Raw genomic sequence first — 144179 nt, forward strand, 5'->3', positions numbered from 1 at the left:
TCTCACTGTGGATTTCTTTCAGTTACCTGTTGTACTATACTGTAGCAGTTCTTTCTGTGTATGGTACAAGTTTCATTGTGCTATGTTACTTGCCAGTGACAAATGGTGCCAAATTTACTTTCATCTTTAATTTTTGCGCAAGGGTACATCAAGAAAAGCAACGGACTATTAAAATGGATGAAATGAAATGATCGTATGGCATTGTTGGCTGGGAGGTCCTCTTCGAGTTCGGCCGCCAAGTGCGAGTCTTGTTTCAGTCGGCGCCACATTGGGCGACTTGCGGCCGATGATGAGGACGAAATGATGATGACGACACAACACCCAGTCCCCGAGCGGAGAAAATCTCCAACCCGGTCGGGAATCGAACCCGGGCCTAGTGTATGAGAGACAAGCACTGTGACGGTACGTCACATAAATATTGGCATTTTTAGCGGTTGTAAATCGTAGTTTACGTATTTTATGAATATAATTAGTGTAAAAGATATAGTTAATGTTCTTGAAACAACTGATATGCAGCGATAGCATCTTTATTTAACGTCTATGAAAATAAAAAAAGATCGAAATAGACGCGATTGTACGGCCGAGGAGGAAGGACGTATTTTGTGGAACACATACTGTTTTGTTTCGCTATACGGAAGGCAGCCATTGAGCGGCTACATATATTTTATGTAAGTTATTCGTATTTCTGCTTAAATAAACTTGTTATTATTATTACGAAATGAATTTCTTTGTAATAGTTGTCACCTCAAATGCTCGCCGAGGCTAATTATTTTTAATAAGCATTTTTCAGTAAATTGCGCTGCGAGAAGCTCATCTTACGATGCAGCCTCTGGTCAGCCATTACGCGCCAAAGTATTAATTTATTTTCCAGTCTTTAACAGTAACTGTAAATGCGAGAGATTTCGTTATAAGAACCTTTTTAAATTGCAACAGACAATTAACCTACGTTAAAGTTCATGTTTTTAAACTATACAGATTCCATGAGTTCAGTAAGTTTTATCTTGGGCGCTCCACGGCAACAATCGAAATTCTCTCAAGCCTTGCTTTGCAATCAATAAATAGACATTAACAAAATTACATTCAATTCAGTCATCACGTTCCAAATCTTAAGTTGGTACATGAATAACTGAGGCCCTTCAAGAACCCGTTTCATATTTACTTATGCACGTAAGTAAAAGCGATAAGAATAGACAATATCCCTGAGAGAAAGAATCTTGCTGATAAAATAAAAATAAAAATATATAAAATATATATGTAGTGATTTCTTTTATATACGACGTAACGTGTGACACAAGACGTCACAGCACGTTACCGCCCAGCTAAGCAGGCGGACAATCAAATGGATAAAACCAGTAGATGAAATGTAGAAATGAATTTAAATTCATTATGAATATTCGAACGGTAGAGGTTAAGACTTTATAATATTTATTGATAAAGTTGGTTTACTCTTTTGACATATCTTTTTTTTAACACAGTATTTCCATCTTGATGAATTTGAAGAGAACACCCGCTACAGGTCACACGTAGCGGCTCATCAGACTGACAACTTTGTTGTACACCAGGTCCCTGGCGTGGATGGCCCACATGAAGTCGAGGTGGTTAAACGTATCCTGTGTAACGAGGAAGCGGCCGATGCAGTTTGGCAGCTGCTTGTACAGTCTGTCGACGTCCTGGAACAGAGGTAATGGGATTTCAGCAAGCGCGTAAAACCATGATACTGAAATGAGCGTCATAGCCTCCAGTTTTGGTCTGCTCTCAGGTTATCAGCTTCTTCTGTTGTGCATAATATATTTAAGAGTACTTTCTGTTTTGTTATAAATCAGAGGAATAAATAATGGTAATGTGATACTACTATGTTCATGTATTTATCTATTAGGTTCTATATGGCCATTACATTTGGTCATAGAACGGATCAGATCGCTGATTAGAAAATTTGTATAAGAAAGATTAACAACAAACGAAAAGGGGGTTGGGTTGTTGGGGGGAGGAGAACAGACAGCGAGGTCATCGGTCTCATTGGATTAGGGAAGGACGGGGAAGGAAGTCGGCCATGCCTCTCAAAAGAACTATCCCGGCATTTGCCTGGAGCGGTTTAGGGAAATAACGGAAAACCTAACTCAGGATGGCCGGACGCGGGATTGAACCGTCGTCCTCCCGAATGCGAGTACAGTGTGCTAGCCACTGCGCCACCTCGCTCGGTAATAACAAACCAAAACATTGTGATGGTGTAAAAGAATAAATAACACATTACTGAAAAAAATTCTGCATCTATAGCTACACTCTGTGAAACACTGTGAAGTGTTTTTGAAAGATATAGCCGCCATTTTACTGTACAGCTGGTTTTATTCCACAATCTAGATTTCGGTCTTAAGCCATTATGAATTGTTACAGGTATTAAAAATCATTAAACTTGAGCAGAGCACAAGTCATCGTCACAACATGTACCTTCGGTTATATAAATGAATTTTGTCAAAAGTAAATGTCCACTGTGAAGTGCATGGCAGAGGGTATGTCCCACTGTAACAGTTATTAGGGTTTCTTCCTTCCCATTCACGTATGAAGCACGGGAAAAATGATTCTTAAAATGCCTCTGTGCGTACTATAATTAAACTTATCTTGTCCTCACGATCCCTACTGGAGCGATATGCATAGGGTTGCAGTATATTTCTGGAGTCAGCAATTAAAGCCTCTCCTTGAAGCTTTGTTAGTAGACTTTCTCGAGACAGTTTCCGCCTATCTTGAAGACTCTGCCAGTTCTGTTCTTTCAGCATCTCAGTGCCACTCTCCCGCGGGCCAAACAAACCTGTGGCTATTCGTGCAGCCCTCATTGTATACGTACAACATTCTCTGCTAGGCCTGTTTGGTATGGGTCCCAAACTCTTAAGCAGCATTATAGGATGGGTTGCACAAGTAATTTTTAAGCAATCTCGTTTGTAGACTGATTGCATTTCCCCAATATTCTACCAATAAACAGAAGTCACCTACCTGCTTTACTGACGACAGAGCCTATGTGATCGTTCCACTTCATGTCCCTACCAAGCGTTACACCTTAATACTTGTGAGAGATGGCCGATTTCAACTGTGACTCACAAATATTATTAGGATGGTGCGTAAGTTCGTAGTGTTTTTGTTTTGCATGTTGGTATTTCGGTTTCTGTGGGTTCATTTATCGATTGACGTTTTTTATTTGTAATTCACTATTGCTGTTTGAGTTAACATTACGTCATTAGGGATATGATGGAGCTCGTTTAAACGCATTAATCCACAATAATAGTGTCAGTGTGCTCGAGAACTGGCAAATGTGATGAACTGTGATCATTCCCAGTTCGTTTGACGTTTGAGTGCAATGGAGAAGATTCAGAAATCGAGTGTATGGGTACCACATACTCCACGCCAAAATCACAAAAATAAAAGACTGAAAATTGCCATAATGAACGGTAAACCATTTTATTCGACAATGATTTCGGAGTTTTCACCAAATACAGACATAATCTCATTACTTACGAGTGCTGTATTTTGACAAACCACTAAGAAGCAATCATGTTCCATTCTCATCTTCTTTCAGCCTGAATTTGAGCTGAGAAAGTGATCAGGAATGGCCGAAAGCGAATTTTTCGGGAGAGCGCGATTATTACCTACAGGATTTTGAAATAAAGGGAGCTCTGTTCGACAGAGAATCTAAAAAAATTTTGGCTGGGGAAAATGCAAAGGATCTTGAATCATTCTACCTTACACTTTCCCAAATTTCCTCATTTAGGTAGACATCTGTCACTTCTTGCAATGTAAAAAGATCATTTCCCGCATTAAAGAATCTTCCGGCAGGCCAATGCAAGAGCCTGAATGAGGAGAACTTGGATTATTATTTATTTATGCTGTGGCTTTTAGTGCCGGGAGTCTCTGAAAATATGTTCAGCTCGCCTTCGATGTAGCTTTCTTCATTTAAGCAGAGGTGCTGCACCTTTAAGGGAACTGGGTCAGTCACGGAAAAAAGGAATTCGGAAGGAACTGGCTGTGGCCTAGGGTAAGGGACCGACCTCGGCATTTGCCTAACTGAAATGGAAAAACCACACAAATCCGTTTTCATGGTTGCTGGCGGATGGTTTCAAACCATCTCGATTCCCTAATCCATGGACTCCTAGCTCAACGGCTCAACGTGCAGGGCTACCCCGCTCAGTAAAGATTCTGGGAAAACTGGTTGTTGTACATTATTTTAAAATAAGATTAAATGCATCGTAACAAAAGACTGAATTCTGACACTGCATGTTTTTCCATTAATTGTGAATGTTTAGTCATTTGATAGTAAATGAATACAGGCATATTTAAAGTTGAATTGAGCAGTTATTATAGTATTACAAGAGCGTAAATACATTTTCGACATGGAGGGGGGAATTCAGGGGGCAGCTGATCCGAACACATTCAAACAACGCGCTGAAAAAACCTTTTAGAAAGGAACGAACTGTAGAATGTGATGTCATCACATACCCCTTCCGCTCTTCACAAACCTCTCGCCATCTTTCCGTATCAGAAATAGTTTTCGTAACTGAATACCGCATAGGTCACCAGATTGGCGATATTTTGCCATTTGAGCGACTAATGATAGAATATTCAGCAACTTTTTAAGGAAATACAGTTATTAACGTTTGGGCGATAGTTTTGTTGTTCAACGCGATTTTTGAGCTTTGCAGGCAAGTCCAAGTTTATTTTTCTGCTCTGATACGTCCTTGAACGACCTCACCTTAATGAACATAGAACGTGATTTGCTTAGGGTCATTGATGTGACTAGTGTTATCTATAAATCTACCCAAATTAAATCGAGAAAAGTAATTTCGGAATGTGCTGTTTAATTTTATATCCTAAAGTTCGAGGCCTTAAGCAAACTAAGGGTTTCTTATTAGCAATCTGGCACTGCTACTCGTGGTTTCAATAAGATGACGCTGCCGCGCAAACAGGTAACAACATAATGAGTCTTCTCGAAGGGTTTTCGGAGAAAGTGTCATCTCAAAAAAAAACTATGGTCCCTTCGTCTACCGGACCTTATTCCACCAGACGTTTTTATCTGAGGAGCAGCAAACGCACTCTTTGTGAACTGAAAACTGAAATAACTGCGTACATGAGATACAAATCGTACTCAGATCTGCAGAAAGTGTTTTCCAATAAAATTAAGTGTGTTCCGATTTCCATAGCCGACCGTGGACGTTTCAACTGCACAGCAACGTTCCTGACACCTTGTATAAGTACAATAATTATCTTATTATAAATCGACTCCAGATTCCTCTGAAGTAAATTTCCTTCTCAGTGACTGTAAAAGTTGAGAAGATGTTTAATATGAACATTAGTGTCGATCAGAATTTATATCTGTGATTCTAAATACACTGATAAATTACAGAAGAAGTGACTAATAATGTGTTTTTTACTTTGTTGAACAACATGAATTTCCAATTTACTGTTTGTTACTTTTGAATGCATTATGGGAACAGCAGTGATCAATGTCTAATAAATAATTACTATTAAAAACAGTCTTGACCACAATTTATTTTAACAAGGTGACCGGTTTCGACCACTACTGTGGTCATCTTCAGATCATTGAGTAGGAACCTCTTTGTTGGAGAATCACTACTGATTGTTGTCAAGCAGAGACCTATTACAGACTTCTACGCCAGAATAAAAAACTCGTTTCTGAACCGCAGACAGAGATGCATATGCTAAACGGAAATTATTTTTACGTCTGATATTGTTGTTATGGTTTTTACAGTTGATTTTGAAGTCAGTCTTACTCTGAACCACAAAATCACTAAGGAGTAGGGTCTATATATTTTGGCGCTTAAGTGTAAGAAATCCTAGGTTTCGGAAGAGGGTTCTGCAAGATTTTCGGGTAAAAACTTTACACAATAGTCTTTCTACATGCTTCTGTAGAATAAATACTCTTTCGACCTCAGCTTAGCTCTGCCTAACGATAGTACTGACTGTGAGTCAGAGTATGTAAAGTAGGCCTGCAATTCTGACTGCAAGTCAATGCAGTGAGACATACTCGTATTTCTAAGTAAAATGCATGTAGAATTGAGCGTTTTGATTGTATTCAGTGGGCTAATGCCAACTCAGTTTGTTATTTATATGGACGCCAACTTCACACATGTCAACCAACCCATGTTCACTGATTTCTACTTCAGCTGCCTGTATATCATTTTTAGCTTTAGATCGAGAGGTGTATGGGGGACTCTCAAGTGTAAACATGTCTATATCTGATGTCAGCCAGCGTATGCTCATTGATCTCTACTTCAGCTACCTGTACATCATTTTTATTTGTTTCGGATTGGACGATATTAGTGTTTGTAAGAGTAAGAGTTAAGCTATCTGCTTCCTACTAGTTGTGAGCCCGTTCCATTAGTTTTCCGGCTGAATCTTGTACGGTGAAAGATTTATACAGAGTAAATTACTTCAAGTTTTGTAAGAAAATATTATATTAAACCAGAGATGGTCAAATGTGTAGCAGCGTCTCTGTTCAACAGCAATAGCTAATTCAAGGTGTTATGGGTAATGTGTTAGAGTAACAGTTAGAGTAACTTCAGATGGAGAGATGTATGGAGGACTCTCGAGTGTAAAGACGTGTTGTATCTGATGTGTGCTGGATATATACTTACTCGCTATGGGCAATTATGATTCTTTTATTTGTAGGATACTATGATGTTTGCTAACTGTAAATTTGCTAACTTGCATGTTCTACAGAGAACAACGAAGTATAGACTTGAGGGTAACATCCGTGTACTACAAACTCATTTATATGGTGTCACTAATCAATTCTTTCTCAGCGTGCTGCATGAGTCTATGATTTTTCTACGTATGCTAGATACAAGTTTCAATTTGATTAGATAATATTTTATGAAGTGATAATAATGAAGACACAATGATGTTCAACTAATGATAATAATGATTATATTTGAATGATAAGGTAAAGAAAAGTGATGGCACAGAGGTCACAGTGTTATAATGAGAAATGTTTTATGATAATTTGAAGTTAATGAAAACACAATAATGGATTAACAGAAGTACAAATACTATTTTAACTATTGTGTAAGAACATGAAATAACTTGGTGTACACATATATTAGTCCCTGTATTACAAAGAAAAGATTTGGTTTTGAGTGGTACAGTAATCACGCCTGTTCCGCTTGATATACTGCATTTTTATGAACTAATGATGCTTTTACATGATGTGTACATTGACATTTAGCACTTGCTTATATTACTTTTGTTTGCAATAACTGTGCCATTAACAATTCCAGCATAATAATTCCATCATGCTTTTCAGGTACAATGAGCTATTTTCAATCACCCATTTCCTTTCTTTTACATTATTTGCAATCTACGCTTATACTGTATGCTTCTAGTTGTTAAGTCATTCTGATTTCTTTAACATTATGATGCCTATGCTTAGAATAGTCTTGTTGTCACACATGTTTATCTTGCTTTATTTTGAGTGACCAGTTTGACGACTATGGACGATAATGATTTTCTTTTGCAGCAAAAGTGCTCTTTCCCTTGCCTTATTCCCACTTTTCCCAGTAGTTATGCTCATTCCTTACATCTGCTATTATTATTTTATTTTCACTTCCCTATATGAGATATATTACTTATGTATAGCCAATATTTGCAACAAACGTCATTTTCAAATCTCATGTACTATAAAGGTATTCTACTATACTGGTCTTTCTTATGAGCTCTGACAGCATATAGACTGATTAATTATGAACTATGTATTTTGTCATTTATTACTGTCAATCTTTATGTACTATTTTCTGGAATTGTTGCCTGTTTACGTTAAGTTTCCAAGTCTACAGGCACAGCCACAGCCACTGTTATTCTACATGTAACAACTGCTATTCTGTGGACAGTCACTACCAGTAAATGTATTTATCTCTAATTTACTTCTAGAATAGCTCAACTACGAGTCTGAAACGTACTCTATATATCATATTCTTAGATAATAAACTATGATCACAATTTCTCACTTAAATATTGATGGCGCTCCCATAAATAATGCAGTTGTTATCTGCATAAGTTTAGGATTTTATATTAATGTCCACTGCTGTCATACTTAGCAATCTTAAAAGAATTTAATGTCTTTTTAAGTCCCATTTTCCTTTATGCTACTGCCCTTCTCTACCTTATCCACTGAGATGATCGTGAAACATCCGGTTGTTTACTTGTCTGCAGAAATATAAATATATGAAAGCTTACTGATGTCGACGATAAGGCACTACAAATGAGAGAGCTGTAATGGCATCTTTCAGTGCCCTCACAACTGTACTAGGCAGCATTAAATATATAATTGGCTGAGTTGTCATTAGGTACCATATCTACTACTGCCACCAATGAGTCTGCTCAGTGCCAAATCTCTCTACTTTGACATAACTAGTGACGCTCAAAAAATATTTGAGGTAACATGACTCAAAAATATAATACTCTCAGGAAAAAATATGAACCAATGTCTATGGATCCTCGATTTGCAGACCATCCAGACTCTAACTTTGCATCAACAATGCCATTATCCTTGCCTTTTTCACTTTTTATATTTTATACTCATGATGTAGTTACACTATGCTTCATGTAACAATGCCTATGATTAGTCATAACTATGGAAATGAGCGTTATACTTGATCTCACATATTAGTGCACATAAGCACTATATTTCTTAACAAGGTTATAAATAATTAGTAATGTTTTTCTATAACTCTGTGTTGTGTAACTCAGGTTGTTTAATTCCCATGTACTTTGTAAAGAGCGATTTGCTCATACTATTGTGTTTTTCTTAGACATTAGGCTACATTTCAGAGTTTCATAGTGCACTTGAGCACTGTCATGCCTCACTATCTGTACATTCTTGATTCCTAACCACAGACGTTAGATGGTTAAAGAAAATAATTCACAAATTACATTTATGCTGTTCAGCCAGATGCTCACCCAGTGTTAATGAGAGCCCTTTTTTTAAGGGGTGTAGGACGTCAAACCGGCCGACTGTGAGTAGGCACCAAAGGACATTTTCTACATCTACATCTACATGGAAACTCTGCAAATCATATTTAAGTGCCTGTCACAGGGTTCATTAAACCACCTTCACAATTCTCTGTTATTCCAATCTTAATTTCCACTGTCCTCAATGTTGTGACTTGGCAAGACAGCCAAGCCACTAAGGGGTGAAGCCGAAAGGCACGCGTTTAAGCTCACGCAGGCTGGCGTGAGGTCTGGAACAGTTAAAAGATTTGAGTCTAGCAAATAAAGTACGTAGCTGTTGGAATACTTTAATCCATAATTGGTGAACATCGATCTGGCGGTACATGCATCACAAGGTAAATAGGAAATGATAATGGCGCCTTGCTAGGTCGTAGCAAATGTAGCTGAAGGCTATGCTAACTATCGTCTCGGCAAATGAGAGCGTAATTTGTCAGTTAACCATCGCTAGCAAAGTCGGCTGTACAACTGGGGCGAGTGCTAGGAAGTCTCTCTAGACCTGTCGTGTGGCGGCGCTCGGTCTGCAATCACTGACAGTGGCGACACGCGGGTCCGACGTATACTACCGGACCGCGGCCGATTTAAAGGCTACCACCTAGCAAGTGTGGTGTCTGGCGGTGACACCACACTCAATATAGGTCTGATGGCTTCCATTACAAAATATACACGTTTGAATTCCACAGAGTGAAATGCAGTGACGTGCAGTAGAAGAATGGCGTGTGAAGAGACGCGACACTATTCTTTGGCACAATTAACACCAAATAACATTTCCTCAAACATATATGTTTTATACAACAAACTCTTAAGAAAAATGTGCGCTACAAAATGAACACATTTTTGAAAAATCGATTTTTTTTTAATTTTTGACGTCCTGTCTCATTTCTCGAGTGGGAGGGATGCAGAGCGCCACTATCAAGATTTTGCCCCAGTTCGGAAATATCGTAGATCAACGGCTCTCAATTATGTATTTATTTAACCCATATAGATATATTTTATTACTAGTTTTATTTCAGTTGCCGAAACTTTTTGTCAAAGAGTTCGTACTCTTACTACAGATTACCCATTTACATTGTTACGCACAAGACACAAAACTGGTTTCTATCAACATATCTCATCTGAAAGTGAGAAATTGTGTTCTATTGTATTGTGTGCTACGTAATGTTACGCTATATTGCCTTAGTTAAGTTTAGTTATTCGTCAAAGAAGCGCAAGTATTCCTTCAATGAACAACTGCAAAAACAACTTCTATTCAACAGCAATATCACAAGCTTAAATAAGTACACATCTGATTCAGGCCCACAGGTTACCAAAGGTTGCTCATGCCTGTTCTACAGAACGAAAGGCCTCTTATTACGGAAATTTACTTGTTTTATGGACCTATTCACAGCTTTTCACTATTACTTCACTCACTGTAAACTGTGTTGTTATTTAAACACTGTTGGCACAACGATTTACCAAAAATTACAACCTGAGTATTGACAGATTCATGGAAAACCCATAGAACTATTGTATGTTCCATATAACACTGTGAGAATTGATCTGATGTAATTACATTTTCCTGGAGTCATATTGAGTCTCAACTTTATCTGCTAAATGGACAGAAGCTGAAGTAATGAACAAAATTTGTGCCAAGGCCAGAATTTGAACGTGGGTCTTTCGTTTATTGGGCAGACGTGTTATCCCCTACACTAGGTTGGCTATTTTATCCACAAGGCCAGGGTGATGTTGTACGTAGCACATGCACCAAGTAAGCAGCAGACCCAGGCTCAAGCCGCAGCCTTGGCACAAAATTTTAATTCATTACTTCAGCTTCTATCCTTACCAAAGAACGCGCGGGGTAGACACACGGTCTCAGGCACCTTGTCATGGTTCGCGCGGCTCCCCCCGTCTGAGGTTCGAGTCCTCCCTCGAGCATGGGTGTGTGTGTTGTCCTTAGCGTAAGTTAGTTTAAGTTTGATTAAGTAGTGTGGTAAGCCTAGGGACCGATGACTCCGGGAATTTGGTCCCATAGGAACATACCACAAATTTCCAAATTACCACTTACCGAAGATAAAGTTGAGACTCAATATGCGGATCGACGGCGCTTACCTGGACGTCGGCGCACCAGTCATTGTTGCTGTAGTGCAGCGCCACCTTAGCGGTCACCTTGCTGAGATCATAGTCTGGCGGGGCGATGCTTCCGTACCTCTGGATGTTCCCCATCATCCCGTAGTCGTACTGCCGGAAGCGTCCTGCAACAATACGTGGCGTTCACGAATTTGTCTGGGCGTTGGCTAAATGTATTTTTGGTGATAGAGAATGTACCAACCTGTTCTGCAGACACACTTACACTCCAAAAATCAATACTACCAGGGGTAGTAATAAAGTTTTAACTTTCGCCCTAAAAAATAAAGCTACACTATTACTTTTTGTTTATTTGTAGGTATGCGTCTGCATTGCGGGAACACACTGAAATACCCTCGCCTGAGTTTGCTAGGTCTAAAAATATTGCCGCGCGGTTCGAGGCCCAATGTCACTGACTGCGCAGACCCTCCCGCCGGAGGTTCGAGTCCTCCCTCGGGCATGGTAGTTTAAGTAGTATGTAAGTCTAGCGACCGCTGACCTCAACAGTTTGGTCCCTTAGTAATTCACACACATTTGAACATTTGAACCAAAAATATTGGGTTGGTCCATAAGTTCGTAGCGTTTTCCCGTAGGTTACACATAAAAGAAACTTTAGTCAGCAACAATTCAGAGTGTTTCAGAAGAGATGGTCGATAATTCACACATGGAAAGTACAGGCCAAAAGTAGCTAAAAAGCTCCTAATAAACAAGGTTCAGCAAATCAATCGTTATCGAGGTATCGCATTAATTCGAGTTGGAAACCAACTGTAAACGCCCCTGGATACCGCGGTATTTACGTTGGTATCTCAAAGTTTGGGATCGACTGTTTGTTTACGCAAGCGCACTACTTCCCATTCCCCCTCCGTGCTCTGTGTCGTACCGGCCTCACAATCAGTTACGAACGTGAAGCCACCATGGGCAGAGGTTACATCAATGAAGAGTACGCTCACATGTACTTTAAGTATGGCAAAGCGAATGGCAGTGCCCTTGAGGCGGCACGATTTTATGAAGAAGTATTTTCTCACCGCAAGCAGCCCGACAGGGGTACCTTTAGCCGGCTACATTTACGAGTACGTGGATACTATGCAAATCACATTTAAGTGCCTGGCAGAGGGTTCATCGAACCACCTTCACAATTCTCTATTGTTCCAACCTCGTATAGCACACGGAAAGAACGAACACCTACATCTTTCCGTACGAACTCTGATTTCCCTTATTTTATCATGGTGATCGTTTCGCCCTATGTAGGTCGGTGTCAACTAATTATTTTTGCATTCGGAGGAGAAAGTTGATGACTGGAATTCCGTGAGAAGATTCCGTCGCAACGAAAAACACCTTTGTTTTAATGGTGTCCACCCCAAATCTTGTATCAGTTCAGTGACACTCTCTCCCCTAGTTCGTGATAATACAAAACGTGCTGCCCTTCTTTGAACGTTTTCGATGTACTCCGTCAGTCCTATCTGGTAAGGATCCCACACAGCGCAGCAGTATTCTAAAAGAGGATGGCCAAGCATAGAGTAGGCAGTGTCCTTAGTAGATATGTTACGTTTTCTAACTGTACTGCCAATAAAACGCAGTCTTTGATTAGCCTTCCACACAACATTTTCTATGTGTTCCTTCCAATTTAAGTTGTTCGTAATTGTAATTCTTAGGTATTTAGTTGAATTTACGGCATTTGGATTTGACTGATTTATCGCGTAACCGAAGTGTAACGGATTCCTTTTAACACTCATGTGGATGACTTCACACTTTTCGTAATTTAGGGTCAGTTGCCAATTTGTACACCATACAGATATCTTTTCTAAATCGTTTTGCAATTTTCTTTTTTTATCTTCTTATGACTTTATTAGCCGGTAAACATCACCGCCTTGGAGAAATGTTCAAACGTGGGTGAAATCTTATGGGACTTAACTGCTAAGGTCATCAGTCCCTAAGCTTACACACTACTTAACCTAAATTATCCTAAGGACAAACACACACATCCATTCCCGATGGAGAACTCGAACCTCCGCCGGGACTAGCCACACAGCCCATGACTGCAGCGCCTTAGACGCCTTGGAGAAACTGGGAGTTTCGTACACCATGTACGAGAACGTCGACTCAGGTCCGTAACACTCGACGTTGAGGAAAGCGTGTTATGCACTATACACGAACGTCTGCATACTGCAACAAGGAGGACTGCTACCCAAGAGCGTGTCCTGCGTCATAGCAGTGTGTGGCGGATTTTATATCGGCAAGTACTCTATTCGTATCATCTCCAGCGAGTGCAAGCCCTACACAATGCAGACTTCCCTCCTAGAGAGAATTTCTACCGATGGGTGCAACAACAGTGTACCCTGAATCCCCTGTTTCTAAGCAGTACTCTGTTCACGGATGAGACTGGATTTACCCGTGACGGTTTTTATAACTACCATAACTGCCACATTTGGGCCGTTGTCAATCCTGATGCAACACACGTATCACAGCATCAGCAGCGTTATTGGTTGAACATCTGGGCAGGACTGCTTAGAGACCGCATAACTGGACCACACTTCCTACCACAGAGACTAACCGCACAGCAGTACATGCGCTTTCTGCGGACGGTACTTTCATCTGGAAGTACCACTGAACCAACGCCTGGACATGTGGTTCATGCATGACGGTGTTCCGGCACATTTTCATTTACGAGTGCTCAGGCTTCTAACTCTGACGTATGGTCAATACTGGATAGGTAGAGGAGGGCCTGTGCCATGGCCTCCAAGATCCCCAGATTTAAATCCCATGGATTCCTGTGTGTGGTGTCATGTCAAAAGCCTGGTCTACGCTCCCGAGGTCAACTTTCGTGAGGAATTACGTTGGCGGTTTGAAGAAGCCTTCCACCACTTAAAGAATTCTCCAGGACTCCTGAGAGGATTCGCAGCTTATTTCAGAGACGAGGTCAATGTTGCATTCAACCGCATGGACAACATTTCGAACACCTGATTCAGCGTTTAGAGATACCATGTGATCCTAGATACTGAGGAACCGCAACAGAAGATGTGTTGTATCTCGACAACGGTAGATTTGTGGACCCATGTTTATTGGAGCTTTTTAGCTACTTTTGGTCTGTACTTTCCATGTGCGAATTACTGATCGTCGCCGGCCGGTGTGGCCAAGCGGTTCTAGGCGTTACATCCATGCCTCGGGCATGGATGTGTGTGATGTCCTTAGATTAGTTAGGTTTAGGTAGTTCTAAGTTCTAGGTGACTGATGACCTCAGATGTTAAGTCCCGTAGTACTGAGAGCCATTAGAACCATTTTTACTGACTGTCACTTCCGAAACACCCTGTATTTTCTCCTTCACTAGTTACAACAGTCTGCCAACGCTGGGATAACTTTTCCATTTTTCGACTGTAGAAATCAAGTGGTTTTGAGGCGAAGAATTCGTCAATCCATTTTCGAAGTCCATCTTCATACGGAAAGGTGCTTGAAGGTTGTTCGATAAAGAGCGGAATGCGGGTGGGCGCTATCGTGGAACAACATCACTTCACGCAGTTTTCCTGGTCGTTGTGGCTTGCATTGCGTCTGCAAGACGTCTCATTTGTTGACAGTAAATGTCAACAGAGATGGTTACACCTCGGGTAACCGATTCGTAATACACCACATCGTGGTTGTTCCACCCGATGCGTAACATTATCTGTTTTGGATGCTCGCAGGTCTTTGTACGGCGAGTTGCTGCTTTGTTTGGGCTCAACCATTTCTTTCTTTTCCTTATGTTACCATAAAGACACCATTTCTTGTCACCAGTAATGATACAAGAGAGAAGTGGTAGGTGTTATTCATGAGCCAATGGATGACAGGCAAGCAGACATGCATATGTGGCTACCCGCAGTTTTTTGTGGTTTTGGCTTAGTGCATGTAGTAAACAGCACTCGATTTTTGAACCGTCCCCATTGCATGCAAATGTCACAAGAGGATGGAATGGTGACAGTTCATCACATCTGCCAGTTCTTGATCACAATGACTTGCTTCTTCCTGGATTAATCCTTTTAAATAATCTGAATCAAATCCCGAACGTCTTCCTGAATACAGAGCCATCAAAACGAATCTTCTTAAAACGAGAAATTGCAGTGCTCTGTCCAATGGCATTATCCTCATACAAGGCGCAAATGATTCTGGCTCTCCGCTGTTGTCGCTCCTCTATTGAACTCGGTCAGAAGAATATGTCGGAAATGTTTCCGATTCCTCCACCTGGCCTTCCATTTTCTAGTGGCCACAGCTCCATTCGCTATCTCAATATGACGAGATGATGATATGTAAACTTTACAGGTGTCATTTGAGGATTAATCGATTGCACAATAATGTCACATCTTTGCTATCGAGCCGTTACATGTGAGCGAGCAGCGATGTTGTAAGCTTGTAAGCTGTATCGCAGAGTAGGGTTATTATCTTTGGTGTGTGCATAGACAGTAGCAGATAGTGTTTAGCTATGTGAAAGTGATGCCGGCCGTTGTGGCCGTGCGGTTCTAGGCGCTTCAGTCTGGAACCGCGCGACCGCGACGGTCGCAGATTCGAATTCTGCCTCGGGCATGGATGTGTGTGATATTCTTGGGTTAGTTAGGTTTAAGTAGTTCTAAGTTCCAGGGGACTGATGAACACAGATGTTAAGTCCCATAGTGCTCAGAGCCATTTGAATCTTTTTTTTTTTATGAAAATGAGGAAGCAGCTGTAATGTTATGTTTCAAATGTAAAGTCTCATTCTATCGATGTGTTTAATTAAGATGATTATGTAATGATAACTGATCTGAGGAGGAGGAAGTGTAATGGAAAGTTTTGTTTACGTGAAGAGGAATTTTAAGGTAATTTTTTTGAAGTGAATCTTTTATTTTTGCAGCACCATTTTCACCTGCCTTTCTCTTACAATTTTTAATTGATCAAGGTTTTTTCAGAAGTAGAAAAGGAACCAGATGTGTTCCTAAAATACTTCGATTTGCAACGAATAGAGAACACATTGCACCTCACGAGTGTCTCAGTGTAGATACAGTAATTTGCAGCTCTATCATAGCGTCGCGCAAGACAGAGCAGTACTGCAACGCGTTACCCACATTTGCGCAGAATTGAGCTAAGGACTAAATATTTTTATGTTTTTTTTTTTATTTTATGAAATGAAATGTCGTGTGGCTAGGGCCTCCCGTCGGGTAGACCGGTCGCTTGGTGCAAGTCTTTTGAGTTGACGCCACTTCGGCGACTTCCGTGTCGATGGGGATGATATGATAATGAAGACAACACAACACTCAGTCCCTGAACGGAGAAAATCTCCGACCCAGCCGGAAATCGAACCCGGGCACCATTGCGCAGCATACGGCCGCGCTGACAACTCAGCTATCCTTACCAGCTTTTGTCATTCAGAGACAGTTACATTTTTCTGTGTTCTGTATCAGTTTTAGTTCTGGGATCCGGGATCAGTTCTGCAAAACCAGGTCGTAAGATTCATGTCAAAGTTAATTACTCAGGCAGCTTATACCGTTCAAAATTCTTGCAGTCAGATTATTCACTTTACCAGTGTTTAAGGCTTGCCTACTTAGTACGACAGTTTAATTTTGTATTACGATTATTATTGGAAACAGTGTATCAGTCATATTTTCATTATTTAAGGAGAACTGTCAAACTCAAATAACAACAGTGTTGTTGTGGTCTTCAGTCCTGAGACTGGTTTGATGCAGCTCTCCATGCTACTCTATCATGTGCAAGCTTTTTCATCTCCCAGTACCTACTGAAACCTACATCCTTCTGAATCTGCTTAGTGTATTCATCTCTTGGTCTCCCTCTACGATTTTTACCCTCCACGCTGCCCTCCAATACTAAATTGGTGATCCCTTGATGCCTCAGAACATGTCCTACCAACCGATCCCTTCTTCTGGTCAAGTTGTGCCACAAACTTCTCTTCTCCCCAATCCTATTCAATACTTCCTCATTAGTTATGTGATTTACCCATCTAATCTTCAGCATTCTTCTGTAGCACCACATTTCAAAAGCTTCTATTCTCTTCTTGTCCAAACTATTTATCGTCCATGTTTCACTTCCATACATGGCTACACTCCATACGAATACTTTCAGAAATGACTTCCTGACACTTAAATCAATACTGGATGTTAACAAATTTCTCTTCTTCAGAAACGCTTTCCTTGCCATTGCCAGCCTACATTTTATATCCTCTCTACTTCGACCATCATCAGTTATTTTGCTCCCCAAATAGCAAAACTCCTTTACTACTTTAAGTGCCTCATTTCCTAATCTAATTCCCTCAGCATCACCCGACTTAATTAGACTACATTCCATTATCCTTGTTTTGCTTTTGTTGACTTTCATCTTATATCCTCCTTTCAAGACACTGTCCATTCCATTCAACTGCTCTTCCAAGTACTTTGCTGTCTCTGACAGAATTACAATGTCATCGGCGAACCTCAAAGTTTTTATTTCTTCTCCATGAATTTTAATACCTACTCCGAATGTTTCTTTTGTTTCCTTTAGTGCTTGCTCAATATACAGATTGAACAACATCGGGGAGAGGCAACAACCCTGTCTTACTCCCTTCCCAACCACTGCTTCCCTTTCATGTCCCTCGACTCTTATAACTGCCATCTGGTTTCTGTACAAATTGTAAATAGCCTTTCGCTCCCTGTATTTTACCCCTGCCACCTTTATAATTTGAAAGAGAGTATTCCAGTCAACATTGTCAAAAGCTTTCTCTAAGTCTACAAATGCTAGAAACGTAGGTTTGCCTTTCCTTAATCTTTCTTCTAAGATAAGTCGTAAGGTCAGTATTGCCTCACGTGTTCCAGTGTTTCTACGGAATCCAAACTGATCTTCCCCGAGGTTGGCTTCTACTAGTTTTTCCATTCGTCTGTAAAGAATTCGTGTTAGTATTTTGCAGCTGTGACTTATTAAGCTGATAGTTCGGTAATTTTCACATCTGTCAACACCAGCTTTCTTCGGGATTGGAATTATTATATTCTTCTTGAAGTCTGAGGGTATTTCGCCTGTTTCATACATCTTGCTCACCAGATGGTAGATTTTTGTCAGGACTGGCTCTCCCACGGCCGTCAGTAGTTCCAATGGAATATTGTCTACTCCGGGGCCTTGTTTCGACTCAGGTCTTTCAGTGCTCTGTCAAACTCTCCACGCAATATCATATCTCCCATTTCATCTTCATCTACATCCTCTTCCATTTCCATAATATTGTCCTCAAGTACATCGCCCTTGTATAGACCCTCTATATACTACTTCCACCTTTCTGCTTTCCCTTCTTTGCTTAGAACTGGGTTTCCATCTCAACTCTTGATATTCATACAAGTCGTTCTCTTATCTCCAAAGGTCTCTTTAATTTTCCTGTAGGCAGTATCTATCTTACCCCTAGTGAGATCAGCCTCTACATCCTTACATTTGTCCTCTAGCCATCCCTGCTTAGCCATTTTGCACTTCCTGTCGATCTCATTTTTGAGACGTTTGTATTCCTTTTTGCCTGTTTCACTTACTGCATTTTTATATTTTCTCCTTTCATCAATTAAATTCAATATTTCTTCTGTTACCCAAGGATTTCTACTAGCCCTCGTCTTTTTACCTACTTGATCCTCTGCTGCCTTCACTACTTCATCCCTCAAAGCTACCCATTCTTCTTGTACTGTATTTATTTCCCCCATTCCTGTCAATTGCTCCCTTATGCTCTCCCTGAGTCTCTGTACAACCTCTGGTTCTTTTAGTTTATCCAGGTCCCATCTCCTTAAATTCCCACCTTTTTGCAGTTTCTTCAGTTTTAATCTACAGGTCATAACCAATAGATTGTGGTCAGAGTCCACATCTGCCCTTGGAAATGTCTTACAATTTAAAACCTGGTTCCTAAATCTCTGTCTTACCATTATATAATCTATCTGAAACCTTTTAGTATCTCCAGGGTTCTTCCATGTATACAACCTTCTTTCATGATTCTTAAACCAAGTGTTAGTTATGATTATGTTGTGCTCTGTGCAAAATTCGACCAGGCGGCTTCCTCTTTCATTTCTGTCCCCCAATCCATATTCACCTACTATGTTTCCTTCTCTCCCTTTTCCTACACTCGAATTCCAGTCACCCATGACTATTAAATTTTCGTCTCCCTTCACAATCTGAATAATTTCTTTTATTTCATCATACATTTCTTCAATTTCTTCGTCATCTGCAGAGCTAGTTGGCATATAAACTTGTACTACTGTAGTAGGCGTGGGCTTCGTATCTATCTTGGCCACAATAATGCGTTCACTATGCTGTTTGTAGTAGCTTACCCGCATTCCTATTTTCCTATTCATTATTAAACCTACTCCTGCATTACCCCTATTTGATTTTGTGTTTATAACCCTGTAGTCACCTGACCAGAAGTCTTGTTCCTCCTGCCACCGAACTTCACTAATTCCCACTATATCTAACTTCAACCTATCCATTTCCCTTTTTAAATTTTCTAACCTACCTGCCCGATTAAGGGATCTGACATTCCACACTCCGATCCGTAGAACGCCAGTTTTCTTTCTCCTGATAACGACATCCTCTTGAGTAGTCCCCGCCCGGAGATCCGAATGGGGGACTATTTTACCTCCGGAATATTTTACCCAAGAGGACGCCATCATCATGTAATCATACAGTAAAGCTGCATGCCCTCGGGAAAAATTACGGCTGTAGTTTCCCCTTGCTTTCAGCCGTTCGCAGTACCAGCACAGCAAGGCCGTTTTGGTTATTGTTACAAGGCCAGATCAGTCAATCATCCAGACTGTTGCCCTTGCAACTACTGAAAATGCTGCTGCCCCTCTTCAGGAACCACACGTTTGTCTGGCCTCTCAACAGATACCCCTCCGTTGTGGTTGCACCTACGGTACGGCTATCTGTATCGCTGAGGCACGCAAGCCTCCCCACCAACGGCAAGGTCCATAGTTCATGGGGGGGAACAGTGAACTACAAGCAAATAAAAACAATCGATAAATGAACCCACAGAAAACGTAATATCAACATTCAAAACAAAAACGCCACGAACTTAAGCACCAGCCTAGTAGAAAAGCCCAACCCGGAGTTATATTTAGCCAGATATTTTGCACTAACAGCCGGACTGTCTATGGAAATACAGTCAGTTGGTATTTTCAGTCGTTTATTAATTATCAGTAACAGTCAGTTTCTTGCGAGGTCAACTTTAAACGTACTTAAACTAAAACGCAGTTAGTATACAGCTTTATAATTTGGCAACTAACTGCTGAGTTTTCTTAATTACTGTCTCCCTGTTAAGGCAGTTTATATCAAAATAAACTAAAAGATCTTCATAAACCAAAGTAAACAACTATCTATCATTCTGGGACGGAAAGCGAAAAAGAGATACGATAACTTTGATCATTTCAGTTAGCCTTTTAAAGATAAAACAATAATCTGTACTTAAGTATTAATGAAATATTTCTCATTCGAACCCACTTTATCAAAAACATTATTTTTCTTGAAAATCAATTCGTGGAATTCTTCACAATATAATATTAAATTGCACTAATCCCTCATCATCTGCGTCCGTTTTGGAATGTATTGCGTGCCGTTGTCCATTGGGCGTTCATGAAAGAGAACACCCTTTCGACGTTGGAACTACGACCTGGAATTGCAAAGTTATATTCTGCCGCTTTCAATAATTCAGAATAAAACACTTCATTTTGCACTTTCGTATCTCAACACTGGTACGAGTGAGACGTGAACGTGGCGGTTTGGCGTTGGCTGATGGGCTCATTCTACTTTGCCTCGCTCGCTCTGCGCTTAGTGTGGTTGTGACACTGTGCGTTTGACTCGTTCTACCTACGAAGAAATACATAGGACTCAGGCATAGGAATAATACTGGTCGATGTGTCTGTATACCATTACAGTATTTCTTATTACACATATTCCGCAGACTTAAGTCATTATCTCGGGACGGCCCTTTGTTGTACGTTCTGACTTCAACGCTAAAATGTCCAACAAAAGGCGGACAGTTCGGGCTTCTATATATCTGGCCGGACACGACCGTAAAAGGGTGGACATGTCCGGCTGAAGCAGCAGACGTGTAATATGTTGTCCGATTCTTCCCTGAAAGTGCTCTCTCGAAATTTCAATAGAAAATATCTCCGTGATGCACAACGCCTCTCATGTAATGTGTGCCACTGGAGTTTGCTGAGCATCTCAGTAACGCTCTTGCGCCGACCAAGCTACTTCTTCGACGAAACGCGCTGCTCTTCTTTGGATCTCCTCTGTCGCTTGTAACAGTCCTACATGGTAAGGATCCCATATTGATAAGCAATACTCAAGAATCGGTCGAACAAGCTTCTTATAATTCACTTCTTACATTGATAAGCTACATTTCCTTAAGAGTCTCCAACTGATTTTCAGTCTGGTATTTACTTTTCTTACTATTTGCATTATGTGGACATTCCACTTAAGGTCGCTCTGGATAATTACTTCTAGATACTTTATAATAGGTACTGTTTCTAGCAGTTTCTCATCAGTAGTGTAGTTGTAGAGTAGTGGCTTTCTTTTCCCACGTATGAGCAATATGTTACATTTATTTACGTTCAAGGTCAACTGCCAGAGCCTGCACCATTCATCAGTTCTTTGCATGTCATTCTGCAAATCGTTATTATGTTCTGCCTTTTCTACTTTTGTATAGACAACCACACCATCTACGAACAGCGTTGAAAGCATCCCACTTGTTACTATATGCACTGCTGGCCACCGTAAATGCAACATCAAGAAAGACAAGAGGTAGCACAACACAATTTATTTTGTGGATAACATGTTGACCAAGTATCAAATGATTACGTTTACAGACGTCTGTGACATGTGGTTCCTGCCAGAATCAGTAGCCAGAGTAGCCGCCATTGTTGGAGATCACCGCTGCCACACGTCTCGGCATTGAGTCAAAGAGACGTTGGATGTGTTCCTGGGGTACAGCAGCCCAAGCAGCTTCCACACGTTGCCAAAGATCATCTGGTGTGGCAGCTGGGGATGTAATCTGGGTCACTCGTTGAGCAACCATGGACACATGTTTTCTATCGGCGAAAGATCGGGAGAGCGAGCCGGCCAGGGAAGCAATTCAATCTGGTTATTGACGAAGAACCTTTGGACAATGCGTGCCACGTGTGGTCGCGCATTATCCTGTTGAAATATGGCTGTGGCCGAGCCCTGAAGGTAAGGAAGGACAACTGGATTCAGCACCTCGGATATGTAGCGCCGGCTATTTAAAGTACCGGCAGTGCGTACTAGAGGCGTGCGAGAGTAATATCCAATACCGCCCCATACCATAATACCCGGTGCAAGACCAGTGTGGCGGTGCATAATGCAGCTGTCCAGCATCCTCTCTCCACGGTGTCTCCACACTCGAATCCGACCATCGTGGTGCTGCAGACAGAAGCGTGCCTCGTCAGCAAAGACAACGTCATTCCATTCTGCCGTCCACATCCGTCTGTCATCACACCATTGGCGACGGAGACGTCTGTGGTTCTGCGTCAATGGTAGACGAAGCAATGGACGTCTTGCGGACAGACCACTCTGCTGTAAACGGCGTCGAATGGTACGCGCAGACACTGGATGATGCGTTACAGACGCAATGTGCTGTGCTATGGTTCGGGATGTCACTGAGCGATCCGTCACTGCCATGCGCACAATTTGCCTATCAGCACGTGCAATGGTGCACCGAGGTGAATGCGATCGACCACGTCGGTCCGTCGTACCCTCCTGCATCCAACGGTCACATATCCGCATTACAGTTGTTTGGTTTCGTCCAACACGACTAGCGATTTCTCTGTATGATAATCCACAATCTCGGTAAGCCACTATCCTTCCTCTGTCGAACTCGGATACTTGATCAAAAGATGTTCGCTGTTGTCTACGAGGCATAACTGATCGTCTTGTGAAACAACCACAAGGTAAACACACGTGCCGAACGTACACTCGTCGAAATCGCCAAGCCTTAAATGGCGCTATGAGGTGGCGCCACAGGCGTGCGTGATGTGCGTCTGCGCTGAAATTCTAATCAGTTGCATATCTCATCGCTGCAAACTCATGGTGTAAATTTCACTTAATTCGGATGCTTCCTTCAGGGTGTTGCATTTACGGTGGCCAGCAGTGTATATATTGCAAACTGTATCGGTCCGATCACACTTCCGTGGGATACTCTGGAAATTACCTTTACATCTGTCGATTTTGTTCCGTTAAGAGCGACTCATTGAGTTCTGTCTGCAAAGAAGTCTTGAATCTAGCCGCAAATCTGTTCCTATACACGATAAGCTCGTATTCTTTTCACTAACCGGCAGTTGGTTGATTAGCTGGTTAATTTGGGGGAGAGGACCAAACAGCGAGGTCATCGGTCCCGTTGGATTAGGGACGGATGGGAAAGAGAGTCGGCCGTACCCTTCCCAAGGAACCATCTCGGCATTTGTCTAAAGCGATTTGGGGAAAATCACGGAAAACCTAAATCAGGATAGTCGGACGCGGATTTTAACCGTCGTCCACCCGAATGCGAGTAACCGACAGTGTGAAATGCTTTCCTGAAGTCAAAGAACACGGCCACAACCATTGGCTCCGTCGCTATGGATCTCATGAGGAAACAGAGCGAGCTGAGTTCCGCAAGATTTCTGTTAGCGGAATCAGTGTTGATTTACAGAGATTTTCATTCTCCAAAAACATCATTGCCGGCCGGAGTGGCCGAGCGGTTCTAGGCGCTACAGTCTGGAACCGCGCAACCGATACGGTCGCAGGTTCGAATCCTGCCTCGGGCATGGATGTGTGTGATGTCCTTAGGTTAGTTAGGTTTAAGTAGTTCTACGTTCTAGGGGACTGATGACCTTAGAAGTTAAGTCCAATAGTTCTCAGAGCCATTTGAACCATTTTTTGAAAAACCTCATTTATAAATAGATGAACTGCTGACTTACGTCTGGGACCTGTTAGGCTAGCGGTAAAGTGCGTGCTTGGAAGCTAAAAGGAACTCGGATCTAATCCTAGTTGGTTAACTAGGAGGAGTTTCCAGAAACAACACGTGGTTAGAATTCAGCGTTTAACTGTATGTCCGCTTTCCCAGGCTGGATAACTGGGCTAGGTTAGGGACACGCAAGCTGCGAAATGGCATCTAATGGACAGACTTACACCAGACCATTGAGCCACATAATAAAGTTTGCACTGAACCCTAGAGCGCGCGTCCTACTCTCTGTGTTTTTTAATCTCCTAATTACCACTTCACAGTTTTGTGTACTGCGTTCAGCAGAGGAACTGTAAGGAGACGATGTTTGTCCATACCAGCATTTCAGTACACCCTGGCATAAAGCAGTGTCTGCGAGGCTGTGGTTTGGGACAATAACATTCGTAAAATGGACTGATCTGCCCAGAGTCTGATATAAACCCAATAGAATACTTTTGGGATTAATTAGAACGGCGTCTTCGCTCCAGACCGCAGCGTACAAGCCCACAACTTTCTCCGGTTTCGGCTCTCGAGAAAGAAAGCAATGTCATTTCTCCACAGTCAATTAGGCAGCTCACTGAAGATGCCTCCTGCACAGTTCAAGCCACCACCAAAGGGAAGGGTGGACTCACCCTGTACTGGTGTCTACTAATGGGTGCCCAGACACTTTTGATCAGGTAGTGTACACACTCGAAGTCCACTGCTGGCCCAGCATGATATGGATCCCACACACTTATACAGTATCTAAGTAAGGGCTGCATTCAGTCTTTTTTGTAGAAAAACTGCGAATATAGTATTGTACGAGGGCGGTTCAGAAAGTAACCTCCGATTGGTCACAGTGCGGGTTGTGGGGGGAGTAGCGATGCCATCTGTGCGTTCACGCACTCAACAGGTCAGTCGGCATCAAGCCGTGGTCGAGTGAACGTCGTACCTGCGCTAGTTTAGTTTTTGTGGCAGTTTGAAATGTGTGCTGCAATAGAAAACCCCGCTAAATGTGAAGTGCGTGTTGTCATAAGGTTTTTTACAGCCAAAGGATATTCTGCAGCAGCTATTCATCGTGAGCTTTGTGCCATGTACGGACCAAGAGTTATGAGTGAAGGAGTTGTCCGTGAATGGGTACGTTTATTTAAAAGTGGACGAGAAAACGTTCATGATGAAGAGAGGAGTGGTAGACCATCATTGGTGACTGTCGAACTCGTTCAGACAGTTGATGCAAAAGTTCGTGAAAATCGACGTTTCTCAATGTCGGAGTTGTCTACTGGTTTTCCACAGATTTCTAAGACTCTCTTGTACGAGATAGTGACAGCAAGATTGGGTTACCGTAAGTTCTGTGCACGATGGGTGCCCAAAATTCTTACCGACCACCACAAAACTCAAAGAATGGCCTCTGCATTAGACTTTCTGTCACGTTATGAGGACGAAGGAGAACCATTGTTAAACAGAATCGTGACCGGTGACGAAACCTGGATTAAGTACGTGAACCCTGAGACAAAAGAACAATCAAAGATGTGGGCACATTCAAATTCGCCTACCAAACCAAGAAAAGCCTCGCAAGATTTTTCTGCCAGAAAACTGATGGCAACGGTGTTTTGGGATGCCAAAGGGGTGTTGTTGGTTGATTTCATGGAACGTGGTACGACCATTAATCAAGACGTGTACTGTGAAACAATAACAAAATTACGACGGGCTATACAGAACAAACGCCGTGGTATGCTGACTTCCGGTATCGTTTTTTTGCACGATAACGCCCGTCCTCACTCTGCTCGCAGAACAATGGCCCTTCTTGAGTCCTTCAAGTGGGACGTTATCAACCATCCACCTTACAGCCCAGACCTGGCGCCAAGTGATTATCACCTCTTCATGCATTTGAAAAAATGGCTCGGGTCACAGCGGTTTGATGACGACGAGGAGCTCAAAGATGCGGTCACAGGCTGGCTCCAGGCACAAGCGGGTGATTTTTATGCAGAAGGAATTTCAAAGCTTGTGAAGAGATATGATAAGTGCCTCAATCGCTATGGAGACTATGTAGAAAAATAGTGCAAAGATGTAGTTGTAAGATGTATATATTAAAATATTTTTATTTAACTTGGTGTATTTTTTTAAATCAACCGGAGGTTTCTTTCTGAACGGCCCTCGTATTAAAATATGTGAGAATAGCAGCTTATAGAGGTATGAAGGGGAACTACCGAACAGCTCAATGGTAGGTAAAGTAAATGACAAGAAAAAGCTACATTCATTGGTAACTGTAACTCGTTAATCATACAGATACGAAATGACTTTGTTTCGTGACGAACAGCATTTTTCATGCTTTGCAGCAAGCTGATATTTCAGTGTCTGGACAGTAATTTCACGTATGTGTACACTGACTGCGGGAAGCTGTAACACAGACACTTGTCTACTTGTTTAACTATACTATTTTAGATGTATTATTTCGGATTGATTATATCAATGAAGAAATTAATTTAGTCCCATGGATTGCTGTTCCATTTATAATCGCTATATTACTTGTTAAATTCCCCCTAACTGCAGAAATTGAGACATTTACAACCTTCCTCTCAGAACATTGTCAACAAATCATTGGTGGGTTCGAACAATGACAATAAATCCCCGATACGATAGAGCATCGAACTTCCATGTATAAAAGAGCTTCACTCTTCCTTTAAGAATGATTTAATGTGTTAAATATATGACTTTAAGCACGTGAGCGAGAAAATGTTTAGATAAGGCTTAAAGCAAGGGGAAACTACAGCCGTAATTTTTCTCGAGGGCATGCAGCGTTACTGTATGGTTAAATGATGGCGTCCTCTTGGGTAAGATATTCCGAAGATAAAATAGTTCCTCATTCGGATCTTCGGGCTGGGACAACTCTGGAGGGAGAAAGAAAACTGCATTCTGCTTATCGGAGAGTGGAATGTCAGACCTCTTAATCGGGCAGGTAGATTAGAAAATTTAAAAAGGGAAATGGATAGGTTAAAGTTAGATATAGTAGGAATTAGTGAGGTTCGGTAGCAGGAGGAACAACATATCTGGTCAAGTGAGTTCACGGTTATAAATGCAAAATCAAATAGGGGTAAGGTAGGAGTAGCTTTAATCATGAATACAAAATAGGAGCGCCGATAAGCTACTACGAACAGCACAGTACACGCATTATTGTAGCCACGATAGGCACAAAGTCTGCGCCTACCGTTGTAGTACAAGTTTATATGCCAACTAGCTCCGCAGATGATGAAGAGATTGAAGAAATGTATGATGCGATACAAGACATTATTCAGATAGTGGAGGGAGATGAAAATTTAATAGTCATAGGGGACTGGAAATCGATGGAAGTAAAAGGAAGAGGAGGAACAGTAGTAGGTGAATATGAGCTGGGGGTAAGGAATGAAAGAGAAAGCCGCCTGGTAGAATTTTGCACAGAGCATAATTTAATCACAGCTAACACTTGGTTTAAGAATCATGAGAGAAGGTTGTATACATGGAAGAAGGCATGAGACACTGGAAGGTTTCAGATAGATTATATAATGGTAAGATAAGGATTTAGAAACCAGGTTTTAAATTGTAAGACACTTCCAGGGGGTGATGTGGACTCTGACCACAATCTATTGGTTATGAACTGTAGATTAAAACTGAAGAAACTGCTAAAAGGTGGGAATTTAAGGAGATGGGACCTGGATAAATTGAAAGAACCAGAGTTTGTAGAGCGTTTCAGAGAGAGTATTAGGGAACGATTGACAAGAATGGGGGAAAGAAATATGGTAGAACAAGAATGGGTAGCTTTGAAAGACGAAACACTGAAGGCAGCAGAGGATCAAGTAGGTAAAAAGAAGAAGGGTAGTACAAATCCTTGGGTAACAGAAGAGATACTGAATTTAACTGATGAAAGGAGAAAGTATAAAAACGCAGTAATGAAGCAGGCGAAAAGGAAACAAACGCCTCAAAAACGAGATCGACAGAAAGTGCAAAATGGCTAAGCAGGGATGGCTAGAAGACAAAAGTAAGGATGTAGAGGCATATATCACTAGGGGTAGGATAGATACTGATTACAGGAAAATTAAAGAGACCTTTGGAGACAAGAGAACCACCTGTACGACTATCAAGAGATCAGATGGAAAACCAGTTCTAAGCAAAGAAGGGAAAACAGAAAGGTGGAAGGAGTATATATAGAGGATCTATACAAGGGCGATGTACTTGAGGACAATATTATGGAAATGGAAGAGGACGTAGATAAAGATGAAATGGGAGATATGATACTGCGTGAAGAGTTTGATAGAGCACTGAAAGACCTAAGTCGAAACAAGGCCCCGGGAGCAGACAACATTCCATTAGAATTACTGACAGCCTTAGGAGAGCCAGTCCTGATAAAATTCTACCATCTGGTGAGCAAGATGTATGAGACAGGCGAAATACCCTCAGACTTCAAGAAAAATATAGTAATTCCAATCCCAAAGAAAGCAGGTGTTGACAGATGTGAAAATTACCGAACGATCAGTTTAATAAGTCACGGCTGCAAAATGCTAACGCGAATTCTTTACCGGTGAATGGAAAAACTAGTAGAAGCCGACCTCGGGGAAGATCAGTTTGGATTCCGTAGAAATATTGGAACACGTGAGGCAATACTGACCCCACGACTTACCTTAGAAAAGAGATTAAGGAAAGGCAAACCTACGTTTCTAGCATTTGCAGACTTAGAGAAAGCTTTTGATAATGTTGACTGGAATACTCTCTTTCAAAATCTGAAGGTGGCAGGGGTAAAATACAGGGAGCGAAAGGCTATTTACAATTTGTACAGAAACCAGATGGCAGTTATAAGAGTCGAGGGACATGAAAGGGAAGCAGTAGATGGGAAGGGAGTGAGACAGGGTTGTAGCATATCCCCGATGTTATTCAATCTGTATATTGAGCAAGCAGTAAAGGAAGCAAAAGATAAATACGCAGTAGGAATTAAAATAAATGGAGAAGGAATAAAAACTTTGAGGTTCGCCGATGACATTGTAATTCTGTCAGAGACAGCAAAGGACTTGGAAAAGCAGTTGAACGAAATGGAAAGTGTCCTGAAAGGAGAATATAAGACGAACATCAACAAAGGCAAAACGAGGATAATGGAATGTAGTCGAATTAAGTCGAGTGATGCTGAGGGAATTACATTAGGGAAAGAGACACTTAAAGTAGTAAAGGAGTTTTGCTATTTGGGAAGAAAAATAACTGATTATGGTCGAAGCAGAGAGGATATAAAATGTAGACTGGCAATGGCAAGGAAAGCGTTTCTGAAGAAGAGAAATTTGTTAACATCGAGTATAGATTTAAGTGTCAGGATGTCGTTTCTCAAAGTATTTGTATGGAGTGCAGCCATGTATGGAAGCGAAGCGTAGATGATAAATAGTTTGGACAAGAAGAGAATAGAAGCTTTTGAAATGTGGTGCTACAGAAGAATGCTGAAGATTAGTTGGGTAGATCACATAACTAATGAGGGGGTATTGAATAGAATTGGGGAGAAGAGGAGTTTGTGGCACAACTTAACTAGAAGAAGGGATCGGTTGGTAGGACACGTTCTGAGACATCAAGGGATCACCAATTTGGTACTGGAGGGAAGCATGGAGGGTAAAAATCGTAGAGGGAGACCAAGGGATTAATATACTAAGCAGATTCAGAAGTATGTACGTTGCATTAGTTACTCGGAGATGAAGAAGCTTGCACTGGATGGAGTAGCATGGAGAGCTGCATCAAAGTAGTCTCTGGACTGAAGAACACAACAACAACAAGGCTTGAAATTATGTTTACAATTTGTTGGACGTCGCTAAGTCCTGTCATTATCAAACGGTGGACAAGTGTAGTATGGGTAATTTTTGCGCCACTTTAAGCAGAAGTTAGTTTTTCACGCATCTCGATATTTACGACGTCATATCTCCTGACGTATGTATGTACAATACTATAATCTTACAGGTACATTCACCTGCGTATGTGGTTACTGTGTGCACAGTGTGGTGCGAATAGAGTCAGTAGTTAAGAAGCAATAAACTAAAACGTCGTGCCTGACGCGGCAGTTTTACTGCACGAACAGCAAACACGTCGTAAGGGCTAAACTTTTTTTTTCCTTTCAGCTATCTGTGGGGGATGTCAGCGAGAAAAAGTTTCATAAAGTGTGAAGTTTGTTGCAAGTCCCTAAGTGCTCTCAGTTTCAAATAATGGATGAATACAGTCTGGTTATTTCCACAGCACGAGCTAGACTGTTTCAAGACGTATACACAGTTTCTAAATTTTAGACTTGTCTTACTGTGTTAAACCTTTAACATATGATTTTGAATATTTATGAGTAGATTATGACAACAATATGAATTTGTAAATTCTGTCAATAATTACATGAAATCCTGAAATTTTTGTTGTCCCTAGGATCCGTTAGGTAGTGAACCTGCAAGTGGGACCGTACATCATGAACCATGAAACCCACGAACCGGGTTAGCCGTTTAGCAATACACGGGATCGTCGATAACAGTCTGAAAAGCTTGAAGGGTATCGCAATGGAGGCTGTGGTGTTAAATAATTGTTCAGAAAAAAATTCGATACATTGCGTCGTTTCCGAGCTACTTAGCGTTGAAGTTACCCAGCCAGGCCACCGCACGCGAAGATTCAAGCAGCCTGCCAGAGACAGTGTCGCCAAACTTGTTCGTTTGGCTTCCTCAAACTGAACAAACTTGGCTTTTGCTCACCTAGCTTAAATTTATCACTTCGATGAAAGGTACGTTCTAACTGGTAATGAGCGCTTGAACGAGTGATAACTCACGAACCCACAGACGTCTCTCCATCACCGCATTTTAGCTTGTGCAGGTGCTTTAATTCGCACACAATCTTTCCTTTTTTTTTTTTTTGGGCTTCTGCACCTCGGTCGGTAAAAACGGAAACCATATAGGATCACTCTGTTCTCTGTCTTCCTGTCTGTCTCTCCGATTGTTAAAAACCCTTTTTGTCAGGAGAGGGTGGAAGTATTAAGTTGATGTTTATACACTATGCGATAAAAGTATCCGGACACACCCAAAAACATACGTTTTTCATATTAGGTGCATTGTGCTGCCTACCACCAGGTACTCAATATCAGCGACCTCAGTAGTCATTCGACATCGTGACAGAGCAGAATGGGGCACTCCGTAGAACTAAAGGACTTCGAACGTGTCATACGTCTGTACACGAGATTTCCACACTCCTAAACATCCACAGGTCCGCTGTTTCCGATATGATAGTAAAGTGAAAACATGAAGGGCCACGTACAGCTCAAAAGCGTACAAGCCCACCTCTTCTGTTGACTGACAGAGACAGCCGACAGTTGAAGAGGGTCGTAATGTGTAATAGGCAGACATCTATCCAGACCATCACACAGGAATTCCAAACAGCATCAGGATCCCCTGCAAGTACTATGACAGTTTGGCAAGGAGGTGAGAAAACATGGATTTCATGGTCAAGCGGCTGCTCATAAGTCACACATCAGGCCGGTAAATGCCAAACGACGCCTCGCTTGATGTAAGGAGCGCAAACAGTGGACGATTAAACGGTGGAAAAACGTTGTGTGGAGTGACGAATCACGGTACACGATGTGGCGATCCGATGGCAGGGTGTGGATATGGCGAATGCCCAGTGAACGTCATCTGACAGCGTGTGTAGTGCCAACAGTGAAATTTGGAGGCGATGGTGCTTTGGTGTGGTCATGTTTTTCATGGAGGGGCTTGCACTCCTTGTTGTTTTGCGTGGCACTATCACAGCACAAGCCTACATTGATCTTTTAAGTACCTTCTTGCTTCCCACTGTTGAACAGCAATTCGGGAATGGCGATTGCATCTTTCAACACAATCGAGCGTCTGTTCATAATGCACGGCCTGTGGCGGAGTGGTTAAACAGCAATAACATCTCTGTATTGGACTGGCCTGCACAGAGTGCTGGCCTGAATCCTATAGAACATCTTTGGGATGTTTTGGATTGCCGACTTCGTGTCAGGTCTCACCGACCGACATCGATACCTCTCTTCAGTGCAGCACTCCGTGAAGAACGCGCTGCAATTCCCCAAGAAACCTTCCAGCACCTGATAGAACGTATGCCTGCGAGAGTGGAAACTGTCATCAAGGCTAAGGGTGGGCCAACACCATATTGAATTCCAGCATTACCGGTGGAGGACGCCACTTGTAAGTCATTTTCAGCCAGGTGTTCGGATACTTTTGATCGCATAGTGTATCTTATACTAAGATGTATGCGCCCTTGGCGGTGAAAAAATTAAAGCTTCCAAGTCAGTGCAATCAAAAGATACGGCCATTTATGTCACATATTTTGATACTGGAAAATGCACTCGTCAAAGCCTATAGGATACTTCCCGCCGGCCTAGAATACTGAAATTTTGGAAGAAGCAAGGTTTCACATCAAAATTAATTGGAAACACCCAAAAGGTGTTAATTTGTAACTACAGAACAAGAAAAACTTTTTTTCCGTTTGTTATCTGTTTGTCCGTCGGTCTGTTAAGACCCCTTTTCTCAGGAACGGGTAGAGGTATCAAACTGAAACTTTTGTCACATACTAAGGTTTATGGTCCCTAGGCGGCATCGTATATGTAAGCTTCTAGGTCAATCCAGTAAGAAGATACTAGCATTTACGTCACATATTTTGATACTCGCAAACTCGCTCACCAAGACCTAAAGGATATCTCCAGATGGCCAAGAATACTCAAATTTGACAAGAAAAAAGGTTTCACGGCAAAATTACAGTAAAACTCCAGAAATTGCGAATCTATACATACATCAGACAAAACAAAATTTGTCATTTGTTATCTGTCTGTCCGTCCGTCTGCCCCTTTTCCTCAGGAACGGATAGATCTATCAAGTTGAAATTTGTGTCACTTACGTTGGTCCATGGTTGTTTGGTGATGAAAAAAAGTTAAACTTGTGGTAAGTCATTGCAGTCAGAAGATACGGCCATTTATGTTACATAATTTGACACTCGCAAAGTCACTCATTACAATCAATAGGATATTTTCCGTTGACCAAGAATCATGAACTTTGGCAAGAACCAAGATTTCATAGTACAAGTAAATAAAGAAATCACATAAACGTTTATCTGTACTTATATCACACGAAAAAAATATTTACTTTGTCATTCTTTACCCGGGTTCAAAATGAAAATTAAACAGTCTCGAAAGTATTGGAATTCCCGGACTGATATCTTGCCAGTATCATAACAGGAAAAAAACCGTCGAGGTTGTTGATTTCCAGCATTAATGAACTGTCTATATAAATAATTAATTTTGAGACGGTGCCGTCAGTGCGCGAGTCCTACTAGCACCCGACCAATTCTTTTTTTCTGCTAATTGTTGGGGAGTGTTCCGTTTGTTGTACTGGTCTGCTTTCTTACGTATTTCTCTTTTCGCCTACCTTTTGTGAAAATATTTCGTAAATACTGTAGTGTCTTTTTCAGTCTCGCCTCGAATTCCCCTCCTTGCCAACCTCTTCACTGAGAGTAGCACTTACATCCAACGTCCGTATCTGATATAATTGCCAATTTGTCGTTTTTAAGGAACTTCTGTAAAACTCGTTGCAGCTGATTTTCATGACTTTTGCTTTATTTTTTTTATTTTAAGCACAGTCATTAAATGAGTAATACACCCGACTCTATATCACATGTCATATTTCTTACTTTCAAAAGTGTAACAATACAAGGCACATTTGAAAATGGCAATTACGTCGATATTGGCCTATTGTGAAGTATAGGACTCGCTAGTTTTTTTCTCAACAAAATATACCCTCGCATGAAAAACGATTGCAATTAAGCACATCCCTTGGCTAAATAGGGTAAGAGATTTCCTTGCACTTATTTCGTCGCCAGCTGGTCCTATGTCAAGCTCTTTGTTATTCAGACGTCTTCTTTTATCAACTTCCTACAACACCACATTCAACAGGCTCTCCGTTTCTGTTTCTCTCTTTTCCTCACCGCCCAAGCGTACGGTGCCAGAATACTCTTCGTCGACTCCATTATTGGTTTATCTCTTGTTATACTTTACAGCAGTTAGTCGATTCTCTTCATGTGCCGTTTTGAGATACAGAGTTCCGTGAACCCTACGACCGAACGAGATGGCTCAGTGATTAGTTCACTAGACTGGCATTCGTGAGGACGACAGTTCAAATCCCCGTCCTAACATCCAGATATAGGTTTTTCCACGATTCCCTAAAATCGCTCGTGGCAAATGCTGGAATGATTACTTAGAAATAATACGGCAGATTTCCTTCCTCTTCCTTCATTAATTTGAGTTTGTGCTTCCTTCTCCAAATACCTCGATCCTAAGGACGTGGTTTCGCTGAATCAATAGAGCTGTAGGCTACAAATGACAAATCTCTTCCCCCCCCCCCCCTAAATCTCTTTCTTCCCCCCCCCTCCTCTCTCTCTCTCTCTCTCTCTCTCTCTCTCACACATACACACACACACACACACACACACACACAGCAGACAGCCGAAGCAGTAACATCAGTGCTCTATTTTCTGTTTGGGAGGACTCAAGTGTCACATACTCACCGCTCTTGATCTCCTGTCCGTAGTGAATCAGCTGTTTACTAGAGGCGCCTGCTGGTGTGTGAGCCAACAGCACAGGCAGCATCGTCTGCAACATACACACAACTAAACCTCAGCCGCACTACCCATCATTTTACATCACAATTTCCTGTGCAACTCTGCAGCAAAATATTTTCAAAAGTAATTGACAAGAACTGAAAGAGTAACAACTTGCACATTTACAGCACCAAATTCTCCCATGACAACCTCCTGTTCCCTGAAAGTTTACCTAGTGTCCATTTAGATGAGTTTTACCTGTTACTAATAACAATGAAATTTAGGACATATCTTACCTATGATTGCATTAATTGACTATTCCGTTGATTCTTGGTAGAATATTTCCACGTCATAATAATTTTGTGTTAGGCAAATGTGTGTTGTTAATCTTCTGTCATCTGTGGGAACTGGGAAACATTGGAATACACAAAATCATTTGTAGTCGTGGCAAATTCTATACAGGCTACTCTGAAAGGCAATCCACATCCTTAAAGGAACACCGTAGCAGTTAAAAAACTTACAAAAGGAGAGTCTACTTCTGAGACCACCTGCTTAAAAGCCACAGTTACAATGTACTACATGAAGTCTTACATCACAACCACAAAGGAATGAAGATGAAGTAGCTTGAAAAAATAGGAATTAACAAAGATATGTCCACTTGACCAAATTTGGTACTGAATAAGCAGAGACAGTGCTACTCTTATTCGTCACTTCTGACGGCTATAATGTTTCCAGAATGAGATTTTCACACTGCAGCGGAGGGTGCGCTGATATGAAACTTCCAGGCAGATTAAAACTGTGTGCCAGACCGAGATTCGAACTCGGGAACTTTGCCTTTCGCGGGCAAGTGCTCTACCAACTGAGCTATCCAAGCACGACTCACACCCCGTTCTCACAGCTTTACTTCTGCCAGTACCTCGTCTCCTACCTTCCAAACTTTACAGAAGCTCTCCTGCGAACCTTGCAGAACTAGCACTCCTGAAAGAAAGGATATTGCGGAGACATGGCTTAGCCACAGCCTAGGGGATGTTTCTGGAATGAGATTATTTTCACTCTGCAGCGGAGTGTGCGCTGATATGAAACTTCCTGGCAGATTAAAACTGTGCGCCAGACCGAGACTCGAACTCGGGACCTTTGCCTTTCGCGGGCAAGTGCTTTAGTGTTTGTGAAAAATATGATCTTAAAAAAAAAAAATAAAGTTGGTAGAGCACTTGCCCGCGAAAGGCAAAGGTCCCGAGTTCGAGTCTCGGTCTGGCTCACAGTTTTAATCTGCCAGGAAGTTTCGGCTATAATGTTAATCATCGCAACCAGACCACTCTATAAATTACCTCTCCTATTCATATGCACTGCTTTTCCTTTGTTTCAGTTCCTGTTGTTTGGCGTGCCCTGATAAAATTTTAGTTTGCGCAATTATAGTTATTTCATTGACCTGCTTAATCTCACTTGTCATGTTGTACCTATTTGTAACACTGGGGCTTTTAAGGAGAAGATTATCTTGTACGATCACCCCCTTGGAACATGTTACCAAATTTTGCCACATATTGCGCAAATTATTTTCCCTCTCGGAATAATTGCTGTATTTTATCAAGTAGTTCATTATTTAATGTGTCACGCATGTTAGCTAATCTAAATCTTTTTGCATCGCATTTTTACTGAAATAAACCCTCAGCTGCTGAATCAAACATCAATAATTATCATCTTCGGAAACAAAATGAGATTCTTTGTAGTTGCTCTGTTTTAAAATCTTTAATTTCGAAAAAAGTCTTATAACCAAACATATTTATCTTAGTACCTGACGAAAGTCGATTTGTAAAGTAATAAATATTGGAAAATATTACATCAGTGACGTGTATTTTTTCATTCAAAATTTCTTATGGTTAGTACACTACTGATGTCAGTCTTTCTTATTTCGATTTTCCAAGACATCCCTAAACGTGAATGCCAAAATGGTTCCTTAGTATGAGCCATTCTCTATTCATCATTATTAAGCTGAATTTAACGCCTCGTTCAGACATTATTATTGTAATTACTATCGTTGCCACTACCCTTAATTTTTATTCTTTTAATGTAGTGACGTGTTCTATGAAGATGTGCCATTTATAGCATCCCTTCGAAAATAAAATTAAAATAGACACAACAATGTGCTGTACTGCGTTTTCCAAAGGATCTAGGAGAAATTTAAATGTACAGCACTGTAACATCTCTTTATAGCCTTCACTTTGCAGCAAGTGGTTCTTGTTTTTCCGATAAATATAAGAAACTCGTTTCCCTTATTACGGGCGTACACCATGGCTGCTATTACAATAAACCTTAGGTGCAGTAATTAAGAACTTTATCGTTCTCGTATAAAGAACTTACTACCAATAGGGCATGAGTAGCTTGAAAAGGATGAAGATGTTTGTACAAGTGATGTGTTTGTTTTCTTAAAATAAGCTCTATCATAAAAATTGTTTTATTATAGTTGGAAGTTTATTCTGGCATGTTCCTTATTTTGGCGCCTCTAATTCTTAAGGCGTCTCTAAACGAGCAAACAATTTCCCAAACTTCACTAGCTTTGTCTAATATTTGGCAGCGTACGGCTGTATTTGACGTATTTGATTAATAGTCGATCTGACAATATGGCGTACGTTGTTTGTGCTGATGCAACGCCGCCCATGTATAGCGAGAAAGAGTTCTTTTTATAATTTATCTCACTGTATCGTGAGTTTCCACAATTGTAGAAACTACGATCAAGGTAAAAACAAAAGAGCACTTGCAGTTACCAAAATGGTAGAGGTAGTGCTTCTTCCGCATACATATATTACGTAGGAAGACGTTAAGAAGAAAATGAACATTCTACGCACAACATAGGTACGGGAGTGCAATGAAACAAAAAGACCGTAGCTCCACTGTTCTTCCGCGGACGATGTAATGTTCCCACTTTGTGGCATTTTAATGAACTTTCATTACAGTACCAATTAGAAGTGAACAGATTTTCGTATAACTGTGTCTTCTTTTTCAAAGTGAGTCTGAAGTAATTCTAATAAGTCACTAAAAGTTTGGATGTCCATACGGGGAAAGTTGGTGTAATCATCAAGTTTTCACTGTAATATTTCCTCTAGCAGATTTTCATTGGTATACTTACGCCTCAGTTTCAGCCATTCCCTGGACCAGAGCCTTTCTTTTGTTTTGTTTCTTCATACACCGTGTATGAACATTTTGCGATACGATACACATAGCGTGGCAGTTGCTTCAAAAATGAGATTAAATTTGACAAATTTTGTTGGTGCGTCGGCGCGCTTGTTCGACAGCGCTGTGGACAATCAATAGCGAACTTGGCAATCAAGTTTAATCGTTACCAGGGGCCTTCAGATACGAGAATCGCGAGCTGGAAACTTACAGAAAAATCTTATCTCTCCATCAACGACCATCTGAAAGCATGTTTTTTTTTTTTTTTCATTCTTACCACAGCATTAATTTGCAAGTCTTGTTCTGTGCACATTGAAATATCAATTTCGCTGCAAACTATTTGCATTGGTTATAGTTGGAATACTGATTTTCGAAAAAAAAAGCGTGTTTCCGGACACACATTTTTGTATATAGCTAATAAACACAAAATTAAACAGAAGAAATATTTATTTCCTCCTTGTGGAGTTCTGGAACTTACCGTGTTCATCTCATCAGGGTTGTACCCGCCAATCAGGAACATGATATTGCTGCAGATGTCTTGGGTGAAAGCGTCATCGTTGCACATGATGTCTCCCACCATCTGTATGAACTCACTGTTTGGCAGGAATTCATTCAAGCCAATCAACTGAGTGAGGAACTGCAAACAGACAGATCCACAGGTGACGGATTTTCCAGAGAGCACATATCCAGAATTAGAATAACCAGAAATTATTCCTATAGGTTCAGAGACGTACGGAATACGCTAAAGGAGTAAGACTGTGATTTTCGATTTTTAGTGTGGATAAGTCTGGAAGCGGCATTATATCCAGCTATATAGACAGATGATTCTGTAACTGATCAAAAGTATTTCTGACTACATACTGAGCTCTCTTCTGTTTAGTAATAAGGAGCTTAGATCATTCTTTCGCCATGCAAGCTTGTACAAAGACTAAACCCTATTACGGGCTAAAACTTCCGTTCTAGATGTAAAAACTGTTATCTACGAATGTACGGTATTGTACCAGCCGACGGGAATACGGGACACCGTTACAAGGTGATATATCCTACACTCCTGTGTGAATCATACCACGCTGACAGATAAATGGTGTTGGGTCATAATGCTCAAAAGTGTGACACTAGCTAAATTTCAATTAAACCAAACATTTCAAAAAAATATCATGTAGAAAAATAGCCTATTTCAATCAAATTAATGCGATAGTGGATACAGACACATAAAAGAAGGGTCCACTGAAGAATGGGATATAACTCGTCGACTTTCATCAATGACGACATGTCTTTATTAGTCATAGATATTAATTTGTTTATTTTCGAGACATCGAAAATAAATTGGTTATCTTCTGTGGCGAAGCAGTATAATCGTGAATAAAAATAAACGAATGTGTTATTAAAGAGATAGACGTTGTCTACACTTTTGTTGCTTGTGGTAATTTTAAATAATTTGTGATATTTTTGAATCATAGTCTGACAGCGAGTCGTTCCAATTACTGTTTCTTCTGCACTTGATTTGTATCTTGTTCTGCGTAAGGCAACTAAAGAATATGATACTAGTACTAGCGAAAGCAAAACAACCGTCGTACGTTACTCAGACATCCTGTGCCTCAGCTGAACTACGAAGGTTGTATCCTATTTTCCAGTTCACCTGTATAGGTCAGCTTAAGTACAGGATACAAATTTTACGTTCGTCAGGATTTTCGACTTCACTAGTACTAGTATCCTAATCTCCAGTTGATCTATATAGGTCAAAATGCAGGAGACAAATTTCACGTTTGTCACTTTTTTTGCCTTCGCTAGTAGTAGTAACCTATTCTTCAGTTGACCTATATAGGTAAATTGAAGTAAATGATACCAAATTTTACGTTTGTCCCTTTTTCGCCTTCGCTAGTACTAGTTAGTCTTCAGCTGACACATTAGGCAGAGAAATGTGCCTTGTACCACGCTCTAATTCCCGTGAAACAGAAATCATTAAGTATAAAAGACTGATAGCAATAGGGCAAGCGTTGTGCCCAGAATGCAGTGATCATAAGATTTAAGCGTGATTTTTGAGAGATTTAAAAATTCCACCATTGTTCTACTGATCAGTAGAGACAGCTGCTACTGAGTGATGAGCCATACCACATGTTGCATATAGGCTGGAGTGCATGACAGTGGCTGGCCGGTGTGGCCGTGCGGTTCTAGGCGCTACAGTCTGGAACCGCGCGATCGCTACGATCGCAGGTTCGAATCCTGCCTCGGGCATGGATGTGTGTGATGTCCTTAGGTTAGTTAGGTTTAAGTAGTTCTAAGTTCTAGGGGACTGATGACCTCAATAGTTAAATCCCATAGTTCTCAGAGCCATTTGAACCATTTGCATGACAGTGAAAAATGCCGGATGAATGTTGTTTACGATAGTAAGAGATGCTGCATCGCAGACACACGCGGCTCCATCCTAGGAATACGAAACTGCAACGCATCTGCGCCGGCTATAAGTCGCACAAACGAAAATTCTGCGCATTATAACCAACGCCCCACGCTACGCACGAACCTTAAACATCTAACATGAATTATGCCTCGAGTTCCTCACGGAAGTTTTCAAGAACATGTGATTCTAAAAGAATCCGAAATTTCGAATAACCACGTAACTCTCTATCTGGAAAGCTGGGATTACCCATAGGTGGCAAAACAACCGACCAAAAATATTGCTTTGAAGAAGTACCATCTAAGGCAAAAACACATCCCCATACAACAAACAACAAGATGAGGGAGAAGCCTCGGGGGTACATCAGCAAATCTGACTTGCTGTGTAACACCTAAAACACAGACAGGACACATAAATAAAGTATTCTGAGAGGCCATTTCGTAATAAATTTGATTTCCCTGTCGTCGAGTTTGTCGTGTTGCAGGAAGTACAGCGCTACATTCGCACAAGGAGACGTCTTCTATGCTTTGGAATAACAATAACTACACCGACATTAACATATCCTTGTGCCCAATAAGTCTGTGTCAGATGGCAAGCGTTGCTGCCCCATTACGCATCGTGTGACAATAGCAGGGGGTTTTCTCCTAGGCTTAAGCCTAGTTTACACGACGACACTAGGTTGCACGCAACTGCGCTACCGGTCAATGCGCATGCGCGCCGCGAGTTTGCGTAACTCGTCGGTCAAACTAAACAGTTTCGGCGTGTTGCAACTTGGCGACACTAGTTGCATAAGTTTTGAGGTTGTGTACGTAGAGTGTAGATAAATTGAAATATGAAGTGGGAAACGGAGAATAATGTTAGCCTTTTGGATATCTATGCTTTGCATAGGTGTTTGCGGGATTTCAGTGATGCTGGTTGCAAAAATAGCAACATATTGCTGCTCCTGAGACCGTCACGTGCGATTAGAACATAGGTAGTTTGACAATATATGAGCTGCAGGGCAAAATTTATTGAATTAGGAGTACATATACAACTGAATTAGAAAAAAATACAAACAAATGTAATTATAGCTGTAGAAATGCTCTCGTCTACAAGACTAAAATCCCATCGTTCAAGTTGGCCCACTCTTTTTTAAGGAATATTGTTGACAGAGGGAAGGCTACGCAAATCAAGAAGCTGCATTCTTTTTTCAGTATTCATCTATTTAAAACGTCGCAGCAGGGCTCCCCATTCACATATGTTAGAATTTTGAAGTATTGCCACTGTACAGATCTATCTTCAAGAGAGTAGTTTGCAGACCTTTCTCTTCTTAATGCAGCCTGCTTCGAATAATTACTGTTGTTAATGTTAATAATTATTACTGTTAATAATTAATGGTGTTAATGAAAAAGCGGCATCAACTAAAACCGTATCTTATAGCATGTCGAGTGTTCTCAATTGTAATGCATGCAATGTGATACGTAATTTCAGTTCTGGCGACAGTGCTTCATGCATTACAGTACCTTTGTTCCTTATCACATAATTAACTCTATTTAGAGCAACGTGAACAGTTCTGGTGACATTCTAAAATTAGTAAAAGACCTTCTTAGGTCTTCCATTACAAATTATTTCAGCAGAGATGCTGAGCAACCGAGTTGACGTCTTATCTTCATCCAGTCATGAATCGAAACACGTTTCTTATTTTTTTATCATGCAGCGATTCCACGCAACAAGCTTTAACTCCATCACAACCTGTGCGATGTGCAGGTGCCAAAACTTTCATTTCAGACACCACTCAGGAACTCACAAAACAACGAAACTGAAGTATATACTGGTTTCGCCGTGTCTACAGTCAAATTTGAAACCATTTGTGTACAACTCATTCCACGCAACGAGTGGCGCAGCCCAATGTCGTCGTGTAAACTAGGCTTTACAGTAGCACTTTTTCTTTCTGTGTCCTGAAGGCTGCACTTCAAAAGCTTTCTGTCTACTATTTACTAGACAGGACCATCCAAACGCATGGACGACATTACAGATCCGCATCCTGTGTCTCCTAAACAGCAATTAAAGCCCCTTGGAGAGAGGACAGTAGAACTATTTGTCACGGTCATCATGCAAGTGCAGGGATCGAGCGGCCCCATTTCTTCACACAAAAATATTAAAATCAGTTCCCTTAAATTGCGATTGGAAGAAAGTCAAGTCAGTTTGGAATATTTAGCTTCTTGAAGTCGAATGGAAACAGATTCGTTGAAAGGCTTCTGTAAAGGCAGTTGTATACAAGATGCTAGTGCGACCGACTCCAGATTATTGTTCCAGCGTTTGGAGTCCTTATCAAGTATGCATTACAGCAAAAATTTAACAAATTCAGACACGTTGCTAGAACTGTTACAGCCCTTATAGTCCATCACCATTTCTCAACCGCCATGTCGAGATACGTTGGTGTGTCGCGAGTACATGTCAAGTGTGCTGTGAGATTTTTAACGTCTTCTAATCTTCCGCAGATAAAATATCTGGAACATAAAAAATTCACTGCACGCCATTTGTTTGTGTTCATATGTTCCTTTTCAAAAGTCATCATCGTTCCATCGTAAAAAAGTATTTATGTGCTCTGTGTTTTTGCTTTTTTTTGCATCTAGAAAAAAAATCACATGTAGAGGTGATGTGAATGTTTGAAAAGTAGTTTGTTGGACCACAAAGAAAAAATAAAGATATACTCAAACAGAACTCCGCACCGATGGTTCCGTACAAACTTAATTACGTACATAGATAGTTCAGCCATATTGTGAATCGAGAATCTCGACGATTTTTGTCTGTTACCGATGTCGATAATAGCAAGATATCGGTACCGGGAACTCCTAGACTCTCGAGATCAATTCCAAGATAATTTGCGCTGTTTGTTCCCTAACTTATACTGCGAAACCTTGATTCTTGCCACATTTCATAATTGTAGGTCAACAGGAAGTACAATAAAGATTCTGATGAGTGTGTTTGTGAGTATCAAAATATGTGGCATAAACAGCCGGATCCTTTGATTGCAGTCTCTTGGAAGCTTAAATATTTTACACCGCCAATGGACAGTAGATCTTAGCATGTGGCATAAATTTAAACCTGTTACCTTTAACCCGTTCCTGAGAAAAAGGGGTCTTTGCAGACGGTCAGAAAGTCAGGCGGAAAACAAATAACGAAAAAAATATTTTTCGTTGATATAATTACAAATTTACAATTTCGCATTTTTTACCTTACGTGTTCTGTAATATCTTGCTTTTTGTCAAATTTCGTGATTCTAAATCAACGGAAAGTACCCTGCAGGTTTTAATGAGTGAGTTTGCGAGTATCAAAATATGTGACATAAATGACCGTATTTTTTATTGATTTCATTCACTTGGAAACTTAGAGCTTTTACATTGCCGCTGTATCATAGACCTTAGTATGTGCCATAAATCTGAACTTGATACCTCCACCCGTTCCTGAGCAGTAGGGGTCTAAATATGAAACTTCCCCTTAGAAAAATTTATACATGACTGTGCTTAAACTGACACACAATATTTTTAGCGCAACGCAATCTGACTTTCAAAAATCCCTACAAAAGAATGGCCCTGACTAACATTAACCTATACCTTTCACAAATCACTTACCTCACCAAAAATCTTCGTTACTCGAACTACTGCAATACAGCGAGCGCCACTACTGCCAGCTAAATAAAAGATTCAAACTACTGAAGGCACTAACTACTAATAGGCATAGTTAGCAAATGAAAGATTTTGATAGAGAACAAACAATGTATTTACGTCAATAGTGTTCAAAAGTCATAATGTATATAGCAGTTCATGACATCCAGTCTTACAAATTTCAAAACTCCGCCATCTCTCTCCCCACATCCACCACTGCTGGCGGCTCACCAACTGCCGAACGCTGTGCGCTGTTAACATCCAGCTGCCCAACACTACAATGGCAGACAACAATGCAAACTAGCCACAGACTGCACACAGCACAGCCAGTGATTTTCATACACAGCGCTACGTGGCGTTACCAATAAGAAAACCTATACAGCCTACTTACAACCTCAACCCGTTCCTGAGCAATAGGGGTCTAAACAGCCAGACAGACAATAAAGAGATGCTAAAAGGGTTCCGTTTCTACCGAATGAGGACGGAGCCCTAAAAAGTTTGAGAAAAGGTGTCCACACGAGAGTGTTATGTAAATATTCGCGGATATTAAATGGAAATCTTTGGAAGGTGGAGAACGTGGTTCTCGTGAAACACTAATGGCTAAATGCGGAGAACCTGTATTCGAAGAAGACTGTGCGATTGTTCTGCTGTCATCATCGCATGTCTCGTGTAGAGATGATGAGAATAAGATGAGAGAAACTGGGTCACTTACGGAGGCAGAAAGACAGTAATCATTCCCTCGCTCAATATGTGAACGGAACAGGACAAAAAATCGATAATGTTGGTTTGAAGTCCCCTCCATCACTCACTGTACAATGACACAGTGGCATGAGGAGTGTACATGTAAGTGTAAAAGCCCCAGCCTGAAATCAGTTCAAATGGTTCAAATGGCTCTGAGCACTATGGCACTTAATTTCTGAGGTCATCAGTCCCCTAGAACTTAGAACTACTTAAACCTAACTAACCTAAGAACATCACACACATCCATGCCCGAAGCAGTATTCGAACCTGCGACCGTAGCGGTCGCGCGGTTCCAGACTGTAGCCTGAACTCAGTACAAGATATTTGGGACGATATAGATTGGCAGCTAAAAGCCACAGTAGCTCCTCCAAAGATCAGGCATTGTCTTCCTTAAGAGTGATAAATAGTTGTCGAAGGAAACATTCTGATTTCAATGGTCATAGCTTAAATTGTCTGCCCCCCTCCTCCATCCATCCTCGGACATTAAACGCAGTAATATTAGCAGGTAAGGTGATGCACACTATTAGTTTCATGGTTGCCACATTAGATACACGAAACAGTGAGTGTCCGGGGTCTCTGGCTACCTAGTGACTCGTAACAGCTGTACTCTTAGAAGAAAGAACTCACCGAGATCTGGTCGACGAACTGTGCCACAACTTGCAGCAGAGGGCTGTCCAGGTTGTTCATGTAGGCGACTGGCGCCAGACTGAACATGACGCGGATCTTGTCGTTGTACTCTGGACGCATGGAGGCCATCACGTAGAAGGAGGTGGTGCCTTGCGAGTGGCCGGCGTAGAATATGTCTGACTGACCCGTCTGGGCGAGGACGTGGTCGATCATCGCCGGCAGGTCGTAGTAGCCGATTTCGTGCCAGCTGTAAGAATACGTAACAGCACGATACAGAAAAAACACCGCGAAAAACTAATCTGACGAATTTTTACTTCTGAGCAGGTAAGGTGTTTGTAGAAACAGAAAGGCTTCTACATGTAAGTGCAGGAAGATGACAAATACGAGGCTTGTTTTTTTAAGTAAGATCGGTTTTGTCGAAGACGCTAGTAGTTCGCCCGCATACCGCAATGAGCGCATGCGTCGTGTCCCGGCATGCCTCGGGAACAACCGCGCTCAGTTTCAGCTCTGTTGCTAACCTGTACAGTTCTGTTCTGTGCTTTCAGAATGTATAAGACTATCAACTCACCCACCGCGTGTGAGGTTCGCTCAGTGATACGGTTTTTGTCAGCAAGAAACCTGTCTGCTGCAGAAATTCATCGACAGATTTGCGAAGTGTACAGTGATACTGTTATGAGTGAAAGCAAAGTGCGTAAGTGGGCACGAGAATTCAAAGATGGCAGTGACAACGTCCATGATGAGGACTGCTCCGGTTGCCCTTCTTTGATTACAGACGATTTGGTGGCTTCAGTTGAAGCGAGGATTCGTGAGAACAGGCGCTTCACAATAACAGGTCTCTCAAACGAATTTCTGACGTGTCGAGATCAGTGCTTTACAACATTGTTTCTGAACATCTACAGGTTTAGGAAACTGTGCTCCAGTTGGGCCCTGAAACTCCTAACAGAGGACCACAAAAACCAAAGATTTGAGTGTGAAACGAAGTTCCTGATTCAAAAAGAAGGTGACGACTTCTTGAGTCAGATTGTAACTGGAGACGAAACAAGGGTTTCGCATATCACGCCAGAATCGAAGCAGCAGAGCATGGAATGGAGACACACGCACTCCCTTGTAAAGGTGAAGGCCAGACAGACTCTGTCCCAGCGCAAAGTCATGGCGTCGGTGTTTTGGGATATGCATGGTGTTCTGTTGGTCGACTTCATGCAACGAGGAACCACTATTAATGCAGAAGCATACTGCCAAATCCTGAGAAAGCTACGCAGAGCGATTCAAAACAAAAGACGCGGCATGCTGACAAAGGGAATTGTCCTTCTCCATGACAATGCAAGACCTCACACAGCATGTCCGACCCACGATTTATTGGACAGTTTTGGCTGGGAAGTTTTAGACCACCCACCCTACAGTCCTGATCTTGCGCCGAGCGATTACCACCTGTTCCTCCAACTCAAACAGCACCTCAGTGGCAGCCGTTACAATGATGACTACGACGTGAAAACGGCAGTGAACTCTTGGTTATCGGAACAGGCGGCAATTTCTTATGAAGAGCGCATTTTAAAATTGGTTTAGAGGTATGATAGATGTTTGGACAAACTTGTCAACTATATCGAAAAATAGAGTGCAGTATGTACTTTCTGAAAATAAATTTCCTTTTTTGAAATAACCTTTCGTTGTGTACTTATGTTCAAACAGACCTTACTTAAAAAACACTTATGTTCAAACAGACCTTACTTAAAAAAACACGCGTCGTATATACAAAGTAAGGCCGACACTGGCAGAAAAAATTGGCGTACTTGTCACATTCTTGTAAGTGTGAATGCAATCATCACTAATAATCCTTTTGTGGGAATGCTGTACCACGTCAGTCCAAAAAGTTTTGAGACTGGATTATTACAAACCAGAGAAAAGTTAAGATCGTGGTTTTAATACTTCAGGTGTTCTAAGCTGTCTCTCCTTACTTGAGTACAACGCACAGAATGTTCATACAACCGCGTGAAACTATTAGAAGAGTCCTTTGGGATTCTGTTCAATTCGTGTGTCACATTAGCACCTCCTTCGATCTGCGATTTGTCGTTTTGTGGTACTTTGGTACTGACAACACCCAGTCTCGTCACCTATGATGATCTTTCCAGAAGAGAACTGGCCACGTGTTTCGTTTTAATCAAGCCATGGAGGCGTCCACGTGTCGATGTTGTTGTTCGGGAGTGAAGGTGAGTGAAACAAACTTCCACACACACTTTTCTCTTTTTCGTATTGTTCTGCAGAATGTCTTGAACACTTCATGTAGAGATGTTGCTCCAACGCGATTTGCGACACAGCGTTGACAAACGGCTGCATGTCCACTACTTAACACTGTCTGTTCACGACTGATTAATTGAATGCACATCTTTTGTTTACAGTTGTTGGTTCAAGCTTCATCCGTAATTAGTCTGCTGAAGTTGCCTATACGCCAGCAATAAAATCAATCTCAGAACTTTCTGGTGGGATGGTGTACATCTCTTACAGTAAATTGTGGAGAAAAATGAAATTATGTAGCAAGTAATAATCGCAGCACTAGGCATGTTCAGAAGGTAAATGTGCTACATGCTTGTATTTTATTAGGAAGTTTTTATTTCAAAAAATTACAGGGTATTGTTGATACACTAATTGATTATTTTTCTACATGATCGCCATCCCGTTCAGTTCATGTGGTGAGCCGTGGCACGAATTTCTTTATGTCCTCCTTGAAGAACTATCCCGCCAACTCTTTCTTCCACTTCAGAACCTCTTTTTGCACCTGCTCATCGGGTGAAAACTTCACTTATATGTACCTTCAGGGAGGTGCAAAGATGTAATCTGAAGGATCCAAGTCAGGGGAAAGCAGGATTGATTCAAAATAGGAATTAAAGCTTCATAATGTTATCACTGAACCAGACCACGACGCATTATGCTTCTCTTGTAGCGCCTGCCACTGGAGCTTGATGATCTCTTCATACTGCCCCCACACTTACTAAATGAATCCGTGACGAAACACGCTGTTATTCTTTGGATATTTTCTATTCAGCAGTCCTACCCAATATGGGTCCCAGACTGAGGAACACTACTGACATTCGAGTTTTACACTAAATTTTTTGAAAAGGTTTCTTAGTTCGTACGAGATCTGGCCATCGAAATACACTTGACTTCTACTGTTTTTATCATTTGATGTTGCTTCTCTACAGCATAACGTAAGTAGTGCATAATTTCTGTGCTTGTGCTACACATATACAAGCATTGTTTCTCATCTCCCATTATAAAAACAAAAATATATATATGACCATCATATTATATAGTATTATAATTCGTCAGTTTCAGAGAAATTTGATAATTACATAACGGCCGAAATCGGTCGTGTGACTTTAATAAAGTTCTAAAAAAAAGCAACTGGAGTGGGTTTTAATTAACATTTGTATGTATTAAGAGTCGATTACCAATCAACCCTTCAGACTCTTCTTGTATATTTTCACTCCAATTTTACAGGTGTTGCGACTACTCTATATACAACAGCATCATCCGTGGGCAGCCTCATAGAGCTTCCAATGATATCCACAAAGTCATTTACACATACTGTGAACAGTAACTGTCCTACATTACTCACTTTTGGTATGGCCGAAGCTACTTCTACGTTTGAAGATGTCTCTCCGTTAAAAACGACATGCTCCTTTCTGTTTGCTAGTAACTTGTCAACACTATCACGAAGCTGGTCTGATGTACCCTAAGCTCGTATTTTGTTCATTATTTGACAGTGAGAAGTTGTATAGCAGGGCATCCAGAAGTCAAGGAACGCAGCATCAACCTTGGCGCCGATCTTTGTTGCTTTCTTGGTCTTGTGGACCAAAAGAGCGAACTGTTTGATGAAATAGTTTCAGTGTCGATGCTCAACCAACGTCCGACTTCCTACGGCGGTCAGAAAAACGCGAGTAGAGGGTTAATGGGCTTATATCGTTGCGGTGCGGTGAGCGGGAAGTTGTGAATTTGATTCTGATGCAGGGTGTGTTCGTATGGCCGATACGGTTAAGGAAATCGTTCTAGAGAAGTGAGGCATCTGGTCTCGTGTCCAAAAGGGGCACAATTTTCAGCTCTCCCCACTGTATTGCTGCCAACGCCCAGTGCAGGTGGAGGCTTATTTCCTTCCTATCTCTTTCACCATCCCGTTTCCTTTACATTCCTATCATCCTCAAATATTCATGACATTTGACCAGAGCAAATCCTACCAACAACAATGCATTTTATTGAATCTTCAAAGTGAAGCTGCTTTGAAACGGCATACTTTCATAACACACTAGTTAGAGTAAGTAAATACGAATATTCTTTAACCGCAAATACAACGTTTTTCGTCATGTTATTGCAACAAATCGTACCAATAAAGACGCGTTTTAGAGAGATCCTCAATGAGCTGATGCTTTGAAACAGTGTACTCTGATGGCAAAAAAATCGCTACACCAAAACCTAATTAACGTAGAGTAATGAAATTTTGGGAATACATTTATCTAAGTAACGTGTTTTAATGATTAACACTGCAAGATCACGGGTTACTGTAAGCGTCAGACAAGCCACTGAAAATGTGAAATGCTGGTACTTTTATAAGCGGTGTAGCCGCCAGATTGTTGAATACAAGCAAGCAGAAAACATACACTGTGTTGTACAGGCGTCGGATGTCAGTTTGTGAGATGGAGCTCGCTGCCTGTTGCAATTTGTCGGTCAATACAGGGAGTATTAATGTTGTTTGTGGATAACGCTGGAGTTGTCGTCCGATGTGCCTCATAAATGCTCGACTGGAGACAGACAGGGTGATCGAGCAGTCCAAGGCAAAAACGTCGACACTCTGTACAGAAAGTTGGGTTACAACAGCGGTATGTGGGCGAGCGTTATCCTGTTGAAAAAAAAAACCGGAATGCTGTTCACGAATGACCGTACAACAGGTCGAATCACCAGACTGATGTACAAATTTACAGTCAAAGAGCACAGGGTAAAGACGAGAGATCTCTTCCTGTCATGCTAAATCGCACCACCAGACGGTAACTTCAGGTGTAGATCCAGTGTGTCTAGCACGCCCACAGGTTGGCTGCAGGCCGTCAGCTGGCCTCCTTCTAACACACGCACAGCAATCACTGCCACCGAGGCAGAACCAGCTTTCATCAGAAAACACAACAGACCTACACTCTGTCGTCCAATGAGCTCTCGCTGCACAGCGCTGAAGACGAAAAGGCGGTGGTTTGGGGTCAGTGGAATGCACGCTACAGGGTGTCTGGCTCGGAGCAGTCCTTGAAGCAACCGATTTTTAACATTTCGTTGGGTCACTGTGGTGCCAACTGCTGTTCAAATTGCTCCCGCAGCCGTACGCCGAATACGACAGTCTTCCCTATCGGTAGTGCCACGTGGCCGTCTGGAGCCTGGTTCTCTTGCCACCGTACATTCTCGTGACCACCGATGCCAGCAGTCATGCACAGTGGCTACATTCCTGCCATGTCTTTCTGCAACATCATAGAAGAAACATTCAGCTTCTCATATCACTATTACACTACGTCGTTCAAGCTGAGATGTTGATAATGGCGTCTTTGTAGCCCTAAACGCATTCTTGACTTACGTCAGCTCAATACGTCCAATCTCAAAGACAACGAACGCTCACGGTCCTTGCATTGTGTATTTAAAGCATACATGATTTTTGTCCTCATAGCGAAACTACTAGCGCCACTCTTACGCGACTGCCGCAGAATTTGCATAGACATCCTCTTTGAGATGTAGAAACGCGACTAAAAACTTTCGTGTGTAGCACACTCCTTTTTGGTGTCGCGATTTTTTTCGCCTCTAGCGTGTATTAATAAGACGTTAGTTATAATACCCACCAAGTGTGAACTTTGACTGAAAAACGATGAAATCAAATATGTCGTCTCCAAGGTTTTGGTTGTCCTGTAGAGATCCCTCTCACCTCTTATTTGCTCAACGTTTCGTAACACATTGCAAAAATATCTCAGAACTTATTTTGTATTTCAAGCATGGCAGGAAGTGGCGTCACAAAACATGCAACTCCATGTCCACTTCAGCTTTTAGGTCGTGCGTGCGGACAGCTTAGATACTGCTACAGGATGCGCCTGAGCTACCACGTTTACGACACTGACAACTAAGGAAACAACTTTGTTGTAGCCGTTACCGAATGCTTTGTGTACTCAGTTATGCTCTGTGTTGTTCGTTTGTTGTTTTTTCTCTTATTATGACTGAGTGAAAAGACTAATTGGTGATTCTTATGAGCATGTCAGTTATGCATTTGCAGATGCACAGAACATCGACGTAGGCTACCAGCCCCAGAGGGAGATGGAACTTGTTCCCCCACACAGCTACTGACTCCGTCTCCCGTTTGTTTACACTATCCGCCCCGATAGCTGAGTGATCAGCGTGACGGACTGCCATCCTACAGGCCCGGGTTCGATTCCCGGCTGGGTCGGGGAATTTCTCCGCTCAGGGACTGGGTGTAGTGTTGGCTTCATCATCGTTTCATCGCCATCCGGCGCGCAGGTCGACCAATGGGGCTTCGAATGTAATAAGAACTGCACCAAGGCGGCCGGACCTGCACCGTAAAGGGCCTCCTGGCCCATGACGCCAAACGCTCATTTCCATTTCCATTTGCTTACACTCGCAGCAGACCGTGTCTGTACTCTACTGTTTGATGTGTGGTGGAGGTGTTGTGGACGTACATATGTGTACGAACGGAGCAACACAAGTGGAACGGTAACTGGAAATTTGTATGTAGTGCTTCAAGTGTAACACACATGTTTATTGCTGTACGAGTCCTACTCAGATGCTAGGTATATTAGTAAGTAGAATGTCTGGCACGAGCTCTGCGCCTCACCTGAACTGCCAGAACTCGCTGCTGTTTGGGTCGAACGAGGTGTGGTTCCTGGAGTAGGTGTTCCCGCGGGCGTTGCCCAGCCACACGTCGTAGCCGGCGTCCGCAAGCACGTACGCTGTGGGGGCAGAACACGTGAACACTGTAACTGCGCGTAGGAAACACTTCGATGTTTCAGACATATACAGGCTTTGCTGGTGATGACAGTAGTAGTTTCATAAAATTACGCTGGTTGTGTGTCATCAGCAGAGTGCCAATAACAATGATGTAATAACAATAAAACGCTACGCATAAGATAGGAGCAAAATACCACAGAATAGTGTATCGTCATTTTTGCATGCCACACCGTTTTTTTAACTTCCAACATTTTGCCACTAAATAGAGTTGTGAATGTGTAAGAATGCACTCGTGTGACGAGCGTAATCGGTCGAAATAAATCAAATAACATGCAACGTGTCAATCTGGGGACGTGTTCAGGACACAAGTCATTGGGCCTCCATCAGGCGATTCCTGCATTCGTTATACATGTGCTTCTTCTTGATCCTAAACTCTGTAGGCTATACTGAGAGGAGGAAGACGGCTTCGCCCAGCAGATAGACTGTCATGGAGAGCGACTCTCTCTCATCCCAGCCCTGCCTTCCCCCTTTTTGCTGTCTCTCTCTCTCTCTCTCTCTCTCTCTCTCTCTCTCTCTCTCTCTCTCTCTCTCCCCCCCCTCCCTCCCTCCCTCCCTCCCTGCCTCTCTCCCTCCCCCCCTCCTCTCTCTCTCTCTCTCTCTCTCTCTCTCTCTCTCTGTCCCTCTAATTTTACCCTTATCTCATGTAGAGAAAAACAGGTTGTAAATACTCCAGGAGTAATCCAAGATCGAAACGAATTTCTGATTTACGATCTGTGCGCTGTTAATCTCTACTCATTTTTCTTTATAAATCGCATCATTATGAAAGATTCTGTCATAAAGCACTTTTATTTTACTCTCGAAATTTTACAGGAAAGGTTATTTAATTGGCGACATTTGACTACCATAAGCAGATAAATTATTGCCTACTGCTAAAACCTTAGTTAATGCTACAAGCAAATGTTCATTTTTTGTTCCATTAACCGACTGTGCACCTTAGAAACTCTACTGTCAGAATAAGACAAATCTTTAGATGTCTTAAATTAGTGCTGTCTGGCTTCAGAGCATGACTTAAAAATTGATTCAATATAATATTATACTATCTGCAATACCTTGATAAAATTCAAAACGTTTCTTGTCGATGTCTGATTCTCAACCCCTACTACTACAAACATCAAAAGAAGTTTTGCATCATCCAGGTTCCCAGAACTCCTGAAGATACATATTGACTGTGGATATTGTATCCCAAACACAGTTCCTTAGACTGTTCAGAGATGTCACTAAACCAGTTCAAAGATGTAAACAACCAAGCATGAGCAGCACCTATTAGACGGAGGGGGGTCCGACAGCCTATCAGTTCCAGTCATTCCACCAGGAAGGAGGTATACGGCTCGTGTTGTCTGTAGTTCAACCATACCTAGACGATCAATACCGCGGTTCGATGGCGTCCACATTGTTACTTCGTGCCCGGAAAGCGTCTCAACAAGGGAAGTGTGCAGGCGTCACGGAGTGAACCACAACGGTGTTGTTCGGACATGGAGGCGATACAAAGAAACAGGAACTGTCGATGACATGCCTCGCTCAGGCCGCCTAAGCCCCTACTGCAGTGGATGACAGCGACCTATGGATTATGGCTCGGAGGAACCCTGAGAGCAACGCCACCATGTTCAATAATGCTTTTCGTGCAGCCACAGGACTCAAACTGTGAGCAATAGGCTGCATGATGCGCAACTTCACTCCCGACGTCCACGGCGAGGTCCATATTTGCAACCACGACACCATGCAGCGCGGTATAGATGAGCCCAACAACATGCCGAATGGACCGCTCAGGATTGGCTCCACGTTCTCTTCACCGATGAGTGTCGCATATGCCTTCAGCCAGACAATCGTCGGAGACGTGTTTGGAGGCAACCCGGTCAGGCTGAGCGCCTTAGACACGCTGACCAGCGAGTGCAGCAAGGTGGAGGTTCCTTGCTGTTTTGGGGTGGCATTATGTGTGGCCGACGCACTCCGCTGGTGGTCACGGAAGGCACCGTAACGGCTGTACGATACGTGAATGTCATCCTCCGAGCGATAGCGAGCCCTATCAGCAGCATATTGACGAGGCATTCGTCTTCATGGACCACAATTCGCGCCCCTGTCGTGCACATCTTGTGAATGACTTCCTTCAGGATAACGACATCGCTCGACTAGAGTGGCCAGCATTTCCTCCTTACATGAACCCTATTGAACATTCCTGGGATAGATTAAAATGGGCTGTTTGTGGACGACGTGACCCACCAACCACTCTGACGGATCTACGCCGAATCGCCGTTGAGGAGTGGCACAATCTCGACCAACAATGCCTTGATGAACTTGTGGATAGTATGCCACGACGAACAAAGGCGTGCATCAAGGCAAGAGGGTATTAGAGGTACCGGCGTGTACAGCAATCTGGACCACCACTTCTGAAGGTCTCGCTGTATGGTGGACATGAATGTTTGGTTTTCATGAGCAGTAAAAAGGGCGGAAATACTGTTTATGTTGATCTCTATTCCAGTTTTCTGTACATGCTCCGGAACTCTCGGAACCGAGGTGATGGAAAACTTTTTTTGATGTGTGTGTTTTACGTCGATATGTCGATATTTCTTTCGATTTATTGATCGCTGTAACGACATTCTTAAATATCGGTATATTTAATTACCGATATTTTTAGAAATAGCCACTCTAGTGTATACCGTGATTCATTAATCCATATCTCTCGTTTCCAGTCATCGACCGTCCAGTGCCGTCGCTCTTTACTCCACCTCAAGCCTCGCTTAGTATTGACGACAGATATGTGTGGCTTCTGAAGAGGTGCTACACCGTTGTAACCTAATCTTTTTAATTCTCTGTGCACAGTCATTGTACTAGATGGACCGCTCGTAGCACTTTTTAACTCACGAGCGATTCTTTCCGTTGATTTCATGTGCGATGTTACAGCCACCTTCCACAATATTCGGTTGCCCTTGGGCGTTAGTCTGTCAGGCCTGCCTGGTCTTGGTTTAATTGTTCCTTCGCGGTTCCACTTCACAGTCACATCACTGTCGACTTTGGCAGGCTTTAGGAGGGTGAATATGTCCCTGATGGATCTGTTCCTCAGGTGGCAACCAATGACTAGTCCATGTTGGAAGTGACTGAGCTACTCTGAGTGACCCGTTCCACTGTTGCTGCTTCTCTACTGACAACGGACAGCGCCGTCTCCCCCCTCCCCCCCCCCCCTCCCTCCTTCCTTTCCTTCCTTTGATACCGACAGGTTCGCCTCTCGTGACATCTAGCGGTCAATTCCGAATTAAATAGGGGTGTCCAGATAGTTTTGGTCAGATAGTGAACTTGGGTAAGCCAGTTTGACGACTTCACGCCAAGGGATGAGCTGTTTATGGTACTTACTGCAGAATCTGGTAGTCATTTGAGGAAACAATAGTGTGACTGTAGACTAAAAGAAACAAATTTTTTTATAATGTCCAGTACCCTTGTAAAAGTAACATATGTATGAGTAAAATTACTACTACTACTACTTCTGCATTGCGTATAATATCATGAGGTACCTCTGGGCAGAGAAAGAGCGGCAGGGCGCCGTGTTGATGAAAGTTGCTTACATGTGGCTACAGACAGGGGATGAACAGTTTTAGTCGAGACGGCGTAACAAAAACCCCGACAATTCGTAGCGCTTTTGCCGGCTTCAACTCCAAAGCGCTATCGGCCGCTGGCGAAAACAGCAGCTGCCTACAGAGATGTTGCAGCACTGTGGCGTTGCCATAGAGACATTTACAAAATCGCGTTACATTATTAGTTGAAGTAGGCGCGCGAAGCTCCCACGCCTGGCCCACTGAAACTGTCATCGATCAACTTACGCCGATCCAACTATAGCATGTTGCCAAGTTTTACTATGTTGTGCTGCCTGCAACAATTGAAGTATGACGACATTACAGTCTGGAGGAGAGCATTTATCACCGTCCACCTCTACTCAAGGCGAGGCATCTGAAGGTAGACAACTTCTCACCGGTTGCTGAGTGTTACTAGAGGGGGATGAGCAGAACAGCTCAAAGGTGGGCTGCCTCCAGACGTTACGAACACCGTACAACTCCCAATTGTGCCAAATTGCAGGGTATTGTTTTCCTGTGAGTGCCTAAACACTGCAGGTAGAGCTTACCGAAAGCCTCGCCGGGCCCCATGACGACCCAATCTGCAGAGCTGGACAGCAGTCCGTGCATCACGAGGATGGGGAAGCCGGAGCCCCCACCCGCCTTGGGGCTGGACGGCACGCGGAACATGCGCAGGATGTAGCCGTCCCCCGTCGTCACGAAGTGCTCTTCCACCGGGTAGCCGTACTTCCTCAGGAGCTGCGCCTGCCAACACACACATCACACGCGCGTGCTCGTTATGACACCTCAAGTTACCGTCGCTGGATGTTCGTAATGACTCTGTCACGCTTTGTTTTCTTCCAGCCAGAGCACACAGTATTTTGTTCAAGGGATGTACGGTATACTATGTCTGAAATGGGAGCTAGCTCATTTACAAGTCCTGTATACAAATTCTATCAGACACTTGTTAATTGTTTAAGGATGTTCCTACAGACAGTGGTTTCTCAGTTATCTGTATTACTAAGCGACCATCCCGGGAACGAAATTTGCAGGTTGTGTATCTAACGCCGTCCAGGGGCAACGAAAATAGGATTTTCAGTATTTCATATAAATAGTGACCTGCACTACTGGCCATTAAAAATGCTACACCACGAAGAGAACGTGCTATAGACGCGAAATTTAACCGACAGGAATAAGATGCTGTGATATGCAAATGATTAGCTTTTAAAAGCATTCACACAAGGTTGGCGCCGGTGGCGACACCTACAACGTGCCGACATGACGAAAGTTTCCAACCGATTTCTCATACACAAACAGCAGTTCACCGGCGTTGCCTGGTGAAACGTTGTAGTGATGCCTCGTGTAAGGAGGACAAATGCGTACCATCAAATTTCCGACTTTGATAAAGGTCGGATTGTAGCCTATCGCGATTGCAGTTTATCGTATCGCGACATTGGTGCTGGCGTTGGTCGAGATCCAATGACTGTTAGCAGAATATGGAATCGGTGGTTTCAGGGCGGTAATACGGAACGCCGTGCTGGATCCCAACGGCCTCGTATCACTAGCAGTCGAGATAACAGGCATCTTATTCGCATGGCTGTAACGGATCGTGCAGCCACGTCTCGATCTCTGAGTCAACGGATGGGGACGTTTGCAAGACAACAAACATCTGCACGAACAGTTCGACGACGTTTGCAGCAGCATGGACCATTAGCTCGGAGACTATGGCTGCGGTTACCCTTGACGCTGCATCACAGACAGGAGTGCCGGCGATGGTGTACTCAACGACGAACCAGGGTGCACGAATGGCAGTACGTCATTTTTTCGGATGAATCCTGGTTCTGTTTACAGCATCATAATGGTCGCATCCGTGTTTGGCGACATCGCGGTGAACGCACATTGGAAGCGTGTATTCGTCATCGCCATACTGGCGTATCACCCGGTGCCATGATATGGGGTGCCATTGGTTACACGTCTCGGTCACCTCTTGTTCGCATTGACGGCACTTTGAACAGTGGACGTTACATTTCAGATGTGTGACGACCCGTGGCTCTACCCTGCATTTCAGCAGGATAATGCACGATCGCATGTTGAAGGTCCTGTATGGGCCTTTCTGGATAGAGGAAATGTTCGACGGCTGCCCTGGCCAGCAGATTCTCCCGATCTCTCACCAATTGAAAATGTCTGGTCAATGATGGTCGAGCAACTGGCTCGTCACAATACCCCATTCACTACTCTTGATGAACTGTGGTATCGTGTTAGAAGCAGCATGGGCAGTTGTACCTGTACACGCCATCCAAGCTCTGTTTGACTCAATGCTCAGGCGTATCAGGGCCGTTATTACGGCCAGAGGTGGTCGTTTAGGGTACTGATTTCTCAGGATCTATGGCCCCAAATTGCGTGAAAATGTAATCACATGTCAGTTCTAGTATAATATATTTGTCCAATGAATACCTGTTTATCATCTGCATTTCTTCGTGATGTAGCAATTTTAATGGCCAGTAGTGTATATATTACGACTTTGAACACTATTAAGGTAAATACATTGTTTGTTCTCTATCAAAATCTTTCATTTGCTAACTATGCCTATCAGCAGTTAGTGCCTTCAGTAGTTAGAATCTTTTATTTAGCTGGCAGTATTGGCGCTCGCTGTATCGCAGTAGTTCGGGTAATGAAGATTCTTGTGAGGAAAGTGATTCGTGAAAGGTATAGGTTATTGTTAGTCAGGGCCATTCTTTTGTAGGGATTATTGGAAGTCAGTCTGCGTTGCGCTAAAATAACGTAGAAGTTTACCAGCACAGTCATTATTAAGCTTCAAGAGGTTCAACACGGCAAGACAACTGCTGTAGTTATAAAATGTGTGAACGTCTTGAGGCAGCGTAACTCTACCCGTGCAAATTCCCAGACTTACTTAATCAAATAATTGATCAGTCAGAAGAATCTATTACATGCAAGCAGTTCAGTGGTAAACCATATTCAATTTTTCAGTGTTCGGACACTAGGAAATCTTACTGGGTGAGTTATGTAACTTTAGCCTACACGAGTGAGTTATACGTTTTTCCATCTGTCGCTATCTGCAACAGTTATCATTTTTATGCATTTTCTGAAACTATTAGTCTCCATTCATATTGAATATGATGCTTTCTTTCCAAAATATCTTAAAGAGATAAAATATTACTTTTTTAAACGTAACTGAAAGAATATAACGAACATTTGATACAGTTGAGATCTATTTTATTTACTCATAATCTTTTCTATAGTCGGTTATTAGATAATCATCTCATCTGAATGGTGACCGAAGTTCATTACCGGCTGCTTATCAAAAATGCAGCTCTTGTTTTTGGTGCCAGCTCTGCAATACCCTCCAAGCTGTACGGAATCGCTTCAGTGATTCACTGGTTTGGGGTCATTGTGGATCATCAGAGTAGTGTTTCCGAACAATAGCTTAGGTCTTTTCGACTGAAGTAAGTCTTTATATCGATTTAATGTCTGTCTCTTTACTTTAAAGTTACACTTTTGTTGATTATCGCATTGGTCCAACAACGGTATTTAGTCGAAAACAGCTACAATCTCTATAGTCGACTGCGGTAACGAGCTGCTTAATTTTGTGGAAAAGTGCATTCACTGAATCTTACGGTACATTTAAAAATTACAATATCAAGTTGACAATATTACAAAAATCATAAAATAAACAAAACCACCTAACCAATTAACTGCATAAAGTCTCTCATCATTACCGTCGTATGGAGAGTAACTTAGAAAGTATTGTTTCCATGATAACGTTGTGGTATGCTTTGTCAGCGTACAAACCAAGAAAAACTTCACTGAAATAATGGTTTCCCTGATTACAGCTGTAGCAGACATCTAAAATCATAATGACAGATTACTAATTGCAAAAGCAACATGAACTGATGTGAAACTTCCTAGCAGATTAAAACTGTGTGCCGGACCGAGACTCGAACTCGGGACCTTTGACTTTCGCGGGCAAGTGCTCTACCAACTGAGCTACCCAAGCACGACTCACGCCCCGTCCTCACAGCTTTACTTCTGCCAGTACCTCGTCTCCTACTGTGACTCATGCTTGGGTAGCTCAGTTGGTAGAGCACTTGCCCGCGAAAGGCAAAGGTCCCGAGTTCGAGTCTCGGTCCGGCACATAGTTTTAATCTGCTAGGAAGTTTCATATCAGCGCACATTCCGCTGTAGAGTGAAAATTTCATTCTATGAACTGATGTGCCTAATGTTTTGTTGCCAGCTGAATTCTTAAATCAACGGGTGAAACAAACAGAAAAATCGTCAGAGGAAAAGTGTTATCGAAGATAAGCGTGGAAATAATTGCGTTGCTGGTATCACATGGGATTCAAGTGCTTTTTAATTTGTGGGCTTCGCAGATGAAATTTATCGTAGGTTAACCTGTAGGTCTTGCGAAAACAAACCACTTATATCTTTTTGCCGACTCATCTGTTTATCAACTAGCTCCACACATCTGCTTGCCACAGGTTCATTAATGTGTTATCGAATATTACTTCCTGTCACAAATATTCCTTTTGTTCTGTAACACAAAGGAAAGAGCCGTAGGACGACAAATGCTGGGATGGGATTCCGAATAATACACATAAGCAAGGCAAGCACTGAATTTTAAAGATTTAGACTCTACCAGTAACTCCACCCTGATTCTTTAAGGACTCGAACTCCCATGAAGAGTTTCAGACCTCTGTCTGATTACTTTACAAATGAGTTAATGCGTTAAACATTCGATGTTAAGTACGTGAAACCCTTATGGATGAAGATTCAAAACCATAATTATGCTAAATAAAAGTAACTTATCTTTTCCTCCTAAACTATCTGTCGTAGACTTATACAATTGTCCAGGTGCATTCAGTAGTATATGTAGGTACTGTCTGCAAAATGTTTGTTAGTAACGTTAGTAGTAGGAAAGAAATACATTAAAATTTCATGCATGACACTGCCGTTTTACTTCATGAACATTGAAAATACCATAAGCAATAAACATCTTTCCTTTCATTACTTTGTGCAGTGTGTAGTAAGAAAAAGTTTCGGAAAGGTTTGATATTATGCGTAACGTTTGTTGGAATTCGCTAAGTGTCCTCTTTCTGGAATAATGGAAGAATGCTGGGTGGGTAATTTGCTTGCCGTTAGACATTAATACGAGGGTTGGAACTTTAATAGTGGCAACTATTTATTTACAGCTCGTACAAAATAGATACGCGTTTCAAAGTTTTACGACCTTCAAAGTAGTCGCCACCATTGTATATAATAACCCGTTGCCAGCGACGTGGAAGTCGTAGGATACTCTTAGCACTGCCAGTTGTGTTGACAGTTCGAGCGGCGCTGTCTATTGCCCGACGAATTTGTAGCAGTTCTGAAGCGAATGCCGTGAAGTGTATCCTTGAGTTTAGAAATCGACTTGAACTTACGAGGGCTTAAGTCAGGGGAGTGCAGTAGGTGGTATGGCGTTTAGCAGCTCAGTCAAACAAATCAATAACAGCTTGCACTGTACTTGCTTGAGCATTGACCTGCAAAATGATGATCAGGTCCTGCAGAAAGTGTCATCACTTCTGTCTCTAAGTTGGTCGTAGGTTGTGTTCCAACACTGTCGTAACAGATAGGCTACGTGATCAAAAGTACGCGGGTATCTGGCTGAAAATGACTTACGAGTTCGTGGCGCCCTCCATCGGTAATGCAGCAATTCAATGTGGTGTTGGCCCACCCTTGGCCTTGATGACAGCTTCCACTCTCGCAAGCATACGTTCGATCAGGTGCTGGAAGATTTCTTGGGGAATGGCAGCCATTCTTCACGAAGTGCTTTGCTGAGGGGAGGTATCGATGTAGGTCGGTGAGACCTGGTACGAAGTCGGCAATCCAAAACATCCCAAAGGTGTTCTACAGGATTCAGGCCAGGACTCTGTGCAGACAAGTCCATTACAGGGCTGTTATTGTCGTGTAACCACTCCGCCACAGGCCGTGCATTATGAACATATGATCGATCGTGTTGAAAGATGCAGTCGCCATCCCTGAATCGCTCTTCAAGAATGGGAAGCAAGAAGGTGCTTAAAACATCAATGTAAGCCTGTGCTGGGATAGTGCCACGCAAAACAATAAGGGGTGCAAGCCCCTTCATGAAAAACACGACTACACCATAACGCCACCGTCTCCGAATTTTACTGTTGGTACTACACACGCTGGCAGATGTTCATCGAGCATTCGCCATACCCACACCCTGCCATCGGATCGTCACATTGTGCACCTTGATTCGTCACTCCACTCAATGTTTTTCCCATGTTCAATCGTCTAATGTTTACGCTCCTTACACCAAGCGAGGCGTCGTTTGGCATTTACCGGCTTGATGTGTGACTTATGAGTAGCCGCTTGACCATGAAATCCAAGTTTTCTCACCTCCTGCCTAACTGTCATAGTACTTGAAGGGGACCCTGATACAGTTTGGATTTCCTGCGTGAGGGTCTGGATACATGTCTACCTATTACACATTACGACCCTCTTCGACGGTCGGTGGTCTCTGTCAGTCAACAGACGAGGTCGGCCCGTACGCTTTTGTGTTGTACGTGTCCCTTCACGTTTCCACTTCACTATTACATCAGAAACAGTGGACCTAGGGATGTTTACAAGTGTGGAAATCTCATGTACAGTCGTATGACACAAATGAGACCCAATCACCTGACCACGTTGAAGTCCGTTAGTTCTACGGAGCGCCCCATTTTGCTCTCTCACGATGTCTAATGACTATTGAGGTCGCTGATATGGAGAACCTGGCAGTAGGTGGCAGCATAAGGCACCTAATATCAAAAACGTATGTTTTTGAGGGTGTCCGTTGCCGTGATTTCAACTGTTATTGGCCCCTCCCGCCGGAGATTCGAGTCCTCCCTCGGGCATGAGTGTGTGCGTTGTTCTTAGCATAAGTTAGTTTAAGTAGTGTGTGAGTCTAGGGACGAATGACCTCAGTAGTTTGGTCCCTTAGGAATTCATACACATTTGAACGTTTTCAACGGTTATTTCACGCCGTGTTGCTTGTCTGTTAGCACTGACAACTCCACGCAAATGTCTAGGGACGAATGACCTCAGTAGTTCGGTCCCTTAGGAATTCATACACATTTGAACGTTTTCAACGGTTATTTCACGCCGTGTTGCTTGTCTGTTAGCACTGACAACTCCACGCAAACGCCGCTGCTGTTGGCCGTTAACTGAACACCGTTGGCCACTGCGATGTGCGTGGTGAGAGATTTTTCCTGAAATTTGATATTCCCAGGACACTCTCAACAGTGTGGATCTTGGAATATTGAATACCCTAACGATTTCCGAAATGGAATGTCACATGCGTCTAGCTCCAACTACCGTTCAGCGCTCGAAGTCTGTTAATCCCCGTCGTGGGGCCATACTGATGACGGAAATGTGTTCACATGAATCATCTGAGTATAAATGACAGCTTCGCCAATGTATTGCCCTGTTAAATCTTGTGTACGCGATACTACTGCCATCTGTATAAGTGCATATCGCTATCCCGTGAGTTTTATCTCCTCAGTTAAAATTAAATGATCGTACGGCTTTGTTGAGCGGGAGCCCTATCCGGTGAAGTTCGGCCGCTGGGCTGCAAATCATGACAGGTGACGCCAGCCTGGGTGGCTTGCGCGTCGGTGGCGATGAGGAAAACGCAGGACCCGTCCACGAGCAGAGGAAACCTCCAACGCGGCCGGGAATCGAAGCCGGGACCGCTGTATGGTAGGCAAACACGTCACCACTCAGTTAAGCAGACGGATAGCTCCGCCTTCTATTGTATAATCAACATTTGGAAAAAAAAAATTATCCTCGTTGCGGTTGTTATAAGTCACGCAAAGTGATATCTGTAGGATAACTAATGTTTCTGACGAAAAACTTTTCCATTCAAAGATACAACTCTTATTTCAATTATGTTTGCTCAATAATTAGGAAAAGTATAGAATTTCCGTAAATACTTTAGTATAACCTGTTAGCCCAGTAGATATGAATCCTACACTTTATAACTGTTGTTAGAATGAACACTGACGAAAAAAAAAACAGATAAGATCACAGTTTTTGGTAAACTAACGGTGGTATCGGAAACTATATTTGACACGGAAATCCCATAATTTTCGTATGTTATACTCTCAGGTGGTAGTACGGTGATGTGGTTTTTCAATAGGACAATGTTCGTCCACACGTTGCAAGTGTTCCTATGAACTGTCTGCGTGATGCTGAGGTACTGACGTGGTTAGGAAGATTCCCATACTTGTCCCCAATAGAAAATATGTGGGACTAGAAGGGACGTCATCTTCGTCCTAGTGCCAGTATATGTAGGACCAGTTGCAGTTTTGGGCTGCTTACCTCAGGAGAGGGGATGCAACAACGGTTTTATGAGACCCAGCGCGACAAATTAGTGGGTCCATCCAGACCACAGGGGGTGCAACGTCATACGGATAAGTGGACTCATAATGACAAGTTCCTTACAAATTTGACTCGATTTTGTACTCCCTGAAATAACATGCCGTACCCTCTCAACTTGTGAAGCTTCATTTCGTTTCGTCCTCGCCTTACAGGTGCTTCACTTTTGTTGTCAGGCAGTGTAATTGCACTACTGGCCATTAAAATTGCTACACCGCGAAGATGACGTGCTACAGACGGGAAATTTAACCGACAGGAAGAAGATGCTGTGATATGCAAATGATTAGCTTTTCAGAGCATTCACACAAGGTTGGTGCCGGTGGCGACACCTACAACGTGCCGACATGAGGAAAGTTTCCAACCGATTTCTCATAACCAAACAACATTTGACCGGCGTTGCCTGGTGAAACGTTGTTGTGATGCCTCGTGTAAGGAGAAGAAATGCATACCATCATGTTTCCGACTTTGATAAAGGTCGGATTGTAGCCTATCGCGATTGCGGTTTATCGTATCGCGACATTGCTGCTCGCGTTGGTCGAGATCCAATGACTGTTAGCAGAATATGAAATCGGTGGGTTCGGGAGGGTAATACGGAACGCCGTGCTGGATCCCAACGACCTCGTATCACTAGCAGTCGAGATGACAGGCATCTTATCCGCATGGCTGTAACGGATCGTGCAGCCACGGCTCGATCCCCGAGTCAACAGATGGGGACGTTTGCAAGACAACAACCATCTGCACGAACAGTTCGACGACGTTTGCCGCAGCATGGACTAACAGTTCGGAGACCATGGCTGTGGTCAACCTTGACGCTGCATCACAGACAGGAGCGCCTGCGATGGTGTACTCAACGAAGAACCTGAGTGCACCAGTGGCAAAACGTCATTTTTTCGGATGAATCCAGGTTCTGTTTACAGCATCACGATGGTCGCATCTGTGTTTGGCGACATCGCGGTGAACGCACATTGGAAGCGTGTATTCTTCATTGCCATACTGGCGTATCACCCGGCGTGACGGTACGGGGTGCCATTGTTTAGATGTCTCGGTCACCTCTTGTTCGCATTGACGGCACTTCGAACATTGAACGTTACATTTCAGATGTATTACGGCTCTTTGCTCTACCCTTCATTCGATCCCTGCGAAACCCTTCATTTCAGCAGGATAATGCACGACCGCATTTTGCAGATCCTGTACGGGCCTTTCTGGATACAGAAAAAGTTCGACTGCTGCCTTGGCCAGCACATTCTCCAGATCTCTCACCAATTGAAAACGTCTGGTCAATGGTAGCCGAGCAACTGGCTCGTCACAATATGCCAGTTACTACTCTTGATGAACTGTGGTATCGCGTTGGAGCTGCATGGGCAGCTGTACCTGTACACGCCATCCAAGCTTTGTTTGACTCAATGTCCAGGCCTATCCAAGCCGTTATTACGGCCAGAGGCGGTTGTTCTGGGTACTGATTTCTCAGGATCTATGCACCCAAATTGCGTGAAAATGTAATCACATGTCAGTTCTAGTATAATATATTTGTCCAATGAATAACAGTTTATTATCTGTATTTCTTCTTGGTGTAGCAACTTTAATGGCCAGTAGTGTAATTTCGTGAGGGTTATTTCGTTTCTGTTGTCTTTCAGGTTAAGCCTACACACGTTCGCGGACATGCAGTGCTACATATTCAACGAATTAACTGTTCACACCTCGCAATTTAAAAGTTACTTGTTCGCTGACTGGGCTGAGTCCATAGACCGCGTGTGGCTGGGCAGTTTCCGCCGCCTGCGACTTACCGTGTCCAGGTCGGCGTCCTCCATATGGTAGGGCACAGCCCCGCGGACAGCAGCGGCTGCCGTGGTAGCGGCGATCGCCACCAGCAGCAGCAGGATCGCGCGGGAGGCGGCGCCGGTCATGGTGGGCGGTGGTGGCTGGGCCTGGTCGCCAAGTGCCGCGGCCGGCGGGCCGGCCACTTTAAGTACCCGCCGGCTTATCTGGACTTCGTCTCTGAGGGGGCATCTCGATTGCCCACCGCTGATTGCGCAGTCACGTGTGAGAAGCACTTTCTATGATGCAGAAAGGTCATCGTGGAAGCAGTTCCCCGGGCTATGGATAAGCCATGTCACTGCGATACCCTTTCTTTCGGGGGTGCTAGTCCCGCAAGGTAAGGAGAACGTCTCTGAAGTCTGGATGTAGGACGTACGGATGGAAGTAAAGCTGTGAGGGCGAGTTGTGAGTCGTCGTTAAATATCTCAGTCGGTACAGCATGTCATCTACATCTACGTTTATAGTCCGCAAGCCACCCAACGGTGTGTGGCGGAGGGCACTTTACGTGCCACTGTCATTACCTCCCTTTCCTGTTCCGTCGCGTATGGTTCACGGGAAGAACGACTGCCGGAAAGCCTCCGTGAGCGCTCGAATCTCTCTAATTTTACATTAGTGATCTCCTCGGGAGGTATAGGTAGGGGGAAGCAATATATTCGATACCTCATCCAGAAACGCACCCTCTCGAAACCTGGACAGCAAACTACACCGCGATGCAGAGCGCCTCTCTTGCAGAGTCTGCCACTTGAGTTTGCTAAACATCTCCGTAACGCTATCACGCTTACCAAATAACCCTGTGACGAAACGCGCCGCTCTTCTTTGGATCTTCTCTATCTCTATCTCTTCTCTATCTCCTCTATCTTGTTTACGTGAGGCAAAGGTATTAAATGAAACTATACGCTCCCAGAGAGCTTTTCAAGCCTCAAACATCTGTTGTGCATACATGCAGACTGAAGCGACGAATGAAACTTTGTACGAAGGCTGGGATTCGAAACTAGGTCTCCTGCTCAATGGGCAGATGCGCTATCCATTACACCACCCTGGCACAGTGGCTTTGGACAACTGCACGGACTATCCCAGCACGGCTCCCTCCTCAGTCCACCTGGGTTCGAATCTCGGCCTTGATACAAATTTTCATTGGTTAGATCCGTCTGCGTATACAAGGTGTTCGGGGTGGAAAGGTCAATATTTTACACAGTGATTCTATAAGTAATTCTGAACAAAAAATACTATATGAACATAGGTCCGCAAATGCTTCGTTAGGGAGTTATGGGTATTGAAAGGAACTTCAATTCTGCAAAACTGATGTGCACAACGTGAACATATACGCGGTATAACTGGACCGTAACGTGATGTTCTTGAAAACAATGTTACAGAGAAGCACAGTTATGTTACACATTTTGACATAATATTTATTTACTTTGCATTTAGTACATAATGCATTACAACATGCATGTTACATGTATTCAGTTGAAAAAGACGTACCACGTCGTTTACAAACGGCTTTAACACTTATCGTACAGATGTTGTACAGGTCACAGAACAGGTCCGAATATTCAACCACGAACGTCAGTGCACTTTTGCGCTCTAGCGATAACATGTCGTGTTGCTTGTTCAATAGCCTGTGGTTGGTTCCTAATCAATTCACCAGGACCCATGATGCAACGAAGCAGTTGATCTCGTGTATTTACCTTCACTTTGTTCACTTCTTATCTCATCCAATGCCATAAACAGAAATCTAAAGGTGTAAGGTCAGGTGATATTTGAGGCCAGTTAATAGCACCGCCACGGCCAATCCAGCCATTAGGGTAGGTGCGGTTGAGATGATCCCTCACACGTAAGGTAACATGTGGAGGGGCACAGTCATGTTGAAAGTACATTCCAGTTCGCTTGGCTAAAGGAGCGTCTTCCAATAGTTCCACAAATGAATTTTCCTAGAAATACAGGAACCTCTCTCCCGTCAATCGCTGATTGATAATAAATTGACCTATCAAAAGGCTACCGACCATGATGCATCAAACATTATGGCAAAACGAACTTGGAAATTGCTATCCACTGAAGCGTTTGTATTCTCCCGTGACCATCGATAATTATTGCGTGTGTTGTTTACATCATGTCATGAAAACTGGACTTCGTCAGTGAATAGTATGTATGGAAGCAAATGGCTATTCTCAGTCGCCCAGTGTGTTGTTTATTCCATATCGTGAAAACTGGGCTTGGTGAGTGAATAGTATGTATGGAAGCAAATGACTATTCTCAATTACCCAGTGAGAGTATTGAAGTCGTTGGGCATTGTCGCCAATGTGGACATTTTGGACACGCTGTATGTGAAATAGATACGGGTTTTCCGCATGTAATGTTTCCCATACACATGTCTGTGGGACATTCATACGCAGGGACATCATTCGTATGCTCAACACTTGCCATAATTTCTTACGGTTCTTGCAAAGATTGTTGACATTTACGCTGGGACGAAAAAAGTCTACTTGGAAGGGAGCCTGTCGCACGCAAAGTGATAAGTACATTGGTAAACACCCTGCGATCAGGTGATCGTCGAGTCGGAAAGCGCCTGCAATATTCTTCACTTGCAGCAGTAGCACTACCGTCGAAGAAGCCATAAACATACACCATATCTGCGTATTCCTCATTACTGTAGACTTGTGGCTTTGTTAGCAGCGCTTGTACGAACACAGTTAACACCATACACTACACTGCTAACTGATCCGTCGCCGGTACTCTACACAATGCGGCTTACACGGCACAACCGCGCAAACAGTGAGTGATTGTACTACGTACGTCACATGACCACAATACGTGGTAGGTCGCATAGCGTAAACATGGCACGTACCCGTGCATTGTTTGCAAGAAAATCACGTTACGGTCCAGTTGTATTGCGTATACGTTCACGTTGTGCACATCAGTTTTGTAGAATTAAAGTTCTTTTCAATACCTATACCTACCTAACGAAGCGTTTGTGGACCTATATTCATATAAAATTTTTCATTCGAAATTACTTATACCATCACTGTTTAAAATATTGATCTTTCCTCCCCAAACACCCTTATACAGCAAATGTGTTAGCTTTATATCCCAGTCCGGAACTGGTAGGAATTTTCGTGTAGAAAGTTGTACACGTCGATCAGAGGTATAAGTACAGTCGTGGGAGCCACGTAAGCTGGAGTTTTCTCCCTCTCCTTCATGCCAGCCTCACTCCATCTAACTCACCAAAACATTGTCCACACTTCGGCTTTCACAGCCAGCAGTCAGTAGCCACCCCTCTCGCTTTCCTCTCACATACACACATTACAGACCACCAGTATCCGTGTCGCTCTCCTCCCCTTGAGACAAGGTAAAACAAGTAAGGAAAGCTTAAAAAGAGCAGTCTATTTCATTTCAAATACTTTGGTGAACTGAAATACCATCTCAACAATTTTCGCCAATTTTTCCACACATAAAAGAGCTGTCCGTCCCTGTATCATTGCATATAACAAATTCTGCACAGTATCCAAGGTACACTTTAATTAAATATAAAACCAAACTGCTTCTAATGAGAACCTTTATTTAACTGGTAACAGTCTTTTTACGTTCAGAATAAAAACATAAAATAGTTCTTAATTTAAAAACCTGAATAATTGCACAGAAGTGAAATAATATCTAATACTGTACTGCAAGACAAAACAAGAACGAAACGTCAGAGAAACACATAATCTGGAACATCCGTGAAAAATACAGGATGCTCCAAGAGGAATGGTTAGTATTCAGGAAAATGACAGAAACGATCACTTGAAGCAAAAATGTCTAGTAAATATGGGCTCCAAATGCACATCTTAAGAGCTATGAGCACTTCTTCATCTTCGATACAGTGAAACAAATCTCTTTTACTGCAACATCTTTGCTTTCCATATTTTGTTCAGAAGAAGAGATACGTTTCACAGTAGCGAAAATGAACAAATGCTCATAGCTCTGAAGGTATGCACATTACAGCCCATGTTTACTAGACATCTCTTTCTTGTTTTGGTCTATAGTACCACATCTCAAAACATGAAAAGCAAAGACCTTGTAGCTTCAAATCGTGACTGGAGAAGTTTGTAAAAGAAGTGGAGGAACAAAGTGGCTTTGGAAGAGGCAGGTCATGTGTAGATAATATCCTTAACGTAAAACAGAGCATGGAGAAGAGATGTAAAGGAATCTAAGCAGTCATTTGGTTTTCATAGACGTTGAGAAGGCATTTGACACAGTGCCACTAAAGCTATTGCCCGAGGTGCTGTGTTCAGGGAACATACCAAAATTTCTGTAAGAAGTATCATAAATCTCTACAGGTCAGCAGAATGAGTCATTAAAGTAGGGAAAGAAATTTCTAGAGGAGCCTTCAGAATAACTAAAGGACTGAAGCAATGATCCCGTCTGTTTCCTACACTCTTTAAGATTGTATGTGCTGAAGGCACTCGGTCTGTGATGTAGAAAGTGCATTGGGCATCGAGACTGAAATAGGGAGCGAGTGTATGTGTTCACTTTTCTATGCTGATGATCAGTTCGTTGAAGAGAATATATCTCACATGCTTAAGAAGTTACTGGAAGAGTATGAAAAGTGGAGTTTGAAAATTAATTTTGAGGAGACAGAATATCTGTATGGCGGAGAAGAAGGAAGTACTCTGGACTGTGACCTCTGTAAAGAGTACCTGGATATTATCCTGTCGCTTGATGGAAGAGATTACAGAGATAACTAACAACGGATCAGGCAGGGAAGGGTGGCTATCCAAAATCTAAAGCCTGTACTTTGGTCCTCAAGAATGAGTTTAAGGGTTTAAATTCGTTTACACAAATCCCCATCGCTGAGCCAATAACAAGCTGTGGAAGTGAGTGCCGGGAACTCACAAAAAGAAATAAAAAAGGGTTGGAATTTTAGAAATTGACTACTTGTGAAGAGCCTGTAGAATTTTCCGACTTGACCACGTAAGAAATGAGGAAATACGAGAAAGGACACAGACTAATTATACCATTACGTATAAAATAGAAGAAAGACAGGTAGGGTGACTTGGGATAGATGGCCGAACAGAGTACTTTCATGGCAACCTCCTGGAAGGAGAAGAGAAGGAAGACCACGGAAAGTGTGACCAAGTAGTCTCCAAGAAGCGATGGCAAGAAGAGGAATTGAAGAGATGGAATAGGATGAGGAAGAATGGTGAGATCGAGGCATTTGACGACAGAGATGGGGAATGAGGAGACAGCTGTAGGATCCCGCAACGAGAACAAGAAAGAGCTTGGAGCAGAAGAGGCTTCTTTCTCAGTTGTTGTTGTTGTGGTCTTCAGTCCAGAGACACTGGTTTGATGCAGCTCTCCATGCTACTCTATCCTGTGCAAGCTTCTTCATTTCCCAGTACCTACTGCAACCTACATCCTTCTGAATCTGCTTAGTGTATTCATCTCTTGGTCTCCCTGCCTCCAATACTAAATTTGTGATCCCTTGATGCCTCAGAACATGTCCTACAAACCGACCCCTTCTTCTTGTCAAGTTGTGCCACAAACTTCTCTTCTCCCCAATTCTGTTCAATACCACCTCATTAGTTATGTGATCTACCCATCTAATCTTCAGCATTCTTCTGTAGCACCACATTTCGAAAGCTTCAATTCTCTTCTTGTCCAAACTATTTATCGTCCATATTTCACTTCCATACATGGCTACACTCCATACAAATACTTTCAGAAACGACTTCCTGACACTTAAACCTATACTCGATGTTAACAAATTTCTCTTCTTCAGAAACGCTTTCCTTTTCATTGCCAGTCTACATTTTATATCCTCTCTACTTCGACCATCATCAGTTATTTTGCTCCCCAAATAGCAAAACTCATTTACTACCTTAAGCGTCTCATTTCCTAATCAAATACCCTCAACATCACCCGATTTAATTCGACTACATTCCATTATCCTCGTTTGGCTTTTGTTGATGTCCATCTTATATCCTCCTTTCAAGACACTGTCCATTCCGTTCAGCTGCTCTTCCAGATCCTTTGCTGTCTTTCTCAGTATCGAAGATGAAAAATTGCTCAACAATTAAGGAATGCATTTTAGAGCCCATGTTTACTACACTTCTTTCCTTCAAGTGATAATTCCTGTCGTATCCCTGAATACTGACCATTCCTCCTGGCACGCCCTGTATAATCAACTAAATAAATTAATTTGCTTGGAGACCTAAATTCTTGTCTTACTTAAAGGAGTTTTTCTTCGTTCTTGTATGTGCAAAATGGTCCATTAATATAGAAAAATCAACATTTCGTTTCGTTTTATTTTCTACATGAGTTTATAACTACATCTTAATCTGTAGGGGAGAGTGTACTACCTAGAGGATAGTGTATCTCGGAACTCACTATATTTTTTGGTTCGTACTTCAGTCTAGTGGCTGATGTCAGAACTACATCAAGAAATGCGTAGGGACCGCCAAAAACAGTTTTCGATATTTTCTATAGTTTTTGTCGTTAGACATGAGGTTGTGTTTTGTGCAGCAGTTGTAAATATTTCTAGGTCTACAGATTAAAGGTACAGAATTTTATTGCGAGTAAAATGCTATACATTTTAGAACTATTTATATAATGTGTGGATAGATAACCCACACTTTGTCGGTCGTGCGCCATCTTGTATCTTGAAACAGAAGAAGGCCTTTTTCTATGGAACATGCGGTAGTTGCAAATGAATTGGGTTTCTTTAATGGCTCAACAATTTCCCCTGTCTTGAAAATGGAAATTTGAGTTAGTTTTCAAGAGCATCTATTTCAAAAAGTATACAACTTATAAGTGGATTTTGATAATATTTCTTCTTAATTTGATTGCACTTATTGGCCATTGATGTGAAGTAAGTTAATAATGTAATAGTCAGACAGTTTAATAAAGAGTTGACAAGATTTTCTCGACTCTAACGCTTTTAAAACTTAACAGAATATTTGTTCCTATGTACATGACCATGTTGTAACTTGAAACATGTCTTCAGGTTTGGAAAAATTCTTAACTTTCTGGAGTAATTTTTCTGATTTCTGAAAAAGACTGCAGCACATAAAAAGCGAATTCCATCATTAAAAAACGGAATAAGAAAATATATTAAACTTCTCTTACAGTGCCGGCTAGAGGCGAAAGTCTAAAATGTGTACCAAGATACAACACACTCCCATGCTCTGTGAATTACCGTATATTGCGTAGCAGAGTATTCTTTTTACTGAACGACGAATTACAGCCTGTTTCTGTTGCAACGTCGCGGTTGCTACGAGGTGTGTTTTTTAAGTAAGTACCGTTTTGCCACGCCGCGGCCGCAGTGCTGCGGTCGGCGTTTGCGCATGCGCACTGGGTACCTACAATTGTTGTCTACGCACTGACGCCATTACAGTCTGATTCTTCCTTGTTTACGTTGTGTACTGAGTTTTTAAGATGCCTACGATAATCGTGAGTCCCACCGACTGTGAAGTACGAGCTGTTATAAAATTTCTTAGTGCTAAAGGCCTAAAACCGATCGATATTCATCGTGAGATCTGTGCAATTTACAGAGAAAACATTATGATTGATGGAATGGTAAGAAAGTGGGTGAGAGCATTTAAAGATGGCCGCACAAATGTGCATGATGAACAACGGAGTGGGCGTCCTTCGGTCGTTAATGAAAGTTTGGTGCCGGAAGTGGACAATAAGGTGAGAGAAAACAGACGCTGTACGATTTCCTCCTTGCGGGATGACTTTCCTAATGTTTCTCATAGTGTTTTGTATGGCATTGTGACCGAGCACTTGAATTACCGAAATTGTGCGCACGTTGGGTACTGAAAATGTTGACGGATGTGCACAAAACCAAACGTTTAGACAGTGCATTGACTTTCGTTGAGCGGTACCACAACGACAGTGATAATTTCTTAAGCCAAATTGTTACGAGCGATGAAACGTGGGTGGCCTACGTCTCACCAGAATCAAAGCAACATTCCATGGAATGGCGGCATTCAGATTCACCCAGAAAAGTAAAGTTTAAGCAAACAATTTCTGCCCGGAAAATCATGTGCACAGTTTTTTGGGACAGAAAAGGAGTATTGCTTGTGGAATTTCTGCCTTGTAATGAGACAATCAATGCAGCTGCTTACTGTAAGACATTGCACAATCTGCGCCGTTCAATTCAGAACAAAAGATGTGGCAAGTTGAGCAAGGACAACGTTTTGCTGCAAGACAATGCACGTCCGCATGTGGCGAATAAGACCAATGATCTCATCATATCTTTTCGATGGGAAACTCTATATCATCCTCCGTACAACCTAATCTTGCGCCCAGTGACTACGATCTGTTCCTGCACTTGAAGAAACACCTGGGTGGTCAGCATCTTCAAGACGATGACGAAGTCAAAACAGTGGTGATGCAGTGATTAACAAGTCAGGTGGCAGACTTCTATGAGGAAGGTATTCAAAAACTGGTGCAACGCTATGACAAGTGCCTCAATATTGACGGAAATTATGTAGGGAAGTAGATTAAGTTACAGGCTTTCATGTAAAAATAAAATTATTGAGATATCTTAGCACGTCTTTTTTTAAATTTCAAAACAGTACTTACGTAAAAAACACGCCTCGTATGTGCTCGCCCTACAAAAATAGTGTTCACTTACATTGCGGTGATTTCTTCTTCCTGCAGTCCGGTCCATACGCCTGCACTGATGAAAACGAATAATGTGTCTCAACTGGAAAAGCTGTAGTAAAACCAGTAGCATTACACCCGTCCAACGCGCGCAACTGTTATGTTAGTATCGGGTTATCTGCACTATTAAACGATGGAGCGATGTGAGCGACAGCTTCAACAGATTGTCATTTGTTTCACAGAAAACAACGTCATGTCCATGCCAATCTGAAGTTACAACTTCGACACACACACACGCAATCACAGTCACTCATCACTGCCAGCTTATGGTACTTAACTGACTCCATTACCAGAAGGATTACCAAGCGAATTACCTGTGACGGAATGCTCACTCAAATATTGCAAAATTTGACCTCTACGAATGTTCAGCTGGCGGTCACGATGTGTATAATATGCCACATCGGTTATTCAAAAGTCAGGGTGTACATATAAAAATCGGAATTTCTCTTGTTCGTTTTCCTCACACGTTTGCATCCATTTTGCGGCATTCCACGGTCAAGTTTTTTTCATTATTCTGCAGAATTATCACACCTGTACAGAGCTCTTTATATCCGCATCAGAATATGTTGATGGCTGACTTCCTAACTAACTTTTTAGACTTCACGAAGAAATTCTTTAGCCCACAGAATAAGCTTGAACGATCTGTACGCCGACTGTAGTTAGTGTTAAACCGGGCAGTCCCACGCCTTTTACATTTAACTACTCACAACTTAATTGCCCTTATTTAATATATGAGCGATATGAAGCGCAACGCCTCACTCTTTCGTTCGCATATGGAGCGTAGAACGAATAAATGCCTCTGCACCTCTGTGTGAGCTGTTATTTCCGCAATATTAGCTGCACCGTCTCTATGTGACTGACACAGTGGGAGCTGAACAACGTTCTTGGAGTTTTCCAAGCACGTTCGTAACGGATGTAGGACGTACTGCTTAGATTCCTACCAATTAAGGTTTTTTTAAATATTTCTATTACGCTTTCTCCAGACAAACAAGCACATGGCTATTCGCACCACTTTTCTCCTATAGATTCACTAGCCTGCATTTTAAAACTTTTTGTCAGACGATTTGTTGAAAGTAGGTGTTTTTGAATCAATGTTTTATGCTGACTGCAGAAATAACTACCGTTTTTGTCTGTCACGTCAGGTTTTTTCACAAAATAAGAAGTAATAGTTTGCCGATTTTCACTTGTGCGCCCACAAATATATCCTGACACTATTCCACAAAAGGTGATTTTTTAATCAAAACACATTTAAAAATGAAATACATTTAAATAAACTCCTCAGAACTCCACTAATTTGTTTCGTGACTACATTGTATAAAAACAAGAAGTCAACAGTGTTCCATAAATTTTTAAATTTTCTCTTCTTTGACTTCCTTGTAGATCCTTGTATATGATGACTGTCCCTCGTCAACATCCAACATACCTGCTGTGCAGTGCCGCTGGTACCTCCTCTTAATATCTCGGTGAAAACGTTCACTCTGCCCTTCAATATACTGTCCCAAATTCCCGGGAAGTAGTCGATATGTGAGTGTAGAATGTGGACTTTCACACTCATTTAACAACCCATCTTCTTGAAATTTTGCAACTTTTTTCAACAATGACCTTTTAATTAGGATCTTTGTTATTCCACAGAACTTTCTCAGTAACTGATCGGAAGGCGGTCATGCACCTTTTCCTCTTTCCTTCATTGTCTTCTCAGAATCCTCATACTTCATCAGTTTCATTACTTAAGGACTGAGAGATTCCAGCTTTCAATTTGTCTCATGTGATGAAGAGAAATTTCTTGGAAAGTTACTTGAAGCAGGGTCCATCCTGTGGCAGTCCTTTACAAATTACTTCATCAAGCCCAATATTATTTGCAGAGGTAGAAGCAAGACTTTTACGTAGAACAAGCGGTTCGTTCACGATATTTTTAGTTACAGGTACAATTATCGACAGTACGTATTTCCTTATCAGATAACCATTCATAGCTCATTGTGGAACTTAAGTACTTTATCATTTTAGCCTGAAGAAAAAAAAACACTCGGTTTTTGTAATAGCCATGAGTCCTGTTAGATACATCTGCACGGCTTTAAATGAAGTTGTGATGAAAGTTACGTATGCTGGAAACAGAAGAGAATTATCATGACAAAATGTCACGGAAAAACTTCAGTGCCTCATTTTTAAGATCCTCGTCAAAAGCGGTAGTTAAAATTTAGAAAATCTGCGATGGAAGTAGTTGAAAACTTATAGACAAGATCAAAATTTTTGTGTATGGAACTGAAATAGAAAAGGCAAATTTGACTGTTGTACGAAAGAGAAATATTCTATTCATGTAGGCTTTAATACCAAACGTTATTCAGTACACAAACTGACAATTTTCCATGCTTAAAAACATTATTTTAAATACTTTTAGATTTTAAATTAGCAAAAGTTTTTTTTCAAAATAGAACCTAAAACTATAGTTGACAGTCCACACAATCTTTCTTTAAAAACTGTTGACGTAACGTACGTCCTTATCAAACTGAATTTCGAGAAACTCCTTTCACCCCTAGCTACAGATATCGCCAAGGCGAGGAGAATTTATAAGCTTACCAAAGTGTTGGGAAAAAAAGACAATAAAATTTCTGTCTCTAAGATAATGAACTTTGTGGAAAACTTTCAACAACCAGAAGTTCGCTAAGATCAAAACTGATGAATTTTGAGCCCCATCAGATGGAGAATCAACCGAGAAGATTACGTCTCAGTTACGTTTATACTAACTAGGATGTGACGTTCGCAACCACACGTTCGCAGATGGCTTGTTTTCGAACCAATGTTTTCTGGAACGTAATCACTTCTAGTATTATAGAGGATGATACTGCGATGAAGTTACAAACATTCAGGGGTAATGGAAAATGGGTAAACGTATCAATCTTTGGTAAGTTATATGCGAAAACCGTTCTTATACCTCTGATAGTGAAATGCATGATCCGGTACTTCGTTGTTAAGATTTTAAGGTAGACGTCTTTCGGAGGTGGCAGCATGGACCAAATCAAGGAAAAATCTGTCTAGTAAAGTACTTATCTTATGAGCTATCAGCACTTGATCAACTTCGATACTGTGAAATACATCTCTTCTACTGCAAGCTCTTTGGTTTCCATATTTTTGGATCAAGTAGCATGGACCAAAACAAGAAAACAATATCTAGTAATTATGGGCTCTAAAATGCATACCTAGGGAACTATGATCTCTTGTTCATCTTCGCTAGTGTCAAACTCATCTCATCTGCTGAACAAGTGCTCATACCGCTTAAGGCATGAATTTTAGAGCATGAAGTGACACAAGTCATGGTATACCTCCTAATATCGTATCGAACCTGCTTTTGCGCGACATAGTGCAGCAGCCCGACGTGGCACGGACTCAACAAGTCGTTCGAAGTCCCCTGCAGAAATATTGAGCCATGCTGCCTCTATAGCCGTACATGGTTGCCAAAGTGTTCGCAATGTAGGGTGTTGTGCACGAAGTGACCTCTCGATTATGTCCCATAAATGCTCGATGCGATTCATGTCTGGAGATATGGATAGCCATATCATTCGTTCGAACTGTTCGGAATGTTCTTCAAACCAGTCGCAAACATCTGTGGTCCGGTAACATGACATCTTTGTTTGCGAACATGAAGTCCATGAATGGCTGCAAATGGTCTCCAAGTAGCAGAAGATAACTACTTACAGTGATCGGTTCAGTTAGTCCAGAGGACCCAGTCCATTGCATGTGAACACAGCCCACACCATTATGGAGCCACCACCAGCTTGGATCCAAGGTTTCGTGGGGTCTGCGCCACACTCGAACTTCATAAGCTCATAACAACTGAAATGGCGACTCATCTGACCAGGTCACGGTTTTACAATCGTCCAGTTTCCAACCGATGCTGTCGCGAGCCCAGGAGAGGCGCTGCAGGAGACGTCGAGCAATTATCAAAGGCACTCACATCGGTCGTCTGCTGCCATAGTCCATTAACGCCAGATTGCGCTGCGCCGCGCTGTGCCAACAAATAAATTCGTCGTACGCCGCACCGTTGATTTCTGGGGCTATTTCACGCAGTGTTTCTTGACCGTTATCACTGACAATTCTCCGCAAACACCGCTATTCTAGGGCCTTAAGTGAAGGTCGTTGGTCACTGCGTTGTCTGTGGAGAGAAGTAATGCCTGAAATTTGATATTCTCGGCACAGTCTTGATACTGTGGATCTCGTACAATTCCCTAACGATTTCCGAAATGCAACGTCCCATGCGTCTAGCTCCAACTACTATTCCGCGTATAAAATTGTTAATTTCGTTGTGCGGCCATAACCACGTCGCAGACGTTTTCACGTGAATCACATAAGTACAAATGACAGCTCCGTCAATGTACTGCCCTTTTATACGAGTGTGCACGACAATACCGCCATCTGCATATGGGCATATCACTGTCCGATGACTTTTGTCGCCTCAGTGCATTCGCTGAATATCTTCTCCTTATTTTGATTCATAGTATCTTCTCCAAAAATCTGGAAACCAAAGAGCTTGCAGTAGAAGAAATGGTTTTACAGTATCGAAGGACAAGTGTTCATAGCTCTGAATGAATGAATTTTAGAATCAATGTTTGCTAGACATTTTTCCTTGTTTTGGTCCATACTACCACCTCTGAAAGTTGTCTGTCCTGTAGTGTTAAAAACAAAAATACCGGTGCATATATTTTACTGCCAAAGGCATCAGATTCATCTTCGTTTATAGCTTTCGACTCGGTCGTTTTCTGACCAGAGTCCCTTACCTCAAATTGACGTTGCAAGAAAACTTTCACATACAAAGAGCCATTGCAATGGAAAGGAAGCTACTCAACGACTAAATCCATATAAGCAATTACTCTCATCATGCTAGCCACCAAAACAATAACAAACCGAAATGTAACCAGGATAAATAATTAATGAATCTCCTTCCCTCTTCTCTCTCTCTCTCTCTCTCTCACACACACACACACACACACACACACACACATATATATATATATATATATATATATATATATATATATAAGAACACACATTTACACACAGCAAACTACACACACACAAATATCAATTTTTAAAAAAACACACATTTACACAAAACAAAATACACAAACACAAATATCCATACAAAAATCACCCTCTCAAGAAAGAATTACACACAGGAAATACATACACACACACACACACACACACACACACACACACACACACACACTCATCTCTTGGTTTCTCTCTACGATTTTTACCCCCATACTTCTTCCCAGTACTAAATTGGTGATCCCTTGTCTCAGAATGTGTCCCAATGACCAATCCTTTCTTTTGGTCCAGTTGTGCCCCTAATTTCTTGCCTCCCCAGTTCTATTCAGTATCTCCTCATTAGTTACGCGATTACGTGATCTACCAATCTAATCTTTAGCATTCTTCTTTAGTAGCACATTTCAAAAGCTTTTATTGTCTTCTTGCCTGAACTGTTTATCAACCACGTTTCACTTGGCTCCATAAAAATCTTTTCAGATAAGAATTCCTCACACTTAAATCTGTATTCGGTGTCAACAAATTTCTCTACTTCAAAAACGCTTTTCTTGCCATTACTAGTCTACTTTTTATATCCTCTATATTTCGGCCATCATCAGTTATTTTTCTGACCAAATAGCTAAACTCATCTACTACTTTAAGTGTCTCTTTTCTTTTTTTTTTCTTATTTAGCACTATGGGACTCAACTGCTGAGGTCATTAGTCCCCTAGAACTTAGAACTAGTTAAACCTAACTAACCTAAGGACATCACAAACATCCATGCCCGAGGCAGGATTCGAACCTGCGACCGTAGCGGTCTTGCGGTTCCAGACTGCAGCGCCTTTAACCGCACGGCCACTTCGGGCGGCTTAAGTGTCTCGTTTCCTGATCTAACTCCCTTAGCATCACCAGATTTAATTCGATTACATACCATTACCCTTGTTTTGCTTTTGTTGACGTTCATCTTATAGCCTCCTTTACCGTCAAACCGACTTCGTTTCTTATGAAAACACATGACAGCAGAACTGTCAAACTGAAAGCAATTGGTTTTCTTTTTCATACCAGGAATACCATTACTACCCATAATTACGAAGACAACTAAAAATCAATCAAATCGGTCGAGCAGTTCTCAAGTGATTGATTTTATTTTATGACTTTTCCGGTTGATTTTCCAAAAATATTCTTTCATACAAACTTTCTCCTGACAATTATGAACTCAGCAAAGACAAAAACCAATCAAATCTGTCGAGCCATTCATAATTGATGGTATTTCACATAGGCGACAATTGCTGTTAATTTCTGACTTCACTACTGGATTTTCTAAAAAAAATTATTTATACAAACCTTGTCCTGACAATAACAAACACAACCAAAAAGCCAACCAAATCAGTCAAGCCGTTCTCAGGTGATGATCTTCCATACATGCGGCAACTGATTTTTATTTATGTAGACTAGGGAACTTTCCACTTCCTAGGTGTCCTATTACAGAACGGAAACCGTGTCTTACCATTGATAAACGTCGCGCCACGAAAGGGCCCCTACGGAACACCTGCGCGCAAGCACTATCATCATTCTCGAAGTATGTCGACAGATAGTACTGATGAACACTTGAATGAGAGACAGCAGATGTGCCCATTCGTCTCGCGAGAGTGGCACGTGATAGTAATGCCGTCAGACGGCGTGTTGGCCGAGACAGAAAAAGCGTCGAAGAGAGCGGCCAAGATGCAATACATATAATCATGGTCAGGCCATCAGCGCACCGCGCCTGCGGCAGATCATTTTCGTAGCTGTGGATACAGTGAGCTCCTCATGGAACACCGTGACAGTGGTTTAACTAAGCCAGCTAGTGCAATGGTTAAAGGCTGGATATGTTTTAAGGAAGAAAGGGTTTCAAAGCACCTCCTTGATACCTTTATTTAAGTTTTCTACGGTTTCTTCAATTAACTTAAAGAGAATGGTGGAACAGTTCCTTAAATAGAAAATAACACTTTCTTCTGCCATACACTGAGGTTATGAAAGTTATGGGTTATCGATATGCACATGTAGTGGAAAAATGGTTTAAATGGCTCTAAGTACTATGGGACTTAACATCTGAGGTCATCAGTCCCTTAGACCTTAGAACTACTTAAACCCAACTAACCTAAGGACATCACACACATCCATGCCCCAGGCAGGATTCGAACCTGCGACCGTAGCGGTCGCGCGTTTCCAGACTGAAGCGCCTAGAACCACTCGGTCACAACGGCCGGCTATAGTGGAAAGTCGGAAAAGAGCGTGCACTTCGTATAAAGCTCACATACCTAGTAAATTGAGAAGCTAAAAAAACTTTTCTTGTAATAAATAACGCTGGATTGTTTGGGAACAACACATATCAGTTACAGCTGCATACCTTTTAACATAAACCTCAAATCTCAACATACTTAAGATACAGCTTGTTCGTCCGTGAAGTCTTATGGGACTTAACTGCTAAGGTCATCAGCCCCTAAGCTTACACGCTACTTAACCTAAATTATCCTAAGGACAAACACACACACCCATACCCGAGGGGGACTAGAACCTCCGCCGGGACCAGCCGCACAGTCCATGACTGCAGCGCCCTAGACCGCTCGGCTAATCGCGCGCGGCAGGCTTGTTCGTACTCTTAGCCACATCGTCTCGTAAGAATACGCGACTTGTAGTCAAAGAGTATGCGCTAACATAAACCACAAGAAAACTCACCACGTTCTTCATAATCTGTGCATTCTTCATGCCACCATTAGGAGCTATCATCACACTTACTCCAGTCCCCGTGACAGGCTCCTTGTAGACCTCACCACAGCCTGGACAGCTCAAGGCATGAGATCACTCCTTGGATTTGGACTTGGTTATTCCTGAAGATGACGGCGCAGTTAAGTCCAGATTAGCCCCAGAGATTATGTGTTGTTGGTATCAGTATTTAGTCTCTTCTTGGTTTTGTCTGGTTTTGCTTGTTAGTCTAAGAATGCATTTTTCTCGGATTTTTTGACAGTTTCTTCTTTGTCGTGTGTTGACCATACTTTTTCAGTGGATAAATACTGGATAGCCCTACAACTGTTCGACAATTAGCTCTCTGAACTTTATTTGTGTTACATTCTTGGTTTTTGTTCAAATGTGTGTCAATTCCTAAGGGACCAAACTGCTGAGGTCATCGGTCCCTAGACTTACACACTACTTAAACTAACTTACGCAAGGAACAACACACACACATCCATGCCCAAGGGAGGACTCGAGCCTCCGGCGGGAGGGTCGGCGCCATCAGTGACATGGCGCCCTAAACCACGCGGCCACTCTGCGCGGCTTTTGGTTTTTCCTGATGGCTGCATAGGCAAATCATCTGACACTGAGGAGCAGCATTTGTCTATAGGAACCTGTTAAATGCCTTTGCCTTCTTGCGTTGTTAAAAATTCGGCTCTCTCAGTGCTTTCTGATGGAGCAATGTCTTCTGCTATGGAGACATCTGTACTGAACTTGAACATGCCCGTTCACTCGAAGGATTTCTCAGCTGTTTGGATTGCGACTGCTCTAGAACATGCAACTCTAAACAAAAGCATTCACGTCTGTCTGTCTAATGGGTCTTCCTGGATTAGTAGATATTAGAAACTAAGAGGGGGGGGGGGGGAGGTTAAGAATGCGCGTGTAGTCTTTCCCGCTATCTTACAGCGTACCCTTAATCGATGAGCCACAGTGTTCAAAAAAATATCGCAAATGGCAGCTTCTGCTTTGTTCCGCTGTTTGTCGAGCTGTGGTTGATTCTTTTGGCAGAGAAAGGGTGTAAATAAAGTCCGAGAACACTCAATTATTTACTGCACAAGAACTAAAGATTGTACAGATGTCATACATATTGAACTATCAAGAGAAACTCTGAAAGTTTTTTTTACAAACATTCGATACGCGAAACATGAGTGACCCGGCAGACGTCAATACGGTAATCGAATTCTTGCCATACCCGTCCCAGCACGGCATCGTCGACTGTGGCAGTCACTTTCCGTTTTCTCTCCCGGAGCTCTGCTACATCACGATGTAGGGGTGGTACATACACCAGATCTTTAATGTGTTCTCACAGAAAAAAGCCACACGGAGTGAGCTCTGGCGGTTTTGTCGAACTCCAGCACACAGAAAGCCCGCTCCGCATCTGAACTCGTCATGTTTGCAACTAGCGCTGACTATCGGCAAATTAACATACAACGCTGTGTCGGTATATATGAAAAAATGTTTCCCGGTTTCTCTTCAAAATGACATATATACGATATCTGTATAACGTTTGGTTCTTGTGCAATAAATAATTGAAAGTGTTCCCGGACTTCATGTACACCCCGTAATTTAATTTTCTAGTGCATACCTAGCCAGTGCTACTGCTTCCAATATACAACTTAAAGGTTACGCAATTTGAAATAAAAACTTATATTTACGTGCTACAGCCAATAAATTTGGCAGGGCTCCTCAAGATTGCTAGTGATGGATTCAATATACAACCATTGCAGTTTTCCGTTGTTGGTCATTGTTGCCAATGTAGAAAAAATGGCACTGCGAACTCTTGCCAGATGCATACTCTTAGCCGACCTTACCCTACAGATGGCTGTAGTGTCGCGTATACAAGTTATAAATGGCCAGTGCATTGGCGAAGCTGTCGTATACTCAGGTGATTCAAGTGAATAGGTGTCCGACTTGATTATGTCCACATGACAGGAATTTACAGACTTTGAACGCAGATTTATAGTTGGAGCTACACGCAAGGTACGTTCCATTTCGGAAATCGTTAGGGAATTCAATTCACAGGATGAAGAGTGTGCCGCATTTCACAGGCATTACCTCTCACCACGGACAACACAGTGGCCGACAGCCGTCACTTAAAAAAAAAAAGTTCAAATGGCTCTGAGCACTATGGGACTTAACATCTGAGGTCACCAGTCGCTTAGAACTTAGAACTATTTAATCCTAACTAACCTAAGGACATCACACATATCCATGCCCGATTCGAACCTGCGACCGTAGTGGTCACGCGGTTCCGGACCGAAGCGCCTAGAACCGCTCGGCCACAGTGGCCGGCTTGTTAGTGCTTAACAGACAAGCAACACTGTGTGATATAGTAGCAAAAAACAATGTGGGACTTACGACGAAAGTATCCATTAGAGCAGTGTGGCGTAATTTGGCGTTAATAGGCTGCGGCAGTTGATGACCGACCCAAGTGCCTTTGGTAACATCGCGACATCGCCTGGAGCATCTCTCCTGGGCTCGTGAGCGTATCCGTTGGATCCTAGGCAACTGGAAAACGGTGATATGGTCAGATGAGTCCAGACTTCAGTTGTTAAGAGCTGATGGTAGGGTTCGAGCGTGGAGCAGACTCCACGAAGCCATGGACCCAAGCACTCAACAAGGCACTGTGCAAGCTGGTGGTTCCATAATGGCGTGGGCTCCGTTTAAATGGAATGGACTGAGTCTTGTGTCCCAACGGAACCGCTTGTTTTTTGTCCGGTTACTTGGAGACCATTTGCAGCCGTTCATGGACTTCACGTTCCCAAACAACGATGGAATTTTTATGGGTAACAGTGCGCCATGTCACCGGGCCATAACTGTTCGCTATTAGTTTATAGAACATTCTGAACAGTTCGAGTGAATGATTTGGCAACCCAAATCGCCCGACATGGGACATATTCGAGAGATCAGTTCGTGAGATGACTGGGTGTTTGGGAATTTGTACGGATGCTGATAACGGCGCTGTTGAGCGCCCCACAAACCTAACATCATCATCATCAGATCAGTTCGTGCACGAACTCCTGCAGCGGCAACTCTTTCACAACTATTGACGGCTATGAGGCGGCATGGCTGCAGAAGACTTGCAACAACTTCTGGAGTCCATACTATGTCGGGCACAATGCCGCGCAAAAGGAGGTCCAACACGCTATCAGAAACGTAAATTAGTTACAAACTAGGGAGTGCATACGCTTTATTCAACATGTAAACGTCACTATAGGTGGTCGGATTTAGGTTATGATGTGTTCGATATGCCTGTCATCATAGGCGATGATGTGGCGTAGACGAATAGCGAAATTCGGCATGACCCGCTAACGTGTTGGGACATCGATGCTGTCGATGACCTCCTGAATGACTGTCCTCAGCTCAGCAGTGTTTTGAGGTTACTGCTGTACACCTTGTCCTTAATATAGCCCCGAAATAGGAACCGCATGTGTTCAGGTCAGGATAATATGGATCCAATCGAGAGACATGCCAGTGGCCTCTGGGTACCCCAGAGCCAGAGCGCGATCCCCAAAGTGCTCCTCCAGGACATCAAACACTCTCCTGCATCGATGGGATCCAGCACCGTCTTGCATGATCCACATCTTTTCGAAATAAGGGTCACTGTGGATAATGGGAATGAAATCATCTTCCAAAACCTTCATGCACCCATTATTCCGTGAGTGGACATTGCACACCTCACAGTCACCTGTTGAGGGTGAAGAGGGTATTCCATGGCGAAATGCGGGTTCTCAGTTTCCGAAATGCGACAATTTTGCTTGTAGACGAACCCATCCAAATAGAAGTGGGCTTCGTCACTAAACCGAAACAGGCATGCGCCTACTAATTCCCATCATGCCCTGTGGCCAACCATGCAGTTTGAACGTCCTAATGCAAATCGTTCAGAAGTTATTATGATGTTCTTTCATGCAGTTCAATAATTGTCATCGTGTAGAATCGATGGATTCATGAGGGCCATATTCGACGCAATGAAGTATTTGAACAGCGCCACGTGACTAGCGCCTGAGAGGACAGATTTATTGTTTGCTCTCCCTCGCTATGTCGTATAGCCACGTCACGTTACTCGAGTCAGGATATGTTTGCAGCAAGACAAATATCCTCAACAGACAGTGCTGCAACGTCTGGAGCACCGATGGCTGTCAACACGGTAACCGTTGTTGCAGCTCTTCTTAAGGCTCCTCATAAACGATCAAACTTGTTGGTCAAATTCACTCTTTCCCATGAACAGGTTTGTCAGACAAACCCGCGACCTTCCAACAATGTTTCCAAATTTAACTCTACTTTCGAAGCAGACGCTGTTTGTGCCGCGAAGCATTTTGACACAAGTGAGAATGGCTACCTATGCAGACGCTGCACTTCTTGCATTGACTTTACTAAACAAGTAAAAGGAAACAAGACGCTGGTCCAGGGACTGGTTGAAGCTGAGAGAGACAAACTGGTGACAAAAGTCATGCAAATCCTCAGAACACCTCAAAACATCGTGACATACCTTCTTTCGCCCGGTATAGTGGCGTAACTCAACGTTGCATGGACTCAACAAATCGTTGGAAGTCCCCTGAAGAAATATTGAGCCATGCTGCCTCTGTGGCCGCCCATAATTACGAAAAAGTTTTCTGTGCAAGATTTTGTGTACGATCTGGCCTCTCGAGTATGTACCATAAATGTTCGATGGGATTTATATCGGGCGATCTGGGTGGCCAGGTTTCTCGTTCTAATTGTCCAGAATGTTCTTCAAACCAGTCGTGAACAACTGCAGCCAGTCATGCATAAAAATTTCATCGTGGTTTCTGCTGGAAATGGTCTCCAAGTAACCGAAAGTAACCATTCCCAGTCAATGGGTTGAGTTGGACCATGTAAACACAGCCCACACCATTATGGAGCCACCAGGTGCTTGTGCACTGCCTCTTTGACAAATTGGGTACATGGCTTCGTGGGGTCTCCGCGACATTCTAACCCTGCTATCAGCTCTTACCAACTGAAACCGGGACTCTTCTGACCAGGTTACGGTTTTCCAGTCGTCTCGTGGCCAACCGATACGATCGCGAGGCCAGAATGGCCGCTGCAGGCTATGTCGTGCTATTAGCATAGGCACTCGCGTCGGTCGTCTGCTGCCATAGCCCATTACTACCACATTTCGCAGCACTGTCCTAACGAATACGTTCATTGTAGATTCCACGTTTATTTCTACGGTTATTTCACGAAGTGTTGCTTGTCTGTTAGCACTGACAATTGTACGCAAACGTCACTGTTCTCGGTTGTTAAGTGAAGGCTCTCGGCCACTTCGTAGTCCATGGTGAGAGATAATGCCTGAAATTCTGACTCTCAGTACACTCTTCTATGAATCTCGGAATATTGAATTCCTTAACTATTTCCGACATTGAGTGTCCCAATCCCCTAACTTCTACTTCCATCCCGTGTTCAAAGTCTGTTAGTTACCGTCGTGTGCTCATAATTACGTCGGGCACCTTTTCGCATGAATCACATAAGTAAAAATGACAGCTCCGCCAAGGCACTGCCCTTTTACACCTTGCGTACGTGATACCACCGCTATCTATATATGTGCGTATCGGTATCCCATGTCTTTTGTCGCCTCAGTGTAAATATACCCAAGATAACCTGCTAAAGGATATACAGTATTACACTTAGAATATGATCATTACATCAATTTTCTCCGAATGGACAGTCAGACTTTTAACAACTTGTTACAGTTACTTCACCCAGAATGGCGGAAGAAGACACAAGTACGCGAAAATGTTTTCTCTTATTCTTGGTCCTCTAATGTCAGTTCATTGAAATATCATAACATGAGAAAATATACATTGTCCGTGGAAGAACCGGAAAGCTTCAATATTTTTATTCTATTGCACTCCAACTAGTATGTTGTGCGTAGGATATTGATTCTCTTCTTAACTTCTGCCTGCATGTTATATGCCTGGGGAAGACCCAACATCTCTATCACTTTGGCATTTGCCAGTGTACTTTTTCCTATCCTTGATTGTACTTTTCTTAATTTGAAATTTTGATTCCATCAGTGTGTATACTATCAGACCACTGTGCAGTACATGTTGGAGGAAACTACATTCCAATATTAACGATTTTCTGTCCTTTTCCATTCGCGTATGGAGCGAGGCATTCCTCAGCATACACCTTAATTTCTCTTATCTTACTCTAATAATAACTAAGCGCAACAGACAAGGAAAACAGCAGAATGTTTGTACAGCCTCCTCTGAATATCGGTTCTGTAAATTTACACAGCAAGGTTTCGCGTGAAAATTTTGCTTTTCTTCCCGATATTCCCATTTCAGTACCATAAGCATCTCAGTTGCACTTTCGTATGGACTGTACTTACCTTTGACGGTCCTAGCAGCGGTTCTCTAAATTCGGCATCGGTTGTGAGTGTACTTGACGACAGTACCAAAACTGGTCGCAGTAGCGTCTTGCACACGGTTTTCTGTACTCCTACACCACACTTTCCCAGAGTCCTACAGACAAGTTAGGGTCTTCGTCACGCCCTTCAGTGTACTACCCATAAATATGTAAGTCATGAGACGGGGATCATGAGTTAACCATTACACTTATAACTGGATGCTACCTATCTCCGTATCTTTGTCACGAAAATCACCCTAGAGCTGCCGTCCTGTAAACGAAATGCCAATACAGCCCAAGCCATTCTACATTTTCTTGTGATTATATAGCTTTGATCTTTCGACTAGACAGCACAATCGTCAGTCATCATCTTACTGCTGCTGATCCTATCTGATAAAGCATTATTCATTTCGAGAAGATTGGCGGTACCGTAAAGCAATGCTGTGGCTGCAGACTCACGCAGGAACTGGTTGCTCACACGGTGGAGTAGGTGTGGTGTACATCTGTGGGCTTTTTAACATAGAGGAACCCCTTAATAAACCCAATGAGCAATTACATGTTGTATCCAGGGAGAGCAGTGGATCAGCCAATGGGCAGCATTCATAACATCAATTCAGAAAGAGATACTATTATGATATTAGTTAGTTAGAGAAGCTTCCCTGTTTAGGCCTGATTAGTCTTGTTTAGTAATATCAACATTGCCCATATTATACTAGAAGCGGAATTTTAGCTGTAAATAGAACTGATTAGAATATTGTGATGTAATCAAGACGAACATATATTATGAAATTTACGATATCAGTGGGTATGGATCTCTTCACATTAATGTAAGTAGCAAATTTCCACAAAAATCAATCCATATACAGCTTGTGAACTACCTTTTTACTGAACAGATATTTAACGTCTTTGCAATTAAATTAACTAAAACACAAATGTATTAGCGTTGTAAAACCATCTCCACAAATGTTACGCAAACTTTTGTAATACTTAAATGTCAATTTCTGTAAAAGCAATGTAACATTTACACTTAATATCTTTGACAACGACTAAATTCTTAGTTACGTGTGTATGTGTATCTGTATCTTTGTCCTTCTTCTTGTTTGCACTTTCGAGAAGCGTTTTTTCATGACGGAGTGTTGGAAAGACAGTTGTAAATAGTACTCATGTTTGGTTGTTGATGTGAAACCTTTTGTGAGAAGTATTTTGTGAGCCAACCATCTAAGAATTTTGAATGCAGAAGCCATGATGAAGAAACTGTTTTATTTGGTAATTAGCAAACCTTCGAGTCGAGCCGGCCGGAGTGGCCGAGCGGTTCTAGGCGCTACAGACTGGAACCGCGCGACCGCTACGGTCGCAGGTTCGAATCCTGCCTCGGGCATGGATATGTGTGATGTCCTTAGTTAGGTTTAAGTAGTTCTAAGTTCTAGGGCACTGATGACCTCAGATGTCAAGTCCCATACTGCTCAGCGGTCGCGCGTTTCCATCGTGTCGAAAATCTGTAAACAGCATATTTCTTCGTACAATTAAATCCAGAGATCGAAGTCATACCTCTGAAAAGAAGATAATGTGCCTCACTTCACGACAATCAGCCAGGTAAGAGATTTGTACATATTTCAGGAAAATGAACATGTCATGCAATGAGACTTGTTTCAGTAAATATGACGAAAGTCTTTTAAAAGGATACGTCATTGTTCATAGACGTTACTGAAGACGCGTGTTACAATACTTGTCTTAAGGAAAAGCTGGACTCCAGTGGGGCATGGTCACACCGAGGATAGGCCCCGCCAAGGACGCGGGCACACGGGAGGCGCAAAAGCTGACCGAAAAAATATAAAAACAATCAGATAAGAAAAACGATTTGAGATCTGACTGACGGAGGTACATGAGTTCTTCTACCCCTCGTGTTCCTGTCCTCTACCTACGGGAAGAACGCTTTCCCCCAGCTCGCAGTGGAAAATGCCACGCCCTTGTCACAGTGTCGTTTCTACAGCACTATTTCATCCAGGCAGCGTGATAAACAAACCACTACCATATAACAGATGTCCACCGCCAATATGGTTTATGTGGGAACAGTGCGTTTGGCTCACATAGCTGCAATATCTCGTGTACCGAGTTTCACCACATTAATGATAATATAAACTTCTTCGGGTTGAATATGGATGAAAGCAGACTGTCAAATTTAGCTGTCTTGTCGACAGAGTACGACACAGCTGCTGAACGTGACTAAAATGACATAAATCAGGAATTCTCTTCACTCAAGAAAGGAAATGCAAAGTAAAATTACAGTAATATACGATTCCTAGAAAGAAGTATTTTTTCAGCCCTTATTTTACTCTTTTTAGAGTTCCGTCCCTCAATATGCACAAACAGTGTCACAGGATCGCTTTGTTGCCCGTCTGTCTTTATGTCTGTCTGTCCGACTGTTTTCCTCAGGAACGGGCAGACGTATCACCTTCAAATTTATATCACATATTAAAGTCTATAGTCCCTTGGCACTGTAAAAATTTTAAACTATTAAGTCAATGCAGTCAAACGATTCGGCTATTTATGTCACATACTTGAATATTCGCAAGCTCACTCCTCAAAACTTTCCGTTGACGTAAAATCATGAAATTTTGCAAGAAGCAATGTTGCAAGATACAAGTAAATTTAAAAAAACTACAAATTGTTAAAATGGAATTGCATCACATGAAAATAATATCTTATTGCCATTTGAACATACATTACACTCACCATCCATCAAATGATAATAGATGGACATTACTACATGCAGATATAAAAATTATGTCAGTTACTATAGGTTATCTGTCTTGAGCTGACTGTAATCTGATTAAAAAGAATTACACCAGACGCTTTTCGCTTTTATTTACAAAATATCTTCTGTGGTTATTCTGTAAACTGGATACAAACGTTTGTACATTTTTAAAACTTTTTTATTGTTTTAGGTTAAAAACAGAGTCTTCTTTATCAAGTTCGTCTGCAGTCTACTTACGGTGTTTCTTTACATAATCTGCTCCTTCCCCTCTTGCTAGCAGTGATTGGTGTCGACAGGCTTCATTTCACATCTACACTTGGCAGTTTTTGGCATTCTGCGCTACTTCTTGTGCTGAACTATTTGCAATTGACTTTCTTAACTGTTTTTCATTCTTCACTGCCACAATGTTTATGTCTATTCGTTTGTTTTTGTTCACGTTTTGACTGCTGCCAACCTATGAAACGGTTGTGTGTGTGTGTGTGTGTGTGTGTGTGTGGTGTAATTCTATTCAATCAGACTGTATGTGTGTGTGGTGCAATTCTGTTTAATCAGACTGCAGTCAGCTCGAACCGCATAACCTATAATAACAGATGTTAACAACTGTTGCGGAAGATGGCCACGCAAACAAACGTTTAAAAATTATGTTTCAGTCAAGTTTTAGTAAGTAAATGGAACATGTTTTATTAAACCTTCTCTCTCTACATATATAAACGGAAGTTCCTGCTCTCTTCTTTTTGTACCTCCGGGGTAGTTTGTGGAACTACTGTAGAGATTTCTACGGTCTTGGAATTCCCGGGGCCAATATCTTGCCAGCATCAGTATCGACAACAGATGGAAATCGTTGAGAATTTCGATTCCCAGGTTGGATGAACTGTATATACACATATTTAAATTTGTATGGCATCCTCAGTGCGCAAATCCTACTCTCATTTAGCCAGTTTTTATTTCTATTATTTTCAGTTAAAAATGCATCCCTCACAAATCAATTATGGGCAAGAAACAAAATCTGTTCTTCACTTTAAATCACATAAAAACCATTGTACAGTAGGTGCCATAAGATACGTACTTCGTTTTACTCTCAACGTCTTTATAAAGTGTGTATAATTTATAATTTATTTACTACAAGTGGTAGTGTGCAAAGTTTTTTCACTAATATAGTAAACAAAAGTCAAATTGTTCAGTGAGGTTTAATTTTTATTAAACGTTCTTCAAAGTTTATAACATTGGCCACATCTGAAAAAAAGAGGAAATTGAAGGATACTTTTATGGGAGGGGGGAAGACAATTTTTGTAGGAGTAGTACAGGATCAGGCACCAAGGGATCACAAATTTAGCATTGGAGGGCAGCGTGGAGGGTAAAAATCGTAGAGGGAGACCAAGAGATGAATACACTAAGCAGATTCAGAAGGATGTAGGTTGCAGTGGGTACTGGGAGATGAAGAAGCTTGCACAGGATAGAGTAGCATGGAGAGCTGCATCAAACCAGTCTCAGGACTGAAGACCACAACAACAACAACAATACAGGATCATCCTCCGTGCGGCTCCATAATGGCAGTGGTATATCGATTACCGTAAAGGAACCGATAACATGCTTCATAATCTTGTTGTTGTTGTTGTTGTGGTCTTCAGTCCTGAGACTGGTTTGATGCAGCTCTCCATGCTACTCTATCCTGTGCAAGCTTTTTCATCTCCCAGTACCTACTGCAACCTATATCCTTCTGAATCTGCTTAGTGTATTCATCTCTTGGTCTCCCCCTATGATTTTTACCCTCCACGCTGCCCTCCAATACTAAATTGGTGATCCCTTGATGCCTCAGAACATGTCCTACCAACCGATCCCTTCTTCTGGTCAAGTTGTGCCACAAACGTCTCTTCTCCCCAATCCTATTCAATACTTCCTCATTAGTTATGTGATCTACCCATCTAATCTTCAGCATTCTTCTGTAGCACCACATTTCAAAAGCTTCTATTCTCTTCTTGTCCAAACTATTTACCGTCCATGTTTCACTTCCATACATGGCTACACTCCATACAAATACTTTCAGAAATAACTTCCTGACACTTAAATCTATACTCGATGTTAACAAATTTCTCTTCTTCAGAAACGCTTTCCTTGCCATTGCCAGTCTACATTTTATATCCTCTCTACTTCGTCCATCATCAGTTATTTTGCTCCCCAAATAGCAAAACTCCTTTACTACTTTAAGTGTCTCATTTCCTAATCTAATACCCTCAGCATCGCTCGACTTAATTAGACTACATTCCATTATCCTCATTTTGCTTTTGTTGACGTTCATCTTATATCCTCCTTTCAAGACGCTATCCGTTCCGTTCAACTGCTCTTCCAAGTCCTTTGCTGTCTCTGACAGAATTACAATGTCATCAGCGAACCTCAAAGTTTTTATTTCTTCTCCATGGATTTTAATACCTACTCCAAATTTTTCTTTTGTTTCCTTTACTGCTTGCTCAATATACAGATTGAATAACATCGGGGAGAGGCTACAACCCTGTCTTACTCCCTTCCCAACCACTGCTTCCCTATCATGTCCCTCAACTCTTATAACTGCCATCTGGTTTCTGTACAAGTTGTAAATAGCCTTTCGCTCCCTGTATTTTACCCCTGCCACCTTTAGAATTTGAAAGAGGGTATTCCAGTCAACATTGTCAAAAGCTTTCTCTAAGTCTACAAATGCTAGAAACGTAGGTTTGCCTTTCCTTAATCTTTCTTCTAAGATAAGTCGTAAGGTCAGTATTGCCTCACGTGTTCCAGTATTTCTACGGAATCCAAACTGGTCTTCCCCGAGGTCGGCTTCTACTAGTTTTTCCATTCGTCTGTAAAGAATTCGTGTTAGTACTTTGCAGCTGTGGCTTATTAAACTGATTGTCCGGTAATTTTCACATCTGTCAACACCTGCTTTCTTTGGGATTGGAATTATTATATTCTTCTTGAAGTCTGAGGGTATTTCGCCTGTTTCATACATCTTGCTCACCAGATGGTAGAGTTTTGTCAGGACTGGCTCTCCCAAGGCCGTCAGTAGTTCCAATGGAATGTTGTCTACTCCGGGGGCCTTGTTTCGACTCAGGTCCTTCAGTGCTCTGTCAAACTCTTCACGCAGTATCGTATCTCCCATTTCATCTTCATCTACATCCTTTTCCATTTCCATAATATTGTCCTCAAGTGCATCGCCCTTGTATAGGTCCTCTATATACTCCTTCCACCTTTCTGCTTTCCCTTCTTTGCTTAGAACTGGGTTCCCATCTAAGCTCTTGATGTTCATACATGTGGTTCTCTTATCTCCAAAGGTCTCTTTAATTTTCCTGTAGGCAGTATCTATCTTACCCCTAGTGAGATAAGCCTCTACATCCTTACATTTGTCCTCTAGCCATCCCTGCTTAGCCATTTTGCACTTCCTGTCGATCTCATTTTTGAGACGTTTGTATTCCTTTTTGCCTGCTTCATTTACTGCATTTTTATATTTTCTCCTTTCATCAATTAAATTCAATATTTCTTCTGTTACCCAAGGATTTCTACTAACCCTCTTCTTTTTACCTACTTGATCGTCTGCTGCCTTCACTACTTCATCCCTCAGAGCTACCCATTCTTCTTCTACTGTATTTCTTTCCCCCATTCCTTTCAATTGTTCCCTTATGCTCTCCCTGAAACTCTGTACAACCTCTGGTTCTTTCAGTTTATCCAGGTCCCATCTCCTTAAATTCCCACCTTTTTGCAGTTTATTCAGTTTTAATCTACAGGTCATAACCAATAGATTGTGGTCAGAGTCCACATCTGCCCCTGGAAATGTCTTACAATTTAAAACCTGGTTCCTAAATCTCTGTCTTACCATTATATAATCTATCTGATACCTTTTAGTAGCCGGCCGTGGTGGCCAAGCGGTTAAAGGCGCTACAGTCTGGAACCGCGCGGCCGCTACGGTCGCAGGTTCGAATCCTGCCTAGGGCATGGATGTGTGTGATGTCCTTAGGTTAGTTAGGTTCAAGTAGTTCTAAGTTCTAGGGGACTGATGACCTTAGAAGTTAAGTCCCATAGTGCTCAGAGCCATTACCTTTTAGTATCTCCAGGGTTCTTCCATGTATACAACCTTCTATCATGATTCTTAAACCAAGTGTTAGCTATGATTAAATTGTGCTCTGTGCAAAATTCTATCAGGCGGCTTCCTCTTTCATTTCTTAGCCCCAATCCATATTCACCTACTACGTTTCCTTCTCTCCCTTTTCCTACACTCGAATTCCAGTCACCCATGACTATTAAATTTTCGTCTCCCTTCACAATCTGAATAATTTCTTTTATTTCATCATACATTTCTTCAATTTCTTCGTCATCTGCAGAGCTAGTTGGCATATAAACTTGTACTACTGTAGTAGGTGTGGGCTTCGTATCTATCTTGGCCACAAGAATGCGTTCACTATGCTGTTTGTAGTAGCTTACCCGCATTCCTATTTTCCTATTCATTATTAAACCTACTCCTGCATTACCCCTATTTGACTTTGTGTTTATAACCCTGTAGTCACCTGACCAGAAGTCTTGTTCCTCCTGCCACCGAACTTCACTAATTCCCACAATATCTAACTTTAACCTATGCATTTCCCTTTTTAAATTTTCTAACCTACCTGCCCGATTAAGGGATCTGACATTCCACGCTCCGATCCGTAGAACGCCAGTTTTCTTTCTCCTGATAACGACATCCTCTTGAGTAGTCCCCGCCCGGAGATCCGAATGGGGGACTATTTTACCTCCGGAATATTTTACCCAAGAGGAAGCCATCATCGTTTAATCATACAGTAAAGCTGCATGCCCTCGGGAAAAATTACGGCCGAAGTTTCCCCTTGCTTTCAGCCGTTCGCAGTACCAGCACAGCAAGGCCGTTTTGGTTATTGTTACAAGGCCAGATCAGTCAATCATCCAGACTGTTGCCCTTGCAGCTACTGAAAAGGCTGCTGCCCCTCTTCAGGAACCACACGTTTGTCTGGCCTCTCAACAGATACCCCTCCGTTGTGGTTGTACCTACGGTACGGCTATCTGCATCGCTGAGGCACGCAAGCCTCCCCACCAACGGCAAGGTCCATGGTTCATGGGGGGGTTCATAATCTTAGTGAAGCTAAACTTCCAAGCTGGATCAAATATGATAATATAATACTTTTGTAGGCCATCTGTCTCACAAACTGCAGTGACACAACTCTCCGCGGAAAATTAGGAAAAAAATCGTGAGGTAATATCCTGATCAGTACTAGCAATAGACCAGAAGACTCGCACTATTAAAAGAGTTGCCACGGACAAGGATTTGCGTAAGTTGATCTACTAACTACATAGAGCTCCAACTTTTAGATTGAGTTAACGCAGAGTATTGAATCAGTGACCACGAGGTTGTTGCGGCATCAGTCATTATGGATGTTGAAGACGTATCTTGAGAACAGCAGAAAAATGTATTTTCTTTTCTAGTGTGACTGGAAACAGATCGCACTTTGTTTGAGCTGCCAACATGAAAATTTCGACCCTTGGACTGGAAACGTCGGCACTAAACGTATATCCTGTGCAGATCTCGCTTCTATTGACTACAATAACCTGGCGTTGCAACGTTCCTACAGGGTGTTCCAGACAAAGTGTTCGTCTCTGTAACATACGGAATAATAAGTGGGAGGAATATTTGGTTAGGTAAAGGTGAGATGTGTTACTCTTTCTGTGGATTTAAGAACATACAGGGTGAGTCAAAAAGGACTTTTCAACTTTGGAATGATATCGAAATTTGAGGTGTATAGTTTCAAAAGTCGACATCTGACATTTTGCTCGAAAATGAGGTATGGCCATTTCCTATTTCTTTATCTTGAAATATGTCTAGAAAGCCCAAGCGTACTTTCCAGAACCCTTCCTCTCTTATACAGAACAAGCATTGAAATGCAGAGTTATTTCCAAAACTCGACATATTCTCGTAAGACAGTGATCTAAAACTCGACATATGCAGTTAATTCCAAAATCAAATGTAAAGTCAGACATATTCATTTACATTGTGCACCGTGAAAGCATGTAATGCTCCAGAACCCGACACCTTTTCACACGACGTGTGTTGCTTTAAAATAGGTGATATTTGTTTTACACAAGTTCTTAATACGTCTTTATTGCGTGCTTTCAGTGGAGGAAACGTTAACGATGCAGCATTAGCTCAATGCCTTATTTTGGTGCATTATTGCCACATCCGCACTTGTCTATCGTTACTCAAAGTCACTTGGTATGTTATCTTGAGCTTAAAATATGGAATCTCCTGTACAAGTGGTGTCACCAGTAGAGCCAGGACGTGGAAGGAAGAGAGTCCGCGATACGACAAAATGGACAAGATACAGAAAACAAATAGAGAGGTATGTTCCAGGTATTTTGTATTATTGTATTTTTGACCTGTTTACTTATGACTACCACACTACATGTTTGTTTATTTTCTAAGTGTGCTTTTATTCATCATGTAGGCGCTCAGCGAAAAGCAGTCCCAGAGCTCCGGTTTGTAACCATAAAACAGAAGCTTTCCAACGCAGTCTTTTATTCCTATGTGATAAAAAGCATTTTCATGAAGTGTTTATAGTATTCCTAAAAGGATGGTTCAGGATGCAATCATTCTGAAATACACAGCAGCTGATCATCCAGAAGAAAGACGAATAACACTACACGTAACAAAAAGCAAAAAACTGTCTCCATTAAGTATTTTGTAAAAAGAGCAGTGAGAAATCCAGGGATGTCTGTCCCTATGTGCCAGCAAACTTTCTTAGGAATCTTGCAAGTCTCAAAGACTCGAGTAGAAACTGGGTTACCACCAACAGGAAAATGAGGTGATACACGTAGCAAGAAATATGAGATCAAAAAGGTGGCTATGAAAAATTTCAGCGAATTGTTAGGTAAAGTAAGTGAACTCCACTTCTGCAGAGGTCAGATTAAAGGCCTCCAGTACGTTAAAAGTGGTCTGAATATTACCAAGATCTGGAGAATGTTCAGTGAATCGATTGCACCTGATATTAGAGTAGGCAAGGCTTATTACCGACATTATTTTTGTACGAATAACAATCTAGGCTTTGGAAGCCCATCGACTGATATTTGTACCACCTGCCTGATGCTGTAAGAAAACACCCCTAGGCATATTAAATGTGATGACAACTCTAAGCGTACATAAGTTAAGAGCCCAAACTTTCTAATGGCATTTTGCGAAAGGAAAAGATCGATGAATTCATTCTTGGTTATGATTGCCAAAAGAATTTGGTACCGCCGAAATTCCTGATCAGTCAGCTTATTACTCTCGGCAGTATTTGTACAGTTTCACTGTTTTTGTTGATTCATCTCATGATCCCCAAAACAAGAACAACACTTTCATGTATATTTGGCTAGAATCATGTCGCACTATATCATCCAACAAAACCGCGACGGCACTTTGTGGCAGATTAAACAAGCTCGATCTCTCTGCTATAAGAAATATTAAGCTAATTGCCGACAGCTGCGCAGGACAAAACAAAAACAGCACAATTATTTGCATGATTTCCTACTGGATGAGAAATGAAGCACCACAGAATATCGATGAGGTTCAGTTGGTCTTTCCAATTTTGGCCACTCTTTTATCCTGCCCGACCGAGTATTCGGAAAAACTGAAAAGGAGATGAAGAAAATGGGCATTATTAAACCGGAAGAATATTACATTATATTCAACAACTATAGTTCCCAAAAAAATTAGATGTGGACTGTCCAGTTCGTCATTGGAAAACAAGCATACAAAGTGTCTTCAAACCAACAACTGGCTGGATTTTAAAAATGAAATTTTGCAATAGAATTATGATAAAAAGATCACAAAATGCAGTTGTAGTAAGAGGTGAGCAGTACTGCAGAAGCGACCTGAATGTATACAGAGGAATACTAAAACGTAAAAACACAACTTCTAAAATGGAAAAAACGGAACCTCCCATACATGCCTCCATCAACCCAAAAAGAAAAGCCGCGTGATGTTGAGCGATTACTTGGGAAACATTTGAAGATGGCAGGAGACAGGTGGAATTCCTTGTGTATTACAGGAATATACTCGTAATAGATCGTGTTTATGAGGAAGAGGAGGACAATATGCATTCAGATCCAGACTGTGTTATCTGTGAACCACAGGAAGATGAATATATTCTGAGCATATAAATATTATTCAACTTGTTGCTAACTAATACAAACATAAAGAAGAGTCTAAATGAGGAGATTAACTTGATGCACAATATTCTGAATATAATGAAAATTCTTAACTGAAATAGGACATATGGCTTTATTATAAGTTCCAAAGCTCGACGCTTTCACTGCTGTTGGTTCCAAAAGACGACATATTCAATAGTTAGTTCCAAAACACATCTCCATATCTAAGGACCTTATCACTCATAAAATAGGTACTTTATTTTATTCGCGTTTACGTATTTTATACTTGGAGGTATTTTTAACGGCAATAGAATATTATTTCCATTTATAGGAACACTGTTAACATTGTAAACACTTTTTTCATTTTTCTAAGAATGACTTAGAAAGCAGATGTCGACTTTTGGAACCATACATCTCCTTTTATTGAGGTAACTTACAGAATCAGTAGATGTTTCATTTTGTAGCAAAAAACCTTAAGTTTCACATAAAAGTGTCAAGTGTTATTTTGGTTCGATGTGACTACCATTTGTGATGAGGTAAACACTCCACCGGTAATAAATTTCTTCTCACACTCGTTACAGCAAATCGTGCTTAACTTGTGCCAAGGCAGCGTAGATTCGATTTTTCAGGTCTGCTAAATTGTTTGATAGGGAAGAAGCATAACACGGTCTTCAATGAAAACCCAGAGAAAGAAATGCAGTGGTATCAAGTGCGGAGAGCGAGGTGGCCATGCGATTGGCGCTTCACGGCCAATCCACCGACCTGGGAAGCGAAAAACGGTTTAAATGGCTCTGAGTACTATGGGACTTAACATTTGAGGTCATCTGTCCCCAAGACTTAGAACTACTTAAACCTAACTAAGCTAAGGACATCACACACATCCATGCCCGAGGCAGGATTCGAACCTGTGACTGTAGCAGCAGCGTGGTTCCGGACTGAAGCGCCTAGGACCTCTCGGCCACAACGGCCGACCTTGGGAAGAGATTACCGTGAAAACCTCAAAGTTAAGTGAGGAAATGAGATGGGGCTCCATCTTGCTGGTAGTAAACCATTCCACATCGGTCACCTTCATCGATCAGCGGAATTAACAAGTTTTTAAGTATATCCAGATACGTAATACCAGTGACAGTTTTCTCCACGAAGAAGAAAGGGCCATACACTTTCAATTTGCTAAGGTCACAAAACATTAACTCTGGGGCTGTTCCAGCGCCGCGAGTGGATTTTCGCTGCCCCATATTCTGCAGTTGTGGGTGTTCTCGATGCCACTGATATGAAATGGTGACTCATCGCTGAAGATTATTGTGTTCAGGAACGTGTCGTCGTCCGCTATATGATGCAACACTTCCGCACAGAATTCCCCACGAGCAACCTTATCTGCATCATTAATGTGCTGTGCCATTGTGAAATGTATGGTTTCAAGTATAAACGTCTACGCAGTACTCGGCAAACAAACAGTCTTTTGTGGAAATGCCAGTTTCGTGAGATGTACATCGTGTTGATTTCTGAGGATTGCGGGCAACTTAACTATCAACACGCAGCTGACCTGCTTATTTATCATGTCGCAGTAAACAAGCCATCTCAACAAAGTTCTTGTGTCAAAACTAAATTTCAGACTTCCTTAGATGTTCTTCCGCGTGTTCGGTGCGAAATTTACACCGAATAGTTGTTGCAGAATACGTCTCATGAAACCAAAAACACGCAGCCAGCACGCTCCGCATCAAGTAGTCATTTTAATGGCGCACTACACTGCGCTCCTGGTGGCGGAACGGGATACTGATGCACTAGGTGAATCAAACTTGAGGCTGTCTGCTACAAAATGACATACCTACCGATTCTGTAAGTTATCTCAATAAATATCTGTTTCATTCTAAAGTTGTCAACCCGTAGTTTATTTAGTTATTTTCCAGGAAGTTACAGCAACGAGTCATAATTTTTTTAAATAAAATTTTTTTTCTGTCATGTAGATGTATTTAATCTGTGAACAAATCATTTTAAGTCAGATTTCTATGAGTTTTATTTAGGGAGCTATAAACGTTCGAAGTTTTAGGCGTGGATGCAGCATGCTTCATGTAACTGCTTTTGTTCAGGTGGATGTTACGGTGATGTGATGTTCATTCAAGTGAGGTGTTGAAACGTGTATCACCACTGTTCTTGCTTCAGAAAAAAAAGAAAAACAGTTAACCAAACCATCATAGACTTTTAAGAGACGCTAACCTCTATATACAAGGTGCTCGGAAATTCCCGTTACAAACATCCAGGACTTGTTGAGGGGTGTGAGTACATAATATTTTGAACAGGAACCCATGTCCGTAAAAATACCATTTCCGTATTGCAGGCGATTGAAAACAAATTTACTAGTAGGTATGCAACGGAGTAGTCATGGGTAGGGGGTGCTTACGTCGGATCGGCTGATGTCATTGACATTTACCCTACCTCTGTGACCTTGATCGAGTGTCATTCACATGTCCATGAGTGCTATAGCAACATAGTTTTGAGTACAAGCCTGCAGAATATACCGACATGATCCTTCTGTATGGCGAAGCTCACGGTAATGGGGGAGTTGCTCGTCGCCTTTGTCCAGATCATTATCCATAACGTCCGACTCCATCGCAAACCCTTTGTGATACAATTACGCAACGGCTTCGAGAAAGGGGTACCTCACCCACAGCAGGTGTAACTGTGGTGCTCCAAGGGGACGCTGCACAACCAAATTGGAAGAGTGTTTGCGAAAATATTTAAGTTTCCGTTTTGTTTCTTTGGGTTTTATTTATTCAAAATATTATGTACCCATTCTCCTGTGCAAGTCCTAGAAGTTTGAAACGGGAATTTTCGAAAACCTTGTATATGAGTTTATTCCTATGGAGAACTTCTGTACCATCTCACGAACTGTTAAAGCGTATCTCTACATAATGAGAACTATCATGTAACCAGATGATTACACCAAAACATCACTTCAGAATAAATTAGTATACTTGAACTCTCCTTTACCATTTTTTACCTAAATTACTGCAACTTCGACGGTTTTCCGCGATTTATTGCACAATTTGCTAAATCGTACAGTCGCTGATGTCATTCCTTTCAGAAAGCTGGAAATCAGTAAAAGAACAGTATTTGTTGCCATATACCATCAAGTGTCAATTGTGATCTGTTATCAATTACAATACGGTGCGTACACTAAAAGCCAACTAAAAAAATAAAAACTTTCCTGCGTTACGTCCATACTACATGAAGAACTGCTACCTCTTAGAATGTTATCTATCCACTAGCATATCAGTGCAGATAATCTGTAGTTAAGAAATTTATTTACTGACTGAGAGTATTGAATTGCACCTAAACCTTTCTGAAAATCAAGAAATGCTACATGAACCGGAGCACAACCTTCTTGGTTTTGTGAGCGAATATTCTTGGCTCGTTTCCTCACAAGTCTTGGGTCCAGAACATGTGGTGATTCTTATAGAGGTTCTGTTGGAAAAAGTCCTCACGGGACGAAGTCTGTGCCGGTACTGGTATCGCCGGCCGCTGTGATCGAGCGGTTCTAGGCGCTTCAGTCCGGAACCGAACAGCTGCTACGCTCGCAGGTTCGAATCCTGCCTCGGGCATGGATGTGTGTGATATCCTTAGGTTAGTTAGGTTTAAGTAGTTCTGAGTCTAGGGGACTGATGACCTCAGACATTGAGCCCCATAGAGCTTAGAGCCATTTGGTACTGGTATCCTCCGTCCTTTATTCCTACTTATTTGAGGATCCTGCCTATTCCTTCGCCTGTTATACGTGTGTCTTACATGTTTTTATTTATTTTGCTTGTCTTTCCAGCTCTTTTACGTACTACGTAAATAGCATTTGTCCAAGGAATCATGGCTGATTATTAATTTTGGCACTCTAGCCCTTGTTCATTCTTGCAGTGGTCTCTGTCTAATTTAATGTTCCTATTAGCACCTTTATCTCTGTACTAGGTGAGTACCCGACATTGCCCGGATATGTATTTGTTCCAGTTCTATTAGTCCATCTCCTCCTTGCCCCTCTTTCTCTCATTCTTTTCTGTTTCCCTCTCTGTCCATCTTCTCCCGCCGCTCTCTCTGCCCATCTGCTACCTTCCCTTTTCCTGTCCATCTGCTCCTTCCCCTCTGCCCCTCTCCTCCTCCCCTTCAAAGTCCATCTCTTCCACACCTCTCTCTCTCTCTCTTTCTCTGTCCCTTTCATATTCCCAGTCTCTGTCTTCCTCCACCTCCCCCTCTTTCTCTGTCAATTTTCTCCTTTTTTCCTTCCGCTGTCCATCTCCTTCTCTTTCCTTTCTCTGTCCGTTTCCCCCCTCCCTCTCTCTGTCCATCGCCTCCTCACCCATATCTGTGACCAAAATCCTTCCCTATCTCTGTCTCTCCATCTATTCCTCCCGCCTTTCTGTCTCCACATTATCACCCCCACCATAACATGAGGTTGCTGGTTCTTTGCCCCCACAGTATTTCTTTCCAGATAGTGAGTAATATTTGTACCAAGTTTGGTTGAAATCGATCCAAGGGTTTAGGAGCAGGTTTTTATCCCTCTCTTTGCACACATATCCAAATTTCACGTATATTTTACATATGTTGTTACATTTCACACTTATTTGTTCACATGTTTCACCTGTATTTCTAGTGAAGTTCACCCTGCAGTTTCGTTTTCATACAACTCAAAGTTTATGACGTCATATCTATTGAACTATGTATGGTATAATGAAACAGGTTTGGAGGTACATTCAGCGACATATACTCTACGTGATCAAAAGTATCCGGACACCTGGCTGAAAATAACTTACAAGTTCGTGGCGCCCTCCGTCGGTAATGCTGGAATTTAATACGGTGTTGGCCCACCCTTAACCTTGATGACAGCTTCCACTCTCCCAGGCATACATTCAGTCAGGTGCCGGAAGATTTCTTGGGGAATGGTAGCCCATTCTTCACGGAGTGCTGCACTGAGAAGAGTTGTAGATGTCGGTCGGTGAGGCCTGGCGCGAAGTAGGCGTTCCAACCCATCCCAAAGGTGTTCTACAGGATTCAGGTCAGGACTCTGTGCAGGCCAGTTCATTACAGGGATGTTATTGTTGTGTAACCACTCCGCCACAGGCCGAGCATTATGAACAGGTGCTCGATTGTGTTGAAAGAGAGCAATCGCCATCGCCGAATTGCTCTTCAACAGTGGGAAACATGAAGGTGCTTAAGACATCAGTATAGGCCTGTGCCATGACAGTACCACACAAAACAACAAGGGGTGCAAGCCCCCTCCATGAAAAACACGACCACACCATAACACCACCTCCTCCGAATTTTACTGTTGGCACTACACATGCTGGCAGACAACGTTCACTGGGCATTCGCCATACCCACACCCTACCATCGGATCGCCACGTTGTGTACCGTGATTCGTCACTCGACACAACTTTTTCCACTGTTCAATCGTCCAATGTTTACGCTCCTTACACCAAGCGAGACGTTGTTTGACATTTACCGGCGTGATGTGAGGCTTATGAGCAGCCGCTCGACCATGAAATACAAGTTTTCTCACCTGCCGCGTAACTGTCATAGTACTTGCAGGGGATCCTGATGCTGTTTGGAATTCCTGTGGGATGGTCTGGATAGATGCCTGCCTATTACACTTTACGACCCTCTTCAACTGTCGGCGGTCTCTGTGAGTCAACAGACGAGGTCGGCCTGTACCCTTTTGTGCTGTACGTGTCCCTTCACGTTTCCACTTCACTATCACATCGTAAACAGTGGACCTAATGACTACTGAGGTCGCTGATAGGGAGTAACTGGCAGCAGGTGGCAGCACAATGCACCGAATATGAAAAACGTATGTTTTGGGGGTGTCCGGATACTTTTGATCACGTAGTGTATGAATACTGTCTGTGAAAGGTGTTTCGTATACAGTTAGTAGTAAAGAAGTAATAAATTTAAACGTCATACATGATGCGGCTGTTTTTCACAAATCTCAGTATTTATGACCTCATATTTCCTGAACTATGCGTTATACAGTAATGTAAATTTTTAAACGCATTCCGTGGTGTATGTGAATAGTCTGAAAATTGTGTCGCGAACACATTTACTGATGAAGAAGTAATAAATTGACGCGGCAGTTTTGCTGCATAAAGGTGAAACTGTACTAAGCAAGAAACTTTTTTTTCCTTTCTTCATTTTGTGGGCGTTGTCAGAGAGAAAAAGTTTTGTAGACGTTTCAAATTATGCGTAAAGTTTATTGCAGTCACTAAGTGCTCTCATTCTCAAATACTGGCTGAATAAAGTCTGGGCATTCGCGAGTCGTGGGCTACACTTCTTTTTCACCCCCACCCCCATCCCTTTGACAGGTAGATGGTTTTTACACCCACAGTGATTCTTTCCAGACGGTAAATGATGTGTGTACTAAGTTTGGTTGATATCTGTAGTGGTTTACGAAGAGCTGTAGGACCTACATATACACATATGTATCATCCACGTACTGCTTTCCGCGAAGTGCATCCTTAATTGGGCCATACAGATGGAAGTCGGAAGCTGCGAGATCCGGGCTGTACGGTGGATGAGGAAGTCCAGTCCAATAAAGTTTTGTGATTTCCTCTCGGGTGTGCAGACTTGAGTGACGTCTTGAATTGTCCTGGAGAGCCGGCCGAGGTGGCCGAGCGGTTCTAGGCGCTACAGTCTGGAACCGCGCGAGCGCTACGGTCGCAGGTTCGAATCCTGCCTCGGGCATGGATGTGTGTGATGTCCTTAGTTTAGTTAGGTTGAAGTAGTTCTAAGTTCTAGGGACTGATGACCTCAGAAGTTAAGTCCCATAGTGCTCAGAGCCATTTGAACCATTTGTCCTGGAGAAGGATAAGTTCGTTTGCATTTTTGTGTGAATATACATACCAGGTACGTTCGGTAAGTAATGCAACATATTTTCTTTTTGAAAACTGTTTGGTTTTATTCAGGGTTACAATACATCGTATCATTCCCCACTCTTTTCGCTGCAAAACCCCGTTTTTCAACATAATCTGCGTTCAAAGCGACGACCTTAAGCCCCTTTACTGGGAGGGCCTGTATCCCGCATGGTACCATTCTACTGGTCGACGTCGGAACCAACGCCCTGCTGCATCAGTAACCTCCCTATCATCCTCGTACTGCTTCCCGCGCAGTGCATCCTCCATTTGGCCAAACAGATGGAAGTCGGAAGATGCGGGATACGGGCTGTACGGTGGATGAGGAAGAACAGTCCAGTGAAGTTTTGTGAGCTGCTCTCGGGTGTGCGGACTTCCGTGAGGCCTTGAATTGTCCGGAGAAGGATAAGTTCGTTTGCATTTTTGTGTGACAAACACGCCGAAGTCGTTTCTTCGATTTCCTCATGGTGGCACAATACACTTCAGAGTTGATCGTTGCACCAAGAGAGAGGAAATCAAACAGAACAACAGCTTCAGAGTCCCAGAAGACCGTCGCCTGAACTTTACTGGTTTAGGGTACGGCTTTTAACTTTTTCTTCGGAATAAAATGAAACACCTGCAGCCGTCGTTTGGATGCTGTTTTATTATATGACAACCAGTTTCGGTGACTCAATATACCATCTGCAGGCCTGTATGCATAAACTCGGCAGCTTAGCGACCATGCAAATAAAAAGACAGATTAGAAACAGTCAATTAATTAAATATTCCTTGGTTAGAAATTGGTCAGTTAGGTAATACACTAAATTGCAAAATCCTTAAGTAACCAACCTGTATACAAAAATAGTTGTAGAAAATGATAGATATAGGAAAGAAACTACAGAAACATCAGTACTAAGTAAACCACAGAAATATCCATCTACGTAGAAGTAGTCCTTGCAATAGGACATCAACAATATCTAGATGTCAGTACAGATAAAGACATCAAAATGACAGTATAAATATATCTATATGTCTTATCAAAGTTATTAAATGTAGAGGTGAATACCGTACGCCGACATATTTATGTCATACGCATAAAATGAATGCCTAAGAACTTTACGTAACTATAGGGGCTGAACTGAGAATATTCCACGATGTTTCACAACTTCAGCATTTTGTTTTCAACCGAAATTGACTGCGAAAATAACTGTATTGCATTGCTCACTGAACGCCTCCTGTACGACCATTTTTACAATACGTATGTATCCCTCTCTGTGATTCATTTTCACCATATTACAGAAAATGATCCTTCAAGCCTCATTCCCATACAGTCTTCTGAGTTCATTTCCAGATAGTTACATTCAGTTGTCGTTGCCATGTTTACTTCACGGATAGGATGTCATGGCCTCATAAAAAATACGTTTCTGTTATATAATCGAAAATCATATTATTGTCGAATCCGTAGTCTTTGGGGCAGCTACACTGTTTGGTGAGAACCTCAGGAACTTTAAACTCCTAGGTGTGGATGGTGGTGGTAGGAAGGGGCTACCCGTAATGTATAACTCGAGAATGCCTGGAGCAATTTCAGTAAAACTTGTATGAACATGACTTACTGCCTGTATGAAATAACTAAGTGAGGGGGGCGGGGGGCTATAGAACACCCTCTCACCAGAAGGAGGTGATATGTTACAATAATTGGAAACAATTGTTGTTGCTATTGAATCTATACGTTTTCGTCTTCCTAGATTGTTTGGTAATAGCTCCAATGACTTTTCACCCCTACGAGTTTGGTTGGGGTGGGAAAGTGCTGATATTAGTCTAATATCCAAATACCTTCAGCTTAGTTAGCAGACTGATGTTCTTCTCGATAGCGCTCCACTCCACCAGATGGGGTAGAGGTGAGAATGGCTTGACTTACAAATAAGTAACTGGACATCTCCATCATATTGCCACGTCGTAAACACAATCGAGGCCAGCTCTGAAAGTGATATCGTCACTAAAATACAGCGCTTAGCGATGAAAGCACGTTTATTACAGACAATAATTATAGCCAGAGCACAACTGACAGGGAGTGCTGCCACTGGTATCTAGGCAAACACAGGATGTACCAAAATATTCAAGTGTCACGAACATAAAAAGTTACAAGAACCTCATAGAATTGATAAAACCAAATAAAAAATAATTGCTGGTGATTGGATTTGAACCAGTAACGCTAACTTCTACTCCACAAGGCATTCAGCACCGCCCGAGACCCTGCTCCCTCTCCAGAAGAAAAACGACCTGCCGTTTCAGAGTTTCTCAGTCGAACCGAGTACACCACGCTGGAACTACACTGCGCAACAGAACTTTTTCGAAACCCCGGAATTGCCTCCCATTGCGATGAATAAGTTTGAAATTGGCCTTAAAGGCGTCTACAGCCTTCCTCTGTAAGGATGCAAAACCGTAGCGCCCTACGATGTCACCCTGAGGCTCGGTGATGCTTCGAATGTTCAAATGTGTGCGAATTTCTAAGGGACCAAACTGCTGAGGTCATCGGTCCTTAGACCTACACACTACTTAAACTAACTTACACTACTGGCCATTAAAAATGCTACACCAAGAAGAAATGCAGATGATAAACGGGTATCCATTGAATAAATATATTATACTAGAACTGACATGTGATTACATTTTCACGCAATTTGGGTGCATAGATCCTGAGAAATCAGTACCCAGAACAACCACCTCTGGCCGTAATAACGGCTTGGATAGGCCTGGGCATTGAGTCAAACAGAACTTGGATGGCGTGTACAGGTACAGCTGCCCTTGCAGCTTCAACACGATACCACAGTTCATCAAGAGTAGTGACTGGCGTATTGTGACGAGCCAGTTGCTCGGCCACCATTGACCAGACTTTTCAATTGGTGAGAGATCTGGGGAATGTGCTGGCCAGGGTAGCAGTCGAACATTTTCTGTATCCAGAAAGGCCCGTACGGGACCTGCAACATGGGGTCATGCATTACCCTGCTGAAATGTAGGGTTTCGCAGGAATCGAATCAAGGGTAGCGTCACGGGTGATAACACATCTGAAATGTAACGTCCACTGTTCAGTGTGACGTCAATGTGAACAAGAGGTGACCGAGACGTGTAACCAATGGCAGCCCATACCATCACGCCGGGTGATACGCCAGTATGGCGATGACGAATACACGCTTCTAATGTGCGTTCACCGCGATGTCGCCGAACGCGGATGCGACCATTATGATGCTGTAAGCAGAACCTGGATTCAACCGAAAAAATGACGTTTTGCCATTCGTGCACCCAGGTTCGTCGTTGAGTACACCATCGCAGTCGCTCCTGTCTGTGGTGCAGCGTCAAGGGTAACCGCAACCATGGTCTCCGAGCTCATACTCCATGCTGCTGCAAACGATGTCGAACTGTTCGTGCAGATGGTTGTTGTCTTGCAAACGTCCCCATCTGTTGACTCAGGGATCGAGACGTGGCTGCACGTTCCGTTACAGCCATGCAGATAAGATGCCTGTCATCTCGACTGCTAGTGATACGAGGCCGTTGGGATCCAGCACGGCGTTCCGTATTACCCTCCTGAACCCACCGTTTTCATATTCTGCTAACAGTCATTGGATCTCGACCAACGCGAGCAGCAATGTCGCGATACGATAAACCGCAATCGCGATAGGCTACAATCCGACCTTTGTCAAAGTCGGAAATGTGATGGAACGCATTACTCCTCCTTACACGAGGCATCACAACAACGTTTCACCAGGCAACGCCGGTGAACTGCTGTTTGGTTATGAGAAATCGGTTGGAAACTTTCCTCATGTCAGCATGTTGTAGGTGTCGCCACCGGCACCAACCTTGTGTGAATGCTCTGAAAAGCTGATCATTTGCATATCACAGCATCTTCTTCCTGTCGGTTACATTTCGCGTCTCTAGCACGTATTCTTCGTGGTGTAACAATTTTAATGGCCCGTAGTGTATGTTCAGAACAACACACACACCCGTGCCCCAGGGAATGGCCGCCCAGTCCGTGACATGCCGCCTCAAACCTCGCGGCCACCCCGCACGGCTGGTGATGCCTCAAACAGAAAGGTGTGACACGTACGAAAAAAGGGCCACAGCTCAGAACTTCATGTGAGCCGTAAGGGGGGCTAATGGCGTCACAATGTTACCAAATTTCACCACAATTCATCCCAACGCCACCGTGGACGTGTCGCACGTTGCGAAGGTCGTCACAGCCCCTCTTACCCACATTTCACCCCTCCTCTTGGGTCTCTGTCGTGGAAATCGGAACCGCGACACCCAGCGGTGAGATCACGCAATTTTCTCATGGGTGGCCGAGGGAAACATTTCAGACACAGAGCCGCTCAGAGTCTACACGAAAAGGGCTAGTCAATGAAACCACCGCTTCCCTTGTCTCACGTCCGTCGGCCGTCGTAATTTAATTTATTATTTATTGGTGATGTTTATTGTTGCCGACTTACGTGGTGGGCCTTAATCAAAAATGGCTCTGAGCACTATGGGACTTAACTGCTGAGGTCATCAGTCCCCTAGCCTTAGAACTACTTAAACCTAACTAACCTAAGGTCATCACACACATCCACGCCCGAGGCAGGATTCGAACCTGCGACCGTAGCGGTCGCGCGGTTTCAGACTGTAGTGCCTATAACCTCTCGGCCACTCCGGCCGGAGGGCCTTAATCAAAATATTTCATTCAATTTTAATTTACAATTAAATACTTCTGTGAAGTTCTCCTTTTTAACAATATTACTCTTAAATTATTTGTTACGTTAATGGATGTTAAACTCGCTGATTCTTAAAACATGAACATGTAAGTTGAGCAATGGAATAAACTTTTCATGTTAATTTCCTCGGCTAGTCAGTTCACTTTAAAGCAAAAAATCTTTAATTATTAATTACAATTGCGGCCCACACACGCGCGACAGTATTTCTTCTTACCTCCGTTAACCATTGCATTGTAGTCGGAGTCCTGGCTCTGGCTCTCGGCTGTGGTACTGAAAATAAGAATCTTAAAGCTAAGTATTTTCTGCAGCGTCGGGCGTCTGTGGAGAAAAATGAGTATTATGTTAATAGCGGGCGAGTTTTTCGCTTCCGCTAATTTTTTATAAGTTAATATCGCCAAGTAATGGCGTCGTTGGCTGCATCGGCCGCTGCGATTGTTGCACTGTGAATTACTCGAATGCAGGTTAATTCAAGGAAGGAGGACACGAAATCGGGATCACTTCTTACTAATTAAAAGTGCACAATAATATTAAATCAATATATTATCTGCTTAATTAGTACAAATATGCTTACATTTGCCAGCACTCGCAAGATGTCCGTCTACGCGCAACCAAGACAAGAGAAGAAGTTAAGACGACTAAAAAATTAACGAAAGAGCGTATCTTGTCGTCTCTTTAGATCACTTTATTATATTTCTTTGCCCTCGAAACTTACAGAGAGAGATTATTATAATACGGATACATGGGGAAAATGTATATTATTCAATTTTTAAAAGTCTCTTCTTTGTAAATACTGTTTTTTAAGTCTTTTCGTATTATTTCACTGGGGACGCTATACTTGGTGCGGTCATTCTCATACATTGCACCGGTCGAAAAGGACAGTTCGGAGTGCGGTAAACAACAGAAAGACGTTCTTAACAACCTTTGACACTGCTGACAACTTTGGACGTTTCAACACTTTAACGACATTGCTGTGCTGCATCCCTGTGGAACGTGATCGCACCGTTTGGAGTCCAGCGCGACCGCAGTTTTTGCTCTCATGTTCTGATTGAAACCACTAGGGGCCGTTAACGACCGTTCGGCAAAATGTGAATATGATCCGAAGCACCAAACGATATTTATACTTTTTCAACCCTCCTGTTTGACCCTCGTGAGGCACGATCACGTGGGGGTGCAACATTAACATGGGCGTGAATAGAATGGCAAAGGGTCCATCTAAAGCCCTCTATTTCGGCAACACCCTCGGTGCCACCCACGCAACTTTGTTGAGCACGTTACAAATGTACCTATCAGGAACTTCGACACTAAATCAACCTGATGGCTGCTTTAGAGCCTGAAGTTATGCAAGCCGCACCGAAGGGGTGACAAAGGGATTGCATAGTCCTCAGGTGCTAGAGCAGTCGCCAGCCTGATTGGGTATCGAAATTTCGAAAGGTACATTCCTAACGTGTTCAACAAACTTGCATGGCAACGAGTTCTTTTGTCCATGCACATGTTAGTGTTGCACTCTCACGTGGTCACGTCACAGGAGGGCGGAAAACAGGAAGGTTGAAAAAGAATAAGTACTTGATGCTGACGGCCACTGTGACCGAGTGGTTCTAGGCGCTTCAGTCCGGAACCGCACTGCTGCTACGGTCGCAGGTTCAAATCCTGCCTCGGGCATGGATGTGTGTAATGTCCTTAGATTAATTAGGTATAAGTAGTTCTAAGTCTAGGGAACTGATGATCTCAGATGTTAAGTCCCATAGTGCTCAGAGACATTAGAACCATTTTGAACCCTTTGATGGTTCGGATCGTGTTCAATTTTCGCCGAATGGTTTTGAACGGTCCCTGGTGGTTCCAGCCCGTAAACTAAAGCAAACATTGCGGTCGCGCTGCACTTCAAAGATGTGTGCTTAAGCTCAATCCAGAGGCAGCCCCACAATATCCTTAGGTTTCAAACGGCCGAGAATTTCAGCAGTATCATAGGTTGTCAAGAACATCTTCCAATTGTTCATCACACTGCGAACTGTCGTTTCTGACCGTTAAATGTGTTGGAACAAATACCCCTAGGGAAGGGGTGGTTTCATTTACTCCATGTATGACACCCCCTGACGGAATTTCGAGTTGATTCCGAGTGTTAGTGTGTCCAAAATATTTTCCTCTGCCACTCATAACAAAATCGTATGATTTCAGTTCAATACCAGGTATTGTAGTTCTCGCCTCCATCGTAGAGACGTCAAAAGATGGGGTGAAATGTTAGTAAGAGGGGCTGTGACGACCTTCTCATCGAGTTACACGTCCACTGTGGCGTTGGGCAGAATTGCGGTGAAATTTGGCGCCAATGCGACATCAGTAAGCCACCTTACAGCTCAAGTTAACTTTTGAGCTGTGGTTATTTTCTCGCATACCTCGACACCTATCTGTCTGAAGCATGGCCGAGCCCGAGGGTAACGTTGCGGGCGCCACGCTTCTCCACCATTACAGAGGAAGGCTGTAGGCACCGCTGAACCAAATTTCAAACTTATGCCTCACAATGGAAGGCAATCATGTGGTTTCGAAAATGTGATTCTTTAATTCTGTTGCACAGAGTAGGTCTTGTCAGGGGTCCTCTGTACGTCAGTGCTGGAGGATCCTCGAGTTCTGGTTGTGTTGTCATATACTTTTCACCACGATGAACATCGAAAGTAGCCAGCCTGCCGAAACTTCGTGATCATTGAGAGGGTCTTCAGATTTCTTGACCGCGATGTCCCCATCATCGAGATGCGCATCAGGACTGTAATAGGGTTTCGTATGGAGAGCATGGACGATGTCTCTGTGACTTTGTCTTCTTGATGACGGCTCAAAATCCTTGACTTCGATGGTAAGCGATGAAAGATAAGATTTGGCCCAAACTAGATAGTCCCACTTCTCGCATAGGTGTAAAAAACCATACCAAGTCTCCTGGGCTGTGTCCGGTACTTAGCCGGCCGGTGTGGCCGAGCAGCGGTTCTAGGCGCTTCAGTCCTGAATCGCGCTGCTGCTACGGTCGCAGGTTCAAATCCTGCCTCGGGCATGGATGTGTGTGTGATGTCCTTAGGTTAGTTAGGTTTAAGTAGTTCTAAGTTCTAGGGGACTGATGACCTCAGAAGTTAAGTCACATATTGCTCAGAGCCATTTGAACCATTTTTTGTCCGGTACTTAGAGTTGTAGCGCTTTCGTCCTTTTTCTAGCGTCCAGGGTACATACGCGAGTCAGCTGTCTTCCTTCTTTGGTCCTGGCGATGAGGTGTTTCATGTAATAATCCTGAGTATTGTCCAATTAAAACAGGAACAGTGTATCCACTGTCGTTTCAGCCCTGTGGCTGTGGAGCAGAAAGAACAGTATGAAGTCCTTAGTGTCTTGCTTCTCTGTGATATATATGAATGACATGACTGGCGCTGTTGTATCCTAATTTCTTTGTTTGACATGAGCGTACATCAAGAACATATCTGCCAAGGTCTTATTAAAATGTTCTGTGAGGCCACTCGTCTGGCGGTAAGCTGTTATTATCCTGTTGGTGATGTTACAATCTGAAATTACTTCTGATGCTAGTGTCAACTAGAAAACTTTTCCACAGCCAAAGATCATCTCTCGGTGTGCTCTGTACTTCAAAACGATGTCTCCTACAAGGAATCTTGCAATTTCCAGAGCTTCAGCAGTAAGCACAGCTTTGGTGACAGCATAGCTTATGAGGTAGTCGGTGCAGACTATTGTCCATCGATTCTCTTTTGTCGATTTCGGGAACCTCCACAAAAGGTCAGTTCCAGTCCAGTGCAACTCTACTGCTGCTGGATACATATTGTCACAGTGGTAACTGAGGCACTTGCTTCCACGCTGACATTCCTTACAGTGGCTCATTCAGTCTCTAAAGGATCAGTAGAGACCTGGCCAGTGATCTGTTTTTGAGTATCACTGTGACGTCATACTCTCGAAGTCTCAGTGTCCATCTCGCCAGCTGACCCGATTAATCCTTCAGACTAGTCAGCCAACATAGAGAAAGAGGGTTCTTTCACAACGGTGAATCGTTTGGCATATAGGGCCAGAACTTGTTCATGGCTCAAACAACTGCAAGGTTCTCTTTCTCGCTTGTAGAGGAGCTCATCCCGTACATGGACAGTACTCTGGAAGTATACACTATCACCTTCTTGGGACCTTTCTGAATTCGTACGAGAAATGCATCTATCCCAGACGCTCTGTCTCAGCATTCTCATGATACAACTCTAGGGCTGTAGAAGATGTTAGCTCCTCGTTACGCACAACGAAAGATCTTCCTTGCTCCTCATTCCAGGAAAATTTGGCGTGCCCCTTGTGTAGTTCTTGTACGGGATATGCAAGGGATATGCCTTGGGACAGAAATTCTTTATGAATCGCTGGTGGAATGAGCACATTCCAAGTAAACTTCCCACACCACGAATGTACTAGGAACTCTCAAAGTCAGTGACTGACTTATTTTCTCTGGATCAGGACGGTCTTCATCGCCATCCACTAGGTGTCCAAGATTTTATTTTTTGGGCACGAAGAGGCACTTTTCCAGATTCAGGCAGAGACCTATAGTCTGAATACACTTACACACACTTTTTTCAGATGATTTGGATGTTCTTCAAACGTGATCCAGAGAGCAAAGACAAATAGTCAATTTAAAGTATATGAGCAGGCTGCCCATCATACACTCGAAGGTGGCTGGAGCGTTACATAGTCCAAATGATTTAAATTTGAACTCATATAGGCCATCTGGTGTTATGACGGCAATCATTTCCCAGTCGGCCTCGTCAACCTCAATTTGTCAGTAGCCTGAGTACATGTCAATAGCTGAGAAATATTTTGCCCATTTCAGATAGTCTAGGTTGTCATAACAGTACGGTAATAGGTAGACGTCTCTTTTGTCATTTTGTTCAGACGTCAGAAGTCGGTACAGAAATACCATGTGCCGTCCTCCTCCTTCACAGGTACCACAGAAGAGGGCCGAAGACCCTCTTAAGTTTCAGTGACCTCATCTTGCAGCATCTTCTCCACCTCCTCCAAAATCGTGTGTCATTCATCCAGCGCCACTCTGTGCAAACAATATCTGATTGGTTTATGATCCCCAGTGCTGTCACAGTGTTTTATCGTGTGCTACTTAGTCTGTCTTTTCTCAGCTCCAGTTTTGAAAGCATCCAAAAATTGGCACAGAACGGCTAACTTTCGCCGCTGTTCCTCAGCCAGGCCGAATCAAATCGGCAGTTTGATAGCAGCTTCCTCCACTGCGTTGTCTGTAGTGATAGCGGAGCATGATACTTTGTTGATGGCACTGAGCTGACCATGCTGGTGTACATGGTAACAGGTAATAATGGTAAAAAATGTTGTATTTTGCTTCCATCATTTTTAACTTAGCCTCAGGCAGTGGCGTGAGCAGTTACGTAAACTACTCCGCAGTACTTATGGCCAGTTCCAACACTACTACGCTGAAGTAGGGACGCCACCACCGTATTCTTGAGAGACGCCAACTTTCTGCCACAAACCCACCAATAGGAGGATCGGGTGCCGTCACGTGATGTACGCAACAGAGTCGGCGAGGCAGTGACCACGAAAGCGGGTCGCTCTCTTGTCTGCCAGTTTTCTTACACTCTGGACGTCCTATTGAGTGCGAAATGCTCTTTTCGTAACATGTGCGGTATACTCCGCGGACATTGCCAGTTTTCGTGAACATTGTACCCCTTAGTACTAGTTCTAGGGAATAAAACCCATTTTTCTCTGAATCCCGGCATTTCTCATTTTATGTGTAGGAAAAACACTACCTGACAAGTACACTTAGCTGGACTGGTTCAACTGGTCCGAGGCACATACCTTTAGGGATGAGTTGTGGCTGCTCATTAGAGTTAGCGATTCAAAGTTCGCCTTGAACTGCTGCAGTTCTTATTACAGCAAATCGCTGTGTTCATACTGTCAGTGATCCGATCACTTTGAGTGTATCGTGATGAATAAATCTGCTCCAGTTGTACTTGACAAATCCTTTATTTAGAGAAAGTCGTACACAAGTATGATTTTCTCCAAATAAAGGATTTCTTATGTAGAACTGGAGCGGATTTATTCATCATGAAAATTTTAGCGACAGCTGTGGAAGTCCCGCAAAGAGTATATTAGAGACTCGGTTATCCGACCTAATTTATACGGACTCGCTATTATGGTTCAAATGGCTCTGAGCACTATGGGGCTTAACATCTGAGGTCATCAGTCCCCTAGAACTTAGAACTACTTAAACCTAATTAACCTAAGGACAACACACACATCCATGCCCGAGGCAGGATTCGAACCTGCGACCGTAGCACCTAGAACCGCTCGGCCACTCCGGCCGGCGATTCGCTATTATCCGGATTGTCAACTGCCAGAAAATCTGTGTGTGAACGGGCATGTCGAGCTGACACTACCCACTGTGTGTGTATCATTGTATGTGTATTCATACTCTCGAAGTTTCAGCGCCCCGAGCCACCTCTGCCCCCCGCATTTCAGTATTGTTTGAGTTAGACATTGGGCGTTCCATTATTGTTTGAGTTAGTTGCCACTCGCTGTGCCGTGGTGTGTCTGTGCTTCAAAACGTCAAATCACGAGACTGGTGTTATCTCTCAAAGATTAAAAACATTATTGACTCATTACAAAAAGGAAGAAACCGATCGTAAGTTAGCTGATAAGTGTGTTGCAGATACTTCTGCGATAAGCAATATTAAACAGAATACAGGTTCAGTTATCCGTATTTTCGATTATCCAAATGACTTACAACAGTCAGTCTGGTTAATCGAGTTTCTACTGTACGTCATTTTCAGTCTCTAGCCCAACTTCTTTCTACGTTTGATTTCCGCTCATCATTTGCTTGAAAATGACGTACCTTGTTACCTCTTGCGCTTTGCGATTGTCTTCATGTAAAGCGCATTTTCTTTCCTCTGTAATTTTAGTTATAATAATAATGTTATTTAAGTTCATTTACGTTTTTATTTAGAAGCAGTTGTTCCATATTTCCGTACTAGTGATGTATACAGTGTATGTTTGTATTTCAGCTGTTTAACCATGTTAGGAAGTGATTGGTTTGGCGATGTGTCCATTACGCACCACTGATGGGCTATAATTTAAATATTTCCATGCACTTTTGGCTAATGGAATCATCTTTTCGGGCAACCAGCCCTTGGCATAAAAAGTTTTTATTGCTCAGAAGAGAGCTATATGTATCGTGAGTGATGTGCAACCAAGGCATTCGTGCAGGAATCTGTTTAGGAAGCTACATGTATTTACAATGATATCTCTGTACATATACTCCCTTGTATGTTTCATTAATAAAAACCACCCTCTCTTCAAAACCAATAGTGAATATCATGGTCACAAGGTTAAAAAAGGCTTTTTGTAGCAACCAGTCGAACTACACCCTTGTACAGAAAGGAGTAAATTATAAAAGCATCAAAATTTACAATGCTCTACCCAGTGTCATCAAAAGTCTTGCTCTGGAAACACCAAAGTTCAAGAGCAGACTGAAGGAATATCTGGTACAAAAGTCATTGTATTCATTTAGTGAATTTTTTAGTACATATCAGTAAGTTTTTATTATACAACCGAGTTAGCCATGCAGTGTAAGCGTAAATGAAACTATTTGTTGCCGTGATGTTATATTGTTGCTCAAATACTTTGATACTGTTAATCTGAAAGTGTACACATATGTGTTAATTCTGATGTATGTAGTACGTTTTTATTTCTTCTAGTGTCTCATGTCGTTACAATGAGTTTTGTCATGAATTAACCATATTGTGTGCTGCTGTATTGTTAACATTGTAGAAATACTGACTCGTTCCATATCCTTGCAACTCCATTGCTATCAGGATCAATGGAACTCACAACAAAATAAAAATAAATAAATAAATAAATACTTCAGACATTAGTCGAGTCCATGCCATGCCGTATTGCTGCACCTCTGCATGCTCGTGAGGGTGCTACACAATATTAGGCAGGTGTACCAGTTTCTTTGGCTCTTCAGTGTAGATTTCTTTAATGATTCTGAGTAGCTTTTTACAATTAGCAAACACTTCACAGTTTAACTGAGCATCTACATTGATAATTGGAAGTAATCTCATTGTTGATAATGGGATAACAGCACCCTCAGTGGCAAACAACCACCCAGATCAATCATTGTTATGTGTGCATGGTGGGACAGCTGTATCAGTCAGGAGCTCTGATCTTCTATAATCTGCTACTGGTTGTGGCAACTGCTGGAAATGCCATCTCAGAATACCATCATGACTATATGCTATTAAAATGACAAAGTCAAAGGCTGTGTTCTGCTTGTGATAGTTATTCTTGCAATATGTGTTCCTACCAGCTGTAAGTACTCTCCATTTGCGACCTTCAGCACAATCAGTTTTGTGTCATGGGACAGTCTTCTTTGGCTGGCAATGATAAGAATTTAGCATTACAGAAAAAGTAGCATTTGAGTCAGGTAGTGCCCAGACAGGAAATCTGTTAATAATTATGTCAATGAGATCTCCTGACATCCTTGTAACTATCATCCATGGAGGATTTTCATCTGATGATCTCCATCTGTGGCAGCATCACCTCCTTAGATGGTCATCTCAGTTACTGTTCCGGAATTCAGCAATTAGGCGAGTGCCAAGTACCTTTATATGATGTTGGGGAGTGGTTGTGGTGTATTGGGGAGCAACCCCATCCAAGGTACTGCAATGGGCTTCATCCTACAGGTCAACTGTAATCATCTGCAGTTTACTGGCATGAACAGGACTGTTGCAATGGTTGACATCTTGCATTATAATAGTCATCAAAGAATTATCTTCTTTATATGCAGTAGTGTACAGGGTGTCCACAGTCCACAGTGGAAACAGACTGGCATATTGTCATCTGTCTTTCAAATGTCCATTCTGCAGAGTGTTACACATGGTGGAGGAGTTGATTATACCCATATTTTTCAGATGCTATTTTATCACTTAGTGGCTGTGCCATAAATCCAATTTGATCCAGTCCATTCTTCATTGCACATTTAATGGAAGTTGGAAATAAAGAACAGTACACCTCTTCTTTGATATGCTCTTTTATCTCCTGATGTACAGTGCTGAAATTCATGTGCACTGTCTCTTGTGTAATGGGTCCAAATCTTCTGGCTCTTATTAACTGCTGTATCTCTTCCCCTGCCACCTGGCATATGAGAGTGGTGAGATCATGGTGGTCTTCCACAACTGGCATAGGTGTCACACTCAGGAATCAGTCATGCCTCTTTCATTTTTTCTTTCTTTTCTGTTGCATTTCATTGATGCACAGACACCACTTAATGAATTCATCGGTTGTTTTGGCATCCTTTACCATAAGAGTATGGTACATTTCCTCTAAAGCTGTTTTCATCAAATCTGGTATTTTGTTCGCTTCTGTCATATTCAGATTCACGATGCTGTATATGGGCAGAATATTCTCTATGTATGACTGTGAAGTTTCCTCATGAAACTAGCTCTGTTCTTCAATTGTTCTCCTGCTAAACTGACTTTCTGTACATTGCCACCATATAGTTTCTTCAGTCCAGCCTGTAAATTATCCCAGCTATTGAACTTGTCTCTGTTGTTCTTAGTCCACTGCTGGTCTTTGTTGTCCAAGTAATTGTACACATTTGCCAACATACCATGTCATCCAACATGTTATATTTGGTGACTCAGTGAAATCCTTTCACCTATTTCGTTGCATGCTGTCCAGCATCTCTGAAGAACTTTGATATATGTGTGATGTGCAGCTGACTTTCTACCGCATTGGAATTCATTAGTCTCCTTTGGAATGATGTTCAGCTTGTATTCTGATGTTGTCCATGTAGCCAATGGCTTTTACGTTGACTAACTAGAGACATTGACATAGTGGTGAAGAGGTTTTGAAGTACACAACATCTCCATCAAATAGTGTCACATCATAATCACAATCATGTCAAAATCTGAAAGCAGGGTTGTCACTGAAGTACAACACTGAGCACTGGTAGAACATTTATTACAGACATTAACATACAGCCAGAACAGAACTGAACCTTTAGACATCATGCAAAAATAGAATATTCCAGAATATGTACATGTTACAAACATAAGAAGTTACTAGATCCTTTCATCATTTAAAAATAATTGCTGGTGATGGGGTTTAAACCAGTGATCCAAAATGCACTAGACTGCAACACTAACCTCTAATGTACAAGACAAACAGTGTATTGGATGTTCATTATTAGGTGCAGGTTGTTGCAGATGTATAATCTCTAGCACAAGAATATCTGCTTCAGTGGAAACTTGTACAAGAGATGAATAGCATTCTGTTACTTAGTTTATACTCATGAGTGAGGTATCCCAGTTTGAACAGCTAAAATCAAATAAAAATTATTTTAAAATAAAAGAGAGGTTCTGTAGTGCTACCCCCCATCTAGGTCATTCGTCTACAGGTTCTGTGGTGCTACCTCCCATCTAGGTCATTCATCTACAAAAGTACATTTTTGTAGAATTGGTGCATGATGGCTAATGAATGCAGTGACTGTAGAAGCTCTAGTCTCAGCAGAAACAACATTATGTACAAAAAAATATGAGCAGCAGATTAAGAAGAGTCATAAATGAGGTATTATTTGACAGACAACTAAACATTTACCTAAAACATAATATGCATTACTTGCAGGATGGAACTGATTAAAACAGCAGAATGGAACAGCTCATGTGAAGATATGGACAATGTGATCACTGTAGTTTTTCAGACTTGGCCAGTGCATTGTTGACATATCAAATATTGTGTAGTATTTCAACATCTTGTCCTGTTACTAATTTATTCTTAACCTACATAACAGAGCTTTAGAAACTTTAGCAACTGTTGGAAAACTGTAATGGTTATTGATGACACAAGATAATATTCATTCAGATTATAACTACTGATTAAAAACAGATTCACATTAAACATTTAAAGATAAAGACTTGTACTGTGAAATTAAAGAATGTTTAAATCACCCACTGATATCATAAATAATCATTGGTGATTATACATTAAAAGAAAAGTTTATGGCAAAATTCTTTAGGGTTCAACTGGATAGCAAGCTAACAAGGAGACAACATAGACATAAACTAGTCAAGATGCTCACTTCAGTATATTTTTCATAGAGCATTATATCTCATTGACTGTAGTTGAAGGTCTAGATGCTAACTGCATTTGCATGCTTTCACTTCCTGTAATTCTGTGGAATTATCTTCTTGAGCAATACAGTTACGTGAAATAATGTGGGCCACTTATTCATCAAAATTGGTCAATAATAAAACTGTGTAATATAGATACTACACATCTTGCTGTTGCCTCATTAAGTACATTAGAATTCTTACTCACTTCCCAATACTTTGACTCCCTAATGGTATTTCCTGTAATTATAAAATCCAGTTTGAGCTAAAATATGATTATACAACCACAAAAAAGGACAAAAGTAAATGTCATAAAAAGACTTGCCTCCTTGTTCAGGGTGTAGGGTGGCATTCTGTATTCTGATGCAAAGATCTTTCAACAGACTAGGTCTAGAATGCAAATGAGACAAAAAGCAAAAAATTGGGAAGCCATACAAATACCCAGTGGCAGCTGTTGTGTAAGAGCACAAGAGCATGTGAACACCCTAACTTTTGACACACAGTTTATCTGTACTGTAAGCCCACACTGCATGCATGAACATTCACAAAAAGCTGTCTCACTGGTTTCTGTGATATTCACTTAAATGTTGTATTGAAGATGGTGTGCTTTTGTTCCTTATGGTTCTCAGCACCTCATTTACATTCTAGTCAACTGCCAATATTGGTAGACAGTACTGCTTGTATCCAATCATTTCCAAAAATGGCAGTTTTTATTTGGAATTGGTTGTTTACTGTGCAGGAATTGGCTTTTATGTGCAGTGTCAACATGAACTCTGTTGAATCTGTTTTAAATGCTAAAGAAAAAAAATACCCAAGAAAAGTTAGCTGCAAAGGAACTAGGGCTCCCAGACCAGATCTGTTGACAGAGAAAGTGATGAAATCGAATAAATGTGACTATAAGCGAACACTTAACAAACATATGTATAATAAGTGTAAGTCGTTGTATGGGTGCAATGTGAGAATGTCTGATTTTCAGCCCGGAAGTTAATTCATTAATTAATACATGTGTTAGGGAGCTCGTACATTTGTGCAAAAAAAAAAGCATGAAAACCTCCACTGACACAAAACTGTGAAACAGGGAGTAGCAAAAGCCTAAACATTATTTCGTTCTTGCCCTAAACTGTACTTAATTATGTGCAAAATAACAGAATTCCACAAAAACAATTCTTTCTTTTTCAGACAAGTTATGCATATTGTTGTTATTATTATCATTATTATTATTATTATTATTATTATTATAACTGTTATTATTATTATTATTATTATTATTATTATTATTGGCAGTACCTGTAGTCGTATAAATATGTTGATGAGCACAATTGTTATACAGCAGATGCTGTTATTTTCACATTCTCATATTTATCTGAATCTCAAAATTTGGGAACATCCAGAATCTATACTAATGAGCCACCATTACAAACACCAAATAAAATTAAAATAATTTCTTACTGTAACTTTCTCCACTGTGAGACAATAATATGGAGGAACATGAGCCAGTGAATTAATTTAGTGACAAAAATGATATCTACTCAATCACCATAACATAATAAATTGACCTGTGAGAAATGTTTTGGAAGTGCATCAGAAGTGCTTTCCATAATTTTGTTATATCTTTGTGAGAGCTAAAGTATTCAGTAATGCTGTGCAATGGATTCATCCCATGCACTTGTGCATTTAGACAGATAGGAAAAAAAGAAAGAGAGAGAAAGAGATAGGACAATGTATGCCTTCGTAATCAGTCAAAACATTTCATGTACATTTAAAAATCAATCTGAAGTACTAAAAATGGAATATCATGAACGCAAACTTGGGTTGAGACAGCTAAAAGACAGAGTTACAGCTTGTTGCCACTGTTGTTTAAATTATATGTCACGAACATAGTTAAGGAAATGAAATAAAATTTAACAACAGAAATTAGGGGAAAAGATAAACAGTCTGAGGCTAGTGTCTTGAAAAATCTCTACCTTATTCAGTTGATACCAAGTGTACAATGCTTTTATGTTTATACCCATTGGGGGCAATTTAGTTTGACAGGGTGAGCTACAGTTATACACTGTTCAGTGTGCCTCTCAACTCTGTGAAACAGTATCCCTGCATACAGTACACACACTTGCAAAGCCATTATATTTTAGTTCACTTTGTATAGTTACTATGGCCCACAAAATCAAATATCTTTGTGGGTCAGAGGGGGGAGGGGGGGAAGAAGTATAGAATAATTTCCATCTTTTTTCCTTGCTAAGACCATATTTGTCAGATAAAATAGTTTTCCTTGTAAATAAATTCTTACAAATGCCATCCTGAGGGGTAGTTAACAATTTCTGGTCAAAAGTAAGTCCACTTTCTTCTGATGAGCACTTTTTCAAAAATTACCTGAAAATATTGTGAGGAGTGAAATGGTCTGTAATTTGAGAATGTAACATGTTTATGTCTATCAACAAACTGACTAATTCCAACAGTGGTTTTTCAGGTAAGTACATGGTATTAACACTCTGCTAGAAACACCAGTGTAATCAGAATAATTAATGGTTTTTAGTGACCTAAAGAGTTCTGTGGTCAACTAGGGGTTTGTATTTTGTAAGCCAAAGGCTGTCAGTGGCATGTAGTGGCTGCCAGAGTAAATATACTCTAAAACAAAAAGAAAGGTGCACCACAAAGTAATTGTCTGAATGGGATGGAAACTGGTAGATGTGATGTACATATATTATTGAAAAATAAATGATTACAAGTTCAGAAAATTTGGATGATTTATTCAAGACAAAGCAATTCACAAACTGAGCAAGTTGTTGATAATGTGTTGGCCCACCTCTGGCTCTTATGTAAGCAGTTATTCAGCTTAGCATTGGTTGATAGAGTCTTAGGATGTCTTCTGGAGGGATGTCATGCCAAAGTCTCTCCAATTGGTGTGTTAAATCATCAAAATTCCGAGTTGGTTGGAGGGCTCAGCCAAAAATGCTCCAAACATTCTCAATTGAGGAGAGATCCTAGGACCTTGCTGGCCAAGGTAGGATTTGGCAAGCATGAAGACAAGCAGTAGAAACTCTCGCCATATGTGGGCAGGAATTATCTTGCTGAAGTGTAAGCCCAGGATGACTTGCCATGGAGGCCAACAAAACAGGTGTAGAATATAGTCAACATACCACTGTGCTGAAGGGTGCCATGGATACAGTAGTGTTAGTAGTAGTTTATTTATCCAGAGACAATTTACATTGCATGGATTTTGTCAGAAAATGTGTAGTATATAAAAATATATAAATATCAATATAATAGAGGGAAACATTCCACGTGGGAAAAATATATTTAAAAACAAAGATGATGTGACTTACCATACGAAAGCGCTGGCAGGTCGATAGAAACACAAACAGACACATACATACACACAAAATTGAAGCTTTCACAACAAACTGTTGCCTCATCAGGAAAGAGGGAAAGACGAAAGGAAGTGGGTTTTAAGGGAGAGGGTAAGGAGTCATTCCAATCCCGGGAGCGGAAAGACTTACCTTAGGGGGAAAAAAGGACGGGTATACACTCGCACACATACACATATCCATCCACACATATACAGACACAAGCAGACATATTTAAATATGTCTGCTTGTGTTTGTATATGTGTGGATGGATATGTGTATGTGTGCAAGTTGCTTCATCAGGAAAGAGGGAAGGAGAGGGAAAGACGAAAGGATGTGAGTTTTAAAGGAGAGAGTAAGGAGTCATTCCAATCCCGAGAGCGGAAAGACTTACCTTAGGGGGAAAAAGGGGCAGGTATACACTCGCACACACACACATATTTACACATATGTGTGTAAGGATGTACAGTGCCTTACAAATACGACGGTGCACAGTACCCTACACAATGTTGCATTAATATTACACGCACAACTTTGATTAATTACAAAAAGGTGTTTTTCACGGAATACTTCGTTGAGATATAATACAAACACATAAGAGTTGTGACACTTCTGTTCAAAATACTAGTTCAGATCATAGCAAACATTTGACAGAAAATGCTGCTGACATTGTCTATTGCATATAATATCAACATAATTATTTGCTATTATGTTGTGGAAGGTATTCATTTACACTGTAATAGCAGTTTGTCATTAAAAACTTGAATATTACTTCCTTAAATGTAGACAATTTTTTTACTTCTTTTATATGTGCTGTAAGTTTGTTAAACAATTTTGTACCTTGAATGTTTGTTTATTTCTGTGCAATAGCCTTGTTTACTCTTCTTACATGGACATCATTGCACATTGTTTTATTATATGAATGCAGATCTGAGTTAGTTTTGATATTTTCAGTGCACCCTTTTATTGTAATTACACTTTTTTGTATGTAGACGCATGGTAAAGTTAGAATACTTATCTGTTGAAACAGCTTGGAGGGTGTTAGCCTTGAACTGTTGGTAATTATTCTAACACTCATTTTTGTAGTGTAAAGATGGTTTTTAGATCCGTTGTATTATGACCCCATAAAGTGAGACCATAGGTTATAGCAGATACATTACTAATTATGCATAGTAACCAGAACTTAACTTGCTAGCGAGATAGTGGATGAGGGCATTCCAATGTAAATTTTCATCTGCATGGACACCTAAAAATTTCGTGACAGCTACTCTCTTAACTTCTTTATTTTGTATTCTGAGGTTCAGGTCACTTTGTGGCTTAGTTTTCCTGTAATAGATGTAATTACTTTTTGAAATAATTCAAGTTAACTTGTTCATTTCAAACCATTTTTGTAAATATTCCAAAACTCTAGTTGCAGATGATGGCAATATTTGGTTTACATCAGTTACATTTGTATCATAAGCAAACAGGGTTATATAGTACCACTGATTGGAATTTTGGTATCATTTATGTAAATCAGAAATAAGAGAGGTCCTAGAACACTGCTCCATGGTACCCCAATTTGTACAGTCCAAAAATCAGATCTGTAAGCAATACCTTGGTTAGTTGAGGTAGTTTTTACTACCTGTCTTCTATTACGGAGATGAGACTGAAATCATTTTTTTCAACTCCTCATATACCAATGGTTTCTAATTTGTCTAGCAAGATATTATATTGGACAGTATCAAAAGTCTTTGATAAGTCCAGATTTATTCCAATTGTACTGTTGTGTCTGTCTAGCCCCACTGCAATATTTTCTGTGAAATGGGAAATAGCTGATCTGTACTCAATCCTCTGCAAAAACCAGTTTGGTTCACAGACAAGAGATTGAGTTTTTCAAGGAAACTTTTAATTCTGTATTTCAAGACTGTCTCCATTACTTTTGGAAATACAGACAAGAGTGCTACTCGTCTGTGATTTCCCACTTCACATATACTGCCTTTTTTTATACAGTGGTTTTATTTTTGAAATGTTTAATCTTTGAGGGAAACTCCTTTCCAATAATGATGTATTTATGATGTGTGAGAGTGGTTCTGATATGACACTATCCCATTTTCGTATGACTAAACCAGGTACTTCATCAATCCCTGAAGACATTTTACTTCTTATTGTTTTTTATTATTCTTAGAACTTCTGATTTATATGTGGGGCATAGCAATATTGAGATGACATTTTGTTCTCTTGGAACAGAGGTTCCACTGTTCCTAAGGTATATATTACTCAGGTTGACTGCAGTATTTATGAAGTAGTCATTAATTGCTAGGGTAAGAGATCTGAGAAACACACCATGATCATCTTTTAAAAAATGTCCTCTTGACTCTTAACATTTCTGTTTATTTGTTTTTTAGTACATTCCATATTGCTTTTGATATGTTTGTTGACTTAAAATTACTTTATCATTATGCATTGTTTTAGCTTTTTTTAATCGCCTTCCTATAAATGTACGTATAAGTCTTAACACAGTCTACGAAGTGTTTTTCTTTGTTACCCTTTTTGATTTGAGTGAAATGTTTTAGAGTTTGACTAGATACTCTGATGGCAGGTGAGATCTACTATCTGCTGTTCCTTGGCATGATACTGAGTTTTGTAAGCTGTTTTGGGAAACACATCTCAAATAGGGACATGAAAGTACTAGAAAAAGTGCTGGTGAGTCATCGATTGTTGTTTCTGAAAATACATTTTCCCAAGTTTCCTTTGCTAACATCTAGATAAAAGTGTTTACTTTTCCTGTGCAGAAGTGTCTTTTATATTCCCACTTATATTTTTGTACCTTTGGTGTAGAAGAATTTATACATGTGACGAGTGTGTTGTGGTCTGAAAGACCTAAGTTTTTACTCTTTCCAACAGATTTTATCTCTGTGGCACATGATTCAAAATGATTCTCAGTATTTAGATGGTCCAGTTCTGCTTTTGCCTTAAACTGTAATCATGTTCTTGTATAAATTTATACTCCATCCTTTTTACTTACAATGTGGCAGTAATGAGATGTTAATTTAAATTTGCTTATGTTTATAAGACTTCATTCATTTTCCTTGCACCAGTGTTCAGATAAACAAATACATGAGACATCATCAAAATTATTTAAAGCTACTTCTAAATCTAACACTTTTTTCTTGAGAAACTGTATATTTTGACACATTACACTGAACATTTTGCAAGTATATTTTTGTCATTACCTAGTAACGTGCTGCTTTTTTTCCTTATGTTTGTCACTTATGTGCGAGGTTCAAGGCTGATTTATCACAATCTTTTCCTTTTCTTGGTTTGAAGCCATAAAAAATCTTCATTAAATGAAATTGATGTATGTAGCCTTTGGCTCCTCCTTAAGCAGTGTTGTGCTCCTACAACTGTTGTTGTTGATGCTGATATGATTCTTTGGATGGTAGCTGTCTTTGTTAGTTTTGCTGCTGCCATTGGTTTTGTTGCTGTCACTGATGACAAATCTACTATTTGTGATAATATTCTGCTGCTACTGACGTTGGTCTTGTTCTTGTTGTTGTTGTTAGTGGTGGTTGTGGTGACACTGTTGCTACTACTTCAGTTGTATTGTCTGCTACTGGTATTTGTGGTGTCACTGGTACTGAAACTGTTGTTTGTGCCTATTTATTTCTTCCAGTAATTTCTGCATTGTAGTTGCTGCTGATGCTTCAGTCATTGTTGTTAGTGGTGCTGCTATTGGTATTTGTGATAGTACTGATACTGTTGTTGGTATTAATACTGTTGTTGGTACTCCAGATGCTTGTTTGTGCCTCTTGATTTCTACCAGCAATTTCCGTGTCACTATTTGCTTCCCTAAGCCCTTCAAGTGAAGTCCAAGTGAGGTGTGAAATTTGCAACCAAAGCTGTTAACATCAACTACACAGACATTTTTGAACTGTTTGCATATACTCAAAAAACACTCATTAGCAGCACTAATTTCCTTTTTTATGTGAGATCAATGTGGCAAATTGTAGCAGTGTGGAATGTTCACAAAAAGAACATCTGTGTGTGACAAGTGAGCCAGGTGCTTCTTTAATTCAGTTTAGATTAGATTAATTATTCATTCCATAGACCCACAAAAGAGGGGATCCTTCTGGGTGTGGAACATGTCAGATAAACACATTACAAAAATGCAATTAGAAAAACTTGAGTTTCATTAATTTTAATGATCCTCAGTCAATAAGCAGTAAAATTATGTACATGAATTAAAATTAAACTTCTAATATTTACAGGTTTAATACTTACATCTGCTTTCATTAAATCCATCTTCACACAACCAAGTATTGTCAAAAATTAAAGTAAATTATTCATTTCAATGATCCTCAGTTAAGGAAAGTCAAATTATGTACAAGATTTAAAATTAAACTTCCACTATTTACAGACTTAAGACTCACATCTGCTTTCCATACATGCATCATTCATACTGTAGGAAGTTACTTGGCTGTTACAACCAAGTATTGTCAAAAATTAATGTTTAATAAATTTTCATTAAAATGGCCTACTGCACTTGTTGAGAAATTCATGGATGGAATAGAAGGAGTGCTAGCTGTGGATGTTTCTTTCTTGTATACATCATTTGAGCCACCAGTCTGGGCTACAAATTTATTTGAAGACAACTTAGTAACTTCTTCTTTGTGGATAATTTTGATTTTCTTAGAGGGTGATGCACCAGGCTTGACAAAACTAATGGATTTCACAACTGATTCTTCATTAACACGTGATACTATTCCGCATCCATGGCTATTGGCTAGGATTATGAAGATGATTATGAATTTTTTGCTTGCCATGGGCATATTTTGACCTGGCTTTCAAGTATTCTGTGGAACAGCAACACCTGAATCACATATCTGTGAACTTAAAATAACATTTTCTGAAGCACTTTCATCACTTATTTCGATTAGATCTGTGTATCTGTTTTTAGCAGAACAGTTGCATTTAGTTCATCTCTGTAGTTATCACATGTCCACATTGTTACTGTGTTTGCATCTGTTTTTTGCGACTTATTAACCTTGCTACACCGAAAATGGAACTTTGTTATATATACATTGTGTATGTCGTCATTTCTGCCTACTTTGCAGTACTTTTTGCGCTTGCTATAACTTGAATTTTTGCTACTAAAAATTCTAGTTCTAGATGCAGTTTATTGTGTGATTCATTTGTGATCTTAGCATTCTGCTGTGTGAATTTGTTACATGTGTGTTTTAAAACTCGTACTTCTCCTAGTGATGCTGCAATCATTTTGCTTGTACAACTGTCCTCCTTGTTTAGTTTTTGATCTAGATCATCCCTGCTACATTTTTTGCAGAACCATACTTTACATTTCAGATCTGCATAACACATTTATAATGATATATAGTTTTACATATTGTGCATGTTGCACCCGTAACTGCATGTTTCTTGCAATGGCAGGAATAAGAGCCTAATATTACACTCAATTCATCATAGGACAATGTAGATGCTCCACATGGGCAGTTTGCATCATGCCTTCTTCCTGATTCTCTGCTTTGTTCAGTTACTTTTTTTGATAATGTAACATGACAAGCACAAATTTTTGCAATATATGTATATCTTGCATTGCAAGTTGAACACATTTATTTTACACTTTTTTATGGACTCAACACTCTCACAATGCTCACTTGGCACAATCTTGAAATGAAAACCAAAGGGGTCCTGTTACAGAAAGAAGTGGCACGCCAGACCATCATTCCTGGTTGTCAGTCTTGGTGGTGGGTGACAGTCAGGTTAGCATCCCATCACTGTCTGGGGCATCACCAGACATGTCTTCAGCCTAGAATCTCATTGACTGAAGTAGAACTGTCTTCAGTTGTGAGTCACACTTCGAACTGAGCCCCGATGATCAGCAAAGATGTGTCTGGAGATGCCTCGGTCAGTGATGTGATACCAACCTGATTGTCACCTGCCGTATGATCCAGCAAATGGGAGTGGTGGTCACTGGTGCCATTTCTTTTCATAGCTGGATCCCTTTGGTAATCTTCTACGGCAACCTTAAAGCATAGTGGTATTTCAATGATATTATATGCTACGTATTGTTGCCCTTCAGAAATGGTTCAAATGGCTCTGAGCACTACGGGACTTAACATCTGTGGTCATCAGTCCCCTAGAACTTAGAACTACTTAAACCTAACTAACCTAAGGACATCACACACATCCATGCCCGAGGCAGGATTCGAACCTGCGACCGTAGCAGTCGCACGGTTCCGGACTGAGCGCATTAACCGCGAGACCACCACGGCCGGCTGTTGCCCTTCATGGGAAGTCATACTGGGCTTACAATTCAGCAAGATAGTGCCTGCCTGCACATTGTAAGAGTTTCTACTACTTGTCTTCATGCTTACCAAACCCTACCTTTGCCAACAAGGTTGGTGGATCTCTCCCCAATTGAAAATGCTTGAAGCATAATGGGCAGAGCCCTCCAACCATCTTGGGATATTGACACCTAACATGTCAATTGGACTGAATTTAGCACAGTATTCCTCGGGAGGACATCCAATAACTCTACCAATCAATGCCAATTGCTTGCATAAGAGCCAGAGGCATAGCGATTTGTTATTGACTTACTCAATGTGTGAAGCTCTTTCTGCTGAATAAGTCATCCTTTTTTTTAAAAAAAAAAAAAAATCACTCTGAAGAAGAAGTTATTTAATTTTCTGGTGAATAATTTCAGTGTGTCATCATTCCTGCTACAGCCACTTTCTGCTGAAGAGAGAATTGTTGAATAATAAGCACCAAAATTCTGTAATCATTTTTCATGGCAACTAGAATTTTATTAGGCTTCTACAAAATACTGTGTTACATTCTAGATTAAAACATGTTTGTACTAAAGGACATTTTATTAAACAATGTGGCAAAAGAACTGACAATGTTGTTAAGTACTTCCAGTTGAAGGAAATGCTTGCTGATGTAATAACTGAACCCTTTTTTAGGGAGGAACACATGTGTTTTATTTATAAGTTGAAATTACAGAAGCATTTAAGAAATCATTCTTCCCACAACGCATAAGTGAATGGTATGGGAGAAAGCTCTAATAACTGGTGCAATGAGATGTACCTTCTGTCAGCCACTTCACAGTGGATTTTAGGGTATAGATGTTGATGTAGATGTGAATGTAGATGTCAACATATGTAGTGGTAGACTTTTTATGTTGGTAATATGGCACCTTATCTCATCCTTGCTATAACTGTCTACAAGTGTTGTTATCAATCTTTGTCATTGCTGTCTATAATGTGTGGTCTGTCTTTGAGTCATTGTTACTTTTTTGTCTCCATGTGCAATTTTTTTTTTTTTTTTTTTTTTTTTTTTTTTTTTTTTTTTTTTTTTGCGTTATGAACGACGGTATAATTTTTTATATTTAACGTCAAGAACCACATTTTGCTCTAATAGGTTATAGTCTTCCAATATAGGTTTGATGAAAACCATAATGCCAGTGGTAGACAAACTATGAAACAAGGTTGATTACAACACATGGCAGCATTCTAATGTGTGAAAAATTGTGGGACTATACCATAGGTGCAAGAGCTGTTATGGACACAGGGAAAGATAGGGAGGCATGAACACTTATTCTTTTCCATGTGGGTAAATCTTTGTACGTTCACATGGAAAATATAACAAAAGCAAAGGAATCTTGGATACCTGGGAAAACCTGCTTGTAGGTAAGAATGAAACTAGGTTAATGAAAATCTGGGGTGCTCTGTTGGTTATTACATCATCCTAATCTGAAGGGTATGTTCAGAACTACATAACTCATATGCTGGATGTAGCCAACAAACTGCAGATCATGGGAAATCCAGTTGATGATGGCCTAATGGCAGTTATTAAGCTGAGAAATTTATCAAAAGCTTGTCTGCTTTACTGGATGGGTGTAGAGACAAGTCTATTGATTGAAAATTTCACTTCAGAAAGCGTCAAAGCAGAGCTGCTAATTAGAAGTGTGGAAGAATATCTCAAGTTGGACAAAGGTGGCAGTGACAGTGCTTTATTCACAAAGCACTGTCAGATATCACAGCAGGGTTTTTCCAAAGACAAACAAGAAAAGAAAGAAAGAAAATATTTCAATTTCTGGACGTATGCACTCAGCCATAGCTGCCAGAGTTGGCAATTGTGTGTGTGAGATGTGCTTGCTTGGTTTTTAGGATGCCTGCCTCCGTAGTGCAGTGATAGCCTTACCGCCTACCATGCAAGGGGGCCCAGGTTCAATTCCCGGCAGGGGACTGGAAGTTATGTGTCCTTCATCATCATTTTCATCATCACTGACATGCAAGTTGCCAAAACGGCATCAACTAAAAAGACTTGCAATACAGCAGCCGAACCCCGAAGTGGATATCCTGCCAATAAATGCCATAAAGTCATTTCATTTTTCTTTTGATGATGAAAGCTGTGGCCAAAAGGTTTGTGCAAGTATCTTTTAATTGTGCCTGTCTTCAGCTTAAATATGTCTTCTTTACAGTAAATAGCAATCTATCTTTTCCTACATTGTTAAAGACACAAATGTTGTTTTCCACAAATATGAATGTAATACATTAAAAAATTGCAAACTACTTTGTTCTGAATCTTATTAAATGATATTTATATACTAAAAATGTTAAACCTGTGTTGTCAGATGAGCATACTCTAGTTGTTAAGGAAATTAATAATAAGGAAGACTTAGGCACCATAGATTTGGTCATGTTAGAGCTGACACTGAACTTATATATAAAGAATGATGGCATAAAGTTGAAGTGTTGTGGTTCTGAACCTGTTGACAAGTGTAAATGATGTGAGGTTGTTAATACATCTAAATTTACAATTCATAAGGCTAGTCAACCAATGTGCACCTGAGTTACTTGGTTAGGTGAATGTGGATTTATGTGGTTCCATGGAGCAAATGTCACAAGGTATCGTGATGTACATGTATGTACTACTGGATGATTAACCAACTTTGATTCGATAAGCATCATTGTGCACAGCAACCATAAACTGAAAGGAAGGAGAGGCACTCAACAATGAGTCACATTTCCATTAGTTTTTTCCATTCTTGCAACACTAGATTTCAGTTTGTAAAAAACAACTGTCTCAGTTTCCTCCTTCCTGTACACCTGTAAGAACAGATGGTGACATGTACTGCTGTGAATCTGTAATTCAAATGCACTGAAGATGGCTATTTAAAGCCAAATCTAGAGTTGCAAGATTAATAAAAACTAATGGGATCGCGACTGATTGCCGTGTGCCTCTCTTTCCTTAGTAGAGGTTTGTTCCAGAAGGATATTCTGTTATTTTCTCAAGAATGAATATGAAACATTTGATTTTTTCCTGTGAGTTTAAAACTTGGGTAGAAAATAGAGGTGGTTCAAAAGTCAAAGCCTTTCAGTCAGACAGTGGCAGTGAATGTATAAGCTCTAAGTTTGATTCATTTCCCAGAGAGTGGAATGGGGCATCAGATTTGTGCCCTATATTCCTGAATGGAACAGTGCAGCAAAAAGTCTAACAGATCAATTTGTGAGATGGCATGGTGCATGTTATTTGAATTTTGTATACCTAAACAATATTGGGCAGAAGTGTGCAATGTGGCTGTTTTACATAAAGAACTGTGTTCCTCTCATGGCACTTGTGGGGAGCCTCCACAACTGCTATAGAAGGGAAAACTATTTTCTTTGAACCATTTGTAAATGTTTAGTGGTTGAGCCCTTCTCAATGTACCAGATCAAAATAGAAGCAAGTAGAATGCCAAAGTTAAGGAACTTGTTCTTCCACATGACAATGAAATGATTATACAAAGTGTGTTTTTTAAGTAAGAACCATTTTGAAATTAAAAAAATATGTGCTATGATATCTCAATAACTTTATTTTTTCATGAAAGCCTGTACCTTAATCTACTTTTCTAAATAATTTCCGTCAATATTGAGGCACTTGTCGTAATGTTGCACCAGTTTTTTGAATACCCTCTTCATAGAAGTCTGCCGCCTGACTTGTTAACCATTGCATCACCACTGTTTTGACTTCATCATCATCTTGAAGATGCTGACTGCCCAGGTGTTTCTTCAAGTGCAGGAACAGATGGTAGTCACTGGGTGCAAGATCAGGGCTGTACGGAGGATGATCTAGAGTTTCCCATCTAAAAAATGTGATGAGTCTTTGGTCTGATTCGCCACATGTGGGTGGGCATTGTCTTGCAGCAAAATGATGCCCTTGCTCAACTTCCATGGACTGTTGCTTTGATTCTGGTGTGACGTAGGCCACCCATATTTCATCACCCATAACAATTTGGCTTAAGATATCCTCACCGTTGTTATGGTACCATTCAAGGTAAGTCAATGCACTGTCTAAACGTTTAGTTTTGTGCACATCCGTCAACATTTTCGGTACCCAACATGCGCATAATTTTCGGTAATTCAAGTGCTCGGCCACAATGCCATACAAAACACTATGAGAAACGTTAAGAAAATCATTCTGCAAGGAGGAAATCGTAAAGCATCTGTTTCCTCTCACCTTATTGTCCACTTCCTGCACCATTCTGTTGTAAATCATGCACATTTGTGCAGCCATCTTTAAATACTCTCACCCACTTTCTTACCAGTCCATCACTCATAATGTTTTCTCTGTAAACTGCACAGATCTCACAATGAATACTGATCGCTCTTAGGCCTTTAGCACTAAGAAATCTTATAACAGCCTGTACTTCACAGTCGTTGGGACTCACGGTTATCGGAGGTATCTTAAACACTCAGTACACAATGTAAACAAGGAAGAATCAGACTGTAATGGCGTCAGTGTGTAGATTAAGGTACAGGCTTTCATGTAAAAATAAAATTATTGAGATATCTAAGCATGTCTCTCTTTTTAATTTCAAAATGGTACTTACTTAAAAAACACGCCTCTTAGGTTACAGACTAGTTAATCCACAGAACCCCAAGAAAACTTTGAAAGACAGAAGTGCTATTTTCATGGAGAATGAGTGTATGATTGATAGTACCAGGACACCAGCCATAAATGAAGGTTACTTTATGTTCTGGTCGAATTAACAGTATGCTTAACAGGGTAAGGCAGAAGTAGTCAAAGTCACCAGTGCTGGGGGTGACAGCACAGACACTGATCCAGACTTGGACTACATCACAGATGATTAGTCAGTGATAGACATAGAGGATACTGAAATGCTGCCAACAGACTCTGATACTCCAGAAGAGGACCTGCCACTTAGATGGTCAGCCCATACACCCAAACCAAAGGAGTGCCTGGTTTAATTAACCTATCTGTGTTAAGAAATGTTTCCACTTTGACAGAATACCCTGTGAATATGGAGGATGCCATGTTAAGGAGTGTCAGAGAAGACTGGATAAAGGCCACAAAAGATGAAATAAACTGTTCCCAGACCAATAGTGTTTAAGAACTTGTGGACCCTCAATAGAGTAAAAGTATCATAGATAACAAGTGGAAAGGAATTCAGATGGTACAGCACCGTATCATGCTAGACTACTTGCTAAGGGATTTACTCAAAAGTATGGTAGAGATAATGAGGCAACTTTTTCACCAGGTGTGAGACATACCACTCTTACAGCTCTCATAACTTAGCTGTAAATCTTGATGTTTATCATTTTGATATTAAGATTTCTTTTCTATATGGGGACTTGGAACAAAATATTCCCATGAAGTAACCAACCAGATGGTGCTGAATCAAAAGGTAATGAAGACCATTTAACATTTAAAATGGTCAACTAGATAGTGGAATGAAAAAGCAAAAGTGTGCTATGTTATGTTGCAAATGCACATGGAGATTGTGAGTTCATTAAAATGTCAGGTAAAAATCTTGTAACTGTTTCTTTGTATCTATATGATTTTTATGTCCCTTATAATAATAATGTGGTGAAAGACAAGTTATATTAGGGATTGTCTGAGCATTTTGGAGTTAAAGATCTAGGAGAAGCACAGTCTTGTCAAGGGATGTATATAACTAGAAACTGGGGATAAGTTAATTTAAAACTTGACCAGAATAGTTTTGTGGAGACCCGACTAATAACACCACTGCTGCAAGAGAAAAATATCTCTCTGGTTCTCCGCAGCGGCATATTGCATAAACTCTCTTTGGTATGACAGTCTGTTCCCTGACTTCTAACGTACCACTTACTCTTTGTGTAAGCTCTAAAGTTCAGTAATAAATCATCATCTACACCAGCTGTACATATTTTAATAATGTTGTTTATCTGGCACCACAGCAAAATAGTACAGTTTTATTACAGATGTGCTGAAATGCTTTAATATGTTTCACTGTAAATGGAGACTGGATTAAAGCTTTGGAATGTGCAGGATGATAAAATTCAAGTGCCAAATCAGAAACTGCTGATTTAGAGCAAAGCCTAACTATTTAAAGACTAGCATGATTATTTGAAAAATGGCTTGGTTAACTTTTGTAACACACAATCAACTATAAGTTTTGATTTAAGATAAATGTGGTAATCTAAAAATTTATAAAAGTTTATGGAATCACTTTAAACATCTGCATTGGGAATACCTAACTTATGAATACAAGCAACATATTGAAAATTATTGTAAATTATATAAAAATCTTAATTAATGACTCAATTAATTATGTATTTCATCTAGTGCAAAAAATTTAGATTAACAAAAGTACAATGTCAAAGGTTGGACTCTAATAAGCACTGAGGCAAAGGATATAATGGAAATGTAGCTACCTCCAAAACTGAATATTAATTATATCATAAATCAGTTTCACAGAGTTTGAAATATGTTATTTAAAAGTTGAACTATCAGCCTTTATCTTCAGTGGTGTCACTATGCTCAGAAATACATATTAGCTCACAATGTTTCTGTTACTACATCATATAATAGAAACTTCAATTAGGTATAATTCTAATTGACCAATTTACCAGTAAAACTAAGTACAGCATTATAATCAAGACATCAAAAACATTACCTTCAATAATGAATCGAAGACAGAAACAGTTAAGTGGACATTTTGAAAATATTGAACATTTCCCACATGTTTGCTGTTTAGAAAATGTACAAAACCTGAGAAGTAGGCAAAGGAAAAAAGTGAATTATTAACAGAAGTTGAAATCATACCATATGCAATAATTCCAACTTGATATTCCATGACCTTATGAGCATAATACAAATAGTGTTTGAGCTGTGGCTATACGAAACTTCTGTGAACCTTCTCTGGATTCCATTGTATAATCACTTCCAACAAGGTGTTTATGCGAACTTTCTCACAGAGCATGCAAAGTGCAATAATAACCTACTTCTTCTCAGTTTCATTGCATTTGGCCACATCCATAAATCTGAAGTGGGGGCATATAATGCATGGAAAACAAAGTAATGTAAAGTGTAACCTGCTCCCCCAGATGACTCAAACAGCCATCAGATAATATCTAAAGTTGATGATAAGGATAAATTCCCACCATGGAAACAACTCCTGTTACCTCCACAACCTTATGTGACTCAAGATGAAGAGGTGTGTAACTGGTACAGACAACAGCAAGTAACTTTGTGTAAGACACTAAATAAATTGAAACACCAATTGCTCACTAATGTTTGCACTATCCTTTCATCAGAAAATTTGTAAATTCATAAAATAATCACAGACTTTTAAGAGATTGTTACTGACAGCTACTGAGTGATGTCATAAATTTGTTGTAATCATCATTCATTATTCATTCAGGCATTTATTTGTGTTCTGTAGATCCAATCAAGAAGGAGAAGCTTCAGGAATATGGAAAGATTCAAGGTGTACATTAACAAAAGATAAAAAATTTATAGGAACTTGATCTGTATACTGTAGTACTGATAACTAAACTATCATTATACTATATGGAGCTACTCATGCTTATCCCAGCTAAATCTAATAGTTGTACTAAATAGCTACTGTTTGTCTCGTATTAGCAGCATAACATTTACTAGGTTACACTGATGTTTATACATCTGTAGGTAATACGTAACCCTACTCACATCGCATTACTACTTGTCTTGCATCTTTACAGTAAATACATCTGTTTGCCACATTGCTAACAGAATTTTTCAAGCCTTAAAGCTAGATGTGCTGGTACACTGGACTCGCATTCGGTAGGACGACAGTTCAATCCTGCGTCCGGCCATCCTGATTTAGGTTTTCCATGATTTCCCTAAATCACTCCAGGCAAATGCCGGGATGGTTCCTCTGAAAGGGCACGGCCGACTTTCCTTCCCCATCCTTCCCTAATCCGATGAGACCAATGACCACACTGTCTGGTCTCCTTCCCCAAAACAACCAACCTAGATGTGCTGGTAATTTGCAGCATGCGTGGATAATGAGCTGTTTCTTTTTACTTTTCTTTTGAACTGGTTGGGGATTCCCAATTTCTTGTTTTTTTTGTTAGAAAACATTTGTATCAGTGTACATAATCCTGCTCTGGTCATAAAAATTAATTTTGTGTCTTATGTTGTGAATATGTTCATCAAATTTCAGCTGAGACTGTTTATTATCAGTAACAAAACTCATTCAGTAATAAATGCATTGTGAAGTGGGTTTAGAATTTTAAAACCCTTTAAAAGTCTTCTGCAAGACATTTTCTTATCTATTTTACACAATATTCATATAATTGAATAAACATTTTATTTAGTTTAGGAGTGCTGTCCCAGAAGATAATTCCATAAGACAACAGGCAAGCCAACACTCTTGTCCTTGGAGCAACAAAATGAAAGATGTTTCTAAGGGGAAAACACACTGGACTGAATTTCTTGACTAGTTTTTTTAGATGTTAACTCCATTTTAACTTTTTATACAACTGAACATAAAGGAATTTTACATACCGTATTTCTTTTAGCTTTATTGTTGTGGTTTTCAGCCTAAATATGGGTTTGATTCAGCTCCCCATGCTAGTCTATCCTGTGCAAGCTTCTTCATCTCTGTATAACTACTACAATCTACATCCATTTGAACTTGCTTACTGGATTCAAGCCCTGGTCTCCCTCTGCAGTTTTGATTCCCCACACTTCCTTCCATTACCAAACTAACAATTCCTTGATATAATAAGATGATTTCTATCAAACAACGTCTTTTTTTTTATAAAATTGTGCCATAAATATCATTTCTATCCAGTTTCATTCAGTATTTCCTCATTAGTTATTCGATCCATTTGTTTCCTTTAAATGGATGCTCTATATATTCCATCCAATTTTCAGTCTTCCCTTCTTTGCTTAGCATGGAATAGCCATATGAGCTCTTATTATCCATACAGATGTTTCTCTTTTCTTCATAAGTCTTCCAAATTTTCCTGTAGATGATATCTACACTGAAGCACCAAAGAAACTGGTATAGGCATGCATATTCAAATACCAAGATATGTGAACAGGCAGAATACAGAAGCGGTCAGCAATGCCTATGTAAGATAGCAAGAGTCTGGGACAGTTGTTAAATCAGTTACTGTTACTACAGTAGCACATTATCAAGATTTAAGTGAATTTGAACATAGTGTTATAATCAGCACATGAACAATGGGACACAGCATCTCCAGGGTAGTGAAGATGTGGGAATTTTCCCGTACGGCCATTTCACAATTGTATCGTGAATATCAGGAAATGTCCATCATTGCTGCAGCTGGAAAAAGATCCTTCAAGAATAGGACCAATGGTGACTGAAGAGAATTGTTCAGCATGACAGAATTGCAACCCTTCTGCAAATTGTTGCAGATTTCAATGTTGGGCCATCAACAAGTGACAGTGTGCAAATCATTCAATGAAACATCTTCAATATGGGCTTTTGGAGCTGAAGGCCCACTTGTATATCCTTAACAACTGCACAGCACCAAGTTTTATGCCTCGCCTGGGCCTGTCAACAATGGCATTGGACTGTTGATGACTGGAAACATGTTGCCTGGTGAGACAAGTCTTGTTTCAAATTGTATAGAATGGATGGACGTGTATGGGTATGGAGACGACCTCATGAATCTGTAGACCTGCATGTGAGCAGGGGACCTTCAAGCTGATGAAGGTTCTGTAATGGTGTGCAACTTCTGATACATCTACATTTGACTGTAATAGGTGACACATATGTAAGCATCTTGTTTGATCAACTGCATCCATTCATGTCCATTGTGCATTCCAATGGACTCAGGCAATTCCAGCAGGACAATGTGACACCCCATACATCCAGAATTGCTACAGAGTGGCTCCAGAATCACTCTTCTGAGTCTAAACACTTCCGCTGGCCACTAAACTCCCCAGACATGAACATTATTGAGCATATCTGGAATGCCTTACAACATGCTGTACAGAAGAAATCCCCATCCCATCATACTCTTACGTATTTATTGACAGCCCTGCAGGATTCATGGTGTCAGTTCCCTCCAGTACTAATACTTTAAACATTAGTCAAGGCCATGCCATGTTGTGTTATGGCACTTCTGTGTGCTAGCAGAGGTCCACATGATATTAGGCAGGTGTACCAGTTTCTTTGATTCTTCAGTGTGTGTTTCCTCTAGCTGTGTCAACAATGTAGGAAAAGATAGATTGCTACTTACCACAAAGAAGACATGATACGTTGCAGATTACAGTTAAAAGGTCCTCACATAAAGTTTTCAGCAACATCCTTCATAAGTAGAAGAGAGACACACACCACTCATACATACAACCAAGCACACCTCATGCACACGACTGCCAACTCCAGCATTTTCAGCTAGAATATTCATGAGTAAGCATTCCTGTTTCTTATCCAGATTTTCTGCTTCATCATTTTGTACTTCATGTCAATCTCATTTTTTAAATGTATCTAAAAACAAAGATGATGTGACTTACCAAATGAAAGTGCTGGTCTGCTTGTGTCTGTATATGTGTGGATGGATACGTGTGTGTGTGCGAGTGTATACCCGTCCTTTTTTCCCCCTAAGGTAAGTCTTTCCGCTCCCGGGATTGGAATGACTCCTTACCCTCTCCCTTAAAACCCACATCCTTTCGTCTTTCCCTCTCCTTCCCTCTTTCCTGATGAGGCAACAGTTTGTTGCGAAAGCTTGAATTTTGTGTGTATGTTTGTGTTTGTTTGTGTGTCTTTCATTTGGTAAGTCACATCATCTTTGTTTTTACATATATTTTTCCTACGTGGAATGTTTCCCTCTATTATAATCATTTTTAAATGGTTATATTTTCTTCTGAGTGCTTCATTTGCTGCATTTTTATTTTTCTTCACCAGTAAAATTCAACAGTATCTCATGTGTTATCCAAGACTTTCTATCGGAACCTTTTTTTTTTTTTTTTTTTTTTTTTTTTTTTTTTTTGTCTATTTGATCTTACATTGCCTTCACTATTTCATCTCACAAACTTACCAGTTTGTGTTCTATTGTAATTCTTTTCCTTGCTTCAGTCAACCATCGCCCAAGGCCACATTTGAAATTATCAAGAAACAGAGAAATCTCTCTGCAGATCTTCAGTTCTAATCTGTAGTTCACAATCATTAAATCATAATCAGAGTCCACATATGCCACTGGAAAGTTTTACAGTTTCAAATGTGTCTACATAATCTCTATCTTGCCATTGTGTAATGTAACTGAAACTCATTTGGTGTATGTTAATTAATATCCACTTCGGGGGCTAGAATGTAATTTCTGTTTGCCTGAAACCACATAATAAGAGTCTTTGTGAAATATAACACTTGAACTATTAATTGTGAACCACTTATAAGCTTATTCAGCTACAATTTATTTATTTATTTATTCATCCTTTGATCATCATTTAGACTGATATTGGATACGCAGTATACATTTACAATTTCAGCTACAGTGCCAACTACAATTTGAGCACATGTGTTATTACTTTACATCAGACTTACACATATATGTCAAATAATTAATGAAAACACAGGAATATCAATTCTTTCCAAGGGCCTTAGCTTTTACCCCATTCCTAAATTTAATAATGCTGGACCTTCTCCTGGTCCTTACAGTGGAAACACGTTTTTCATCACCAACTCTACGAGACTCAACCTAAGAACAATGTTGAACCATGCCTGACTCAGTTCGCTCGTCCTTTCAGCTGTGATCCACCCCCACCACCCCTCATCACTCCCTGTTAACTTTCCAGAATTTCTTAATTGCGAACCTTGCCTCACCATCTACCCAGGATGTCCCAATGTGGCCAGTTACTGAGGAGGCTCCACAGAGAGAATCTCTGGTCTTGTAGACCAGCACCTTCAACCTACTACCAACAACCTATCCTCCTACATAAAAGATGCCAACCATTTCCTCCACTGACTCTCCACAGGTCCTGTTCCTTTACCACACAGTGCCCTGCTTATTACTATTGATGACACCTCCCTTTACCCCAACATCCCTAGTGCCCATGCCTAGCTGCTATTGAACACTACCTTCCCAACACCCAATGGATT

General features: G+C 41.4%; 1 protein-coding gene across 1 annotated transcript; it reads right to left on the bottom strand.

Moving 5' to 3' along the window:
* Positions 1–1517: 1517 nt before the first annotated feature.
* LOC124805684 (lipase 3-like) lies at positions 1518–66105 on the bottom strand. The gene is made up of 8 exons (XM_047266252.1): positions 65976–66105; positions 56331–56526; positions 52050–52164; positions 45191–45437; positions 38259–38417; positions 34580–34664; positions 11095–11237; positions 1518–1670 (listed from the first exon to the last, which is right to left on the bottom strand). Exons 1-8 carry the CDS (start codon positions 66093–66095, stop codon positions 1518–1520), a joined length of 1218 nt encoding a protein of 405 aa, XP_047122208.1. The 5' UTR covers positions 66096–66105.
* Between the last annotated feature and the right edge of the window lie 78074 nt (positions 66106–144179).

The sequence above is a fragment of the Schistocerca piceifrons genome, chromosome 7, assembly GCF_021461385.2.
Source record: "Schistocerca piceifrons isolate TAMUIC-IGC-003096 chromosome 7, iqSchPice1.1, whole genome shotgun sequence".
Taxonomy (NCBI): domain Eukaryota; kingdom Metazoa; phylum Arthropoda; class Insecta; order Orthoptera; family Acrididae; genus Schistocerca; species Schistocerca piceifrons.

Excerpts from the sequence above, each read along its gene's own strand:
- LOC124805684 (XM_047266252.1), bottom strand. The coding sequence starts at position 66,095 with ATGACCGGCGCCGCCTCCCGCGCGATCCTGCTGCTGCTGGTGGCGATC. Across the intron at positions 11,238-34,579 it reads CGGACAGGAGATCAAGAGCG|GACGCTTCCGGCAGTACGAC; the intron begins GTGAGTATGTGA and ends GTATTGTTGCAG. Across the intron at positions 1,671-11,094 it reads ACTGGTGCGCCGACGTCCAG|GACGTCGACAGACTGTACAA; the intron begins GTAAGCGCCGTC and ends CCTCTGTTCCAG.